The following is a 144,179-nucleotide window of genomic DNA, read 5'->3' on the forward strand; positions in this document are numbered from 1 at the left end:
GCACCACTCCTCCTCCCTGACACTTGACACTGGAGTCCTGCAGGGGTGTCAAGTCAGTTTTATTTATAAAGCCCATCATCACACATCACAATTTGCCTCAGACAGCTTTACAGCATATGACATCTGTCTGTCCGTAGACCCTCTCATGTGTGACAAGTCCTCTTCTGTTCTCCCTTCACACATATGACCTCACACCAACCCACAGCATCAACATCATAAAAAAGGTTTCTGGATGACATCACTGTGGTTGGATGGACAACACTGGTGATGCTTCTGCCGACAGAACAGTGTTCCACTTACAACCTGGCACTTAACAAAGGAGTTGATGATCAGCTTCAAGAAACAGAATGAGGAGCCTGCCCTCTGACACATAAGAGTAGACTCGTGTTGTCCTTTAAATTCCAGGGCACACACATCTCCCAGGACCTCACTTAACTCTCAACACCACTGCCCTGGTGAAGAAGGCACAGAAGCCTTTGTGTGTCCTCAGGACATTGAGAACATCCAATTTTACCCATCTGCCTCTGTCTTTCTATCACTGCTCCATGGAAAACATTTTCACATGCTGCTGTTGTCTGTCAGCTGCACTGCAGCAGACTTTAGCATAACCAATCACTGGCACTTAGTTTAGGATATTTACAGAGCTCAGTGTCTTCATCTCACCCAGGCCACCAACTTTTCACCCTGCTGCCCTCTGGAAGGCACTACAGTTCCCCAAAAAACTGAACTTTTACCCAGGGGCCATTAAAGAAAAAAGTAGTACCTACCCATGCTATAAGGTATGCGCAGTGTCATTGAAGATCCTGTATATGTGCAATATATCTTGAATATGAACAATAGTTCTTTACTGTGTGATATTTTACTTTCATTACCAGTTTTTATAAATGTTTATTGCTTTTATACTCATGTTTATCATCTTGGATGTGTCTGCTTGTGAATATGTGCCACTGGAGACATCTGATTGTGTTGTACAGCTGTGCAATGACAATAAAGGCATAGATAGATAGATAGATAGATGAATGGATGGACAGACAGATAAACAGACAGACAGACAGACAGACAGACAGAACAACTGATATACTTAAGCATCTTATGTAAATTCCAAAGAACAAGTATTGATTATACTGTATACCTCACTATATATGTTGTTTTATTCTATTATGCATTATAACCTATTGTCCCTTATACATTATACAATACTTTACCATTTCATTCCCATAATATACTGTTCTATATCCAGGGACACATCCTATTCCAATACTCTCATAAATAAATTTAAAAAATCATTATAACTGTGCCTGTTCTATGCCTGTCTATGACATAGAAATGTTCCACTGTGTTTACTAGCTAGTCTCTAACTCTATCTGTGGCTCAGAGGTAGAGCGGGTTGTCCTCTAACTGAAAGGTTTGCGGCTCCTAGTCGATGTGAGGGTCAAAGGACAGAGGGATGTCATATAATGTAAAGCCCTCTGAGGCGAACTGTCATTTGTGATATTGGGCTTTTTTTAAAATAAAATTGATGTGACTTGAATTGACTTCCTCCAGTCAACATGTTGAAGTATCCCTGGGCAGGATACTTAACCCCAAATTGCTCCTGAAGCTGCTTCTTCGAAGTGTGAGTGCGTGTAATTGGTTACTGAATAGCAGGTGGCACCTTCCTCGGCCACCAGTGTGTGAGTGTGTGTGTGAACGTAACTTGGAGTGTAAAAGTGCTTTCAGTGGTCAGAAGACCAGAGATGCACAACACAAGTGCCGTCCAATTACAATTAAATGTATCTGTCTGCTGCTGAGCCAGCCCACTCTCATGGTCAGGTTATCCAATACCAATGCTCTGTTGCACCCCTTACCCCAGCTAACTCAAGTGCAAACCCCTCCGCCACAGTACTTACTTGAAAGAAACTGATGGAGTATAAAGAGAAGGAAAGTCCATGTGAGGGCAGAGGGAGAGAAGTGAGGTCAAACAGAGCCAGACTTTCACTGAGAACACTGCAGTTTGTGTCCTGTGTGAAACCACCATTGCTATAACATTTTACACAATTAACATACAGTGTTCATGCATTGACATAACTCACGTGATGAATTTATATCACGTTACACAATAAAGAGACTTATTTCAACCTAAAACCAGGCCCAGCCACTTTTCATCATGGCCAAACTGTGCTGTGCCTAAAAAAAAACTTTTTCCCACCAACTTTCAGTACAAAAGAGATGTTTGTAAATCAGTGGATACATTTTTTGAGCATCATAAACCCCTGTGAAATCATTTAAGATAGGGGAAAATATTTATGGGGAAAAAAGCTGTGAACAAATTATTTTAAAATATATATATATATAATAAAATATAAAATATAAAAAATATTTTTTTGCTAATTATCAATTCAATTCAATTTTATGTATAAAATCAGTTCACAAATCAGTTTGCCTCAGAGGGCTTTACAGCATACAACGTCCCTCTGTCCTTAGACCATCACATTGACTAAGGACCCCCCCCCCCACAAAAAAAACCCTGTAACAAATCTTTGATTATGTTAGATGTTTCTTGCACTTTTTTCTAATTTCTTGCTAATTTTTGGGTCACTTCTTTTGTTGCCCTCTCACATGTTTTGAAAGAAATCAAGCCAATTTGCTCAGGTTTCAAAGAGTTAAAGCCTAAAATAAGATTAAATTTAAGACATTACAAGACTTTTTAAGGGCCTGCAGATATATGGATTTCTTGCATATGTAAATGACACTGCAGAGCAGAGGAGTTCAAGACCGAAGACTAACACGTGAGACTGGTAGCTGAAACCATCACAAGTCTGAGTAAAAATGCTCACAAGTCCAACATAATGGATAAAATAAAACAAAACTACACTAAAAACATCTTGAGACTAGATTTGAGTACCACAGCGCTGATTTTGAGTAAACTGTCTCTTAGATAAGATATCTGAAGTGTAGGATGTGGAGCTCAGAGTGTGTGGGTGTGTGTTTAAGAGTCCCTGCACAGTATAGCTGCTCATTGTGACACCACGCTTTGGTTGATAGAAGCCATTTATTTTATGTTCATGATTGTCCATTAACATGAGTGCTGGAGATGCAATAGTTGGTGAATGTGAGACCAGAGACGTACACTGACATCACCACTTCTTTGTGTACACTCACTTCACTAATACGCTGCTTAACTATTAACAATATGCTTACATATGATTTCTAGTTACAACAGACAGTGACGGGCAAGATGTTGAAGCAATGCAGATTGTCATTTCTGCAACAAGGATTAAGTCAAAGTGGATCAAGCTTAGATGACAAGGTTGAACTAACAGTTTTTTACAAGCACTGAAAGACCTGGAAGGCTGTGACATGAAATCAAATGCACACTTTTTAGAAACAAACAGAACATTACCAAACATCCTGCCTTTTTTTGAAAAAAATCAAATTCTCCATGCAAATTCTTACAACACTGCCTCAAAATTCCACTCATACATCTTGGAATTGCAGAATCGGGAAAAGGCAAGTGGTTGTCATAAAGCAGATGAAAGCTGGCAATGAAAGTTGAATAAACTCATCAACAGAGGGCAGATCAATCTTCTCCCCTCTACATCTATTCATTAAATGATGTTTGCTCAGCTGCTGTCTGTCTGCTGAATGTGATGTCACAGAGACACCTGTGAGGGAAACATACAGGAATCACTCCCTAAAAACATCAATACCAACAGAACACATGAAAAATATAGCTCGAATGACAAACATGAGCAAAATATATTTAATACAAATAAAATGTAAATGCAAATAAAACTGATATGACACCAAGATTCTATAAGAATCATCAACGGTGGAACAAAAATGTATTCAAATGCTTGTGTTAAAATGAATACAAGCTTCTCTCAGAGAAACACACACAACATAGGCACACAAAACTCTTTCATCATCACATCTGATCTGGGCATACAACCAGATTGGTGATGAGATGAAAAACAGAGAAAAAAAAGGACTGATTTTTTTTTTTTATGCTGTGAAACACAACACTTAACTGCTTACAGTAATTATGCAACAGGGTGGAAAATGTTTCTTTTTATGTGGAGATATTCAACAAGTAGCTGGATGGATAGCTGGATATAAACAGAAACCATGTTTAGTAAGGTTTGGCAATATAAAGATATCATATTGAGATAATGAGACTATATATTGTCTTAGATATTGGATTTTGTTATACTGGGATATGGAATAAATGGTGTGGGATTTTTTTTAAGGCTGCATGACGGTTAAAGTGATGAACCAGTCTCAACTTCTCAGACAGCTCTACATGTTTTAATACTACTCTTAATACCTTTACCCACTTCGTCATTATATCTACATTACTGATGATTATTGATGAAAAAATGGAATTGTGTTAAATTTTAACCAAAGTAAAGTACCAAAGGTCATTCCTGCAATACTGTCACATCAAATAGAGAATTTGGTTGTTGCTGGGTTTTTTTTGTTTTTTTTTTTAAAGGAACATACTATTCTGTCTCCCAGTTCTAGCATTAATAAGGTGCTTTTGAGGAGATTTAAAAATATCAAGATATATATTGTGTATCAAGATATAGCCTAAAAATATTGCAATATCATTTTCAGCCCATATGGCCCTGCTCTGTTTAGGTCGAACTAAGCTGTTTTAAGTGGATTTCTCAAGTTCTTCCGATCAACAGACATTTCAGCAAAATATTATACAGCAGAACAATTAATTATCACAATGTCAGCATGTCTGGCCCTTCACTGGCAATGACCTGCACTGCCAGTGCTGCTGTTAAATTCTACTGTTATTATCTTACAGCTGTTGCTACGATTTTGTCCACCTCATTTATATCAATAAAAAAAACAATTATTATTTTTGTGGTGACTACACCTGGTATTTGTAATGTCAGGATGGATGTTTAAAGCCATGTTTGCAAGAATAACAGGTATTTTTAACAGGTTAGTTGGGACATTTGGCTCATTAAAAAACACAATACAGCTCAACAGCCATACAACCATCTATATCCAAAATGATCGTACAGCTGAGCCAACCAACCAGCATCAACAGAAACGGAACATTTGTACTGTCATGATGAGTTCCTGCTGCTGTTTTCTTTCTGATGTCATGATCTGTGAAATATCTCTGCACTCTTCTGTAGCAGCACAACAGGCAGGAGGAACAATCCATTCAAAGGTGCCTTTTCTTGCAATGACAACAGTTGCATCGACTGCTGATGTCAATCATCACTCTGAAGTCACTATTTGACTTCAGCTGCTTATGTGTACTTAATGCTACCTAATTAGCACCTTTAAGCTCCTGAAGCTAACTCCTTACAGCAAAGATACTTTGACTTGTAAAGCTGTTATTAAAGGACAACTTTACCCACAAAATGACCATTTATATATGCGTGATTCATGCTGTTACCTTAAATTCATGAGACAACTTGAGCTGTTTTGTGTTGTTTTGTGCCTTTAGCACTTTATGAACAGGAAACTTTTCTCTGCTTTCAGGTTCAGTACCATTCATTCATTTCTAAGGGTCCTTAACTGGCAATGCAACGTGTTTGGGAAGTTCCGCGCATCTGACTGGATAAATGAGACCTGGATGACATTGCACCAGTTGTGTGAGAGTTTTTTAATAGATTTTTTATATAGTTTTGCTCTTTTTTTAATGTGGCCCCGAATGACTTCAATTCATGGACAATGTTTGCTGTTTTTGGATTCTTTGTTCAGTGTAGAAGCATAAAAAACAGATATACCGCCACGCTGTTGCATGCTTCCACACACCAGTCAAGCTGCCTTTACAGGTTACAACCAAGTCTGTGAAAACATGGACACTTCACACAAAGAAGATCTCTGCAATCAGTACAGTTTCAAGGTGGGCACCAAAGGCTCTTGATTTATGGCAAAAAAACATGTTTTATGACGTCACCATGACCTTTACCTTCTACCTTTTGACCACCGGATTCTAATCAGGTCATTCTTGAGACCAAATGGACGTTTGTGCAAAATTTGGGAAAACTCCCTCGAGGCTTTCTACAGAGATAGTGTTCACAAATTTAAGACAGATGTCGGGTCCCAGTGTCCCTGACCTTTTGAACACCAAATTCTAATCAGCACATTATTGAGTTCAGGGGAATGTTTCTGTCAAATGCGAAGAAATTCCCTTAAGGTGTTCTTGAGATATTCGTTTCACAAGAATAAAACCAATACTAGGCCACCATGACCTTAACCTTTGACCACCAAAATATATTCAGCCCATCTTTGAGTCCAAGTGAATGTTTGTGCAAAATTTGAAAAAGTTCCCTCAAGGCTTTCTTGAGATATCGCAATCGAAAGAATGAGACAGATGAGGTCACGAGGACCTTGACCTTTGACCACCTAAATCTTATCAGTTTATCACGGAGTTAAAGTGAATGTTTGTATCAAAGTCTAAGAAATTCCCTCAAGGCGTTCTTGAGATATTGCCTTCACATGTTGTCCCTATGACAACATGAAAACATAATGCCTCCACGCTGTCGATTACTGACACCAGAGACATAAAACAAATGAATGAATTCAAGGTAACGTGGTGAGTCAGTGATATACAAAAGGTCATTTTGGGGGTGAAGTATTCCTTTAAGGCAGTCTCTGTCACAGACACACTGATTCTGTCAACGCTCAGATTAGGGCGACCACTCACAGAATGAAGGTTCAGACAGTAGCTTTAGAGAAGGGAACGCACAGCATATTAATATCAGTACAGTCATGGTTCAGCACTTCCTGGTTGGTGCCAAAAAGAAGGTCACATGAGCATCTTTAAAAGCATCTGTAAAGAGGAATGAGTCAACAGTGAAGAACACATCCCTCCTCCTTGGAAGTGACATCACAGCAGATGAGTTCTGTTCCCTGCATGAGGCATTCACTTATCATGTTTTCTAATGGTCCTTTTTCAAATTATTTGTTTGGTCTGGACATGATGCTGTTCTCTGCGTTTCACAGTGACAGCTGGAGTGAAGGCACACTGCACATTCTCCACAAACCTCTGTCTTCCTTAATGTCATCCTTGCTCCTCTCAGCAAATGTCTTAGCGTGCATGTCTTCAGACACACAAGTCAACGATGCCCTCGTCTGCGATCAGAAGATGAGTCTTGAGCCTTGGAGCCATGTCCTGCATCTTCACCTGCTCAGAGTCAAAGGGGCCCTGCCCGGAGTCCTCAGTCTGCACTGAGGACTGACTGCTGCTGGGCTGCCGCAGGCTGGAGCTGCCCCCTGTGGAGTACACTCCTGAGTCTCCACTGCCACTGCTGTCCTGACGACTGTGTCTGCCACTGGACACAAAGAGGACAGGGGACATGTATTCATTCACATGCTGACAAAAATATACATTACACCACACGAATACTCTATAACCGCGTTCACACTGCCTGTTCGAGGCAGTAATATCTCGCCGTTATGTCACCTTGCTGTTCTGTATATCACATCCGGTCGCTGACAAGGGGGACAGAGTGGTCTCGCCTTTGAGCCAGGACAGGAAGTAGTAACAGTGCCGACACCAGCCGGGGTTCATGCAGTTTAAAGCAAGTTAGATTAAAGACTTTTTAAGACTTTATTTAATACCATTCAGAATGAAGTTTAAGACAAATTTTTGAATGACCAAAACTGAAGACAGATAATTTGTTTTGCCTAAATATTCATTGTAACATAAAATATGTGGGGTTTTTTTTGAAAAAGTTAAATTATCTACATTAAATGTTGGAAAAAACCCAAACCCTTTCTGATTAACAAATTCAATACTATTTATGACTTTTTAAAGATCCGCAGGAACCCTGAAAATGGAACGCCGGAAAGTCGTGATTATGGGTGTAACGTTTTGACAACGCGTTTATGTATGTGCCCCGTGGGAATTTAAAAAGCAGTTGTTAGCATAACAGCTAATTAAAAGAAGAGGAACAGCTGCCATAAATGTCTGCAAACTGAGAATATAAAGAGATTCAGGAGCTCCTTACCTTCAGAGCAAAGTACGAGATCAGCTGCCATATAACAGAATCAGCAAATGATTGTCATGACATGTTAATGCCACTGTTAGTGTTTAGAAAGTGCTGCTAATGCATATATTATATTTCATGCTAGAGGCGGATACTCGTGTGTTAAACATCATGCTTGTCATGCCTCTTTTGATCTCGTGATGTAGCAATGCAGTGTATAATCACACACTGGAGCAGAATGATGCCGCCATCGTTTATTTCTGTGTAAACGTGCAGGGGTGGAATAAAGGGGGGGGGGGCTTTGTTGCGGCCTATAGTGCCACCTTTGTGCAAAAGTGCCTTATGTAAACACTGTGAAGTAAAACACAGGCTGAGTAATCAAAAGGGCATTTGAATATTGAAACATGCAAACATGACTGTTACACATGAGCTGATGTGGCTTCAGAGAAGATCCCACCTGCTGTCTGGCTCCAGGCCTGATGGGTGCACTGGCAGGACCTCAGGGGGAGGCTCGTGGATTTCCAGCACAGGTGGCTCGGGACAGATGGTTACCTTATTACACAACGTGCCTGAGTCTGAATCTGAAGTGAGGAGGCGTGGAATGTCAGAGCCAGGAGAGTCATAAAGATACTGGAGGCAGGAGCATATGAGGGGGAACAAGAGGAGAAAGTAAAGATTGACATAAGATGTTCTGGTGACACTGAATATTTAAACTTTAGTGGGATAAGTTCTAACTCTGGCGTGCAAAGCGTTTGGTCAGTCGTAAACTGACCAGTCAGCTGCTATATCTCTGGGGTTAGCTATATGTTATTTTCATCAACAACAACAAAAAAAACATCTTGTGCTTCATTTAACTGTTAAAATTTATGACAATAAAACCAGCGTTCTAAAAAAGGAAAAAAATATACAAATTGCCTTTAAATATTACAAATGTTAACAAACTATAGCTGTGACTGCATACCTCGAAGTGTGAAGGCAGCTGGATGGAGGGGAAAAACGTAGACTTCAGGGTCTTGTAAAACCAAAAGAAGCAACAGAGTAAGAGCAGCATGATGAGGAAGCAGATCACCAGAGAGACCAGGAAGTACCCAAAGACCTGCCACCATGGGACAGCACCTGTTCAAGAGACACACATGCACAGATTAAATCATAGATCATATGAAAGAACAGCTGCATCTGCAATCACCTACATACACTGACAGCACAGGTTTATACAGACATACAGACATGAATGTAGGCTCTGTTAGCTACTAACTACCTTAAATACATAGCATAATGTATTTGTGATTATCAATAATTAAATTAACAGATGAATTGAGTTGCATAGAGTAGGCGGGTTTCCAAACTGAAAGTGTGAATATGAAATACACCTAATGGAAACACATCAATTTGGAAATAACTCCTATTAGATTAGATTAGATTAGATTAGATTAACTTTATTATACACCTTAGTGGAAATTTGTCTTTGGCTTCTCCAATACATTAAATTACAGACAAAAAACAAATCATTAGATACATCACACCATACAACAACAAACAAATTGCACAAATAGACAGGAAAAGCAGCAGCAGGTGAGAATATTATAACCTACAGAGAATGCACTTAAAAGCCTTTGGTTTCCCTGGTGCAGTCATCTTGCATTCAGTATTTGTATGGCATATGGAATAAAAGATTATCACAAAAAAGTGAAACAATGGCACTCTGTGATCTCGTGTTACAGATAAACGGTAAGCTAAAACATGTTTCTGAAAGCATTTTAGGAGAGAAATATGTAACTCAGTGACAGAATCTTGGTTTACATTTGATCAGCACAGCTTAATATTGCCATACTGATACTTCTTTTATTCGGCTCTCTATTTTCACTGTGCAGGAAGCAGGATGCCACCCCCTTCCTGTTAAACTCTGGCTAGTACAGCTTAACAGAACATTAAAATATGTTCCTGAAAACAAAATACTCAGTGCAATAACATAAAGTTGTTCCAAAGGTCATTTACTATCATTTTACAACTCAGGGTTGCACAATAAAATGCAGGCTGCACCTCACGCACACGCACACGCACACGCACACGCACACGCACACGCACACGCACACGCACACGCACACACAGAAGATGTACAGGTTAAGAGAGTGTTAAAGGAGTCAACACTCTGTTCTGTGCCCAGTTGTTACACCTACATGGGCCAGAGTTGGGTCAGATTCTGGTTTTACCGGTCTGGTAAAACTGGTTTGATTTACTAAAACTAGAGCTGGTCACTATGGCTTTAAAATAATATTGATATATTTTGAGGTTATATCTCGGTACACAATATATTTCTCGATATTTTTTTAAAAGTCCTTTAAACTAATGCTAACTAAAAAAGACTCTTTCATCGGCTTTGAATCCAAAATGTTGCCATATTGGATTCAAAGAGCTGTCCTCACTGGCTGCAGGTTTTGTTGTGAGCTGGACTTTTGTCAGACAGCGTGTTTTGATTTGTATGCAGCAACAGGCAGATTCCTGCAGCACTGTTATGTTTGATATTAATACATCAATTCAAAATGTGTTACCTTCGGTCTGTATGCAGTTGGGTGGGGTGAAGCTGCTGCTCTTGTTGTAAAAGTCATAGCGGGACTGGACGCTCACACAGTACCACGTCCAGGCCTTCAGGTTGGACAAAGTCACCATGTTGACCTTGCTGGTCAGCATCTGGAAGCCAGCGCATTACAGTAACACCCATTATTTAAAAGTCTTTCAGCACATGTCATTCATCCACATCATTATATATTCAATTTAATATTTCATTAAGATTAACTAACTTATCACTTATTCACCATTATTTTAAACTTTTGTTAAGCTGGTATGCAGCTCACTGCACTGTATCACCCACTTCTATGCAACTTTGACACTGTGAAATTTAAACAATATACTGAAAAGCCTATAATAAGTGTTCTGGTCTAGCTGAGGCTTCTCAACACAAACTGATCCAGGTCTACTCACGTGTCACTTTAGAGCTTCGCTGCCTTAGTGTAAACACAAAGGTCTGGATGGTTTGATCTTTCAGCACTGACGGTAGTTTACTGTGATGAATGCTCTGTGCTTTAAAGCACATTAACAATAGATCAGAACGCATTTTAGAGCAACTGACAATCAGCCACCTGTGCAGACAAGGCTGGTTTCACGTAGAGTATGTCAACACAACTTTGTTTTTGTCCTTGATCCTAATTCAGATATCTGTGTGCCTGGAAAGCCTGTTTCTGTAATGACTGCCAGCAAAGACCTTTTTAGGCAAATACAAGTGATCAAAAGAGGCTGCTCAAAGGTAAGCAGTCAAACATTATGATGTGTCAGCACACAGTGACACACCTTCTGTTTTGTAGTCCCTTACTGTCACTGGCCTAAATTTGCAGTATTTCTACATCAACAATGTCTTGACAAAGATCTGGAATTAATGTTTCTAAAGACAAAAACATCAGTTCATTCTCACAGTACAGGCAAGGTCACATCAACTGAGAATCTCAGTAACTATTTCTATGTTCAAGGTTTACAACACACTTTACTTTCATTTCCTGTTTTGTATTTTCACCATTTCCTCAGGCTCAGCAGCCATGGAGCTGCTGGGGATTTGGCATCTTTCTCACTGCCTAAAAACACCAGTACAGAAATGTGATGACATGAGTCACAAGTGCTTGATCCCAGGCTTCTAGCTAATAAACCAATTCATTTAAGAAAACAGGCAGCTAGCAGAGCCATATGGGTTGAAGGTGTGTGTGTGTGTGTGTGTAGTTCTTCCATATCCTCCTGATTAGTAATTTTACACCTATCACTATTGTAATATGACATGCTATTATTACTGTTATTGCTGTGAATCTCTCCCCATCTCTTCCTTTCTCTTTCTTTTTTGTCATTATTGTAATTTAATTATAATTTACAACATCTATTGCACATCTGTCCATTCTGGAGGAGGGATCCCTCCTCAGCTGCTCTTCCTGAGTTTTCTTCCACTTTTTTTCCCCAATACAGGGTTTTTTTGGGGGAGTTTTTCCTTAGGCGATGTGAGGGTCTAAGGACAGAAGGATGTCGTATGCTGTAAAGCCCACTGAGGCAAACTTAAATGGGCTTTACAAATAAAACTGACTTCACTTCACTTCAACAATGCATGAGAGAGGGGTGTAGACGGAGTCCTCCACTTCTCTGCTGCTTCACTTACTGAGATTTTCCAGAAACTTATGAACCATGCCCTCTTTTTTATGATGCAGTGTAATACTCTGGCAATTATCCCACACCCACATATTCTGTTTCAGTCAGAAAAAACTCATATTACAGAGCCTTAAAGATGCTGAAACTCTGTAAAGACTAAAGAGCTCCTCTATGAAGAAGGAATTTGGAGCTGGCACATCACAGCAGATGATGTTTCCTAATGCAAGTCGAAATAGAATTTACAGTAATAGCTTAATCCTTTGAAAGCCAAAGAAAATACTTTTCCTGTGCTGCATTCAGGGCACCGTTCGAAAATATTTGAAGGGTAAATTGGCTTGATTTGTTTAAAAACAATAAATAACAACAAATAACAATATAACAATATTGTAATAATAATAAAACATGGTAAATATGTCAATGAGCAACTTGGTAAGAAATGTTCCAAAAATTACAAGAAATTAATACATTTGGAAATTAAAAAAAGAAACTATGTCTAGAGAACTATATTTAGAAATATCATAATTATTTATTTTAAATTATTTCTACAGAAGTATTAAAAAAATTTTAAGCTGTATCTTTTACCTCATTTCCTTTCTATGTTTTTATTTCTACTTTCCCATTTTGTTGTAAGTTTCTGATCATTTTCTTGCACTTTTTACTAATTCCCTCTAATTTATGGGTCATATCTTCCTGAGTTGCTCATTGCTTTCTTCAGATGTTTTTGAAAGAAATCAAGCCAATTTGCTCAAGTTTCAAAGTGTTAAAATATATTGAGGTTTAGGAAAAACATCCACAACATTGGTCAACTTGAGTCTGTGAAAAAGTGATGGAAATCCAGCATGGAAAGTTCATAAATAGTGATAAAGTAATATTTAGTAATATGTATTTATTACAACTTTGCTATTCAGCATTACCTTTCCCATCCTTTGTTCCCTTTGTTATGCCGCTATAATTTTTTTTTAAAGTCGTATCCTTTTTAAAAAACTATTATATCATACTGCCCAGTAGAATACTGAACACAATCTAGGATTCAAGAAATGAATAAAAGCTGCATTGCAAGCAAATGCATATGTGATTACATTTATTTTCTTGCCTGTAATAATAACTTACTCTTACTCTTATGTGCATTCTGTGGCCTTCATCTAAATCATTTGCATACCATCAGCTCTGGATCAGCTCTGGGTAATTTTAGAATGTACTGGAGTAACCTGCACCTTCCTTGTCAAACCACTTTTAAGGTGTACCTGCTTACTGTTTATATGAAAGCAGCTGGCAGGAAATCAAGGCACCTGACAAGAACTCATGTAGGATTTCTCATGTGGCATTCAGCCGGCTCATCGCACACACAGGAAATACCTCTACTAACCATATAGGGCACAAGTCAAATCCAATAAAGCAACACTGCACTGAAGACAGAGAACAGACACAGACAGAAGGTGCTCTGCTAACAGCGCCGACTGTGAGTGTGCGACTGGATAATGTGGCTGCTGCAGTCTCAGGGGCTTCACCATGTGTCTTCAGGGTCTCAAGAGAAAATGGGAAGTGCGAACTGTTGGCTATTTTCTCCTGTTACATCATGTTTGTATCTGTCTTACAGTTCTTAACCCTTTAACCCCAACCGAAGCAAACTCATTTTTATAGGTATCAGAGGTTAAAATGCTAGTGAGAGGTGTCTAAATGCAGCACAAGAAAACTGATGACAGCCCAGGTGTTAAAGGGTTAAACAAAGAATCTGTATGAAAAGCATCACATGACAAAGGGTTTCTAACACAAACGGCAACAGGGGAATTGATGTTAAAGAGGGATGATGAGGATGGTTGACAATAACCAGGTGTTTACAGGGGTACGGCGCTGCACTCAGGCAGCATGACGTTTTTTGTGGTTTTTGAACAACACATATGCTATGTCCTTTTTTGGACGACGTACTATACTTTGTCATTTTTTGTGATTTATGGAAAACAAACTATATTATGTCGTTTTTTTGTGATTTTTGGACATCAAACTATATTATGACTATTTTTTAATTTTTGGACGACATACTTTACTATGTTGTTTTATGTGATTTTTGGACAACATACTATACCATGACTATTTTTGATATTTTCGGGAGACATAATACACTATGTCATTTTTTGTGATGTTTGGACAACATACTATACTATGACTATTTTTTTTTAGATTTGTGGATGACACACTACTGTATACTGTGTCATTTTTTATGATTTATAGAAAACAAACCATACTATGTTTTTTGTGATTTTTGGATGACATACTATACTATGATTTTTTTCCCCCAGCTTTTTTTTCTGTAAATAATATGGGATAATTGTAGATATTTGATTTTGGGTAAGTGGGTGTATGCATATATGTTTAATTAATTAAAGTATGGGTTTAAATTAACGAGGAAGCTGGTTAAAATTCACTGACTTTTGGAGAAGGGGTGCAATTCAATAAGTTTGTACTTTGTACCATTTCTTTTACTTTATGTTTTTCATTGTCTGTTAATATCACTTTTTGTACTGTTCTTTTTTGTCCAGACATTCTGATTCATTTTTTTCATGATGTGTAAAAGTCATCTCAAAGCAGTACAGCACACACAGGCCTTATGTTGCAGAGATGAGAGATGAGTTCAGGGATGCGTTTGCTACCTGTGTGTCTTCGGAGCGTTCCCAGTAGATGATGTGGTAGTAGAGCTCTTCAAGATGGTCCTTCATGGAGCTGTTGGTGCTGGTCAGAGGGTCGGAGATGTTAATGTCGAGTACACTTCCATCAAGAGAAAGATCCACTTTGCTTGGAGGACCCACAGCAGCTAGCAGGAGCAGCAGAGGGACATGGAGAGATTAGCATCTGATCATGATTTTTTATGGTCATAGCTTTAGTGGCGTTCATATTAAAAAAAAACAAAGCAGATGACACACATTTGTCAGATCCGGTTTCTCAAATAGAATACGTTTTTGCTTTTCTTGTTTAAATGACTATTAAATAAATATATTTCCATTGGTGAAGCATTTCACCATTTGTTCAATCATTTTTGTCACACTTCATAGTCACTGGCTCAGTTTTTTCAAAGCTAACAGAGATGTGACCTATGGAGAGTTTATTAATGTAGCACCACACCCCCAACAATCTGTTTACCCAAGCCCTGCTGCGAGTCTGAGCTTGAACCATTACCTCTTATCTGATCTCAGTTTGTCAGTCAGGATGTTTACATGATGTTAGAAGAAGTGGAATTATTATGTAAGTCCGACTAAAACTGGACTTTTAAAATACATTCAAACATGTTAGTCCAACTAAAATTGCACATCAAATTGGTCTGGCAAGTCAAATTTCTTGAAGATGAACTAACACACCTAGATAATGTGGTTGGGGTTTGAATTACCCTTTTATGTACAAAGATCAACTGAACCTGAACTGGCTTCAGCATTCTGCGTGTGCTCCATAGTCCCTGCGCCGGGCTTTGACCCAAAAGTTGAACAACATAAATTCAAAAAAGGAAAGCCGAGAAAAACAAGAAGAAGGAAAAGGGCAGGAAAGAAAACCAGACCAAGGTACCAAGTAAAGCATAGATTACATATGAAATGTAGAGCGCAGAAAAGTTATCTATGTTGGCACACTTCGACATGCGACTTGTTTGGTATGAGACACAATAGGTCGACCAGAAGAAGGTCCAATAGCAACTAGCTGAAAGGAGGCAAATCTCCACCTGCTGTGGTGAAGTCAGACATAAATAAATAAATAAACGGATTCTCCCACACTGCTTGTATAATAAGATAAGGACAGTAGTCCAACTAAATTACCTAATCAAGGTTTAACTGTAGCTCCACTTAACTGTGCATGTGAAATGTGTGCATGTTACAAACTGATTACCTTCATTAAGCATTAATATTGAGAAGCGAGAACAAATCAATCCATGCTTGTCTGAGGAGCTGTGAGCAGTGTGGGTGTAACCTGCTGTTCCAGCTGCAGAGTGGATGTGTGCCTGGGTGTTTGTGTAACCTTGAAGTTGTATTCAGACATGCTGGAAATGTTTTCTTAAACTTATCACATGATCTTGACTCAACTCTACACTGTGGTTTTGATAGTTCAGAGCTTCATCTTTTTCTTTTTTTTTTTTTAAAGGCAAATGTTACAATATTGCTCTTAGCTACGTCAGCATCACTGTGTGGTTGTGCTCTTTGTTCAGTTGCTCTTCTCTCCACTGCCTACCAAAGTATGTTTGTCTTGATGTTGATGGTTTGTGGTTCACCACCTGAGATCACATGCTGTCCTGTGCTCATGCAGAAGATGTCTTTCCTGTAAACTTTAAGTATCCGCTTCAACAATATAAGGGTATTGAGTTTCCCTGTTATATACATTTTCTTATACAATAAAATATTTGAGAAATATTTACTTGGATATCTAAATACTTTACGCATATTGATTATTCTTCTGTCAGGAGTAGCCTAAATAAAATAAAAAAATATTTTAATATCATCATGTATGTACTGAAGGCTTTGATTACTGTGTTTAACAGCAGTCTTGAAATATTTCATTTTAAAAAAGAAGCAGGGTTGAAGTTTTTGGCAGATCAATTTTGAAGTTATGGTTTTTGAATTTGCACAATAAAAACCTGTTAATATTCTGCAGCTGCTGAAAACATTCTGATTCGTCATTATTGTATGATGTTGTGGGGCTGAGTAAACCATGTAGTAACCAAAGCCTTAAATGTTTTTTTAATGTATTTTATGTAGTCCTGATAGTAGGGTTAGCCTCTATATAAGCTCTAAATAAGCCTCTATAAACCTATATCAAGGCCCTGTAATGCAAAAATGAAAAAAAAAAACATGATACAATTTTTTTGGTCACACCTCCCAGCACTATGTAGAAGAGAAACTGGGATACCCCCCCCCCAGGTATCCCAGTTTCCTGCCCTCCCTACGCTGGTCTTCACTTCATCCCTCTCTCTCACCGTCTTTATCGGGGCAGAACTCCTTCAGCGCCCAGTTGGAGAGACTCCCGTTAACACTGGCTCGTACACGCAGCATGTAGATGCCCAGGTAGTATAGGTTTAGCTTGGTGAGGTCACATGACCTTTCTGATGTCTCCTCACACGCTGTGTACCAGGTGGGTCTCTTTTTCTTAGACTTCAGCTTGTATTTCCTGAGAGGGCAAGAAAAAAAACAGATATGAATCAATGTAATTGAAATTATTGATTGTCTTAAACTAGACACACTTAATTTTCTTTTTTTTTTAAGAAGTAATACAGGTTAGTTTAAGATATCTGGACCTGTTTGAATGAGTCTGGGGTGCTACTTCCTTACTTTGTAAAGAAAAAGTATTAAGTATTTGTGAGAATTTGTTCATTATGTGTACAAATTTTGAAATTGCACGCCAATCAATCATTTCCACATCATTTATCATCCTCATCCAACATCCATCATCCACACTACAGTTTGTACCGACTTCACTCAACTTCCTGGCATGCCAGAGTGCTGGCTGTAATCCAAAGGCTATTTCTTTTTGGCAGTAAAGACTCTGAATTGTTTCCTGTTGTTGGTCTGGATAACATTCTGACTCGTAACAAACTGCATCACATTTCTCATGAGACAGCTGAGTACCCCGATGCATTCACACAAACCACCGAGGCTCAAGAGATGTTTAATTTCTCACCAGACAGAGACAGACTGAAGTGAACAAACAAACATCAAGACTTTGTGTTTAGAGTCAAACTGTTAAAGAAATGCAGAGATCCTGAGCATTTCTTGTGTAGTAAATGTAAAAGTTGGACAAAGATAGTTTATTGTGTCGGGAGCAACTCAGCGTACACAGATGGGTATGGCAGATTTACATATTTTTTGTTCCGAGCTGAAAGTATTTTACATTATCCTTCTTTGCAGAGAAATAAGCATATTTAATATATGTGAAATTTCTATTCAATTTTCTTTTTTAATTTGTGATTTTTAAAACCACAGATTTTTTTCCCCAATACTTGCAATGATAATGCCTGTGTGCTGCAGATATATTACAATTTACAGGATGACTGCATTTTTTTTCTTTTCCCTACTTTTGTTCTTTTTTCCTCTTTTAAGTTTTTCTTAAAAGAAAAAGCAAATACATAATACTTCCATATACTCATATGCTTACTTACTAAAACATATGAATATGTACACTTGCGTATATCTGTCCATCCCAAGCTCTGTAAGTGTTAACTGTAAAGTTAACTATATACACTGGAACTGGTGGAGCGGCCAACACTGCCGGTCCTCGAGACATATCGCTAATGTTGCAAAAACTTCTCCAGAGTGTAAATAAACTCCTTCAAACCCTCCTGGGCCCACTTTAACATTACACACACTCATATCGCTCTGCACACAAAATGCACTTTTCAAAATCAAGCTTTGAAAAATATTATACATTAATATGATTTGAGTTAATTTTTTAACCAGCATCAGTTTTTTATTTAAATAACATCATCAGATGGTAAATAGTCCAGAATGACACCCAGATATAATACAATGCATGTTTTTACGCTTTTATGGTTGTGGGATCAAAACATTGCAGTTTGAATTGGTTTCAGTGGTGCATTTTTTGCACTTCACAGTATGAATGCAACAATTTAGTTTCCATGGGGTATTTAGACTTACTGTAGGAGCTGAGCTGGAAATTCCAAGATTAAACAATAAAACACGATCTTGACAAATTCATGCCATGTGCATGAACACAGCCAAAATTATCCAAAAATTAATAATGAAAAGCATGTAAAAAATGCAGCAAACAGTCCTTCATGGCTAAAGTGTCCCCAGTATTAGTCCTGGAACAGGAGAATGTGTTGAACTAGAGCTTTACAGGTTAACCAGTTCACATCACATTCAGACTTCTACTTATCAGACCAAATTTGCTGCTCAGCCTCAGTGTTGCTGCTCTCTCCATACCATGTGTGTGCGAGAAATGATGGATGTGTGTGTAAGACTTACGCCACATATTGTGTGGTGAAGCTGATGGCGTGATTGTCTGCAGAACTCCGGTCCCAGTCCCAGCTCAGAGTGTAATTGGTGTTCAAGGTGATCATGGTGAGGTTCTCTGGTGGGGTCAGCTCCGAACCCTCTGAAACAAACAGGAAGCAAGCCCACATGACAATGCTGTCAACCCTATTATAATCATATTTAATAATGAAACACAATAAATATTTCATTTATGAATTACATTAATATAGGAGACAATCAACAATTACTTTCCTTATTGATTACGCTTCCGTTTATTATTTGACCCAAATATGCTCACACCAAATACTTAAATGCTTTGTAAATGAATTGTTTAGCTCTGGATTATCATAACTATGTGAACCTAAAAGTTTCTATTTTTTTAGTCATTACTTAGTGTTTGAGTCTTATTACATTAAATGACTGTCATCAAAATATTTTTATTTTAAAAATGAAAGTATACACTTCATGTCATCAAGAAAGCATTCATTCTTCTGACTAACAACCACCATTAAAAACCAAATATGTCAGCCAGTGACAGCTGTGTTTCATACATCGGTTGACTGAGGAAAGATTTAGGTAAGGTAAGGTAAACATTTATTTGTATTTTTCTTTTTGTCAAAAAAAACCCCATAAAAAGAAACTTGACTCTGTCTGTGGCACTCAACTCCAAGCCTATTGGTTCTTCTTGAAGGCGTACATCTTTAAAAACAATTCAGAAATATGATTTCATTTATAAAAAGGGCACAGGGCAAAAACTTTAGCACACCTGTAGGTAGAACTGTGCATTAAATTGAACTGTAATTGAGAAAAAACAATCATTTTTCCACATGCCGTTTTGCACGCGTGCCCTCATTTTGTCTTGTGCCCTGAATGCCTCTTGCATGAACAGTTTCACCTCTCCTTCCCCCACCCTGAGCTCAACACCTGCAGCCGATACTAACAGCCAGGCGAGTTGTATCAGCGTGAGGAAAGATGACAAAAGAAATTGAGGAATTAAAAGAACCTCAATGGGACACGTATTCAGTGAAATTAATATAATAATTTAAATTTGATAAGAGTTTTACAACATGTCTTGTAAGAGCCTGTCCCTAAATGCAAAAGTTACTTAAACAGAGGGAAACGGTGCATATGTCTGGGTTCGTTATCGTGCTGCTTCAGTGAGTATTTCTGGCAGCATGACAATATATTTATTAATAAAATGTGTGTTCATGATAATGAACCACCATGTTACACAACAGTGTGGTTCACTGATGTGTTAATATTTTTTTGTTGGTTAAAAATAAAGCGTTATGGAGGAAAAAGATATCAGGCTTTTGATAGACACACAATAAGTAGTAACAGATACATTCATTGGTGGGCCAGGCTGAACTTAAGAACACTGTAAACCTCACCGGGTGTAACCCTTTATTTTTAAAATTGTTTTGTAGGTCGTTTCAGAAGTGGCACCAAATTCAAACACAGCTTAAGCATGAAGCTTTGATAAAAAAGCTGCAGATCACACAACATTGGAAGTGTAACTGTAACTTATTCCTTTGTAGCCTGAGAAAAACAACAGGTGTTTCTAAAATGAGCTTGGAAATATAAGGGTAACAGTAATAAAACTTTATGAACCATTTATTACATGTCTATATACTGCTTATAAATGCTTAAGAGGTAGACTCATGATCGAGCAAACTGGCTCAATTTCTTTCAAAAACATGGGAAGAGGGCAAAGAGCAACAGAAGAGGTTATGACCCAAAAAATACAAAGATTTGTAAGAAATTACTAAAAAAAATTAAAAAATAAATTATCTGAAAATAAAGAAAAAAAACAACAAGGAAATGACGGGGGGAAAGTGCATAAAAAGTTATAATAATGGTGCACTATAATTTTAAATATGTCATTGCAAACAAATTCCTTATTTAAAAAAAAACCAATTCAAAATCTACCTATTTCTTGCAATTTGTAGAGCATTTCTTACCTAGTTAGTCATTGCCTTTCCCCCCTTATTTTAGGGGGAAAAAAATTGGAATTAAATCACGCCACTTTGCTTACAGTTCAAAGTAATATTAGGTGGTATACAGACTCATCTGGTATATGCATATTGACAAAACAATTCCAGTACAGGCTACGCTTAAGAAGAGAAAAGTAGTCAAATAGTCAAAATAGTTTTTTGCAGATGAGGCAACTCAAAATGTCATAAAATACTCTTGATCTTTAGTGGCCATTGTTTTTATGTTAAATAGTTTGCTAACTTGACTGATTAAATAAATTATTGTAGTCATAGCTCACTCAATACCATGTCTCTACCATTTTAATTAAGAATTTGAATACGTAAATGTCAGTTGTCAGGGCATAAAACCAATGAATTGATGATCCTTACAATTACCACAGTCAAACAATGGAAATTCAAAGCTGACAAAAATGTTCAAATCAAAAATCAATTCATATCTTGATCTTAAAATCAAAAGTCTATTCATATCATGGAATAAGAGAATCGTGTGAACTCTTGAAAGTAGAATAAGTCATTATAAATCTATATAAAAGGGTAAAAAAAAACCATTAATTAAAATAAATAAATAACTAAATAAAAAGAATACTGTGATATACCATGAAAATGCCAGAATCATTAAAAATACCATGTTAAAAATTATAGGTCATACCGCTCAGCACCCCTTCAAAGGTATAAATACTAAAAAGCGTCTGAGAGCAGCACAAGAAAAGCGATGTCACTCCAGGTTTCAAAGGGTTAACTGTGTATTTAGAAGACTGGAGTGAATTAAACATATTTTACACAATTTCACAGCAATAAAGTTTAACTGTGTTTTGTATTTACATATTCGTGTAACATTGGATGCAACGTTTTCTGTTTGTTAATCTTTTGTTTTTTTTAGAGAATTTGTAAACAATAATTTAAAAAAACAGAAATGTTGCCAACCGTAATATCAATCCTATAATGCTCACAATCTAGTGAGTGCACTCAATACGCAAAGGAAACACACAAAGGAAAAAAAAAATTGTCATCAAGCACATTAAAAATAATAATGTCAATAAGGAAACTGAAAGGAGAACACAACAGAGGGAAGTGTGCTAATTTGGGTTTAGACTTGAGCAAGAACAGTGCTGGAAAGTGGAGCTATGAGGCCCGCAATACTTTGACCTCAGAAAAGAGGAACAAATCAAAAACAGAGAATCACCATGAATAACTGCAGACACCTGTACAGAGTCAGAATTGTGTTAAACCATCTGTACTGAAGGAACACTGTAAAGAAATCCAATATCACCTGTATGTTCACAAAAAGATACAAAAACCTGAGTAGGTTGTATTCAACTTTATTATAAGACAGTAGCTACTTTGTTTAACTTAATTGTAACTGCAATTTATTCAGTAATTTTGTATTCCAGTAGTTAACATTAGTTTAAAGGACATTTAAAAATATTGAGTTCTAAAGTGTCATTTTTAAATCAGTCTTTGAAAAAAATCTACAATCGTCTACCCATTTTACAACATTCTCAAAAACTCCTTTAGCCTCACAGACACAGATTCCATAGCAATGAGTGTCTTGACTTCAAGTTATCAAGGTGTGGCACACCTTACATGAGCTGACATCTTAAATGACTCACACAGTCAATGTGAAATTAAACCATGACTCTTCGCAAGAGAAATCCGGTGATTTGGAGATACACATCTGAGGTTCTATTTCATGACATTTATTCAATAATCCACCAGAGACCTTTTTACAGGAAAGAACAGAGTTCAAGCAATAAACATCATTTAATCACACATTAACTTTATAATCATATTAGCATGACTGGAGGGCCACCCTAATTGTAAGAACCCCCATTCCAACACCAGTTTTTGTAAATATAAAAATCAAAAACAAAAAAAAAAAGTTTCCCTGAGATTAAACCAAGGAGAAGAGAGTCCTTATTCTTGAGGGTTTTTCCTTCTTAAAAAGGAATCATAGAGGGTTCAGACACAAAATACAGAGTGAAAATCAAGGACTTTCAAGAACTTTTCCAAGCACTTTTGTTTTTTCATTTTAAGGGGAATTCACTCAAAACAAAACAAAAAAAAAATCATTTTCAAGTACAGGTTTTTATCTATAATGCACCACTTCCTCATGCTTCAAAAAGTCTTAAACCAGAGAAGTTTCAGAGCGAGAGCGTCAATGCAACCAGGGACACTTACTAAAATTTAACTCCCATTTGGTGAGCGGCCTGCGCACGGTTCAAGAGGAGAGGGGGCGACCCCACTGCACATGCCTGATTTTAAACACAATTATCCTGTTACTTAGAAGTACACATGCAGATGATAAACATTCTCTTTTGAACAGTACTATCTGAAATAGTACAAGGAAATGATGCAGGCTGGAACTTAGTTTAGTTTTGGGCAGAACTATTTTAATAATTATTATTATTTAGCTCCACAAAAGAACACGTCATGCCAGAAAGCCGGCTCAGTACGTCACACGTCCCATTAAGTTTGGTCATATCAACATAGGCTACTGGTTTTGACCGGGTTATGAGAGTGGAATGAAGTAAAAATAAACTACAATGTCGGGCGGAACATCATCAAGCTTAAGGACAAAAGGAGAGGGAGAGTGCGCCCAGGATTGTGACGTGTCATAATTAAAAAAAAAATTCAAAGCTGGGGCGACCTGTATGTCACCTGGTTGAGCGTGTGCTTAATGAAGGCTTCTGTAGGAGTTCTGAGCAGCAGCCTGGGTTTTACTGCAACCAGTGTCATCCTCCCTCTGTCTTTCTTCTATCCTGTCACTCTCCAGATGCATCATAATAAAGACAAAAGTAAAAAGGAAAGCTTAACGATTTCTGATCCTGAGCAATGTACTGCAATGACTACTTGACAAATGAGTCAGTCCACGGTCTGTTTCTGCAGTAAAGACGTCGGACACTGACTAATTTTTTTAAACACTACAGCAAGTTGATCTATTATTTTCTCAGTCTAAAGTCTCATCAAAATATCTTTTCATTTTATAGTAATAGTTGGCCACAACTTACATAAGTGCACTCTGGTGCTTCAAAAAATAGCACTACACACAAATGCATCATGAGTAAGCTATTTTGGTATATTGGTTGTTAAAATGAAAGTAAATAAAAAATAGATGCTGTTAAGCATGTCTTATTATCACTAAAAGATGACATTTTAAATGACTGGAAATAATAATTATAACAGTTTTTTGTAGGCCCCAGTCCATCAAAACAACAGACAATGAGAAAGTCTTGCTAAACCTTTGTCACTTACTAGGTAAGCAACATTAAGACTACATACAACCCATAATGCAACACTCTCTGCAAGTGAGTGAGTGGTTGTTTATTCCTAAAATACAAGAGGAGCCCCACTTTTTTTAACGTTAACTTCCAGAAAAAGACATCATCTTTATTCAGGCAAGTACAGTATATTAATGACTCTAATCTAATTTCTGTAAATATACTTTTTGCATTTTAATACATACAACAATAAATTCTGTTAAACACACAGAGACAAACTACAACCATGAAGTTTGTAAAACAGTTTTGGGAACCATAAAAGCAGTATTATAATCATCCCTTGCCTTTTCAACTGTTAATTTTTTTTCAGATGTTTCCGAAAATTAATTTAAAAAAGTAAGAATGGCTGACTTTAGCCAACTCTCACCGCTGTTCAAAACATACAAAGATACATCTCACTGCAACCTAACCTCTACTCCAAGGACAAGAAAAGCTTGACTGAAGACTGAAACTCCAGACATTAAAAAGGAGAAGAAAGCCCTCTGTTAGTCACACCTCTATCACAGGACACTGGACAGGGGAAATGGAGAAGGCTTCAGCACTTGCCTTACATTTTTCACATTTTCTCTCTCTACAATAGACTGAGCACCCTTGCAAAATTAAAAAAATAAATATGTAGTTATTGGGAACAAACTTGATGAAACAAACATCGCACTCATTTCCATGGATGGAAAAAAAGGCCCAAAGACTTATTTCCTTATCATTACTGCAACAGCGTTACAGCTGGAAGGCCAAACTCTGCCTCTGCCACACCTACTAGGAAGCGTCAGTCATTTGTTTGTCGGTAGAATGAAGAAAAAACTCGCAGACTACATGAAGACACTAGCTGACCACAGTGGCTGGTGGAGGCAAAACTTCGTAAGCAACCAGGGTTTCTTGGAAGTACAGAAGAGGATCGTTAGCTGAAGTCTGGTTAGCTAGATGTTTTTTTTCTTTTACCAAAACCTAGAAATTAAGATTGGTGCAGCAGATTGTGTCTTTCTACTGCACCAGATTACATGGTATGCATTTTTCACCGTGCTAACCCCTTGCTGTCATCCAATTTGTATACCTTAACCTGTATTCATTCATACAGATCAAGACAAGTGCTTGCGTTAGCCCCCGTACCAGCATTGACAAATTACTGGAGTCAAATTAACAAAGTCATCAAATTCTGTTTCCATAGTCAATGTCAAATTCACCCATTCACACACACATTCACACACTGGTGGCCAGGGCTACTGTATATGGTGCTGCCTGCTATTCAGTAACCATTTATACGCACTCACACTCCGATAACGCAGCATCGGGAGCAATTTGGTGTTCAGTATCTTGCCTAAGGATCCTTCAACATGTTGCCTGGAGGTGCCAGAGATCATACCACTGACCTTCTGATTAGAGGACGACCTGCTTTACCTCTGAGCCACAGCCAACACCTTACACCCCAGAACTTTACGGCTTCAGGTGGGGAGAGACCATGTACTTCATGGATGAGGGTGACTGGAGGTTTGGGAAAGATGGGATCCTGCCCCACCGCAACAGTTTCAGCACGTCAGGTGGGAGAGAGACACCGAGTGCCACAGAGCTTCAGTGTGAGAGAGAGCCTGGTGTGCCTGGTTGTCAGCGGTTGTAACATTTTAGTTTGTAAAATTATCAGTACACCAATCCGTGTCAGCATGCTAAATTAGTCTGCTTTATTTCATTGTACATCTGAAATGATAAGCGTTTCTGGTCCAGTGCTGATCACACCAACACAGAAATGTCTCAGTTCAGTCACTAAACTCGCTGATAATCCCTGGGTAAAATGATCATTCCTAAAACTCTCAAACTCTTTATGGAAAAAGTGGAACAATGAGCCAATTATTCGGAGCGAATAGCTAAATTTGTTTCAACTGACATAATTCTGGCTCGCGTGCAGCCATACTACATTTCTATCCAAAGATAATAAAGGATTTTTATTTCTAAATGCATGTACAGAGACATGTTGGGAAACATGTCTCTGTAACACCCAAAATATAGGATTTCAGACTTAGATGTAGAAGTTTCTGTGATGAGGCACCAGGGATTTAAAGTTGGGAGGCAATGACCCCTTCCCTACTTTCTGCCCCCCTACTTGCTTTTTCCTTTGCTAAGACCACAACTATCTTTAAACTCTGCTTTCACTGTGATCCCAACAACACAGAGTTTGTGACTGCATCTTGCATGTTTGCACCACTATTGCGTTGACAAAAATCTTTCCACAGACAAAAGGACAGACACAGATTACAACAGGTGAAATACTCAAAATGGCCTCTGTATTAGTTCTGGCTACAACCGTAGCCACCCGGATCACATGTTGCCATGATGATACACACATACACTCACAAAGTGAAAACAAGCCCAGCAGCTGGTAAAAATGTTCAGAAAAGATCTCTTATCAATAATAAACTCATTTCATCCGGTATTGCTAATTGCTCTCTTCCTATATTTTTAATATTGTTTCCCTTACATTATCCGAATGATTTATTTTCAGCCTTTGTGTCTATTTTCAAGAATACTACACATGAATTGACAGGGAGCACAAACTGAGAATCTCGAGCAAGGATACTTTCTGTTTCTCTGAGCATATCAGACGACAAAGCACTCCAGCCTTTCACCTCTGTTTACATGCCAAGCTTGTTGTAAGCAGCTAATTACTGTGTTTGGCTCGTGTCTAAATGTTAGCTAACCTGAACACTAACTATGAACATGTAGCTGTATTAACGTGTAGCAATTACACGTTTATTACTGTTCGATTAACTGACAGTAATAAACGCGTCGACAGATAACAACAGGCTAACAGGCCACTTACCCCAGACACGGGGCTTTCCTTCAGTTATTCAAACCCACAGCACAATGAAAGAGGAGCTAACGGTAGGTAAAGTTTGGCCTGTAGCTCGGCTTTGTACATCTTGAAAGAATATTTCACATTTAGCGTTAGCCACCGCGACCACAGTCACTGAACAAATGAGCTAACCATAGCAATTAATATCACAAAACGAGCGACGTTAGCATGCCAGCCAGCAACAAAAAACTCACCAGCGCTGGTTTGGAGGCACAAAAGAAGAAGGCAGGCGTAAAAAGCAGTAGACATGGTGATTTTTTCTCGAGGTGACGCTACTGACAGTACTGACAGTACTGACAGCTTTCTAGTTGCCCCTTTCATCTCCGCTCTCGACGCACGGCCCCAGTCTCCACCGCCACACGCGTCATCTGATACGGGCTGAGTTCCGGTTGCACTGTCAAAATAAAAGCCGATCCCTCATATTAAGCGACTTAAGACTTGATTTTAAAGATTTGTATTCACCTTTTACTATAATACACCCATAGCATTAATTCGTTGAAACCTGGAGCGACATCAATGTTCTTCTGTTGCTTTCAGACACCTTTTACAAGTATTTGAATTTTTTAAAACCTGTGCAAATCGGTGCCAATGCCTTCAAAAACATGGGAAAAAAGGCAATGAGCAACTTGCTAAGAAATGTTTCATGAACTTCAATAAATTTCGTTTAAATATGACAGCGCATCAATTTTTAAATCGACACATCTGCTGTTTTATTTAATCCATATACTATGATTTTTTTCATGGTTTTTCTTTGTCAATATACTATACTATGACTTTTTAGGCCATTTTGGACAACATGCTGTCAGGTTATTTCACTGTATTCACTGTTGTTTTACCATGTATTTTAATTATATGGTAACAAATTGATAAATGTTGGTGTACTTACATATTACATGCAATATAACAGTACAGGATTAGTAATTTTGATTTTTCTTCTCTCTGTTTTATCATCACCATCAACTTTTTGGTAGAGGCTGATATTCTTAAAACTATGGGGTTTATTTTAAAATAAATAAATAAATCTATTGTTTATTATTGTATCCTAAATTTAAAAAAAAGTGCATAGAAAGAAATCATTGTTTGGCATATTGTTTAATGGTAGAAAAAAAAACCAGACATAGCAACACACAGGCACATGTTCGCATATTTACTCTATTTCAGTTTAACTGATAGCATGAATGTAAACATTAAAGCTGAGCCCTGTTTCAGAAAGCAGCTTTAACAAGGACTGAGTCTGACCCTGAGCTCTGAGTTCATGAACCATGAGATGAAAAACTTTCTGAATTTCTGGTTCAATCATCTCTGAGTATGTTCACTCTGTGTTCAACTGAAAAAAGCCATCATCAGTGGAGCTGAAATACTATGACTCACCATGGAAACATGTCAATACATGAGTCCTCATTTTTAGTCCAGTGGACGTGCAGATATTAATAACTGGGATTGCAAGCTTCGCTGCGGGAGCTCCACACGATTATGATACATTTGTCATTTAGGCTATTTGTAGGTCTTTATGTGGAATGTGCACATTTATTGTAAAAATTAAACACAGTTTTAGACAAAGTTTTTAAGTTTTTAAACAAAGTTTTACTCACTGTTGTCCATTAATTCATGATGTAAACCGTAACCTACACAATATTCTAAATATAGCATATTTGTTTAGCTTTAATGTGAAAGGGACAGAACACAGGGGCAGCAAGTAAGAATGAAAACTATAGCTGAAAATTTAAAAAATATGAGAAACACAGGCATGATAAGCTCACAATTTGATCCAGTAATAATGTGTTTGGTGATTTGCACTGAAATAACAGTAACAGATATCTATTGTACGCCTGTCCATCCTGGAAGAGGGATCCCTCCAGTTGCTCTTCCTGAGGTTTCTACCATTTTTTCCCCATTATAGGGTTTTTCTGAGGGGAGATTTTCCTCAGTTGCTGTGAGGGTCTAAGCACAAAGGGATGTTGTGCTGTGAAGTTCTCTGAGGGAAATTGTGATTTGTGATAATGGGCTTTATAAATAAATGGAATAGAATTGAATTGAACTGAATTGAATTAAATGGTGTGGCTATATTATTATTATATCTGTGGGAGCTATTTGTTTGTTAATCTTTGTTTTTTGTTCGCTAATTCTAAGTAATATTTTTGTTTGATTATTTTAGATGTTTGTTTCATTTAGATTAGAGTTCTTCAGTATTTTTTTAGTTGTTTGCTTAGTTTAATTATTTCCCAGTTTAATGTTTAGTTTGTCTAGTTATTATTTTGTTCATTTATTTTGTTTTGGAATTTGGCTATGGGCACCAGGAGGTATATAGGTAGAAAGGTAGGTGTAGGACCAGAATGCACCTGGGTGGGCCTATGGTTTTTTACCAGAGCAAGAGAGGCAGTATTGCTTTGTTCTTTGTTTGCTTGCTTCTGGAAAAAATAAACTATGAAAACCCTAAAATTTTGGAATGGACATTGAATTTATTCTGCCTGCGTAAGTTACAAGCCCATGGTGCAAAGTGGCTCTTTGATTTACATTTTTTGAAGTTTAGTCAAAGGATATATATTTTGACAAATGGGCACTACAATATCGTAAATTTAAACATTTTCACTGAAATGCTGGTAAAGCACATTCAGTTATGTGCAGTCTATTAAAAAATCACTTTCACATTCTGCAGCTGCACCACCATCCTGCTCAACAGAAATATTAATATGCTGTAAATCTTCAATAATAGCCCGGGCTATAATTTGCTTAAACCACTGAAATCAACAGGCTTATATCTGCGACAGGTTTCATTAAACCTCTTTTTTGCATCTCTTGTTAACTCTGCCGGTATTACTTCTTAAGAGCCCATGGTTTCAGTAAAATGAACTGAATGGTTGAACTGTAGAGAATTTATCTAAGTTACCATGGTAACTGTTAAGTTACCTCTCTGGAACTGAAAACCCAGAGATTCCCTCATCTTAGTGTTAACTAAACCTGCTTTTTTGAAAGAGGTCTTCTGACATTGTGTTAGCTTTGCCTTAATTCCTCAACAAGCACGTGGCTAACTGTGTGAGCTCTGTAAGCTCTGAGAGACCATTACAACAACACTTTCAGTTATAGATTCTCCGAACTACTACCACTTAGCCTAATTAACCCTTTGAAACCTAAACAAATTGGCTTGTTCTGTTTTAAAAACATGTGAAGAAGGCAATGAGTGATTTAAGAAGAAATGACCCAAAAACTAAAAGGAAATTGGTAGAAAGTACAAGAAAGTATACACACACACACACACACACACACACACACACACACACACACACACACATATATATATATATATATATATATATATCCCCAGAAAGAAAAGAACATTTCTTTAAAACATTTCCTCCAATTCTACATCACCTGCACTCGTCCATATTAGTTACACTGATGGGGCAGAGAACAGCATAACTTCTTTTACAGCTGCCAACAGCCCACCACCATTCCCAGTTAGAGAATGGGTGATATCAAAGCAAGGCAGTTGGGCTCAGATCACTAAATCAACTCCTGATAAAACCGAGAGCAGCAGAGAGCAGCTGGATGAGAGGGCTGTCACTGCACTACTCAGTCTGCTCTGATGGATCTATCGATCAGCTGTGTGATCAATCAGGTGTGTTTTTTGTTTTCATTAGGCCAACTTTTTTATTTGTTTTGAATGTGCGCCTGACCTCCGGTCCCCCGTGAAGATTACATGCCCGGTCGAGGGCTCTTAATCAGGAGAAATGTGACAGCGGGAGGACACCTGCAGAGAGCAGGGAGGACGGGAGTGTAATAAGGGAAAAAATACTGTGCATTTCACCGTTCTGAGTAAAGTTCGCTGACCTTTAGGCCTGGCGGGGAGTCTGGTTGGCCTGGCGCACCGCCAGGACTGTAACATTGTAGGGGAAACACACATTTTGCCTGGATGATTTTCGACGTTTCAGCCCTAGTAAAAAGTATAAGAAAATTACCTGAAAATTAGAAAAATAAATAAATAAATAAATAAAGATAAAAGTAAAACAAATGGCAACATAAAAAAACAATAACAGTATTATAATAATTATGTAAAATTATTTTACATATTTAATCATGATCATTACAAATATAGTCCTGTGCAATTATTTCCCTAGTTAAAAAAATGTAAATATACTAATTTCTTGCAATTTGTAGGACATTTCTTGCCAAGTTGCCCATTACCTTCTTCATGTTTAAAAAAAAAAAAAAAATCTCAGGGTTTAAAGATTTTCAATACTTTTTCATGGAAAGTGAAAAGTGACGGTGATCCAGATTTCAAAGGGTTAAACCTATGTCTGCCTCACAAAATGTCATGCCAAATGAATGGCAGCTTGCTGTTTTTCTACTCTGATGATACAGACTAATATACGGTTATATGGTGGAACTTAGGCAGCTTTAAGCAGCTCTGTTTGGCAGTGCCATGACCCTTCTGTTAAATGCAGTTTGTGCTATTGGTGGGAATAATATTAATACTGTACCACACACAAACGTCACTTGGATGAGGTACCTGCACGTCTCTGTGGCTCTGACATACAGTCACTTCACAGTAATGTCTGCACCGTGGAGTAATGTAGGACTGCTGCAGAATTTGTTGCATTAAAACTCTGAAGTCAAGCAAGAATGAATCTTTCACTGTCTGTCAGTGTCTTTGAAGGCATCCCTGCTTATCATCTCTAACATTCCCAACTGACTGCAGCCTGCAGATCGCCTTGTCTTCATGGCTTTGTGCTTTTCAGTCCATCTCTCCTTCTTTTATCTGTCCCCTGCTGTAGTGTCAGGCTGCTGGCTGCTGCTGCTCCCTGCTGCCTCCAGGGGACGCCCTTCAACCACAGTCCTGCCATCTGCAATGATGCTGATCTTGTCGTAGATCTCCTCAGGTGGATGGGAGTTCTGCATGGCTACGTACATGGATGAGTTGGGGGGTTCCAGGAGGTACTGTATGGCAGAAAAGACATTTATTTTTGTGTGTCAAATACCTGGCTATAGGCTCCAATAGATGGGAAAAGACATGCATGGCTCTTCCTGCACACACAAACACAGGGGAAAACAGTATTTCAGTTCTGTGAACTTGCAAGTAGATCCCATTTTGTTGCTCGCTGTATGCACCAAGACTTGACAGTAAGGGTGGGAATCCCAGTGTAACTTAAAATACGATACTGTCACAATACTTGGCTCATAATACAGATGCTATCACGATATTGCCATTCTGCTGTAATCAACATATTGCAAGACAATCCATCTGTGATACATCACGGCATCTGTGACTATAAAAGAAAAAATACCCCTCAAAAGGCAAAAAGCAGTCATTCTGTATGTATTCACTGCACTGAGGTGTCAGTTTCACAGAATTGACAACTGAGAGAAAACAACACCAAACATAGTGCATAGTCTAGTGCCTCTTACACACACTGAGTGCAACATGTCCACTGTGTGTGGCATCATTCAGTGTCAAAAAAATTGGGAAAAGGCCAAACTGCCAGAGTGCAGAACAGGTTCTGCAACATACAAGCAGCTCACACAGGCAGTGTGGCCCAAGGCATAGATTCGGGATGCAGCTACAGATTTGTTTTCTGCTGCTGTGTGCTTTTTTTCTGCTCTGTGAGTTTTAGGTTTTTCTTCTTCCTTCCTCTTTGGTTCACTTAAACCCTCATTTATTTGACAAGCGCCACCGAGCGGAACCATGAAGTAGCGACTCTGGTAATTCAAAAAGGTGACAAGCTTAAGGTGGAGAATGTTTAGAGTGACTGTATGTTTTAATGAAAATATCCACATTTGGCGCCAGTGTATTGATACCATCTTGCATGAAGGAGTCTCATGGTATCGGTACTTTGCCCCACTCCATTTGACAGGACACATGTAAACATACACACCTCTTCAAAGTGCTGCGGCAGCGCATATTTTGGAAGAAGACATTTTTTCCGATTCACTACTGCAACCACCACCAGAGCCACCACTGCTGCCATGGCGATAAACATCCCGACAGCTGGCAACCACGGAGCCTCTTGACCTGCAAAACAATCAGAGCGAGAGCAGCAGGAGCACTCATTGTGTTAGAGTGGAACCAGTCACTGATAAACTCTAGACGTGCTGGCTGGTGAACAGTTTGTCCAACATGAAGAGAAAAAAAGAAACACACACACACACACACACACACACACACACACACACACACAAACACACATACACACACACACATATATTTCTTTTTTAATTAGTTTATTAAGTGAACATAAACACAACATCAACCAATAAATAATAATTCAATAAGCCGATATCTGTTGATACCAATGAAATGCACCCCTACATTTGTGTAAAACTCATGTAAAACTCAAGTTACAGCCCAAAACATGTTTTATGAGGTCACAGTGACCTTGACTTTTGACCACCAAATTCTAATCAGTTCACTCTTGGATCCAAGTGGGCATTTGTGCCAAACTGGAAGAAACAGGTGTTTTTGAGATATCTCATTCACAATAAATTAAATGTCTGGTCATAATGGTCTTGACCTATGACCATTAAAAACAATCTAATTGAGTCCAAGTGGACATTTGTGCCAAATTTGGAGAAATTTCCTCAAGGCACTCTTGCTGGCAGACGGGCAACCAGAAAACATATACCTCCAGCCATGGAGGATGAAAATATAGCAAAAGACACCTACCCTTGGTGGTGCTCTCACAAACAACTCTGCTGGGCTTGCTGGGGTTGTGGTCTCTCTCTGTGTTGACTTGGACTTGGACACAGTACTTGGTCCAGGGGTCCAGGTCACTGAGAACCATCCGGTTTTGCTGCATGTATGGAATGCGTCTGGCCTGTAAGAGGAAAAGAGAAGTAGTTGGGTATAAAAATAAATTAAATAAATCACAAATGGTGACATGCAGGACACAGCCAAGATAAGTATGAACTGATGAATGTTTGAGAAGATAAAGTTATATTTACGTCCATATTTTAAAAAATAATGCATCTACAGTCTCCATCATTTTGGTCAATCTCTCAACAAAGAAATCAACATTTGGTACAGATATTCTCCTCCCCAGAGAATGACTTAAGTCAACTTAAACCAACAGATCCCACCTTTTCCTTCTGGCCGTCCTTCCAGAAGGTGACGTTGTAGGTGGCCAAGTGGTAAACACTCCTGAGTGCAGAGATGTGGAACACTGGATCTATGATGTTGACTTCGATAGCGGCTTGAATGGACTGGAGAGAGACACTGGGTGGACCAATGATGGCTGAAGGGAGAGAAGAGTGACCAAAGCTTAAGACTTCTGGTAGAAGTGAATCAAACACTTCTGACGTGTCCTCAGTAGAGACAAAAAGGTTTTTGACTCAATAAGATGATGATGTAGTGATGTTTAACAGTCTGCGGTCATTCTTCAGTTGACCCTTCTCACCAATATTTGTCTTGCTACTTCTACTTGTGTTAAATCACACCACCTCTGTGAGACCTACAACATCCTCATGATTGTAGTTTTACTCTCCTGTTTTTTTGTTGGATTTGTTTAGAGAACAATGACAAAACAGAAAAGGTGAAATTGGCATACAGCTAAACCAACATGATTTCCCCAAGAGAACAAAGATAAAGCAGGCGTGCTGAATTTGCTGAATTTTACTTTATGTGCCCATTGGATAAAAACCACAGTTCATACACTTCATGTAAGATATGAGGTAGTGTTTACAGTATGATGATGCAAATTCCACAGCTTGTTGAGTAAATGCATCCAGTCATGCATCCATCAATGCTTCCATCCATCCATCGGCTTATCCAGGGCCAGTTTGTGCCTGGAGCCAGCAGGCACAAACTAAAAAACTTAAACGGTGTCGTGCTGCTGCTGAAAATGAGGTGGATGAGCATTAAGACTGAACCAAAACAGGAAGATGTGGGCCATAAAACCAAAATGATCTGCCAAAAGGGGCTAAAACACTTCAAATTCAACGGCAATTAGCATGTAATTATCTGTATGTTTGCAATTGACACCTTTCAAATTACAAATAGTCAATCAATCAACTGTTCATATGAAATAGTGATTATAGTATCTGATTGATTTTTTTAAAACTTTGAATCATTCAACTGGTCTGTAATTATAACAAATGCTACATTTATTTAAGTACATCATCACTTGTATTTGCAGATAAATGTCACTCTGCAGTTTTGTAATAGAAATGAACACAAACAGTTTTACAGTTACAAGCCGTGAAATGCTGAGTTTCTACTCACTATCTTTGTCCAGAAAAATTTGGTTACTTTCCACCCAGGCGGAGCTCTCTGTCCCCCACTGCACCCGCACTCTGCCTGTATACTTTCCGTACTCAAATATGGAGATGTTGAGTTGGGTGAAGTCACATTCAAGCGTGGAGATGTTCACACAGCCCACTCTGTAGCCTGTGACTGTGGCTCTGTGGACAGAACAGTGCTGGTTATACACATTTATCATCAGTGACTTTGTGTGTGTGTGTTTGTTTGTGTGTGTGTGTGTGTGTGTGTGTGTGTGTGTGTGTGTGTGTGTGTGTGTGTAAATAATTTTGAGACAAAGCTGTTTATCATGCTGTTTAATTAAGACTTTTTCATTACATCAACACATATCATTACCTTAATTATGGCTATGACTACCATGTTAGCTAACAGTTGCCTATCTAAACATTCAGCAGTCCCAGAGCAACATTGATATTCATATCAAGTAGCTTTTGCACCCACTTAATAAATTTCAGTCCAATACTTACTCTCTTTTTAGCTCTGTTTTTGTCTCCAAATATGTTATATATTATGTTTCCACATATCTGTCTCTGCACCTGCTGAATGCTCCACTATGTTCACCCGCTACTCTCTAACTGTGTCCCTGTGATGCTCGGGGCCGAGCAGGAGGTGCACTGTGGTTCTGTTGGAGCTTTTTATGAAAAACAGCAATCTGCTGCTGCTAGAAACAGGACTGATGAAAATCTGCTTTGCTCCAAAACACCTAGGAAAATATTGTTTCAAGCTTAGGTGGCTGGTGCTATGTAATATTTCATTCCTTGAGTTATGGCCCAAAACATGTTTTATACAGTCAGAGTTACCTTGACTTTTGACCACCAGATTCTTATCAGTACATTTTTGTGTCCAAGTGGATGTTTGTGCCATTTTTGAGGAAACTCCCTCCAGGTGTTCTTGAGATATCACTTTCACAAGAATGAGATGCGGGCAAGGTCACTGTGACCTTGACCTTTGACCACCAAAATCTAATCAGACCATTGTTGAGTCCAGGTGAATGTTTGTGTAAAATCTGACCAAATTCCATCACGGTCTTCAAGAGATATTGCATTTACAAGAATGAGACAGATGAGGTCACAGTGACCTTTGACCTTTGACAACAAAAATCTTATCAGTTCATACTTGAGTCCAATCAGAATCAGAATCAGAAAAATTGTGTTCACAAGAACTGGCAGAACAGTGGACAGACAGACAACCCAAAAACCCAATGCCTCTAGCCTCGGATATTGCTGGCGTTGGAGAAAAATTAGAAATCCCATTTGCCAGGAATGTCCTCTTTCCCTGAAGAGAAACTGCTTTTGTCCAGCACCGCTCAGCCTGTAGTTGATGTTGGAAAATCTCTGGTTTACAGTTTGTGTGTTGAGCGGTGCAGGAGGAGCGGGGCTCTGCAGCTGCTGCTTTATTTACCTTGTGGCTTTGTCAGTTAGTCCTGATAAAATCTGGCTGCTAAACTCAAAGCCTCAGTCCAAACACACAACACAGAGTTTAGCCATGCAGCAGCCTCTCTGGCCACATGAACCACTTAACAAATCCAACCAGCACCACCAATTATTAGCATCAGTTTACTGATAGCCACGACATGGAAAAATGAATCAGCATTACATGAACTTTTGGTTTTGCTGGTAACTACTGTGATCACAGCACATCAGAGAAACGGAACAGCATAAATGATGAAGCAGATAAAGTCTTTTCATATGCAAATTAGCATTCAACCGGCTGATAGCTGCCGTGCACGCCACACAAGAGTGGAATCTCTGAGTAACGGTGGACTACCTGGAACTTGATTTTACTTTTAGTTTTTGTAAATCCAAACCGTCTGCTGTTTGTGTAAACATTTATCTTTTCACTGTTACTCTCTGTTGTACACAGCTCTCCAAATTCTCTTTATAGCAATAAAGACTATTCAAGACTCACTTGTTATGTTATGTTTTCTCATCTTTTAACTTACATTTTTTTCCCTTTTATTGTTTTTTATTGCATTTTATGTCCTGTTTTAATTTTATTCTTACTCTACCACAGTTTTGTCTCACATATGTTTTGGTAGAAGTGTTAAGCTTACTGTTTCTATATCACCTTCTGAGTGTCCTGTTTATGCTTTTGCTTTGCTTATCAAAGAACTTTTTAACTCTGGTTTTAAATGTGCTGTGTAAATAAAGTTATTATAATTATTGTTATAATTATTATTGACTTTTAATAAATGCTGACCCTTATCCCTGGATACTTCTTCACAGTTTCAATAAGAAATGGAAACCTGTACAGTTGAAATTTTGATTAATGTAGATAATAGATGTTTCGCGAAAGTCATTTTATAAAGCTAAATTTCCAAAATTCTTTCATTCCAGCATTTCATATGTGATTTTCTGCTGGCAAATGAGCAAGAAATTAGAAAAAAAAGATGTTCAAAGTTCAATGTTCAAGTTCAAAATGAACTGACAATAAATAGAAAATAGAAATAAAGTAGTAAAATGACCTGAAAATAAGCAAAAAAAAAACCTATAGCAAGAAAATAGTAATAAGTTACAAGAAAATTACTTAAAAAAATCTGAAAATAAGCATTAAAAAGAAAAAAAAAGCAAGAAATTGGTTAAATTAAAATAATCTTTTATCATAAATAAGTAAAAAGTTATAGGAAAATTTCCTAAAAATACACAAAAACATTAGATGTAAAGTAGTTAAACGTTTGAAAAAAAGAATTCTAAAAATAGGCATATAAAAGTAGGCCTACAAAACAAAAACAAAAAAAATTGTTAAGAAAGTCCTAAAAAAATACATATACTGATATTTGCGTGACAAAATTTTATTTATATAATTAGAATTGTTATTCCTCATTTTTTGATAATATCTTGAGGTTATTTTTATTCTCGTTCTACTGATTTTTTTTGCTTTGCTAATTTTTTCAATTTTCTGGTTTTTTGGTCAATTTTTTGCCAAGTTGCTCATCATGTTTGTGTCCCATGCTTCGGGGACAAATCAAACCAGTTTTCTCAGGTGTCAGATTTAAATGCTTGTAAAAGGCGCCTGAACGTAGCACAAGAAAAATGATGTCGATCCAGGGGTTAAAAGGTTAAAAGTAAACATGCTTTGATAGTTGTGCAGCCATAAGAGAGTGACAAAGAAGCCAGTGTTTGCAAACCACAGAGGGTTTTATTGTGTTGACTCACTTGTACTCAGTTGTGTAGACGAGGTGGTCGGCGGGCTGTTCAGGTGGATCCCACCTCAGCACCAGGTTCAGGTTATACGAGGTCAGGCGGACATTTGTGGGTGTGCTGATGACTCCTGAAACCTCTGCACACGGCAAAGCCAAAATATGACACACAGTGAGTGTTATCACAGCTCCATTTTTATTTATTTTTAGAATCAAACAAAAGTGACACCAGTTGAGCAGCAGTGTTTGAAGGTTTTCTATTGAATAAAAATAAAAATGGGTAAATATTGGTATGAACTGCAGGTGCTACTTGTACCAATTAATTTCCTTCAAAACCACACATTTTCTGAAACCATCATCAATGCTATCAGTTGTTTTTCATAACTTAACTATATAATTTTTTAAAGATATAGCCTATTCTTTAAAAAAATGAATTCAGAACAGGATTGGAATTGAATATTTAAATATAAAAATATCTGTTTGTTATTTAAGTGCTTGGGAGGGACTAAAGTTTTATGTTTTTGGCTTAGGGGAGGGGCATACAACTTAAAATGGCTGTATTTTGTTCTTGTTTTTCCTCTGAAAAGTTTTAGGATTCAGAAGACCTGTTAGAAGACCTGTTTTCTTAGAAAAAAAAGGCCTTTATTTTTTTATTTATTTGAAATTTTGGCTGATGTTAAAGAAAACCTTGAACAGAACATGTGCAATTGTACAGGTTTGTGAAGGAAAATTGTCAGGGTATGTAAAGGTTTATATAATTTATATTTAGTATATATAATTTAGTTTTACATAATTTTATAATTAAACAAACATTTTTATTTTTTTAAAAAATTGAAACAAATTTTAAAAAATAAAGTTGCTTTTTTTCAATCAGCTGATCATCTTTATGTTTCCACTCAAGCCACAAAAACACGTTGTTTCCAGTAAATGTAATGTCAATCAAAAGTTCAAATGACAGAATACCCTTCAATAAACTGTCCCCGCTGAAAGCTGAAATAACTGAAACGATGTTTTCAGGGCTGTGCTGGGGTCTGTAGTTCCTGATATCGCTCTCTCCCTCACTCACTCACTCACACACACACACACACACACACACACACACACACACACACACAGTGTTTACGGTCAGTTCTTCATTAACAAACAGGTGGCAGAGCTGACTGACTTTACCTCTGAATCCGCACAGGGCTGAGACCGTCAGGACAAACACACACATGGCGGCGGACATGTTCTCCCAAATGTCTCCTGTCGCTTTATAAAGTAGTCCAGCAGGGCAGAGTGTGTGACAGTGTTTCATTAGAGAAACTCTGTGTTTCCTGGTTGTCAGTCAGTGACGAGAGGAGAGGAGGAGAGAGGAGGGGAAGTCCGCGGAAGCGAAACTCTCTCCTGCGCAGTTTCAGCCTGTCGGTGACCGCTGGACGGAAATCAAGAAAACAGAGAGAAAGTCGCTGCTTTTCAGTCTGTCCTGCACACACGCTGAGCTATGGGCTTATGTCCTTCTGCGCATCTCCAGAGTTTTCTTGATGTGTGTGTTTGTTGCGCACCTGTCAGGTGGAGGGACACTGTGACGTAGTCAGGGGGCGTGGCGAGGGCGGAGTCTGTGGAGGAAACAGATCCTCTGCTGGGAAACAGAAAATAGTTAATAATTAGTCTGTCATGGATGTGTTATAGTGAGGGTTTGTCGCCTTCAAGTTCACAAATGGCCGGTGGATCTGACAATGAAGTCTTAAAGACTATCCTGGACATTTTTCTCGCTTTTCATTATCATTTTTTGATAATTCTGGCTGTCTTCATGCATATGGCATACATTTTGGCAAGATTGGTATTTTAGTTTAATCATGGAATTTCCAGCTCAGCTCAGTGTAAAATACACTGTGGAAACTAAATAGTTACATTCAGGCTATTAAGGTAAAAAAAAAAAGAAAAAAAAAGCTCAATTAAAACCCATTCAAACTGACATTTTTGATCCCACAGCCATCAACGCATAAAAACATGCATTGTAATTTTCTGGGTTTTATTCTGGGCTTTTCCCTTAGATTTTGTTATTTTGACTATTTTCCAGCTGATGATGTATGTCATTTTTATTTTATTTCTTACCATATTTGGCATATGGAGAAAATACTTACTATTTCCACTAGATGCACTGTCACAATCAATCCATGTTATAATTCATCTTTTTGTTTTTTTGTGGCATTGAAAGGGTTAAAACTCTGAAAATTTAAAATTATTATTAGGACTGATGTTGGTTAAAAAAATTAACACGATGGAAGTCGAAAAATAATATTAAGGTATACAGTTTTTCACAGTTTGATTTTGAAAAGCGCATTTTGTGGTCAGAGCGTGTAAAATTAAAGTTGACTCAAAGGGTTAACTCTGCCATACATTTTGAAAATATGTGTTTAATACTCCTCTTCCTTGGTTAAAAATGTTTCAGTTTATTTATTATTATCTTCCTCTTTGTCTTTATGGGTTTTTCAGTTGAAATTATTCCACAAAATACTTCCAAGAAGAAAAATGCTTAAAATATGGAAAATAGATGATAAGGAGGACATGATGAGGACAAGGACATCCTGCATGTCTTTTGGTAATGTCCTGTTGTTGCATCATTCTGGCAGCAGCTGGCAGTTTGGCTGTCTGAACAGACTATCCTTCTACCTTTATCCCCTTTCAATATTATTTGGTGTTTTCAAGATAATCGAAATATGTTATTGAACAAATTAATATGTAGTAAATTCAAAAAAAAAAAAAAAAAAAACTGTCAGTAAGAGTCTTTATTTTAGTTCTTAAGGATTATTATCTTTAAGAGAAATAATAAAAGTTTAAATAAGAATAAATGGGATATTCTGAGATTATCACAAAACTCGGATACAAGTATGATTATGTTATGTTATCCATAAAGTCATATGACTTATCTTGTCATCTGACTGAAGAGATTTTGATCCTGTGATGAAGGTAAAAAGTATTTTGTTAGTATGTTTTAGTGATATATACTCAACATCGATGTAAATGTATGCAAATATGTGTATTGTATGTATGTTTGTATGCATGCATTAATGTTTAGAAGTAAATTTTAGATAAGTAAATAAAAAGTGCATTTTTTACACTTATTTAAGACACTTTTAAATCACTATAGATATTATTAATTAAAGGGGAACACCACCTAAATAAAAAATTCCAATAGTTTATTTCCATAAGGTAGGGGGTTCAATAAATATTTGTGAAAACTGGCTACTTTTTCTTAAAGAAAGAAACCAGAGAAGTCGGTCAAGTTTGTGACATCATAGGGTGGCCTAAAGCCTGGAGCAGTTTTATTGACAAAAAAGCTGTTTCATAGACAAAATGTTTTTGGATATTTATGCTTTTGTAGTTTAGCTTTTTGATCCAAAACAGTTTTTACTAAGATAGAATATGAGTACCAAGAGCAGTGGTAATAAACTTTTAAGCTATTAATGTTTAGTGATTTCAGTTTTATTAATAAAGAAGTGGTTATGAATGGACTGTGATCACATGATGTGCGGAGAAGCTTTTATTAGTCAGGAGGTACACACACGGACACGCAAACCACAGTTATCTTTAATGCTGCAGCAGCCGTGGGTTTGACTCCCACCCTGGCCCTTTGCTCCATGTTATCCCCCCTCTCTCTCTCCCTTTTATTCTAGCGCTTTCCCATTAAATACAGACAGGAAGCTTTAAAAAAAACCCCTCTTTTCCAGTACACCATTCTGTATTCATCAGATGTTTATGATATCTTGCATTCATCTCCCTAAAGGTGGCATCAGCACTATGAGCAGGACATGATCAATAAAACACATTTCATGAATCAACAGCTTTTCAGTAAGACACAGTAACCATGGGAAGAATCACATTAAGTAAAGATGCTTCACAGTAATAATACACATTTTCTAAACAGTAATAATACTCAAACCAATGCGTGAGCTTTGCTGAAGACTGATGCTTTTTCCTATGTTGATGTGGTGGCTCAGGTCGAGTTTCATGCATCATTAAGTTTACTTCTGCTCCTCCTCATGTGATTCTTGGATATAAAAGTTCAATAACAGACCGAAAATTAATTCATCTCAAACTGTTGATAGTCAGAAAGGAAATTAAAACAGGAAAGTAAAAATTTACAAGAAAAACAGTGTTACCCACAACCTCTCCCTCTACCTCAGTTAGCAAATTCAGCTCCACCTGAACCAGCTCCTGAGGTCTCTGCAGCACTTCACTCCACTTCCCATTTTGGATTTCACTCACAGTCCACAGTGGTTCTCTCCCCGCTCAGTGAGTGAACGGGCCTGTGGGCAGGCAGCAGGCAGACAGCAGAGCCTTCCTTATGTCGCTGCGCGGCTGAGATCTGAGCTGAGAGCTCAATTGGTTCATCTCCCCGGCTCTGGCACTGGAGGACGATGTATGACTGCAGATAAGAGAGACAGAGACAGAGGCAGACTTGCATGGAGATGACAGGACTTCACTTAAAGTCTCATTCAGGCAACTTCAGTCAGCCTTATATCAATCAGGGCTCCTCAGCTTTGGAACGACCTGCCTGAGGAGATAAAGTGACTCAGTGACTTCTTTTAAAAACACTTGTTAACCCTTTGAAACCTGGACTGACATTACGTTCCCTGTGATGTGTTCAGATGCCTGCATAAGCATCTAAATCTTCGAAATGTGAACAAATCGACTTCTTTGTTTATGGAAACATAGAAAAAAGAGGCAATGACACACTTGGCAAGAAATGTTTTGCAATTTGCAAGAAATTCGTAAATTTAGAAAATTATTATTTTTTTAAAGATTGGGAAAATGTGAAAATGTCCAAAAAATGATACTTATATTTATTTTTATTATATATTTTACAGTTATTTTTTAAAATGATTTTACAGCTTTTTTTTTTTTTTTACAGGTCATATTCTTGTTTGTTTGTTGTTACGTTTCTTGTACTTAGTAAACCCTGCTTTTAAAGCTGCTATATAAAAAAGTTATAACTTCAACAAAATTATGTTTTGATGATTAATTGATGAATTTACTCATCACTTTATCAATAACAAGCTGTTGTATGATTATTAATAATCAAAGTATGATCTGATTACAGAAAACAATTAGTCAGACAAACTGATCTGATTGATTGGCATCTGTACCACATTGTATCACAATCTATTCACTCTGTGATCATGGAGTATTTTGGGTGCAAAATTTAAGCACACACAGTCGGATCTGTTACCAGAGGTCTGGTTAGGCGTTGTCTCAGCAACCGTCTACCGCTGTAGATGACCAGTCCTATGAGGAGAAATCCCAGAGTACAGAACGCAGCCAGCAGGATGAAGACCATGTACACTGTCAAACAGGAGCACACACACATCAGATTTGGCTGCTTGGAATACACACTTCTGTTGTAGAAAGACTTGACATTTAATTAGCCCTTAGTTTGCACACCAGCTACTTAGTAAATGCAGCACATGAAGTGAGAATCTTTGTGAGTGATGCAGTTAACCAGCACATACATGAGCTCCTGGGCATAGGTGGGCTGGTGAAGGCACAGTGAGGTTTACTGGAGACATGGCTGCTGCTGAAGAATGACGTCACAGAGACGTTGACACAGTACTCCACACCTGGCTGCAGGTATGTGATCATGTGCTCCTCTTTGTACGGCAAGCTCAGTTTGAACTGCAACACAACAGACACACCAGCTGGTGACACTCAGAAATACTCACCACATTTAAATTATGATAAAAATGAATAATTAGGGACTGAGCATGCAAAGGCGAGGAACAAGTTGTTTTTGTACAGGTTGGGTTTTTTCTCTCCTGTGCCCTTAATTTTTGGAGGCTTAAAAAGCTTGGAAAAAGGGCACACTCATCAGAACTGTCAAAAACTGCAAAAGTCTGAAATGACTGACTCGGGGTGGCACTCCCAAACACACTCCAGATTCGGGATACAGTTTTTTTATGCGCACTCAAGTTACTCATTTGCTTGATTACAATGCATGTGCAAAATACAAATGAATTTTAAAAGTTTAAAAGAAAACATCCATGTCACCTCCCAGCATCTGTGAGATTCCTTGATGTTCATGAAATTTAAGTGGTTCATTGCTCTCACCTCCAAAAGCATAGGATTTTTTTTTTTTGCCATCATGGATTAAATGCGCACATTTGAATTTTAAAAACATGTTTTAGGACTTTAAAATGCAAAAAAATGATGAAACTTTTCATTCATGTTTAAATGATTAATATTTTTTAATCAAAGATGCAACTGAGATTTGGCATGACTTGTTGGCTCTACAGCGCCCCCTAATTACTTTTAATCTTTCAATGCATTTTGGAGGAACTAGGTATACTCAAAAAAACCCCCCAAAAAAAACAAAACAACAAAACTTGGCCAGCTCCACAGCTCCTCCTCCTTTTCTGTGAGGGGATTTATCTGATTTGTGTCAGATTTGTGGTACAAAAATATTTTGTAGACAAATGTCAAATTTTCAGAAAAATTTCACAAATTTCCATGTTTTGCCAGGAAACAGGAAGTGGTTTGTCACTGCACTGCACAGGAAATGACATGATTTATACTCTTAAGAAGTCCTCCTAGAGAATGAATCATATCAGCTCTGAATTTGCCACAATATCAAAACCTTAACTGTGAAAAGGTGTTAAAATTCAGAGTCTTTGAGGAACTGCATTGCCATGGCAAGGTGGCCATTTTGTACATTTTGCCATAAAACAGGAAATTGTAATTGGTAAAACCAATGTGTTCTCTTCTGGCCATATTGACTGAATTTTGAACTTGTGTTACCAATTTGATTTACATTTAGATCGATGATTACACATGGATGGATTTAACATTTATCTACCAATATTTTTGTTCTTGAAAGTTTTAGAAATTCATGATGAGAAATAAAAACAAAAATAGAGCTGAACCATAGAAAAAATCGGTATGACTTCAGTATTTCTAAAATCTTAACCGCTGTTCCTTAGGCATGAAGTATGTAGCTACAGTGGTGTATGGTAGTTTCGACGGGCCCCAGTGCACAGTATTATGATGGGCCCCACTGGCAGATTTTGCACCCAAACTAGCTACTGTATCGCCACATGATCAAATAAAGACCTGACACTGGACAATATTATCATACATACTACCAAACAATCATTATTGCACATCTATATATACCAAGAATACAAAAAAGAAATAACTTATGTTGTTAATAGTTAATGTAGAATACACATATCATTTTTTATTGATTGCTACAGACTATTATACAAAAAAAAAGTTAAAAGAAAAGAACCATAGCGCAGGCGAGGTCTGCCTTGACGTCATAAATGGCGGTAGCTTTTTTGATTAAACATAAGTTCTTCTCTGAACACGGGATTTTTTTACACACAGTACAGTGCATGAAAAATCTCAATCTGTTCAGTAATTAGTAAATGCTACTGCTAAATAAATAACGTGAAGTACAAAGTTTGCTATTTCCTTCTGAACTGCACTGAAAGTAGAGTAAAATAAAAAAGTAATAAAGTAGAGCATAAAGTAGAGTAAAATCTTCCCAGACACAGTTCATGAAATTATTATGATTTAAAACACATCTGTACAAGCAGCCTCATGGATGGATGAGTATTGAGTCTGAGCACGCGTGTAGGGGATGCTCAGGTGCGCGTTTTATTTATTTTCATTTATTTTATATTGTGAAATCTTAGAAAAAGTAGATGTTACAGGTGATCCCAATTTTCTTCAGTTGAAGCAGAATGTCTGTCATTTTTGGATTTTTTGCTCACCATGGAGGCATGAGGTAAAAAAAAACACTCAACAATTCAACATCACACATGGTAACTGATATGCAAATAGTTATTTTTGCAGGTTTAATATTCTTTCAGAATTTGTGAATGTTATTTGTAAGTTATTCAAGTGCTTAGCAACTAACCACCACTTAAATTAACAAAAAAGGTTCTATGCAGTTTCAATCCAGTTTCAATGTTTCAGTTCATATAAAGAATCAAACATAAGTAATATTCCTTTATTGTGAAAACCTGTGGCTTGTTGCAATTTATTTGTTTAAGTTTTTTTTCCAATTTATTAGGCTAGTTATATTTCTATTAACCTTGTCTTTTGGTCAGATCTGTTTGGTCCTCTTGTGTTAAAAAAGTGCCCGCCCAAAAACTGAATTAGTTTCTGTAGGTGGCACTCTTTTCTTCTATTTTTTTTTTTTGTAGTTGTTGCTGTTCGCTGTAACTATTCATTTCTTGTAATTCCAAAGAAAGTGCAGGTGACACACATCACTTCCTGTGTCGGTGTAGTGTATTTTCCTGAAAAAATAGCAGAATACTGGCTGAATCACTGATGTGGAAACGCTTGCTTGCTAGCAGGGCTACATGTGTCTCACTAATGTTACGCTTTTCTAGTTCTTTTTTTGATGTTTTGAAGCTGAAGTTGGAACAGGAAGTTATATTCAGACAATAATGATTTAGGCTCCACTGTCAGGTCTGACCAGCTGTTACGTCATTTACTCTCGCTGAAGTCGAATGTGAGGTGAGAAGATTAAAACAATAGATGTGAAGATGAATTCCTTTTTGTTTTTCTCATCAGGCTGAGTGTTTCCTCTAATACAGACACGCATGAGGCAGTGAGAGGAAGACGTGGGTAAAACCCACACAAAAACATCAGCCGTCTGAGGGAAGCTGACGCCTCTAGAAGCCGTAGATATGCACACAAGTTTTGCTCAGTATTCTCATCAGCCTTTCATGAGTCTGTCAAAGAGGAGCAGCTGACTTGTGGGTTTTCCTGTTTTGATTTCTCGGTATTTTTAACAGCTCTGAGTTTCATATCATCCAACTCGCAACCTGGCATCAAACACTGCAACAGAAACATGCAGAGCTGCAGAAATTCAGTTATGTCAGGAGGTGAACTGGGAGGATAAATGTCACAGGGATCAAATCACAGCACCTCTGCTGTGTGTCTATCACATGTTGTCATGGTCTGTGGAAGTAACATATACAATATCAATGTCTTTAATACACTTCATAGAATGCACACAGTATGAGAGCTTCTGTGGAAGAACAGCACTGATTACAGCTATGAGGCCCCACACAAACACAGCCTTACCATGAGGGGCTGTTTGCTGCATTTTACACACTTTTCTTTCTTCATTTTCTGTTCATTTTGGCCTTCGCCTTGCGTTCAAGTTTATAAATGGCCAGTGGATCTGATAATTAACCCTTAATGACTGTTTTGGACATTTTTCGCACTTTTCATATATAATTATTTTTAAATATGGCATACATTTTGGCAAAATTGTGTATTTTTGCTTAATGTTGGAATTTCCAGCTCAGCTCCTACAATAACTCTAAAATACACTGTGGAAACTAAATTGTTACATTCAGACTGTTAAGGTAAAAAAAATGCCCCATTCAAACTGACATTTTTGATCCCACAGCCATCAAAGCATAACAACATGCATTGCATTATTTCTGGGAGTCATTCTGGGCTTTGATTTGAAATTTGTCATTTTTACTGTTTTCCAGCATTTCCACCACGTAATTTTTACCATATTTCGCATATGGAGAAAATACATGCTACTTCCACTAGCTGCACTGTCACAATCAATGTTGCTGCTAATCACTGACATATCCCAGACTGTCATAGGCAACAAAAAAATAAATAAATAAATAAATTCAGAAAATTAATGAATGTTTGATATTTATAATTAGGACTCATATTGGTTAAAAAATAACTAAATGAGAGTAGAAAATCATATAAATGCATGTGTGTAATCTTAAAGTGGGCCCTAAGGGTTAAACCTTACCATAGACTGTGCAATGGACATATACATTAAGCCTGACACATACCTGTGCTCTGTCCCGGGTCCTTTGCACATCGATGATGAGTCCTCTGTATAAATCCCTCACCTGCTGGAGCCCTGCTGTTGGAGGAGCTCTGAGCTGCAGGAGCAAACAGTTCCCACAGCCTGACACAGACACGTCAGGAGGTCCCAGCACAGCTGCAGGGACAAACACACCCACTGTCAGTCTGCTGGGAGGACATCCACAGCGGGACAAATAGGCAGAATTTAAAAAAAGAAAGAAAGAAAAAAAAGTATTTGCCATTCTGATGTAGGACACAAAATGTTGAAAGAATGTGTAAAATCTGATGTTTTATTATAAATAAAACGCCCAACAATTTATACAACTACTGCTGAAGTGATTAGTCGATTATTTTATTAGCTGACTGACAGAAAATACATTGGCAGCTATTTTGATCAACATTTAAATCATTTTCTTTGTTTTTCCTTTTTTTCCCCAATATTTCAAGTTTTTTGGGTGTTTTATTTTTCTGAATGAGCTCGTTTGGCAACTTTTTTAAATATACATTCAAGTCATTTTCTTTTTTTGAATAGTTTTAAAATTTGGGGGTGTTTCTTTTTAAACAGTTTTCTGTTTGGGGTGCTCTGGTAAGTATTTTATAAACAATTATTGTTTATTGTTGGGGGGTATTTTTTCTGTACTTTTACTTTTCCATACTTTAAATACATTTTCTGATTAAACTTACTCTTCCTTAAGTAACATTTTTAATGCAGTATTTTCACTGTGTGGTATTAAGTACAGGAAGTGAACACTTCCTCAACCTCTAGAGAAATGTAAGTAATTTTTAAATCTTGCATGTAGAAGTGCTTATCTCACTGTCTGACAGAGGCTGGAACCACCCGGACACGGTCCAGCTGGAGGTCTGGGTGGGTGTGAAGGCCTGGACACGGGCCTGGTAGTGATCGAAGGGGTCCTTGAACGCTCGCGTTAGGTTACACGTCTGTCTGGCCGTCAGCTTGGAACAAGCAGCAACTGTCTTCCATGGGTTCTTCTTCTTCCTCCAAAGCAAAAGAAAAAGATTGAGGATAAGAATCCAATGTGTCATCCTGCAAAATAACTTTGAGCACAGCAGGTTGACATCCATGTAGACGACCGGAGAGGAAACGCAACTGTCAACATGCTCACGCATGTCACAGCTGAATAAAAAGGCAACTAGCTGCTGTGTGCGTCATACTAATACACAGAAATCATACTTGTTATGATATTGTTTCAATTACTATAAAAGAGCTTAGTCAAAGGAGTTAACAAGTTCCTCAGAAACAAAAGTGAAACATATGACACAATGTGCAGAGCAGGAGGTGAGCATCAGCATCCTGGAGTACATTTCAGACTGAATGAATGAATGAATGAATATGAGATGCTGTTGCCATCCAACCATTTTGATCCAGACTGAAAAATCTGAAAAACTGTTGGATGGATACTGTACAGACGTTTATGGTCCTGAGAGGATTAATCATATGCTGCAAAATCTCAAAAGTTGATTTAATTTAAAATAAAATCTAGGGAACTGATTGCCTTGAAAAATGTAAGCAAATTTAATTGCTCATTTTATTTCAAATATAGTTATATTTACTTATTATTATGATGTGAAGTTGTTGCAACTTAAAAAGGACAAGATTAAAAATAAATATGTTAATACCAAGTTTACCATGCTTTATGTCTGTATTCTGCTGATTGCAAACTAATCATCATATTGTATTTTCTTAAACATGTTAACAAAAACAGAACTCGCAGATCTCCAAACGTCATCATTCAAATCACATGTTGCCACTTTGCAGTGGACTTTCATGTCTATGTATTATGTTTTAGGTATCCTTCTGTGTCTGCTGTTTTCGTTTCACAATGCTGTGACCATGATATCAACAAACGCACATGCTGGGATGACACAGCATGGTCATTATGTTTACAAAACATTACACGGCAAACAACGCAGACCGTCATGATGGTTTGGACAAAGTCACAGATGGTGAGGTTTGGGCAAAAGAGGCACATAGTGAGGTGTGGAAGAGAAAAAACACATACATCCACATGGAAAGCAAACTCTGGTCAGTTATTTGTGGGACCCTATAAGCACACTCACACACCTTATATTGCTTGCAGCGTTATTACGTGACGTAGGCTGTGTTCTCAAAGTTCAAAGATGTGTGTGGTATGAGCAAGGGGGCTGAAAATAGGGGGGTAGGGAAGTAGGGCCTGTTGGCCCACCACTTTACGCCCCTGACCAACATGTTTTAAGTGGATCCCTGTCATAAGGTGGTCTCCAGTAATTAATGTTTTGAGCTAAACAAAATGTAGATCTCACAAGCTCAGTCTTTCCCAAAGAAGTCTGAGTTTGGGACAACATCTCAACAAGAGGTGGAGCCATTTAAGTTAATAACTCAGCATCATACGACAGTACTTGTCCATTACATCTATCACATCTGTTACACAGCCTCCATTCAATGAGAGTCATTCCAAGAAAATGTCTTTGGCGTGAAGCTACACCAGAGTGGTAAGAAAAGAGTAAAGCTTTGTGAGGCAGACCGTTATGATCATTTAGAGGATAAAATGATATAATTAAGGCTTTTTGTCATTTCGTGGTTTTCTGGCAGCTACCTTCAATTTCCTCAAAAATCAGTGCACGTGTTTCATATGTTGGTCTCAGTGGGTATAAAGTACCAACAGAAAGTCTGTCCACTGGTCCTGAGCCTGCCTGTCTGTGTGCCATCAGCTCTCTGCTTCTATCCAAGCTCTGTGATGCGTGTCGGCGGAGTACCTGGGGCAGAGAATCTGAACAGTGAAGAGGGTGTCAGAGGGGGTCTGGAGGCCGGGCAGGAAGCTGAGTGTGTGCTCCATGTTGAACGAGGAGATGGAGATGTTGGAGGGAGCGGGGAGGGAAACACACACCACTGCACAGTAGGACACAGCATTCATTTAGAAATGCAAAGGGAGAAAGACATCATTAGATTTTCATCATAGCACAGAGACTGCAGTAGAAATAATTAATAACGACTTTTTGATTGCTTCTGATACATGTCTGGTCTCTGTCTTGATCCTATTAGATCTAAGAGTTGCATTTGACACCACTGACCATCAAATCTTGCTGCATAGAATGGAACAGTTAAGTGGCCTTAACGGAATGGCACTAAGCTGGTTTAAATCTTACTTATCAGATCGTTCCCAATTTGTTCACATCAATGATCAACCCTCCGTGCATACGAAAGTCTGCTTCGGAGTGCCACAAGGTTCTGTGCTTGGACCAATCCTTTTTACATTATGCATGCTTCCTCTAGGCAACATAATTAGAAAACACTATAAATTTCCATTGTTATGCTGACGATACACAATGTATCATACAAATGTATCATCTATGAAACCAGATGAAACTAATCAGCTATCTAGACTTCAAACATGTTTTAAGGATGTAAAAGCCTGGAAGAGCGGTAATTTCTTGATATTAAATTCAGACAAAACTTTTAGCTTCTTTGTACCAGCTCCCTGTAACATCCAGGACTGAATTAAAATCCTCCTCCTTACTTACAAAACTGTAAATGGTCATGCTCCATCCTGTCTGTCACAGCTCATAGTTCCATACCAACCCTCAAGATCACTGAAAATGCTGCTCTAAAAATGCAGGATTACTTGTGGTTCCCAAAGTCTCCAAAAGTAGGATAGGAACCAGAGCCTTCAGCTACCATGCTCCTCTCTTATGGAACCATCTTCCAGTCTTCACATAGTCCTGAAACATCTGCAGCTGTGCATGCAAGAAAGCTCATTTTGAGCTGTGAGGTATTACAAAGTCTAAAAACCTGAAGCTGCATCACTTTTCTCGTGCTGCTTTCAGATTCCTTTCACAAGTATTGAAACCTGAGAAAATCTTGCAAAGTGATTTCTTTAAGAAAAACAACAACAACAACAACAAAAACATTGGAAAAGGCATTGAGCAGCTTGGTAATAATGTTTCAAACTTTGCAAGAAATTAGTATTTTTAGAAAATTATTTTTAAATATTTGATTTTAAAACTGTACAAAAATATTTTCATTTGAAACCTGAATAATTTGCTTTTTAAGAAAAAACAAACAAAAAATGGGAAAAAGCAAACAAGCAACTGAAGACATGGCCCAAAAAATTAGAAAAAGCAACAACAGACAAACAAACATACAAAAAAGTAAAACACAAAAACAAGAAAATGGCCTAAAAGCGCAGATTTTTTAAACACTATTTCTAATAAATGTGGGTTTTTTTTGCAAGATCATATTTAACACATATTATTTCAATTTAATATAAAATATACTATATATATATGTATAATACATTTAATATTTAATATAGTTTTAGGGACTTTCCATCAATTTTTGAATATGTTTCTAAAAGTCCTTTCCTTTACTTTTAAAACAATTTTTAGGTCATTTTCTTGTCACATTTGACTACCTTCTTGCAACTTTTGGGCCTTTTTGTTTTGTCTTTGCTTATTCCTTCTTCCCATGGTTTTGAAAGATTGCTCCGGTTTCAAAGGGTTGAACATAATCACAATGCATATCCTACTCCTGTCATAATCCATAGACACATCTACACACAGCTGCCACAAAGCTCAGTCCAAAGGTGTTAAACAAAGAGAGGGAGCTGATGAGAACACACACACACACACACACAAGCTGTCAGCTACATCAGCAGTCCAACATGCATCCATCTCAAACAGTCCCATGTTAAACCCTTCCTTCCTCCCCACCTTCAATCCAGGGAGCATTACCAAGGTGTAAATGCAGAAGAAGAAGCATCCACCAGCCCATCGTCCATCCATAGACTGTGTTATGGCTCGCAGTAAAAACTCTCACTCCAGATAAGGCTGCTTTTAGGGTAAGAGCACACAACATATAGAGAGGGATGGGAGGGAGCCGGGGTTACGTGTGGGGGTTGGGAAACTTACACCGTTTGTTATCATGTGCACAGCTAAGTTTCTATTTCCCCAGAAGTCCCTCCCTGTGTGTTCTGCCCTTCAGATCCCGTGTGAGCCTCTCTGTCGCTCCCCTGGAGTCGTCAAGCTCTACTTTGACGTGACCTTGTTTGTGATGTGTGTGTTGTTTTTTCTGTCCTTCTTGCGTTGACATGTTTGTTTGGTAAGCTTCTGCACAAAGCAAGCTGAAGGATTTTGTCTTTTTACTGCAATCACACAAATGACATAACATGGCTTGCTATTTAAATGCAGCTTTATTAACTGTGAAATGTACATTTATGGCTGAACACTGCGTACTGAACCTTTAGGATAAGTGAGTGTAAAAATACAAAAATATCACATACTTAACGATTTGTTTAAATATTAAAATGCATTAGGCTGCAAACAGTAACTTTCAATAAGACATGTATTCTGTTATGATCCTGTTATAATGCATAACTTTAAATAAGTGTAATGTTAGTATGACTGTACACTGAATATATGTTAAGAAAACATGGCAAAATAAAAACATGTTTATAACCACTGAGTTACATCATCACCACGTGCACAGCCAATGGGTTCTATTTATAACACATGATGATAACATGCATGATGTAAAGCAATTCACAGTCAGGTAATACAGTCAAAATTCCTAAAAATGAAAATACAGGTCATGATTTTTGCTGAAAGCCATCTTGAATAAGTGTAGTTTCATTGAATTAACACTTTGAAACCTGAGCATTTTTTTCCCCAAAAAGACTGGAAGAAGAGAACAAGCAACTTAACAAGACATGGCCCAAAAATGAGAAAAAAATTAATACAAATTTTAAGAAATTACCTGAAAATATGCATTAAAACCAACAGGCAGCTACAGAGAGACGCTCTGATCAGGACAGAATTCCAGAGACGTGGTCATGGAAAAAATTCTAAACAGGAACGATCTGATTTAAGGGACATGTTCTCAACAACATCACATCACTTTTCTTGTGCTGCTTCCAGACACCTTTTTAGCCATTAACCCTTGGAAACCTTAGTAAATTGACTTGATTTTTGATTTTTTCAGAATCATGGGAAAAAGGCAATGAGCGATGAAAGAAAAAACAACTCAAAATTTAGCGAGAATTAGTAAAACATACAAGAGAATTACCTGAAATTAGTTTTTTTTTTTTAAAGTAAAAGAAAAGGAAACACACATGAAGATCAGGGAAAAGTGCCTTGAAATTATAGTCTGTAGCATAATTTCAAATATGTAATTATGAATATAGTTTTACCCTAGCTTTTTTCTTTTTTTTTCCCTAGCTATTTTCCCCCATCTTAAAAATCTACTTTTTCTAGCATTTTGTGAAACATTTTTTGCCAAGTTGCTTATTGCCCTTTTCTTCATGTTTTTGAAAGAAATCAAACCAATCTGCTCAAGGTTCAAAGGTCCAAATACTTAATGAATATTTCGAATGTAGCACAGTGATGTAAGGTGAATGATGTTTCTCCAGGTTTTAGAGGGTTTAATCTCTGAACCCTGAGAAAATGTGTAAAAAGAAGGGCTCAATTTAGGCATGATCATTATATCCCAAGGTTATTAATGGGTTTATCGACTGTCACTGTGTGTGACAGGTGCAGCAGTAGGATCACAAACACTGACATGGCATTTGTCCTTTGCAAAAAAAACAAAAATCCAAATGCTAAATTCAAAACAGAGTACCTACCCAATTAACAAATACTTGAATAGCTGAATATTTGGGACCAGCTCCGATACTTTTTACAAATTTCTGGCTCAATTTTTGGATATTTCTTTTTTTTTTCCTTCTTCCCATGTTTTTGAAAAAAGCCAATGTGCTGAGACTTCACAGGGTTTGTCTGAGGCCCATTGTTCTCCTCAAGAACAAGACAAGAAGAATTCCCTGCATACGGACAGTTTCTTACTGAACTATCAGTGGTCAGTGTCTGGACTCAGTGAGGGAAATGGGTGGAGAGTGGTGCTGCTGCAGGAGCTCCACAGTCTCTTTATAACACTGGATTTGGAAGCTGAGTAACTTCCAGGCTTCTATAAAAAGTTCTGTAAGACATCTTGACATGGACGCACCATATATCCAGAGCATTCCTTCTCCTCCTCTTCCCTCTCCTCCTTTGCATTGACAGAGCAGGAAACAGTTTCCATGGTAACTTCCTTGGTGTCTCTGGTTAATGAGGGCGGGGTCGAGGTGGTGTCATACACCTCTGAAGCAGAGGAAGGCTCTGGCTTCGTCTCCTCCTCCTCCTCCTCCTCCTCTTGCCTGCCAAAGGTTAATGTGAGGAGGTTCACATCCTGGCTGTCCTCCTCTACCATTACCTCCTTCTCCTCCTCCTCCGGCAGGGCTCTCCCTAGAGTCAAACAGTGTGTGTGTGCAGGACCAGGATGTGAGTCCGGGTCAGTTTTGGGGAGGTTTTCAGAGTGTGAGTCTGTGTGCAAGCTCAGCCGCTCCTTCACTCCACTGTCACAATCTGCTGAAGCTTCAGGCGGGAGACTGAAGACGCCTGATGTTTGCTTTGGCGGGGATCCAGACTGTGGGCAAGCTGACAGAGATGATGAAGATGAGGAGCAGGAGGAGGAGGAGAGGTTAGTTCCCGGACGCAGTTTGTAGCCTCCTCCTCGTCCTCCTGCGCTCCCACCCGTCAGCTCTGTCACACTCTCCTCATCACTGTCATCTGATGTGCGGCTGCTCCTCTTGTGAGCAGCAGAGGGCAGCATTGCTTTGATGTTCAGGAGGGAGGACCTGGACGTGCAGCGGGACGCCACGACCAGCCCCTCCTCCATGTGATGGATGGATGACTGGGACACACAGAGAGAGGAGGAAAAAGAAAGAAAGCAAGAGAAAAATGTTAAAACTCAAACCCTTTCATACTATTCAGGTCAAATTTGACCCATTTTGACTATTAACCCTTTGAAACCTGAACACATTGGCTTAAACCTTTCAAACCTGCATCCACATCATTTTTTTGAGCTGCGTTCAGATGCCTTTGACAAGCTATTTGACCCATTTATAAACTGAGCACATTGGTTTGATTCCTTCCAAAAACACAGGGAAAAAGACAATGACCAACTTGGCAAGAAATGTCCCACTGACAAATAGCAAGAAATTAAGTAAAGGAGATGAGAAAATTACCTAAAAATTTGTTTTAAAAAAAAGAGGGGAGTTTATTAGAAAATCATCTACTAAAATAGGGAAAAATGTCCAGAAAAATATATTTATAATCATAATTATTTTATATCTAAAATTTTTACAGAAATAAATATGACAAAATATATAAAATAAATATTTTTTTAATGCCGGCACTTTTTGGGTCATATTCTTGTTTATTTTGGGTTTTTTTTACATTACTTTTTTAACTTTATTACTAATAATTTTGCTAACTTTTGGGTCATGTCCTGTTAAGCTCCCCATGTTCTGGAGGGAAATCTGCTCAGGTTTTAAAGGGTTAATTCCTTTTAAAGTCACTGGAAGAAGGCAAAGAGCAACTTTAGACTTTAGGAAGAAATGACCCAAAAATTAAAATAAAAAGTAATAATAATAAAGAAAGAAATAAAGAAAGTAAAAAAAAAAAAATAAATAATCTAATTGTTATAATTTGTGACAAAGACAGACATTTTCATTAAAATGTTGGATTTTTCTACACACTATTGTTGCTCACACACTTGAGCAGAATAGCAGGTCAGAACTGGACTCGTCAGCCTGATGGCAGTTAATCACGTGTGTGTTCTGACATTTAAAAAAAATGAAGCTGTAATTCTTCTATGTGCCCTCAGTGGAAATGCTGCTGAATCACAGTAAAGGAAGTTCTGGGTGCTACATTGTTCTGGAAAAGAAACTGTTGGTTAGCAAACCAACGGCCTCACGTCCCCTCCAAATTTTTATTTATTGGCCACATACAAGCCGTGTCCCTGGGTGAGGGGGAACCCCCTCTTCATCTCGCTGTTGCTTAAGCCGACTGACAGTAATTCATAATGGAATATGAAACCACATCTTTTTTCACAAAAGAGCGTGTTCAAATCCCCCTTGTATGAGACAAACACCGCAAATAATAAAGGGTTAACTGTAACCCACACCCACAACAGCTCATTATAAACTTCATTTCCTGCCTTCTAGCGAATGTTCATGCACCGATTTGTAGTGATGTCTACACACTAACACATTCACTCATTATAATATGTTTAGAAATCTCTGGACTTTGGATCATGTGTGTTTAAGCATCCATATATCTGGGATCGTTGAAAAGAATTTAGTTCATAATATTTTGAAAACAAAAAAAAAAAGTTGTGCTCTGCTGTCCCCTTCAGACCGTCTGACAGGCACAGAGCCCTGTTTGGCAATCTCTCTGGGTGGGACAAAGTTCAGGGACGAGGCTAAATGCTGCTGATCAGCAGTAACACTGACTGTCCCTTTCTCTCTCTGTCTATAAAGCACTGCTGCTCACGGTTTTCTAACATTACACATATGTAAGAGAGCGTTCCACTTTTTACGCAGTTTTTTAGGAGGTAGACATACAAGATGCAAACTTTAATGAAAAAGACAAACATTTAAAAAAAAAACCACATTCAATTTAGGAATATTTCTCAGCAGCCACATGCTAGACTTCACCTTAAAGGCGGGAGGCTTTGACACCTAAATTAAAGGAGGTCACCTCTATTCTATTCCATGGCATGGCATCAACGTGGTATCCTGAATAAGCATATTGTCCGATCTGCACGATTTAAGGACTAACTGCAAGGACTCAAGCATTAAAATCATTCATCAGCCAAAGCTGAACAAAATTTGGTTTTAATGTGGCGCATACTCCTTCACATCCAAGGAGTTTGTTGGTGAAATTACAGAAAGAAGGTGGAAATTTTCATGACCCACAGCTGGGGCACTTGGGTATCACAGCAACAGATCAATGACCCCGAGAGAGTCTGTCACACATCAGCTGCAGTGACTCATCACACATGCTGATCAAAATAACGGAATAAAATGACATGTATAAAGGCTACAAAAATGTTAAGTATTTTAATTGCTCATTTTTGAATTCTTTTTTTTTTTTGCAAGGCATTTTTGCCATGCTGCCATCATTTCTTCACCATCTAACATCTACATAACCCCTGGCCGCTCAGTCCTCCCCTCTCTGAGAGGCAAAGTGAGAGCATCACCATCCTGCTGCAGCAGACACAGCGAGGCAGCCTGCAGCTGTCTGCCTCTGTGTTTCTTCTTACAGCACACATCAACCACAACCATGGCACACTTCACTCCAGCTCTGTGCACAACGAATGCGTTTTGCTCTAGTGTGTTTCTGCCTGCAGTTATTTCCTTTTACTTAACTCAGAAGCAGACAAACCAAAAATAAAGCAGCATATTTATTGTATGGTAAAAGAACCAATCAATGATGGAAACATGGGCAAACTTGAGCATACTGACATTCTTTCAATTAGTACACCAGATTTTAAAATCTCTTAGTATATGTGTGCAGGAGGCTTGAAGCTTCCACATCACATTTGTGCAGTGCTTGACTTCCAAACCAGACAAAACACAACACAACACCATGTGTGACATTAAGCTTAGGCATGTTATGCTACCTTGACATCAGTGAAGCATGTCTTTGAAGACTTATGATTAACCCACACTCTTGTTTTCACTTCTTTTGATCAATGTATGCTCTTGTAAGGGCTGTGGCGGTGCACTGACTGTCATCTCCCTCACTGTCCTGTTAGTTATTTGTCATTCTTTTTGTTACATGATTTTTGGTGATCTCGTCTTTGCTGATGAGGCATAGCCTCGTCCAACCTCAGCTTGAGCAGAGGTCTGCTTAGACAGAATGGGTGCAAACACATGAAGGCCCTGTTTAACCCGTAGGGATATGTTTGGTGCATTTTTCCACACTTTTCATATTTGATAATTTTGGCTGAGGCCATGCATGTGGCATACATGTTGGCAAAATTATGCATTTTCAATTAATCTGTGAATTTCCAGCTAAACTCCTACAATTAGTCTAAAATACACTGTGGAAACTAAATTGTTACATTGTTCAGTGCAAAAATGTGCCATTGAATCCCATTCAAACTGACATTTTTTAACCCACAGCCATCAAAGCATAAAAACACGTTTTATTTCTGGGTGTCACTCTGGACTTTTGTCTTGGAATTTGTCATTTTTACTACTTTTCCACCTGATGACATAATTTCTACCATATTTGGCATATGTAGAAAATACATGCTATTTCAACTAGGTGCACTGCCATAATCAATGATGCTGCTAATTACTGACATATGCCAGAAATGGCATGTGATCACCAAAAAAAAACCCATCTATTTAGCATGTAGTATATTGAAAATAATTCATTTTTTGTGTTTTTTTTCATTCAAAAACATAGAGGCATCATGAAAAAAATGGCATTAAATGGGTTAAAATTCTAAGACAATTAATGAATATTTGATATTTATGATTAGGACTGATGTTGGTTAAAAAACATACTAAAATTAATTTTATACTAAAATTATATCAATGTATAACATGTTTTATAACTTGATTTTCAAAAAACACATTTTGTGTGCAGAGCGATACAAGTGTGAGTATTTGACACTGCACAAAAAGTAATTATGTATAAAAATCAATGTTGCTGCAGATCATTGACATATCCCAGGCTGTGATAATAAAAACAAGATCAACTTAGAATGCAGTATTTTGAATTCATTTTCTGTGTTTTGTTTTGGGGTTTTTTTCATCTAAAAACATAGTGGCGTCATGAAAGAAACGTGGTATATGAAGGGTAAAATTCTTAAAATGAATTAATATTTGACATTTATGATTAGGACTGATGTTGGTTAAAAAAATAACTCAGTAAAAGTAGAAAATAATATTAATGTATTATATTTAAAAAGCTTTATTGTGAAAAACGCATTTTGTGCAAATATAAATGTGGGTCATATTAGAGCCGTTTACACTGAGGGTTAAACAATCTATAGCACATGGTCTACAGTGCATTTAGGGCGTGTCCAACCACTTCTGCTGGTGAAAGGGTGCATAATCTGGGTGCAAAGTGCAGCAAGAGGGGGAAAGCAGTTGCATTTAGTCTCTTAATAAATCACAGGAGTAATGCACTAAGAGCAATAATGTCACTGCAGCTATGTGCATTTAAATAGCAGGAAAATACTCCTCCATTCTGACTCTACACCAGGTTTTTCTTTTGGCTGATGGCACAGTCACTTTCTGCTGCCTCAAAATACCAATACACAGACATGTACCTGACTGCACCTCATTTAAAGACCTTAACGGCCATGGACACACAGATGGGCACAAGCACATTTGCTTTGCTCACAACGTGGGTGCTGGCTATGAAAATGACAAATGCGCTGTGCTGTCTGCGCCGCTTTGTGCTGGGTGTGAAGTGATGGGGCCCCAAGTTGTGAAATTACTGAAATATAATGAATGACTCAGACGTTTGTCTCTCACAGAAATCCACTGTATAGTTAGACTGAATTATTAAAAAAAACACTGATCAGCTTAGAGGGTGCCTTCCAAGAACTGCTCCCATTAGTGCTGCAACACCAGCTCCTGCTTTCAGTGCTACAATTAAATTAACTGTCACTTACCAGGACAGACGGCAGGGGCCTCCTTCTCAGACAGATGTAACCAGCAGAGACCAGCAGGGCCATGACGACCACACCACATATCACCAACAGACACAACAGGGCTGAGATGAACCAGTCTGCAGAGAGGACACGTGGTCAGGGGACATATCATTCACATATAAACCCAGAGAGACTTGAGAGAGTACCAGCTCCATCATCTTCATCATTCCATGTTTCATATACGGGAGGCTGACATGGACCATGGGCCCCTGTGGGGATTTACGAGTCTTTTATATCACAGCAGAGGGGCTCCTTTTTTTTTTTTTTAAGAACGGCACATCTTTTCAGAGTCTGAGGAAAACATTCACAGTGCTGCACAATTAAAGAAAGAAATTTGAAAGACGTCCTAGCTCTTTCCCTAACTCAAACGAGTTACAGGAATGAATCCGAAATCCTGGAGATGAGTTGGCATTTCAGCTCTTCTGGTTCCCTCCACATGAAGTCAATGAATTTCTTTTTTTTATGGATTTTTGTTAGAAGCTTAAAATAAGGTCTAGGATTAACACAAGCTGAAGAGACTTTTATGTTTTGTTCTACAACATAAAATGTATCATAAAATATCCCACCAATTTGAAGCTTTTATGTGTCTTTAAAAGGTGATTGCTAATAAATGGCTAATTAAACTACAGAGCATCATCACAATGAACTCGGATTTACAGACTCATAATGATGCTGGAGCTAAAGTCATGACACCGTGCTGTAGTTTCTCTGTAGCCTAATGTCAGCTTTTTACCTCTGAAGGAATAAGCAAATGTTGTACATTTGCAGAAAATAAGATTGACTAAGTTAAACAAGGAGAAACTCTTTTAGAAAATCTAGCAACCGATCATTAATCTGATTGTAAAATTGAACTGTTAATGGTCTAAAAGGTTAACTGTAGCATTGTGTCATATGGCAATAACCTCAAACTCTTTTTTCTAGTCTGTGTTACCATCAACGTCCTGTTTTTATTTTATACAATTTTATTGATTTGTCTTTTACTGCAGTTCATTTTTGTTGTTGTTTTTTTTTGCTGTTGTTTGTGTTTTTTTTAACTGTGTTCTTTTTTCTTTCTTTTTTTTTTTAAAGATTTTTTAAATTTTCTTTTTCTACCTTTATTCTGATAGGACAGCTATGGCATGAAAGGGAGAGAGAGAGAGAGGGGATGATGTGCAGCAAAGGGGAGAGGCCGAAATCAAACCCACGGCCACTGTGGTGAGGACACAACCTTTGTACATGAGGCACTCGCTTTACAAGGTGAGCTACTGGATGCCCCGTTTTTTGTGTATTTGTATGCTGCTCTATAAAATCAATAAATACATGTTAAAAAAAACAAAATGAAAAAATAAAAAACATTCATACGGACAATGAGCTGTACCTGCAGAATAGCGTCCAGCAGTGAAGTGACAGACGGGTTTGCTGTAGTTGGAGTGTCTGGGCACCTCAGTATCTGAGAAGCAGACTGAGACACAGTACTCTCTGCCAGATGCCAGATCACTAAAAATCTTCCTTTTCAGAGACTTGGTGTCCTTAAAGAACTGCGCACAGAGAGACCACAGACAGACAGACAGACATCAAGAATCAGAGAAAACAAAATGAGAAACACAGAATTACTCTCATACATTTACCCACAGGATTTTTGAGACTGCTGTGGTAATGTTGATGATGGTAGTGCAATATGGATGCTGCATTCGTTATAAAGGTCATTTGACACCAGATCTATCGCATCTAACATGAAAAGGGGCTTCCCCCTGAAAGAAAGACATTCAGATCATCAGAGGCAAAGTCCCAAGTCAACTGGGTTCCTCTAAGTTAAGCAGTCAGTGTATGATGGTTTATTTTTGATCGGTGTGCACTGTGCTTCTAGGGGAGTTTCATGCAAAAAAATGCTGCACATTTCCGACCCGTTGTTGGCACATTTTGCTGTTTACTATATGATAGGATGTGGATGTTTTTAGCCTGCCTGGTTGTACAGCTGACCCGTGGGAAGGTCTCTTTCGACTCATAGATTGTTCTACTTTTAATGCAAAATTTAGTGCTTTAGTATTTTGTCTCCTGTTGTCTCTGTCTGCAACTTTGCGTCCTCATTGCTGACTGTCTTGGCCAAGTGTCCCTTGGAAAAGAGATTCTTAATCTCAATCTCATCCTTTGCCTCCCATATAAAACAAACTTCAAGGACGGCTTTCTTTCACTTGTGTAACATCGCAAAAATGAGACATATCCTATCCCAAACAGATGCTGAAAAATTAGTACATGCATTTGTCACCTCTAGGCTGGATTACTGTAATTCCCTATTATTTGGTTGCCCAAACAAATCTCTTAGATCTCTCCAACTGGTGCAGAACGCTGCTGCTCGTGTTTTAACGGGAAGCAAGAAAAGGGATCATATTTCTCCTGTTTTAGCTTCTCTGCACTGGCTCCCTGTGAAATCCAGGATTGAATTTAAAATCCTCCTCCTTACTTACAAAGCTCTAAATGGTCAGGCTCCATCCTATCTGTCACAGCTCATAGTTCCTTACCAACCCTCAAGATCACTGCGCTCTGAAAACGCAGGGTTACTTGTGGTTCCCAAAATTTCCAAAAGTAGGTTATGAACCAGAGCCTTCAGCTACCATGCTCCTCTCCTATGGAACCATCTTCCATTTTCGGTCAGGGAGGCAGACACTGTTTCAACTTTTAAGGGCAGACTTAAGACCATCCTCTTTGATAAAGCTTATAATTAGGGCTGGCTCAGGCTGCCTGGACCAGCCCATAGTTAGGCTGACATAGGTTTAACCTGCCGGGGGACTTCCTCTGATATGCTGAGCTCCTTTCCTTCTCTCAATGCCGCCATCAGAAATCATGCATGTCTGTTTACTGCATTGCCATGTGCAAGCTTAACTTAGCTCTGTGATAGCCATGTGGTACTCTCACTACCTGGGGCTCGCGATTACAGAGCCTGGGTCTGTTGAACTGCACTACGCTAATCCTGTTGCCTCTCGGGAGCATTCCTGCTCCCTTGTTTCCTAGTTTTCTTGGATCCTGGCTGTAACCTTGACTGTGCCTGACCGTGGTGATAGCTGTGCTGATGCTGCGACCCTGCCTTTGGTTGTGCTCGTGCTGTGGCTGTACTGATTCTGTGCCCCCCGCTCGCCCTGATCGTGGTCTGGTCCTGGTTGCGCCGATGCTGTGATCTTGCCTTTGGACAACTCCCTTTCAACATATGCATGAGACTGTTATCATCTCTATCAACATCATCATAGAGAGCAATTACTAATTTCACACCTACCATTATTGTAATATGACATGCATCTGTTTCTATTATTGCCTTGCCGTGCCTCCCCACCCTCTCTCCCCCTCGCTCTTTCTCTTTCCTTTTTTGCCATGATTGTATTTCATTTGCTATTTACGACATCTATTGCTCGTCTGTCCGTCCTGGAAGAGGGATCCCTCACTATCCTCTACCGCTCTTCCTGAGGTTTCTTCCTCTTTTTTTTCCCCGTTACAGGGGTTCTTTTTGGGGAGTTTTTCCTTGGGTGATGTGAGGGTCTAAGGGCAGAGGGATGTCGTACACTGTAAAGCCCTCTGAGGCAAACCATGTTTCGTGATAATGGGCTATATAAATAAAACTGACTTGACTTGACTTGACTCAATGAGACCAGCACGGTTAAATAAATAAATTAGGTAAATGAAGCTGTCAGCCTAAATGTCCCACTCTCTATGGGAATTAAAATTGTCACTATATGATTGTATGCCTCTGTGCACCAGTCAGCTGTCTCTTACAGTTTACATCATGTCTGTGAAAACATGGATGCTTCACACACATCTTCCCCTGACAGCACAGAAGATCTCTACAGTCAGCAAGTTTACAGACCAGTGTCACAGATTCAGTATCTGACCAAATGTCTCTTTTCCTGAGATATGACTGAGTAATGACAGAAAAGTATTTCTGCAGAACATTATGATGGCACCGTGAAGTTGAACTTTGACCTTTTAGACATAAAATGTCATCACTTCATCATCATATCCTCTTAGACATTTGTGTGAAATTTTGCAATAATTAATGTATGAATTTCTGACTTATGACCAAAGACTTGTTTTATGAGGTCACAGGGACCTTTGACCACCAAAATCTCCTCAGTTCATCTTTGACTCAATGTGGACGTTTGTCCAAATTTAAAGAGATTGCCTGCTGGTGTTCATGAGATAGCGTATTCAAAGAATGGAACAGACAGATAGATGGACTTGTGGACGTGTGTATGAACAAACTGAAAACATAATACCTCCTGCCACAGTTGGCACGGAGGCATTTTAAAGGAATGAATGGTCAAATATTTATGTTAAAAATCTGATTTGCCTGACATAATTCTGAGTCGCCCTAAGCATAACCTACATAAAGTACAATATTTGCATGTAATACCACATATTTACATAATACATATGTACTCATATGTGAGCCAATTAAAGTAAATTATATTACATATATAATATTAAATGCTATCTTAAATTCTATTTATTAATTTTTGTATCTATTATTATTGTTATATGTTATGTTATTGTTAGCAATATTGTGCTGTGCATTTTCCCCTACTCTCTCTTCCTCCCTGTCTTTCTTTTTCTCTTTCTCTTCCCTATATGCCATTTTGTCATCTACTGTAATTTAATTGTTATTTATGACATTTATTGCATGTCTGTCCGTCCAGGAAGAGGTTCCCTCCTCTGTCACTCTTCTTGAGGTTTCTACAATTTTTTTTCTGTTACTGGGTATTTTTGGGGACTTTTTCCTCAGACGATTTGAGGGTCTAAGGACAGAGGGATGCCATATGCTGTAAAGCCCTCTGTGGCAAACCGTGATTTGTGATAATGGGCTCTATAAATAAAATTGACTTAACAAAGCAGGCCGGATTGCTGTCAGCGATGTACCACGGTGGACAGGGACTAGCAGCAAAAATGTATCTTAGCCACTTAAAAAACGCCTGTCTGAAAACAGTCCATATCAGCCTAATTGTAGGCTACATTTTCTCAACTTTTAACCTCTGAATTCATAAGCGCAGTGTGTTCCGGTCTGACTTTTAGTGGTTTATGGAAGAAAGAACAAATCCAAGATAAAGAAAAAATTTATTACAACGGCAACAATGAAATGTTCGCTGTGGAGACAAAACATTACCGCTGTAAAGCATTTTGCAGAGAGAGACTGAACGGGCTGAAAGAGAAAGTTGAAAATTCTGTGGAGACTGGAGGCTGAGACAGAGCAGAAGGTCACGGTGAACTGTGAAAGCATGCTCACAGACCCTCAGAGCTGCTGCTGCCGTGAGGGGGACCTGGTTACAACACAACCTCAGCATCTTTCTGAATCACAAGACACCAGCGCTTTACACTAAACTGTTTTTTTGGTGAGTGGATCACTTACATGTAGGTATTATATGTAGGTATATATGTTACCTGATGGTTGGGTGCAGCAGTAACTGCAGACACACAGTTGTCACAGTCAGTGGAGTGTTGATTCTGGAGACAAAACTGTCCTTTATTGTGTATAATCACTTTAGACACCTTCTATTAACTTTTGATTTGACCTCAAGTTAACTCATATGAATTTGTGCCCATCATCTGAACAACCGTCCTTGGAAGTTTCATTAGTGTGTGAACAAACTTGCTGTTGCCAGGAAGAGGAGACAAACGTTCCTTGTTCCAGTACACCTTATCTCAGCGGAGGGAACCTCCCTGATTTTCCTAACACTGTGTTTGCAATTAGAAATATGTGACTAAATGTGATCTTCTTTGTCAGACTCATTCAGTACACTCTACTGTAGCTGTCTGAGATCTGTCCTTTCAGCTGAAATAGATTGACTCTGTTAAGCCCTTTTTTTTTTAATAATTCTCTTTTATGACTTCCTTTCAAATACACAAAAGACAGCTGATTTTGTGTCCTCATTTATTTATTCACTTCTCTAAATTTCCACCACAGTGATGTCAGATATTCAGAGTAACCAGCCACACCTGCTTTGTTTCATTGTTTGAAGAGCCCAGAAAAACACAAGCACACACCATCTTAGAAATCTTGAGAGAAGTGAAGTTTGTTTCAGTCAGATTGCGCAGCAGCACTGTCTGATGCGAACAGCTGACTGGCAGTGGAACACAGAGCACAGAACAGTTGGCCTCATAAATTTTGGCAAAATTTTGTATTTTGGTTTAATCTGTAAATTTCCAGCTCAGCTTCTACAATAAGTCTAAAATACACTGTGGAAACTACAGTGTAACATACATAATAAGTGCAAAAAATGCTCCATTGAAACCATTCAAACTGACATTTTTGATCCCACAGCCACCAAAGCATAAAAAAAAGCATTGTATTATTTCTGGGTGTCACTCTGGGGTTTTGCCTTGGAATGCGTAATTTTGACCGTTTTTCCACCTGATGATGTCATTTTTACAATGGCACAAGTGATGAAACCACTGTGTGTCTAAAGCTCTGTCTGTGGGTGGGTGTGCAGTACCTGGGCTCTGTCTGCACTGCTGATCCTGAGTTTGTAATTCAGAGAGTCATAGTGCTCCCTCAGGTGCTCCATGGGAGGCTGAAGGTCCACACACAGATTTTTCCCACAGGCCGTCACCGTCAGCCGCGGCAGCTCCAGCTCAGCTGGAGCACACAGACAACATAGATATTTTAGTTACATAAACTCAAATTTCCATCACATCATGAAGTAGCTGATTGAAACCACAGACAGGTAACCACTACAAACATTTCCCTTCACGCAGATAGCATTTTACTGAAGAGTAACTTCACATGAACAGTAAACCTGTTTATGCACAGTCATTTCATGAACTCCTCTGCCAAAACTTGAAGTGAAACACTTCAGCAGAGAACAAGGAAGTAAAAATATTCAGATGATGAAAGAAATGTTGCATTTCCAGCTCTACGACTTGCAATAAATCAAGTATCCAGAGCACATAAGGAGAAATCAAAATGGAAATAACAGTAACAGCTATACTCTGTCACAATGAAAAGAAACAAAAAAATCGAATTTACCCCTTTTCCTCCCAAATTAGCGCATGCACGTAGGTTTTTCAAACACAGGAAAACCCGATAAAAATACTGTATGTGCTGGACTGTATTCAATCATAAGTTTCGCTCAGAGCCGGATGCCATAAAAAACTGTCTACTGCAGGGTCATTTGACCCCGGTATGAATGTCAATAGTATGCATTCTTACTGCATTAAAAAGCCAGATGTTAGCAGGTGTTAGTGGGTTTTTTGTGCGGTGGGAATGAGGTTATTGAGAGAAAAGTTTGGTGTGACAGGGAGAGAAAAAGAGGCTCATCTGTCTTATCTGTCCCTTTGTCTCAACATGTCAAAGTTTCAGTGCCTCTTACTGTTTCTGTTGGGCTTAAAGTCTCGCAGGATGACCTCTTGTGATTCCTCTGCCTCCAGGAGGGCTTTAATTCGGGTGAAGTACATCTCGTCCCGCACGGAGAAGGCCTCTGTCAGGTTGCAAATCAGCGGGTGCTGGACATGCTCGCAGCCAGCCACCGGCACCAAGTCAGTGCCCCTTCAGGAGCGGAGGGGAAGGAAAGAAGCAGACTTTAGGGGATCAGGTCAACCTCTGCCTTCATCTGGCATGAAGCACATGCTGGGGCAGAATCAGCTGTAGCTTTACACTCACTGCTGGCAATAAACATAACAGGAAACTGAACTACAACTTGTCTATACTTGTCTGTGACTAACACCTTTCTCAACTATCTTTTGATAATTGGACTCTGACAAACATCTGTATTTCTTTCTCTGTTGCAATCCAAACTGAAAGTACCTGCATCAAAAAAGTTGTGACCGACTGCTTCTACAGAGATTCCCCGAGACACTGTTTGGTAGATACACACACACACACACACACACACACACACACACACACACACACACACACACACACACACCAAAAGCAGAAAGACAGATCACACTCACGCGTCTGTTTGAACTGTCACATTGTAGTGGACTCCTGCAGGTGTCCCTGGTCCACGCTCCCATTTCAGAAGGTGGATGAAATGGCTCGAGCTCAGGGTCACGTTGACAGGCTGGGGGAGTTTGCTCATAGCTGGAATACAAACAAACAGCACTTTAACCCTTAGGGACTATTGGATGCATTTTATGTTTGCCCTCTTCAATTTTGGGTCATTTTGCCTGTGTTCATGCATATGACATACATTTTGACACGATAGTGTGTTTTTCTTTAATCTGTGAATTTCCAGCTCAGCTCCTACAATAAGTCTAAAATACACTGTGGAAACCATATTACGGACTGTTAAGTTAAAAAAAAATGCTGAACTGAAACCCATTCAAACTGCGATTTTTGACCCCACAGCCATCAAAGCATAAAACATGCATTGTATTATTTCTGGGTGTCATTCTGGACTTTTGCCTTGGAATCTATCATTTTTTTCCTATTTTCCACCTGTTGATGTCATTTTTATTTTTTAACCATATTTGGCATATGGGGAAAATATATGATATTTCCACTAGGTGCACTGTCACAGTCAATGTTGCTGCTAATCACTCATAATAATGATATATCCCAAGCTGTAATAATAATAACAACAATAATAACAATAATATTTCTTTTTTTCATCTAACAACATAGTGGCATAATGACAAAAACTTGGCATTTATGGGATTAAAATTTTTAAACTCAGGAAATATTTGATAATTATTATTAGGAATGTTGGTTACAAAAACAAACTCAATGAAAGTGGAAATTCATATTATTTTTACAACCTGATTTCGAATTTTTGTGTCGAAAGCGGTGATAGTATTTGACACTGCATGAAAAAAAAGAAGTATAAAAATCAATGTTGCTGCTAATCACTGACATATCCCAGGCTGTGAAATTTATAAAATAAGGTACTTAGCATGCAGTATGTTGAAAATTATTTTTTAGTTGTTTTTTTTTTTTATCTAACAACATAGTAGCATCATGACAAAAACTTGGCATTTACAGAGTCAAAATTCTTAAAATTAATTATTATGTGATATTTATGATGAAGACTAATGTTGGTTAAGAAAGTAAACTAATTGAAAATGGAAAATCATATTAATATACAATATTTTTATAATCTAATTTTGGAGCAGAGCGGTATGAGTTTTTGACCATGCATCAAAAATAATAATAATAATGTATAAAATTCAATGTTGCTGCTAATCATTGACATATCCCAGGATGTGATATTTTTAAAAATAAGCTACTTAGCATGTAGTGTATTGAAAATTATTTTTGGTGTGTGTGTGGTTTTTTTTGTGTTTTTTTCATCTGAAAACACAATGGCTAACAAATTTAAGGCTATTTGTTTCTTTTTAATTAATGACTGTTTGATATTTATGATTAGGGCTGACGCTGGATAAAAAATGTACGCAATTAAAGTAAAAAATAATAGAATATTAGTAGAATATTTTAACACTTTATTTTGAAAAGTGCATTTTGTTTGCAGATTCATACCAGTGTGTGTGACATGAAAGCGGGCCCTTGAGGGTTAACCACTGTCCAGGTGTAACTTTCAGGGATTCAGGTGTGAGAGGCAGAGGCACAGCATCAGCTGACTGAGTACTCACCTGGCAGGACCTGAGGCAGCCATGCCAGCATCCAGATGAGAGCAGTCATGACAGTCAGAGCATCTCAGCACCACCTCTGCTGCTGCTTTCACTTTCACTATGAACACCATCTGAAAGGACAATTCTGGACTTACCTCTGCGGCCACAGTCACATGGCAAATCAATGCAGTTATTATAACTCGCTTTAGACAAAACCATCGGTAAAATTAATGAGATAAACATCACATGGCTATAAGTTTACTTTACATTGACACTATGAGACAGTTCGTCTTAAACGACTTGTACTTAGCTTCAGTTTCGACATGACGCCAAGAAAAGTTACCATTAAAAGCGTTTCTGTTCTTCAGCTTTACAGTCTCTGATAAAAGCACATAAGTTCCTGTACATAAAGACACCAAGTAACACCCATGAACTGTCACTGTAACCACTGACAAGGGGTGAGCTGTAATACCCGTCACGGTGCTTGTCTCCCGGCTCAGTTCGCTAAAAACACCATATTTATGTTATTTACTCTCATTGTTAAACACTTTGAACATGTCACCGAGCTGCTACAGACAGATAAGTTTATTTACCAGTGCCCACAGACAACTTCAGTATTCGAGCTTTATCTCAGGACGCCCACTCACCGGAAATGTATCTGTCGCTAGCTAGCTAACGTATTAGCATTGACTCGAATGGGTCTTCACATGTATGTTTAATATTCCAGCTACCTGTCCTCCTGTCCCGAGGAGCGTCTCCGTGTCTCTCCAACTCCAGCTGTAGCCTAGCACAAAGACAGAGGAGCAAACACAAACACACACACACACATACACATACAGTGTGGACTCACTGTACACACGACTGCGGCATTCAGGAACATCCGGTTAACCTGCAATCTCACGGCGCTCAGGGGCTCCTAGGACTGAATACTTAACCCTTTGAAACCTGAGCAAATTGCCTTGATTTCTTTGAAAAACATAGAAAGAAGGCAATGAGGAACAAAAGAAATGACACAAAATCTAGCGAGAAATAAGTACAAAAAAATAAAATAACATAGCCATAAATTGGTTAAATACGGCCTAAAAAAATACAAAAAAAACAAGGCAAACACAACCTGGAAAAATCCTTAGAATTATAATAAATCTTGAACATAATTTTAAATATTTATTTTTGATTTTGAATTATAAATAGAGTTTCTCCCTAGCTTTTTTAACCCTTTGAGAAAAAGAACAAATTGGCTTAATTTATTTCAAAAACATGGAAAGAAGGAAAATTAACAACAAAAGAAGACATGACACAAAAATAGCAAGAAATTGCTGAAAAAGAGCAATACACAACATTTGTTTCAAGTTAAAACGAAAACACAAAAACAAGGCAATAAACACTTGGAGAAAGTGCTTAACAATTATAATAAATCTGATAATTAAAAATACATATTTTTCCCTAGCTTATTTAACCCTTTGAAGTCAAAACAGATTGGCTTGATTTCTTTCAAACACATGGGAGGAAGGCAATGGACAATAAAATAAGAAATGACACAAAAAATAGCAAGAAATCAGTAAAAAGAACAATAAATAGCTTTAAAATAGTGAAAAGTAAAGAAAGAAAGAAAGAATGTTAAAACCAACCAAGGCAAACAAGACTTGGAAAGAGTGCTTAAAAATTATAATAACTTTTAAACATGTAATTTTGATAATTATGAATATAGTTTTCCCCAAGCTTTGAAACCTTTGGAACCCAGAGCAAATTGGATTGACTTCTTTCTAAAACAAGGTAAGAGGGCAATAAGCATCTTAACACGAAATAAATTTCATAAGAAATGTGTAAAAAGCTGCAAGAAAATTACCTGAAATTAGAAAAAGAATAAGAAAAAAAATAAGAAAAATATAAAAAAAGACAGAAAATGATCGTAAATCTAAATTTCCTGTGATCTTATTTTAAATAGATAAATAATTATAATCACTAGAAACCTTTTCTTGATATTTTTTAGTCATTTGATCATTATTTTCATTTTAAGCTAAGTTTCAGGTCATTGACTTGCCCCCTTCAAATATTTCTTTTTCCCAATTTTTGGGACATTTCATACTAAGTTGTTGATTGCCTTTTTTCTTTGTTTTTTTTAAAGAAATTCTATTTGAAAGATTTAAATACTTGTGTAAGGTGTCTCAACACTCTGCAAGAAAACTGATGTCCATCCAGGTTTTAAATGGTTAAACATAATTCTCTTACTCTACTAATTTCTTGCAGTTTGTGGCCTATTTCTTACCAAGTTGCTCATTGCATTACTTATATAGCCTATATTTGACTATAGGTTGCTTTAATTTGCAGCTAAATAGAAACTTTGTGTGGAAGAATGAGGATGAGCATCAAGAATGTTTTTATTTCACATATTTGACTATAACAGCTGTGATATATGATATAAACAAGACACAGAACAACAAAGAGTTTTGTTTAAGTATGGCATTTGATCACAAATAAATAATAAAATATATGATAAGCGTACATTTTCCAGCAGGTTAGGATTGTAGCCTATTTTGCCCTTTTTGAGTTTCCATGGATCTTTCATATTAGTAATTTTTTTCTCCCTAGGATGCTTAAAAATACAAAGGACCATTACTGTGGAACACCAGTCCTCACTTCATAAAAACTTGTCCATCATTATTCTCAATTAAGTCTAACATGAAAAAACACCTGTGTTGTAGTTAATCTATTAGCTCTTTTGATGTAATTTGTGTGTGTGTCTGCTTCATTTATGATTGGTATAACTATATTTTGTAGTAGGTGTTTGTTTTCTATGCTGACATGTTAAAGAAAGAATTACTGTTAGAATTTGAATCTTATCTAATTTTGTCCTTTCATGCACAATTCTTGTTTGTCATTATCTACTTTTAAAAAAATCTTGTGTACTAATAAATAAAATGGAATTATAATAAAATAATAAAATTAAACAAATAAAATAAACTAAAATAATAAAAGAAATAAAATAAAAATAAAAAAATAAAAGTTTTTTTCAAATAAAATAAATAAATAAAATCAAATAACTCTGCCTCTGATTTGCTGTAAAACGCAAATCGGACCAATGTCAATCGTCCTGTCCAAACCTAACCAATCCAAACAAAAAGGGAACGAACACTAGCCAATCAGAGGTAAAGTAGGGCGGGTCATGTCTTTTCTATCCTATGAAAATGTGCTGTCTGCAAAGGGGATTTGGATTTGTCCGGCGGTTTGTGAAGGCAGCATCTGACGAAGTTCATAGGAAATCACGTGACCTAGTGGCAGTACCATGGGAAGTACAGTAAGGAAGTGTGCTGGAATCTTTGCGCACAGGCAGCGAGGCGATGCTGCGTTGTTTGTGTAGCTGTTTCAATTTCAGTTGCATTGGAGGCAAGAACTGACCTTTATTGATTAATCAGTGGTTGCTGAGCAACACTGAGGCTGAAACAACTCACATGCGATTTTGATGTGAGAACAGCATCAAACATTAAACACTGTATGAGAAAAACATAGGTATTCACTTCACAGTGAAGTGCTCCACTGTTGGGCTCCTCTTACTGTTAGCATTAAAGGGACAGTTCGGATTTTTTTGTAGCAGGGTTGTATGAGGTACTCACCAACAGTCAGTGTTCGAAGAGTAGATGCCAGTCATCATGCCCCCAGTTTGGAGGCTGGAGGCTGACATGGAAGCAATGTAATGTACTGCTGTAGATGGCGGCCAGCAACAAGATGCATTTTTGTAACCTAAAAAAATCCCATCTAAAACAATATCAGTGTAAGTACACACTATATTGACAGTATTTTCACAGCTTTACCTTTCAATCATACTGCCCTTTTCAACAGAGAAGCTGTCAAATGCTCCAGTACCACATCTATGCGCTTGTCAAAGTCACCAGATTCCATTGAGAAAAACAGTCATTTTAGCTCTCTGAACACAGGAGCTGCTGCTCTACTGCTGCTTTGATCAGTTAGTACATTTATGTTATTGTGTGACTTGTGGTAAATCTAAACTAACTCTTTTAAACACCAAAGTCAAAAATAACTTAAACTAACCAACCAATCAATGCAGTGGTAGACCAGCAGCTCCTGTGTTCAGTGATGTTAAATCTGTGTTTTTCTGAATGGAGTTTGGCTTTGAAAATAATGTCATCATGCCTTCATTTTCTCAGTGGAAATCACTGTCTGATATAAAGGTGAAGGAGTGAAAATACTCTCAATATAGCATACACTGAGAGTGAAGTTGATTTTTCTGGATGGGACTTTTTTTAGGATGGCTGAACTGCATTTTGAAGTTACTACAGAAATAGAGTGAATAACAACAATTAAACAAGAACAAAAGAATGCTCTCCGGTGTCTCGTATGAAAATACTTTTTTGACATTTTTCTGTCTGGATTTGGAAAAAGCTTGATTTACTAACTGGCTCAGTTGCTGATGAAGAAGATGTTCCCGGTACAAATATTGTACATATTCATTGTTGTTTGGCTGACTGACTGGCTGATGGAGGAGCAGATACAAGAGGCTGCAAAGCCAAGGATCAGGGCCATGCAGATCAGTGTTCACAATGTCAGACAGACAATAAGGACGCTGCCAGCTGGGATTCAGAGGTCCAGAGGCAGCTGGCTGCTGAATGAGAGATGGTGAAATATGCTGACAACACCAGTGAATCGCCAAAACCTCATGGGGGTTGTTGTCGAAGGAAATAGAAATAAATTAGATTTTTCAGATCTACTGTTACTAATGTGACAAGGTATTTGTGTTGTAGAGGCTAATGCTAACATCAGGATTGGCTGAAGGAGTCTGTCTGTCAAGGCGAGTACTCCCGCCCCACTCCCACAGCAGTAGATTGCTTAGCTTCCATATCAGATCTCAGTTTGCTTCTCTAAAAGGCATGTATGCTGCCTGACATCTACGTTTTTAATATGCTTTCTGTCAATAAATATCCCCTACAACCCACTTCAGAAAATCTGAACAATCCCTTTAAAGTCGACAGCATTTCTATTGTGGAGTGACCTAAAGGAGGGGTGGATCGCAGCATATGGAATGGGACAGCTTCCTGTTTGAAGAACTTGTGAGTGTTCATGCCATTGGATGGCTGTAGGACTGTAGAGTTTGTGAATAAATGAGGTCTTTGATCAGAGAGAGATCAGAGGTGTAAGTAATGAAATGAATTTAATTGATTTGCTTCAGTTCCCTAAATCTGATATTAAAAATGCTGCTTCACTGTCATGACTTAGGCGACATGTTAATGTTATCAATAACACCTGCACTTTTCCTACTATGTCAAGTTAAAATGTGTGTGGTGAAAAATAATTATATAACAATAAAATAATTGAACAACTTTGGCTAACATGCGGTATCTTTATTTGTTTGTCTATTCAGGCTATTCTGTGATGCATCCGGGCTCTCAGAAAAGCTCCATGGTCATAATTATGACTTGGATTTAAACACGACTGCTCTTTACAAGACAGACACTGGTAATTTCAACAACTCCGATAATACCTTCAAAAACTGTGGAATGGAGGTAGCTAAACTGGTGTCAGGAGCTGCAGGAGAAATGTATTAAAACATTTCAGTTGGATTTCTCCTCCAATGAAAAGGAATGTACTACCTGTGAAGAAATTCATTATGATGCTTATGAACATACAGCAACACGTCAGAGCAACACATGCAACACATCCCAAGTCATCATATGTTGCCACTTTGCAGTGCATTACATATGCTCTGATTATCCTTCTGCGTCTGCTGTGTACATTCTGTGAGGCCACTACCATGATGTCAACACACGTACATGGTGGGGTGATGCTGCACAAGGTTATGTTTAGGCAACGACAGCACATGGCAACCAACTCCAGGGTGTCAGCAAACACATATGCTGGCATGGATGGTTAGGATTAGGAGGCTCACGGTAAGAAGAAAAAAACCCATTACATTAAAATGGGAAGTGAACACTGGACTCCCCTGTGAAAGTCCGGTTTGTTGGACCCATCCACTGCCCCTCCCACCCTCCTTATAGGCACCGTTGCATTCCTTATGCTGCATTCATGTGATGTCTAAAGGTTGTAGTTTCCGAGTTGGGAAGTTGTTTTTCCAGCTTGGTTGTGTTCATGTCCTTTGAGTTCGTAAAGTGGGAACAACATGGAAGCCACAAAGAAGATAGGTTGCATTTTCTAAGAGCATTTAAACAAGAGGTTGATAGCTGTTTCCAGTTTCTTCATATTTTTGTTATTTTTAAAAAAATATATTTTATATATTACATATTATATTTCTACATTTAATCTAGGTCACTCTGCATGGACAGCAGTTAACATTAATACCATAATACACTTTACATGTGATCAAAAATGGATATTTAATATGTGAAATAATAAAAAAGTTTCTTACCATTGACTGTACACTAACTTTTGCCCACCATGTTTATGCATTTATCATGCCAGTTTGGCAACTCATGTTATAAAATAATATTGTTATCTATGTTAGTATTCTGGTCTCATGCTTTCAAGTTCAATGTTTGCTTGCTTGCTGCAGCTAATAGATGCAGATACTAAAATGTGCAACTTAAAGTAAATGATAGCTCCTCGGAACAAATGAATAAAATATACAATTTTTTAACATCAACTGTTGACACTGTTTCCATGCTTTCTGCTATTTGTGCTGCGCTGAAATGTCACACAAGTGTCACAACTCGGCAACTCTAGTATCATCAAAATTTCCCAATTTACGCTACCAGTAGCGTTTCAATATGACACCATCCTGTAGTGCATGATGCTGACGGGACAGCTTACATCCAGCCATGCTCTCACATGACGCTGCCCATCCATGCATCAGGCTGCCGCGGCAAGTGCCGTGCGGCCATCTGCTGGCGTGCAACAACACCACAGCTGGCTCTGTCCTCGCTAATGCCTTCCAGAAGCGTATCATGCAGACACGAAAGCTGGCTTTTGACTTGGGATCTTAAGCCAACAGTGCTGACAAAGTGGCTGTATTTAAGAGTGAAGTTGAATGAAACAAGCTGACACATCATGAGTGTGCCATGTATCCTGAGAATTCTTTCTCCTCATCCTCCTCCTCTTGTGCCTCTTCATACTGTGTCTCAGCATCACAGTTTTTGAGATAACCAGAGAAAGTGTCCTCATGTCTGCCTTCGTAGCCAGTCACAGCAGAGTCTTGTGGCGGTGGCATTAGTGCCACAGCTGTCTGCTGATCTGACTCATATTGTGAATCTGTGAGTCTCACACTCTGTTTGGAGTCTGCAGGCAGCAGAGGCTCCAGACCAGATAGTTTTAAAGAGCCTGTGTGAGAATCTCTTGTATTCTGCTCCTCTTCCTCCTCTTCTTCCTCACTTACAGTCAGTGCAGCAAGGGTGACTGAGAACAGATTGATGTTTCCTGAGCTGTTACACACTTCCTCTTCCTCCTCTTTCTCCTCCTCCTGCACCTCACCTGTGACATGTCCCTGGACTTCAGTTTGACCCCCCTCAGACATGATAAAAACCTTCGCTCCTTCAGTTTTAGCATCTTCTTGATCACACTCCCAATGTGTGACCTCAGGTTCAAACTCTGTGTCCGCTACCTCTGCCTCCACTGTCCCAGAGTTCCCTGATGCAGCCTCTTTACTGGTTCCCGACACATCAACAGAGCCCTGGCAGGAACTGTCAGCCGAGGAAAGCTCTGCGCCTCTTTCCATGTATGCGTTTTCCCCTTCCTCCCCTTCATCCTCCTCATCAGAGTTAGCGCCCCCGGTGGCAGGTTGAGGAAGATTGTTGTGCCTCCTTGGTTTGTCTGTCTCCATGCTTAAGTAGATTTTGCTGGGGATCATCCTTTCTGGTGTCAGGATGTAGCCTTGGCTCAGAGCCTCCTGGAGTGGAACAGAGGGTACAAAGAGTCAGAGATAGAGGGAGGAAAAGTTGGGGAAGATGACGGTGAGGCTGTGTGATAAACTGATATTAAAGATGCACCATCGATGCTAAGTAAAGCAGGGTAGTGATACTAAAATACAACCCATGTACCAAATCTGGCCCCTGATAGGGTGCCGGGTAGCCCTTACCATTTTCTATTCACAATAAAAATAAAGCGATTCACACTGGGAATTGTTTTTGTACTTTTAGTATACATACATATACATATGTACAAAGTCCATAAAGCATCATCAAAATAGCTCGCTTATCCAAAAAGTGCCAGTGGAGGATCCCCCACACCCCCACAGAGGTCCTAGCTAAGCACCTAATGTCCTAAAATCCTAGAAATGTGCTAAAATCCTAGCAACTTCCTATAATCTGAGTAACTTCTTAAAATATTTGAAATGTCCTTAAATCCTAGAAGCGTCCTTAAATCCTAGAAACATATATGGGGTTGCTGTGACTGGCCCCTGGCGTCCTGTCATTTTGCAGAAGTGGCCCCAAAGCATGTTAAGTATTCCTGCAGTAGGTTAAAATCTATTCAACCAAATCAGATGATGATGCTGCAAGTGATTTAAGGCACGTGACTCAGTGTGAAATTTTAAGCTCCAATTTCTCCTAAACAGCAGTGAGTGAGTGCTTCACCTACAGAAAACTGGACTGTCAATCTGTATACTCTCAGTGTATGAAGGAGGCTTGCAACAGAATCAAAATTTTTGCGGTAAAGTAAGTGTCCCAGAAAATATTATGGTTTCATGGTATACACTTTTATGCAACTATTATGGAGTGTCCCAATAATGAGTTCTACAATCTGGAAATGAGTTAGCATTTCACCACCTCTGCTTCCCTTGTCTCTATGTCAGTGGGTTTTTGGTTAGAAGCCTGAAATAAGGTCTGTGGTTCACACAAGACTTTCATGTTTTGTTCTTTGACATAAAATATGTCAGCATATATCCCACTGTGAACTTTAAAGCCTTTATTCGGTTTAAAAAAAGGCATTTGCTAACAAGTGGCTACATGAGACTTCACATCATCATCATCACGTTGCACCACGCTGAACACGCCAAACTTGCTAAATGCGCCTTTAGAGCCTTGTTGTGGTGGTGACATTTTAATGCATACAACTATTGTGTATTTCTTTTCAAGCCTTACAATAGCTTTTTACTTCTGGAGATTGCATTTAGGCTTAAAAAATCCTGAAAGTGGTGTTCATTTGTGAAGACTATCTTGCTGAATAAAACCTACAGTAATCCAAAATCAAATGGAAAATTCCCAAAGGCTTTTTAAAGGCTTCAGTGTAGGCCTACAGAAAACCATCAACCCGGGGGCACTCTCTGACCCTGACAAGAATACTGTTGCTGAACAGATGCTTTGTGTATTGAAAATTGAAAACATATCAATTTTAGGTAGGTAGTCGTTGAGGACAGGTAATGCACAGGTGAGATTCTTTATGTGGTTGCAGTAATTTTCTCAATACTGTAAATAACCAAATGTACATGGTATGATAATTGTCAATTTTCATTCCACTGTGTAGTTTACTGCCGTAACACTGGTATGAAAAGTTGCACACAGATACTTCTCTACAATCTAACAAGCACTTTGTTTGAAGGTGACTGAATTCAGAGTACAGTTATAGTTCTATTTCACCAACATTGCACCAGTTCCCTTCCTGTCACCTGATTTTGAACCGTTTACAGCATTTCAACCAGAAGCAAATTGGTTTCGAACCTGTGAAGCTGGTTCTCATCTGGAACTGAAAATTAGCAGGTTTTTCTTCACCTGAAGTATGAACCTTGACAACATCAGTGGCCATGTCATATTTAATCGGTTGGAAAGAGAGGATGGAGAACGCAAAAATGGAAAAGTGAAAAATCTTCAGATAAAAAAGGGCATGCAGTGCTCTTATTAGTCGATAGATTTTTGGGTAAAAACAAAGATAGATAGATAAATAGATAGATAGATAGATAGATAGATTCTTACAATTAGCACTTCAGGCAGAGTTTCCCTCAGTTTACAGAGGAATCCAGTGTAGTGGAGGCAAAACATGGAGGTCATCAGGGTGCCGAAAGCAAAAATCAGAAGAGCAGCAACAGCACCTAAAACAACAGGGTCTGAAGGGACACACACACACGCACACACACACACACACACACACACACACACACAGACACACACAGACACGCACAGACACGCACAGACACAGACACAGACACAGACACAGACACAGACACACACACACACACACACACACACACACACACAGACACGCACAGACACGCACAGACACACACACACACACACACACACACACACACACACACACACACACACACACACACACACACACAGAGTCAAAAACTGTTCAGTCCAGAAGTGTTGGAGTCCTGCTGGGTCTATTTACTTCTCTGGACCATATGACAGTGTGTGTGTGTGTGTGTGTGTGTGTGTGTGTGAGTGTGTGAGTGTGTGAGTGACCTATAAGGCTTTATCTCTGCAGCTGACTATGTGTCTGCTGAATAGGATGTGTGGTCCACTTGATTAGGTCCACCTGCTGAGTCATTGCTCAACCTTGCTTTCCGTCTCATAATGCCTCCAGCCTTGGCTATTGCTGGCGTGGGGGCATAAAAAGTGTGCTATAGGGAACGCACAACTGTAACTTATCAGATGTAGATAAACTTTAGAAATAAAAAAGATATACAACATGCAAAACACTGGAGCACATTTAATTTTGCTTGTGGAATTGCCGGTCTGTTGAACTCCAGATGGTTCATATATGGATCATTGTGCTACCAGATGAAACCATGCTGTATTACAAATGGAAACAGTGAGACTGTCACATTTTTAACACGTGCAGAAACATCAAGTCAGCTTTAAAAGAGACATCATCTACCCTTTGCTGTGCATTAGAGCTGTCGTTAACATATCTGAAACTAGCACATCCTTGATAATAATACAGTAAATAATACAGTATTATCAAAGATGGAAAACACTCTGCAGGATTACCAAACTGTCAGGGCAACAAATACGATCTACCGCAGTTGTCACAGTCCGTAACAGGCTCACATATAATGCACGATAATAAATTCTTTCTCATCCAAACATGTATCTAAATGTGTCACAGATGTGTCAGGTGAGCCCACTACCTTAAAAACTCAAGTTCAGAATCTCAAGAATAACACTGTCACTACATCATAAACATCAGCTCTGAACTTTATTAAACTGCCTGTGTTTTAGTGCATGCAAACGTATTGTTAACCCCTAACTGCATCTTTTAATATTTTATTAAGGTTTTCATTATGACTCTTGTATTTAATCTCTGCTTCTGTCTGTTGCTGTTTCTTGTTGCTGCTCTGCAGGTCTGCATGCTTAGTGTGTGTTGTAGTTTCATGCTGCGTGCATGGCTATTTGTGTTGAAATGCTATATGTTGTTGCAGTGTTATTGTTTTGTACTGGTGTTCTGCTGTTTCTTGTTGCTTCACATGGCTTGTGTTCTGTCTTGGGAGTTTCTGTTTGTTGTAGCTGTTGCTGTCTTCATGGTGTCCTGCTGCCGTTGTAAAGTGGATTTTATCATGTTACAGGCTTCAAAACATCTTGCCAAAGAATTACAGTAGAAAATCAGCCCGATGGCTAACATTGGCACATTTACAGAAATGCTGATTAATGTATGTTTTCCTTATAAATAAAATTAAAGTAAATGAAATGAAATAAAAGTTCAGCTCACTTTTGCTTGAATCCACAATGCTTGTGAAGGCGCATTTCCAAGGAGATGGCACAGTGTGTTCGTTCACGTTAATCTCAATGTGCACCTGTACGCAGTACTTCATACCAGTCGGTAGGTTGCTCAAAGTATAACTCTTGTCTTCTGTAGTGACCAACTTCTGCAGGTTAAATGTAGAGAGAAATAATTTGGTCAATGATTTCTATTTAAGCCTCACTTATGAACCAAGCACACCATACATAACTGCTTGATTTGGTGACAATATTGGATTTAACTCTTTGAAACAAGAGCAACGCCACGATTTGGCTAGATTTCTTTCAAAAACATGAGAAGATAGCAATGAGCGGCGAAAGAAGAAATGAGCCAAAAATGAGCACATACACAAAAAAAATCTGTAAGAAGTACATAAAAATGACCAGAAATATAGTTTAAAAAAACATAAAAACAAAAAATAGGGTTAAGATAAAAACAACTGAGCAATGCCCTAAAAAGTGCTTTAAAATGATTATTTTGTTACATTTTGTAACATTTTCAATATATATTAATTATGATACCATCTGCAACTCAGACACACTCCCCTCATTTAAAAATGAACTCAAAACCCACCTTTTCAAAAAAGCTTATACCTGTCTCCCACTGCCTCCCCAAATCTAAACTGTCATATCCTCTGAATTCTGCTTTTGTATTCTGTTCTTGTATTTGTACTTGCTCTGTTCATGTAAGTGTTTTTATATTTTGCAATTTCTTTTTCCATCTGTATTTGTTTTTCTTTTTGCATTTCATGTTCAAGTGTGTTTGAGTACCTAGAAAAGTGCTATATAAGTCCTGTCTATTACTATTATTATTTATTGTTTGACATATTTTCTTAGCCTTAAAAAAAAAAAAAACTAAATCTACTAATTACTTGCAGTTTGTGGAACATTTCTTACCAAATTACTTTGCTTTTCCTCCCCATGTTTTTGAGAGAAATCATACCAATTTGCTCAGAGTTCAAAGGTTCAAATACTTGTGCTGTGGAAGACATCTAAAAGGAGCACGGGGAAACTTATGTTACTCCAGGTTTCAAAAGGTTAAACCTTGGTGTTACCCAAGGCAATCATTTTATCATTACAAGCAGTGAGAAAACATCTGTGGTGTCGAGATATGAGCTGTTATGTGACCAAATAATGGACTCATGAACATGAAGGGTTAACATGTAACATAATTAACCCTAATATAAAGGTGCATTTCGTGATTCTAATCCAACACACTTTTTGTTAAATTCAGCAAATATCTCATCACTGTCCACTGTCTGTTCTTTGTATGTTCTGAAAAACAATCCAGTGTTCATACACCACCCTGGCCTCACCCACAAAAAAAAAATGCAGCTGCTTCATGATGGTAATGACATGTAAATAATGTCAGAGCTCGTGAGGGAGCACCAATGGGAGGAATGTGTTTGAGATCTAATACCAATCTGGCTGTATTCCATTCAGGTGTTCAAGCGCTTTGATATACTACATGCTTACTCATTGACATGGCTTACTGGGACCCCTAATGGAATGAAGCCACTGTGAATTAGGGCTGTTAACCAATCAAAATTGACCTGTAGCTATTCCCTGCTCTCAAACGCCATGAGCAAAACAATGCACTCGGCATCCTGCTGGTAGACTTCCATAGAGAAGCATCAGAAATTTAGACTTTTTTTAAGAAGATAAACAATCAAGGATGTCTACATTTGATCTAAGGTAAGACGACATGATGGCAGCAAAATTTGCTGCAAAGTCTCAAGAATAAATAACCTCATATATGATGTCAACAACATTGTGTATAATGTCACCTTGCAGCAAATTTTGACAAGTAATGTTATCTAATAGCTGCTAACGTCATGGCCAACTTCAGCTTCGTAACATTAGCTCATCATGTCATCTGCTATGAAATAAAGAGCTTCTGTCCCCAAAAGTGATGTACAACTTCTTTGGATATGTCTTTTACACTGACAGCTGCCACCGTTAGTATAGGCAGTGTGCACATTGCTTGTCCGAGTGAGCTAAGGGGTGGGGCTTAGCGGTGGGTCAATTATGTCAGTCGACTCAAATTCGGCCGTGAAATACATTCAATATTTTTTTTTTTAAGTTTTAAATTTGAACAGACTCAGCGTGACAGCCAGTGCCATTAATGTAATACAGTAAAGAAGCTAACTGTGCTAACAACAGATAAGAAATGCAAAACATTTTTTGCCAACACTAGATATCAAACAAAAGCCAGAGACTGTGTTGTATTAAGTTGCTGTGAGCTGTAAATTCACCACTTCTACGCAGAAGAGAGAAGATAATGTTGTCTTGGAGCCTAACAGTGCAGCCTTTCTTCCTCTGTGCCTCTGTCTGCATGTCTGCAGCTCCCTATATCAAAGGGTAGCTCAAAGAAGTGCTCACTCTGGGGACCAAAATGTCTCCAGAAGCACACGACACAGCACACTAAAAAAAACCCCAAAAAACAACAAAAAAAAACCCTGCTGGACTTAAAACAGTCTGTTAACTGGAGGTCTCCAACTGATGATTCGAACACACAACTTTCAGGGGGCGGTTCTACTGTGAAAGACCAGTGCTTTTCCTGCTTTGATAAGTCAAAATGTCTGCTGTGAGAAGGATCTGTTAGTAAGTAAATATCACCTTAGATTTGCAGTTATCAGGAGAACAATCATACTGACAGGCAATGCAAAACAAACACGAACACATATGATTTTTAGGTGAATCAAATTTGAAGTGAGTTGATATATAGTAATATCTTATGTGCTCAAATTCATTGCTTCCATCTTCTGAGGTTTAATGTGACCAATGAGACAATCTTCCTCAGGGGAAGCGTTGTTCTGGAACATCACCATAAACAGTTTAGAATCAGAAATCAGTGCTTTGCCACAGATGAGACATAGATGTCTTACCGCTGTCTTTGTGTCACTGTCTTTGCCGATGTCTTTGTCGGTGTCTTTAATCTTCTTCCAATAGATTATGAATTTAACATCGTAAATTTTCTCGATATCGATGATTTTTGATCTCTTCTCAGCTTCAGGGAGTGAAATGTTGATTTGGATGCAGTTGCCACATCCAGCCAGTGAGACCCCTGGAGGACCTATTTTGGCTTATCACAAGAAGAAAACACATTCTTTTTAAATTCAGGCAACTTGTGCGTCATTAGAAACACTTGTGTCAAAAAGGGTGGCAGTGAAGGTGTGATGTGAAGGTAAATCTGTCACTGTCACATTTTGTTTTTATTCATAAACCAGATTTTCCACCTCAGCCAGGCCTAACTGATTTATTTTCCAAATTTGCGAGATTTCTTCAAATTTTTAATTTGCTAATTTTATATGTTCATAAAAACAGGTTGGTGGAAACAACTGATCTGGATACTGACTGATCATTTCAGCACTAGTTAAAGATATGCTATGCAGGAATTGGTGGTAACAGTTAGCAAACACAACATTCAAAGTCGGCCCCTGCTCCCTGCACTATGTACGTAAAATGAAAGCTACTATTGTAGGCACATTACATTTGCTGTAGTGCAAAGGTGAAGTAAAAGCAAACCCTATATTGACCCTCATTTTGACATGAGCATTGTCCACCTGACATTTCACCTTGCTTTGTGTGCATTTGTTTGTGCAGTATGATGCATGCTGCCATTACCTGGCTGCCACCTTTTTACAAAGCCCAGACCTCACCTTTACACTGGTTTTGGATGTGCATTACTCACCTACAAATTTCTCAAACACAGCAAAATAACAAGAAAAGAAGATAATCCAGGGGTTGAGTGTCTGGAGATAACTATACCTCCACACACTGAGAGTGGCTCATGGTGGTGATTGGGAGGGATTTCTTTTGTGTAATTCCATAATGTTTTTTTAGAAAAATCCTGCATAGTATGCCTTTAACAGTTAGCTTTGCGAAAGAGTTGCTCCTTAACTAAAGGTAAAGTTTTTTTTGCAAAATTCCTGAAAACAACTTGTTCACTAAACTTCCTTGAACTAACTACAATATTATTATACGCTGCCGCTGTCACTACTTTCTCTGATAGAATCAATAAGACTCAGTCGTATCTGTGAGCAACAAATCATAATATGTCATTTATTAAATCCAGGCAACAAATGGTAAATGGACTGCATTTGTATAGCGCTTTTCTAGTCATCTGACCACTCAGCACTTTCACACTAGGTCACATTCACACACTAGTGGCCAAGACTACCGTATATAGTGCCACCTGATACTCAGTAACCATTCACACACACTCAGACGCAAATGCAGAGCATCAAGAGAAATTTGGGGTTCAGTAGGACCCGCTCTACCTCTGAGCCACAACCACCCCAAACAAGGATGCAATTCAAAATGGGCTCATGTTGACTTACTGTCTTCAAAAGGAGTGAAGAAGAGTTTGCTGGACTCTGGAGACCAGGTTTGGTTGTAGAACGCCTGGACAGTCAGGCCATACTCCACTTGGTAGCGTGGAAGCTTCAGTATATAAAATGTCTCTGTTGAGTACGGTAGCTGTTTTTGTTTTTTCTTGTTCACTCTGCAAAAAGAGAAGCAGAGAACAAACATTTTATTTCAGGTTTACAGTGTGCTCGGTATGGCAGCAATATTGCTCTTGTTCAGCTAGCTAACTAGCTAGCTAGCTGGTTATAAAAGCATAATATGTCACTCAATAGTACAGTATGATTATGAGCCAATATTGCCTTATCACAGCTATATCAGTAATCCACAAGGAATTGTAGGACAGTAATTCCAGTGTTTGAGGTCTTTTTGGAAAAGTTTTTGCACCCGAAAGCACAGAAAAGGTTACTATTCAGCTGTCTAATGTCCCATCTTTATCACATCTCTTTAAAGGGATACTTTGCCAATTTTCAACCAGCTTTGTATCAAAACAATAATGGTGGCATGTGTACATTAACTATGGCAAATTTCCCCACATCCTACTAGCACCCAGATCTCCCTCATTTGCCAGTGAAATCTGCTTCTTTAGCTGATACCCAAACTACAGATTGTACTTTCTAATTTTTTTTCACAAAGAGTATAGAAAGTGGACTGAGAGAAAGAGAGGTGCCCCTCTGTCTGTGTTTCTGTCAATCTCAAGTGTTAAAACTAGGCAGTGCTGATCAAACATGAAACATTATTGTGTTACTACATTGTTTATTTTTCACCTAAAATGTTTTCGGAAACACATTTTGTTGCCCTGTTTTGTTTTTGGTCAAAAAGTCGACTTCCTTCATTGTCATATTCCTACAAAACAACACAGTCTCCCCCACACAGACTGTACAAGAAGACACAATGTGCCACTTTACATTTCTGTGAACCAACTGATGAATGTGCTCAGCTAAAGGTTATTATATTTTTATGAGCAAACATTTAGCTCAACAGGAAAATCTCCCCAATTTCTACTGAATTTCAAGCAAATGTGCAGTTAAATCAAACTGCAACAATATTCCCTGGGATTGTTTTGATTTCCTACAGCCATAAATGTGTCCCATCAGAGAAATTTGGAAGATGCTACTGTATAATGATGATAGATACTTTATCAATCCTTCACAGGAAATTCTATTTATTATTACATTCACAGCCAAGCCACACACAACCACCCATAACATAAAAGCACATTCGTAATTTTCCACAGGGAAAATAAAAACTCTCAAAAATAAATACTAAATAATAAATACTAAAAATACTCTATTCTAAAAACAAATCCTAATGATAAAAATGATTGTGCAGTGAATACAAGTGCAAGAATAAAAGTGCAGTAATTAGTATAACATTCTACAAAAAGAAATCTTAAGGGATAATTCTGGGGCTATCCTTTGGAGTTCTATAGTTTAATTATTGTCAAGAAATCCCAAGAAAAAACATGATACACAAACAACTGCTGCCTTTCCTACTATTCATTCTTTGACTGACTGAACTGAAATCTTTCAAGCTGTACTAATCAATATGAATATAATCACATAAAGTCCGGGTAAAGTGATAATTAAAATGTGTTCTGAGTTTGTCACATCACAGAAACGTGTTATCAAACGCCTGACCAAATTTAAATTACAAAAGAAATTGCCAAGTATGTAAAAGAAGGTCTCAAAATCATGAAAGAATGCACATTATTCTCTGATAAGAAATGCTGGGGGCGTGTCTGCTGGAGAAGTGGAGGCCACGCCCAATTGCGGGACTATGCTAATGATGCTTCTTGTTTTTGTACTGCTACATTGTCATGGGCGCGGTTATGCTGAGTATAGCTCCACTGCATCATCGAGCAGGTTCGCCCAAAATGATGGGTGGTGAAAAATGGTAAAAAAACTGTCAACCGTGCAACTCCACAATTCAGTACTATATAGTAAAGGGTCTTTGTAACATGTTTTCAACAGTTTCCAACATTTAGAATGCGTTTTGAAACAAATCTCTGAATTCACTATATTAATATTCTTTAATATAGTAAACAAGCTGTGCTAAGATAAGATTGGCAGTGTGCAAAAATTTGTTTTGCAAACACTAGATATCAAACAAAAGCCAGACTGTCATATTAAATTGCTGTGAGCTGTAAATTCACCACTTTGAAACACAAGTAAGAAAAGATAAGAGATAATCTCCTCTCAGAGCCTTACAGTGCTATCACTCACTGTGCCGCTGCATCATGTCTGCTGCAGCCTGGAGCCTACCAAAGAGCAGTGGAAAAGACTGACCGGTCTCCAACTGATGATTCAAATATTTGACATGTAAGGGGAACCCCTATGAAATTCCATACTAACATACTATTTACGACTCTAACAATATCTGAGATTTTTTAATAAATCCAAAACCTTAGTTTAAACCAACAGTACGCCAATTGTGTAATATTTGTGGTGACATATTACAGTATGGAAACACTGGACAACACGATAGCATATATCCCACAATGCAATGTGGTAATGACAACAACATACATGAGAGACAATGGCAGACAGCCTAACATGGACAAATGTACTGTTGAACATGGAACATTTCATAGCCAGATTTTTTTTTCTGAGCAGTTGGGTTAGGGTTAGGACGGGGCTGGTACAAAACACTCCTAAAAGGAGACTTAATATTAGATGGCTAAAAACAGAACTGCTGGATGTGCAAAAGGATTTGTTGACAAGAAGAAAAACAGAAAAATGTGAGCAGAGTAATACTTCACAGTTTAGTAAGATAGTGAAGAGAGTACCTGATTGTCAAAACATATTCTCATATTACCACCAGTAACAAGTCAAATCCAGTAGTGAAATAAATCGTGTGTATTCAGTTCTGTAAATACAATCAGATGAAATGTGAACCTTCACAATGACTGTCAAAACCAGAGATTAGATCATATGAAACTGAAAAGCACACATACAAACACTTAGATCCAGTCACAATAGCTTTTTCTAAGAGCACTTGAATCATCAGTTCCTTTAAAACTACCAGCCAGCCTCTCTGTGGTCATAGCGGCACTGCATGCACACAACATGCCACACTACAAGCCTAATGGATGGAAACAAATAATGCCGAGTCCCAGTCAAAGACAGCAGCGGTTATAGGCACAAAAAGTTTCCCACAGTCAGAGATTCCATCAAAGAAGACACTAAAGGAAGCCACAGACTGTCAGATAGACCATGCGCTGAGTGAAAACGTGACCAAATTAAAGGTCGCGGTTGTTCAGAGATGATAAAACCTGAAAAGACTGACACAACATGACAAATTCACGCTGATGTAAATCAAATATAGCCTAAAATGATTCTTCAGATTTTATTTTTGGTAATATATTTTTTTACATAAGCTATTTTTTCGTATATATATGAAGAAATACATAATCCAGATATTTATGTAATGACAGCAGTTGCACAGCTCTAATGTCTATAAGGCTGCAAAATGACACCAAAATTCTGACTTTAAATTCAAGCCAGTACCTTGTATATACTTTTTTGAAAAATTTTAGTTTTATTTGGCTTAATCAAACATAGATTTAGCATAATTACAACTAGGGATGCACAATAATATCAGCACGTTATCAGTATTGGCAGATAATGGCTTTAAAACCGATTGCCTTGAAAAGGTAAGTAAATATAACTATTAGACTTAATTTATGTTTAATTTATATCTAATTATTTAGTTTACTTAAAATGTAGTTATATTTACTTAATTTTGTGGAGTTGTTGGAACTTAAAAGTGACAAGTTGAAATGAATCAGTCTTTTGAAGTTTGAGCAACTTCATTAAACCATGTTTACTGTGTATTTTTTTGAACATTTTAAGAAAACTGAACTGACAGATCTCCAAACTTCATCACTGGCTAAATCCTCTTTGACATGATCAAGTTAAGTCAGACTAACTTGGTTTACTGAAGTTATTAACGCTTAGAAAGAACAAGGTCATTTTACTTGTCATTTTAAGTTGCAACAACTTCACAAAATTAAGTAAATACAGCTAAATTTGAAGTAATCTTAACAATTAGATATAAAGTAAAAATATATTAAGAATACTAACTATATTTACTTTTTCAAGGCATTGGTTTCCAAGATTAGATCAACATGTCAGATTTTACAGTGTGGGGAAAATAGTTTGGTTCAAGCCAATTTGCTCAGATTTCAAAGGGTTAAAGTAGATTTTTGTTTTGGCCTGTCAATTTCTACATTTTGAAAAGCACTGTATTTTATGTCTGCATCTGCCACTAGTGGGCTATCGTGATATGAGTACGTGTAATATGTTAGTCCACTACACGCAAGACTTGATGTTCTCTGCAATGAGGTGGAAAAATGTGTGTATATTTTTGGTATATGCAATCGGTCAGCATGAGTCCGAAAATATTGCCATGTCAGAGACTGGCAATAACCCCAAATCATTCATCTTTAATTGCAACATAACAAAAAAATGTTAAGCTTTCAAAACAAAGGATGTAGCAATGTGTAAGTCACCACTGAGTTCCCAGTAGAGGTTTCAAGTTCTAAATATAAACCACAACGTCCCTGTGTTCACTGCGGACCTTTGTCTTACATTAGCCCCATCTCACTTTTGTTTCATTTCCTCACTCTCTGCTGTCTCTATAGTAAAAACATAACATTTACAACAACAGAAGCTGTCCCTAGAATGTGTCCTGAGGACATGTTTTAAATCTAATCTTAACTTCTTCTTTCTTCAAAGGAAAAATATGATTTATTACATCTTGGGTTTTGACAAAACAATCTCTACTCAGGGTCCACTTTTCTGTTTGTTCTAAAGCTGTCCACTCTATACACAGAGAAGTTTGGTCAGTTGCCATGGAAATCTTGGTGACAGAACTTTCCATTATTCTGAACACTTTTAAGACTTCTTGCAAAGTTGTTAGTTATTTTATTTTTTCATTTATGTTTTTCTTTTTTCTTTTTGTCAAGTAAGTTTCTTGTACCTTTTAACTCATTTAAAAGTTTTGGTCCGTGTCTTGTTAAGTTGCTTATTTCTTTCTCCCCATGTTTTCGAAATAAATCAAATCAAATTGCCTGATTTTCAAAAGGTTTTGAAATGTTATTTTTTAAAATATTTATTGTTATTTTATTGCTTTCTCTGAAAATAATTATAGAGACATGTTTCAAAAACAAATGAGCAAAATTGTACACACAAGCAACTGTGCAAGAACTTTAGAAATATGTTGAAATATATGAAAAAACTGTCTGAATGTCTTAATTTGTAGTGTAGTCTTGTTTGTGAGTGAAATTTGGTCACTTATTTGACCAGACATTCCATGCAAAATTGCTGAGGTAAATACTGCAGCACGAGTGAGTCAGATCAGATCTGTAGAAAACAGTCTAATGGGACCAAAAAAGAAAATGGCATCACTCCTTATGTGGCAGGAAATGAAAGCAGCCAACAAGATGGCAGACAGAGAAATTACCTCCTGATGATCTTGTACTGCGTTCCTGGTGGGGTACCGGGCCCCGGATCCCAGCGCAGGACATGGTGGAAGTTGACAGAGCTGATATTGAGGTTAACTGGAGCAGGAAGGGAAGTGAGCACTGTGGAAAAACACGTGATACAATTTGACTAGATACACAGACACACCTGGCAGGGCACTTCCATGAGTCAATCACAGGGAGTGGGTGTGTTGAGGAGAATGGTATCTGAGGTATTTAACAGACGTCGATGTAAAATATAATGATTCTCTGGAGGCAACTTGGTTTACTCACCAGGATCAAGAAGTAATAGGAGATGGAGAAGAAGATGCAAACAAATCATCATTTTGTGCTCATATAGCTCCAGGTAGAGACTGCATGGTTACTGCCAAAAAAACACAACACAACAGTATTCCTTATATTCTGTAGGAATGAGGCATTCAGATAGAAGCTTCTGCATAATCTAGCCCACATTTATTTCCTTGAAAGTATAACCACATATGCCACAGTATTAAAGTCGCCTGTTGCCTTTTTACACATACTTCTACTTAAAAAAATGGTCACAAGTTTCAATAATGTCACCCCCCCAAACAACAACCTGTTTTCATACGTGTAAGGCTAATTATAACAGATACTTATCATACTAAAAATACCAATACTACTACTACTACTACTACTACTACTAATAATAATAATAATACTTATTGTGTACCATAATACCTTGAAACTGTGACGTTTTCTGAGATGGTTATCATACTGTCAAATTCTCATGCTGTTACAATTCTAACCACAATCCCCCTTAATGATATTTTCTCATATTTTAATAATTACAAAATAGACTTTATCCACTTTTTCAGCTTTAAAAAGACCTTTTAAAACTACTACTAGGCTACATTGATATGCTAACTGTACTGAGTTTGAGCTAATATATCATAACTTAATAACTGGCTCCGTCAATTTTCTAATAGAGCTGACCCATTTTTTTAGGCTGTCATAACTGACCTACGAACAGTGTACTTTATCTAATGTTAGGTAATTCTGACTGAAATGCAAAAACATTGTGTATTTAACCGATATAAACTGCAGATATTAGTGCTTTTGTGACGACGCTGGCAGCTAGTTGCTCATATTACGAGTTTCTCTGTAATATGTTAGCCTGTTAGTGAGGCTCCACTTCAGTGGACGCACACTGATACTTGTTAGCTGACAAACAAACAAACACTCCTGTAGTGAAATGTCAAGTGTGTAGAGACTTACCAGCAGCACACAGCGCCTGTCAGTCCTTTCAATGTCCGAGAAGCAAAAGCGAAAAGTAGTCCGGAGCTGGTGGTTTCGCTCTGCGCTGTCAAAGACACCGAAGTCTGCCAACTTCACCCTGACTACGAGCTAAAGACATGGCGCTACTATTTCCTGTCACACCTTCAAAGTAAAAGTCTAACTGCCGGATACCTGTTGCATCATTTAAGTGAAAAGAAAATATGGAAGCGATATGGTTACAGTAAGCAATATCACACGAGAGGGAGTGATGTTGTGCTCGTATATCATCACGGCTGTGATTATCTCCTACGACCGAATCACAGCCGTGATGATATACAAGCACAACATCACTCCCTCTCGTGTGATATTGCTTTTCTACAACAGTTCTACAAGCGTCTTTTAATTGTTAATAGTAACAAACGGCAACAAATTATGATTTGTTTGTTTATTTAATCATATTTATTTAATGTTTTTTTTTGGCTCCTCAGAGCCCTTTAAGAGAGTGTTTATTCTAATGCACTAGCTCTGCTGACACAAATAGTTCCGCAACCGCTGGACTTGACATCTGTTACCCAGCAACACATAAACATTTTCCTACACACTGCTAATCTGTGTTAGCTAGTCTTATAATACATCCATGTCGTCAACATTCTGGCCACCAGCTGAGTCCTGTTAAGGAAAGTAAAGCCCATGCTTTAACGTCACTATGTCAAGAGTAGTGCACTAGAATAAACAAAAGGGTTCTGGTCAAGATGTAGAAATGTTGCCATTATCGCGATATGCATTTTTTTAATAATATAAAAAATATACCGGTATTATCATGAACGGTACGATATGGCACAACCCTAGTTAGCTCCGTCTTCATGTTATGCACAGACCAGCTGCTTAGTATCATGAACATTTATGTCTGTGTTTTCAGTGAAATCAGAGTCTGTTAACAGACACTTTGAAGGCCTGTGAGATTCACATGAGTTAGTTTGATCAGACAGTTCGTCTCCAGTGTGTGTCCACTCACTGCCATGATCTCCATCACCTTGTCTCGTCCATTTTGTTGGCTGGTCAACTGTTTAACAGAAATGGTATGTGAGGCTACTGTCATATTCAGAATCATTAAAAGTACCAGTTACACTAAGAATTTGCTATTATTTTTAATGTTGTCCACAAGAATTGTGGTCTTACAGAAATTAACATTATTACCACTGAGCATATCTTTGCTGGAAATTCTGATATTCTAAAAGAACCTTATAGTAACAGACACATCAGAGATGCTTTTGACTGCATCACACCTCCAGCAAACTTCTGGTCTTCTGTCATTAAAGCGTGCTCAATTGTAAACAAATATTGTAATAATTATTAAGTGAAAACATATCCTTCTGAATTTTACATCAAATTTACCCAGCTAAAGATGTGTTGAAAACATTTATGCCAAATATAGGCCTCCACATGCCTTCTGTAATTTAAATAGATAAACAATATTTAATTTGTTTGTTTTTTCTTCACTGTGATCATTAAAGTTTACGCAAAGGCAAAACTTTATGAACAGGAAAATGTGCGCAAACATACAGATTAATGTATTTAATGTGATGTTGGAATGGTCTTTGACACTTCTGGCATGTTATTTTTACACGACAGTAGTTGTATTCCTCTTTGTTATGAATTAGGGTTTTTTTAGGGGTAATAAATAAATTTACTATGAGTGTTCATTCATTTCACATTGTGTCAATCTTTGATTGCTTTAATTTTGTTTTTTATAGCTTTCCTGATTATTCTGTCTAGCACTTCTACTGATTGTGTTTCATCATGTTTTTCTCATAGAGATAAATATTTCATGTTGGCCCATCTATTTGATCTGATCTTATTATCCTGTCTTGACTTGTCAGGTCAGCATTATTTAAAAAATGACACCTAAGGCAATAAATTTCCCAAATGTTGTCACTATATTGGGGGTTTTGGGTTACAGTTGGAGTAGTGCTGATGTGATGACAGTCATTTCACTTCCCAGACGTCATTAGGTGGTTTCCAGGCTGATCAGTGTATTTTGCTCTTTTAGGCTGTCAGTTCAGACAGAGCCACCAGAGGGCGATGCGTGAAAAGGTAAAAACTCTCTAAGCTTCCTGCACAGCCATTACATAATACTGACTCAGTGCCTATGGAAATATCAAGTCCCTGGAATATTCTCACCAGGACTTAGTCTGGTCCTGGGGGATAAGTGTACATGCTGATGTGTCTCCCCTCTTCTCTTGTTTGACATGCTGTAATATATATTTAAATTACCTCTCAAACTTGGGATTTCTCATTCTCATGTGCGGCTTCTGTATGACACTCCTGTTGACTGGAGGAGTAAAAATGTGCAGAGATGAAGGGATTGACAATCATCAGTCCACATATACAAGCATGTTCTGCAGTGTCTTGGAGGAATTGTCAGGGATGAATGCCTCACAAGTTAGTTGTTCAGATCTGGATATGCAACAATGAAAATAAGTTTTTTGATCTGGTACACCTCAGGCAACCAATAAATCTATCGCCTGAGGAGATAAGGCTCGCAGAATCAGTGACTTGTTTTAAATCAATCCTTACAACTCACTTTTACAGACTTGCTTCGATGTGATGTCACCTTTATTTATTTTAAATCTCTCTTCCTGTATTCATTTTGCTGCTTTCTCTATTTATCTGTTCCTTATTCTTCTGATGTCCTGTTCCCACCATCTATCCTTTTATCCCCACTGATATGACGTTGTCCTCTTATAGTATTTCTTTTATTAATTTTATTGTATTGTATTGCTTTTATTCTTATATTTTCTAAAAGTTTATTCATATAGCACTTTAACTGCCTTGCAAGATTTGCCGTTTTATCACTTTTATTTACTTTATTCTTGTTGACCTTTTGTGTCTGCAATACACTAAATTCACAAAGATAATATACAGTTCTATTCTCTATGACTGTTTTTGCAAAAAACAAACAAACAAACAAACAAAAAAAGACAGAACAGCCAGTCACATTGCAGCCCTGTACACATTGTGGGATTCAACAAAACAAAAATGGAGAAAAGCTAAAATAATGAAAGGAGAATCTTACCTCCACTGTGATGTAAAGATGTTGAGCAGATGATTTTAACACATTACAGTCACAAAACCAGTTTTCAAAAACTCTTTTATTATCTCAGACTATACAGAAGGAGAAAGTTTGTGGACAAATAAAAATCCACATCGTCTTTTCATTAGAAACATATAAGCTCCAGAAATTTGCTTAAATAAGTCAAATTATATACAAATCAAACCTGCCGAGCTATTTCCAAATAAACAATCTGTTCTTTAAACAGTATGTGATTCACCCATGAGCATGGTAAAAGTTGTAAAAATGCAGATCTGCGTGTGTACAAATCATCTGAGGGCATATAGCCGTGGGTTTCACACGGTCATAACAACTCTGTGTTTTAGATTTGAAGAATTCTATTCCCTGATGCAGGACTTAAGGTGCTGTAATGAAGTTTAAGAGAGGAGAAAGGGAAGAAAAGGAAGTGGAGGCTCTAGCACAAGAGAGTGATGTCAAACCCAAAAAACCCAGTGATCTCATTTTCACCCATTTTGTGGTGGAATGTTCCAGACGTTTTAAGACTGTGTGATGTGAACTGATGGGAGCATTAGCACAAAGCCTCATGGCCTGTTCGAGACATCCTGTCTGAGAACCATTAAAAGGTGGCTGGTGGAGGTGTGTGGTCACCCCGTTCACCAGATGGGAGTGACGAAAGGCAGATTTCTGGCTGCACAAAATGCTCCATGAGAGCACCAATGTTATGGGTGGATGAACTCCCAGTCTGTTCCTGAGCTGAATACTGGGTGTGAATGTTGGTTTAACGGAAATCCAAAGGTGTGTAGACGGCTGTACCAACTCTCTTAAACATACAATTCCTCTGGTTGTATTGTCTAAACCAGATGGCACATGTAGCAGTTACACAGAAATGAAAATCAGCCGGTTGCATAATGAAATCTGTTTCCACTCAACAAAGAAAGAGCCACAGTTAAGACTTGATTCAGAAAAGGGGTATGGGTGGTTTTAAAAACTCGCAGACCCAGGCGTTACAGTCACCACGCTGTTTCCATATCCATGTGTTGAAGACACAATGAGAAAGTGCATTCAGTGCCAGGATGCAGCCCTGCCTGACAGTCACAGGTCGGAAATAACAAAAAAGTATATATCGAACTGAATGGAAATCTAGTTATACAGTAGGTCTTGATATTGTTGTGAAAAGATCAGCATGAACTGCATTTTCTGCAGTACCAGGAGTGTTTAATATATTATTTAATATATTTAAAGGAATATTTCGCCCTGATCCCGATACAAACTTTTCAAGATTACTGAATTTGTATGATCAACACGTTCTCATTCCAGGTCAGCACATGTTGCCTCTTTGCAGTGGACTTCCGAGTCTACAGATTACACCCTAGGTTCCATCTGCGTCTGCTACAGGATGACGCTACTGTGATGTCAACGCAAGCACATGGTGAGATTGCACTGCACGTGGTTAAGTTTAGACAACAAAAAAGCACATGGCAATCAATGCCAGGACATCAACAAACACACATGCTGGCATGGATGATTAAGATAAAGTGAAGAAGGCACATGGTAAAATGTAGAAAAAAACAATACATTCAAACAAGAAGTGAAAACCCGACTCCCAGTCCGGGGTTTGTTGGACTGTTTCCACCTGCCCTATAGGCCTCCTTGTGCTCCTCATATTATGTCTTTACCAGCAGCGTTTCAACCTGAGGGTGTCATAAAACCTCGAATGATTCTATCTGGCAGCGCTCTCACCTGACACAAAAGGTGCTTTTTGGTGTCACAATTGAAGGCAAAAAGCATTGTCAAAGCAGTCGTATTTTGGGAGTGTGGTTTGAGAACAGGCTGGTATGTTCGGTGTTCGAAATGTGACTATAGATGAAAATGTAGGCAGTCTGCTGACAAACACACTGCAATTACTACTTATAACCATAGGTACCTTCAATATTGTAACTTTAAATAATATTTATTTAGCAATGACAACAATTTGAGGGATTATTTTATGAGCCAACATCTTATGCCAAAAGCACAGACAAAGCGGCGGTATTCTACGAGTTTAGAATGAAAACGGTCTAGCTGTTTTGATGTTAGTGTGATTTTTTCGGGACCGTTTAAAAGCTGCTGCTGTTGCTGCATCTGTGTTAGCTTATGTGACCAAAGCAGACATTGAACTGACTGTTCGTGTAACTTACTGCACCAACAAACGTTTTCTCATCTGGTGGGCCGTCAGATAAGCATGGATGTCTGCTGAGAAGGTGTTCTTTCAGTGTGGCCCAGGACACAGCAGTGTACACACTGCTTAACTGATGTGGCTTCATATGCAGCCGAGACGACCTCTGAATGTGACCTGGGTGATCAGGTCTCCAGATTCATTGCAAGATTGACAAGACATTTAGTGCATTCACACGTGTGCTTAGAGCTGTCCACTTGAGATCCGATCACTCAGGACACAAGTGAGTACCAGGTGTAAACACAGCCTTAGTTTTACCAACAGAGTATTTACTGGTACATAATTAGTGCACAAGTGTACTAATCAATTTGCACTACAACACACACTGCATCAGTATGCTTTCCATTACAAATTTGCGCAAAATATTTTGAAATCTGGATAAAACAAGATTTCAAGATGACTGCGTTTCCACTGAGTGATTTTCTGCAACTTCTCCTCTGGCAATAACATTCCAAGAAGCATGGTGATGGATGATCAAAACATTAGAGGCTCTTTTTCTATTGCAGCCATCGCATTAGCCGTCATTATTTCCAATCCAAGGCCACGTAGGCTTGTTTTGCAAGCAATAATAGAAAGGCAAGCCCCTTATACATGGGAGTGGCCATGTTATGTGATACAATAACACCTCTGCATTATAAGGCAGCCAGTTCCTACTGACAAGCACATAGCCATAGCATCATGTGACCTAGAAAAGACAAAAAAGTGTTTCCATTGAAGTTTTGCCAAATAAGACTTTTTCGAATTACCTAAAATACCACCTCATGTGAGCAAGTTTTTACAGTAAATGGGAGTTTTATTGAAATTGATGTGTTTCCACTGGGTGAATTTTATATTTGGAATTTCAATTTGTGCAGTTTGAGGGTTAATGAAAAACCCGCCTTGTGATGGATCATATTTTATAATCTAAAAGAACAATGATCATGTGTGACAAATCCATTGTGATATTGGCAAAAGGGAGATAAATACAAGCACATGCACGCATACACACACAAAGACACACCCATGTGCTCACTCCTGCAAGCTTATGTGTACTACTCATACTCACACACACACACACACACACACACACACACAGACACACACAGAACAGTCATTGAATGATCTGCGGAACAGAAGTGTTGGCCCCAGATTGTGTTTTTTCGAGCAGCTTTAACAAAGTCTCTCACAGGATATGAGCTGGAACCAGACAGAAAGAGAGCATGAAACCACAGAGAGAGAGAGAGAGAGAGAGAGAGAGAGAGAGAGAGAGAGAGAGAGAGAGAGAGCGAGAGAGTTGTTTCATATTCATCTTTTTCAGATTGTTCTCTAACTCAGTCATTGCAGAGAATAGCCAGAAACAACAACACAAAGCAATTAAAAAATTCTGATGGACTTCTGACAAACAGCCGTGGAGTCACTGAATCATGTCCAGTGTGGTTCTGACCAAATTTCTCTTTTTCTTCCCACACAGAGCCCAAACTAAGGGGGTTAATATCTGCACGACTCATCCAACTCAACGCAAGTCAAAGTAATTGTTTTGGTCCAAACAGAATGAGTTTTGTTGGCTGGTGAGAGAGAATCCCAACCTTGGGACTCTTCATTGGGCGTCCATTTTAACCTGTTTCAAAACAACTTGTTTTATTAGGCCATCTGCACTCAATAAGAGCAGCTGGAAAAACGCAGCAGCAGATTGCAGCCTTCATAACAGAGAGCCTACTGCGCCTCTCCATCAGCTCATACCACAGCAGACTGACACAGTCCTTGTCCTCCACTTTGTCTTTCCTTATACATTCCTCTTTGTTGTTGCCATGGAAAATTGTCCTTATATTTTGACAACAGACAGTGTTTACTGTAATTTTCTTTTCAAAATATCCTCAATAAAGTTGCATACAACTCAAAGCTCATTCCCAGACACAATAGTATCATCCAGCTCTGGAACAGACTCTGACCCCACTCTGGATTGTTTGGATCGGTTCCAGCCAGTGTTCGCTGCAGTCAGCTGCCACAGTACATCTTGTTTTTTATGATGCTCTATTTATCCTTGAAGCAGCAACATGTTCTTTTGCTTTCCTTTCCCCACAGCACCTCATTCACAGAGACTGCACGGTACAGTATTTTAACACAAGACCTGCCACATGTTGCAATCCACCCAGAGAAATGCTGTTCAATATTATGCAACTCAGAAATCTAAAAAGCCCTTTAGATTTAACTAAATGTGGCCTTGTTTTAACCTAAGTAGGTAGACATCTTTTCAACCATATATCAAGGGCTGGATTAACCATCTAGGGGGTATATAAAGTGCTGGGGGCCCATATCTTTTCCGTTCAGGTGAGTCCAGAAAATAGTACTATCTGTGTCACACGGATTCCACCATGTTCTTAGTCACAGGGCATAAAATACCAATGCTTCACTTGTCACACCCCTCGGCATGTGATATTGAAGCCAAACGCACCTGAGATGGACCAGGCTTTCAACTAACTCCAATGTAAACAAATATGCCGCAATAACTGACGCTGACAGCAACAATATAGTATAAAGAACAAGAGAGTCTGCATAGAGTGGGAAGGAGGAGAGGTGGATGGGTCAAACAAAACTTGACTTTCACCGACTATCACCTGGGTAACTCAACATGTTCTCATCCCAAGATGTCACACATTGGCACTTTGTCAGTGGATTATTATTATTACTACTTATTGTTGTATTTCTGATTACTGCAATCAACACTGGGACATCAACAAAAGCACATGGTCCAGACAAGGCAAAAGAAGCATGTAGTTAGGTTTAGGATAAAAAAAAAAAAAAAAAGATGATTTGGCTATATGACATTCATACAGGAAGAGAAAACGGGGCTCCAAAGTGAAAGTCTGGGGTTTGTTGGACCCATCCACCACCCCTCCTGCCCAACCTACAGAGACCTTCCTACTGTTATATAATGTTATGGAACTTATGCACCTATGTCCCATTTAAAACCACAAACTAACATTGTTTTAATATTACATACTGCAATTTACAGTAATTTATTATGATGTTATTTAATTGGCATATTTATGTAATGTTACATAACAAATGTACTTATTTGACACAAAAACAAGATCTTTTTCTGGACCTAACTAAGTAGTTTTGTTGCCTAAACCTTACTGCGACCATTTCACAACATTAACTAACCCTGTCTTACAATACGTTTCAGCTGTGCATTACAAACTGTTCCTACATTTTTATTGCAGTATTTCCTTTTCTTTTCTTTTCTTTTTTGTCACCCGTCTACATGTGTAACTCAAGAAACAACTTCATCTGAGTGGCCAAAGTTTGGTCAAAGGCCTCCTTCCTTCTGTCCATGCTATCCTGATAGATCTGACAACACCTGGATGGGAGCAGATGATTAAGTGCTGACACCCACTTTGCAGCTGGGAGTGGGATCTGGAACATCTCATCCCTCTGTGTGAGCAGGTGTGTGGTTTCCTCAATATTGTTCTGGCAGACGGCGGATCAGCCCACCATCTGTCTGGACAGTTGTGGTTAAGGTTACACTCCTTCATCATGCAAACCCAGACTAGTCACCCCATCACAGGTTTGGGGGGACTGGTCTGGGTATGCAAAAGCCAGCCTGTGTATACTGTATATCACTTGCTGTCACATTTTCTAGATCAAATGTGACAGGTGGCAGATGGAAAGATGTTATGCAGAAACATTGATTTCAGGGCCAGATGTGGACACACACTAATGTGGTCTCCATAAACTCAATGTCAAGTGTAACCATAGCACTTGTGGCCTCCAGCTACCTGGTGTTCTAAGTGTACACAGCAGGTAGTGTTTATGAGCACAGTCTAGAGATTCTGGGAGTTGCTAAGTACTCTATATAGGATTTGTGTTAAAAGTATTAGCTGTGTTTGAGACATTAGAAAGCTTCATATGATAAAATATGGCAACAGCTTGAATCCTGAGCCAAGTGAAAAACTTGCCTTCACTGTTTCTGTATGTACTCCCTCTCTATGGAGTCATTCATCCCTACAAAGATATTTGACTTGCTGTCATCATCACAAGTCTGTTATTTAAGGCATCTAACAGAAAACCCATTGACTTCAGGACGAAGGAACCAGAGGGGCTGAAATGCCCAGTCATTTCCAGGTTTTAGGACTCATATGGCCATTACAATGTTATTACATAAAATGTTTGTCTATAAATGTGCACCAATAAAATTAGAACAGGCAAAGCATTGCCTCTAACTGGAACAGATGAGTTGTGATGGAAGGATCAGAGTTGGTACAGCTTCCTGGTTAGAAAATTAACAACCACTAACCATTAACAACCACTTATGTCACAGAATTATACTCAAAATATGCTGTTAGATTTGAAATTGTAGCAGGTGTAAATATTGCCAAACCTTGTGTCTGCCTATGTTACAAGTTTAGAAATTATACAGTTCCTTTCAGGGGTGGAAAAATAGCAGCGAGGTGTAGCACACATATACATGTTCTGAAATCAATAGTCTCCTTTAAGAAGGTGCATCAAGTGAGAAAGATGTTAGCCTCCCCTGAGACACTGTGCAAAGCCACCATTGTGCCAGACTGACAGTCTAGCAGCCAGTCATACAAGAGTTATTATATTCCACAACTTTTCCTGTACAAAGGGAGACTAAAAAAACCTCCAGCTCTGTCGCATATTATTCCATTGATCAGTTGTACTGCAAACTGGACCATGCAGTCGTGGTTAATAGACAAACGTCATGAGCAGGTTGTGTGGAGGCTCTGTAGCCTTCTTGCTGGGGTCTATAGGGTCATCAGGAACAACAGAAGAGGGCAGAGCAAAGTGCAAGGGCAGCTGGGGAAACTGCTGGGAGAGGGTGTGAGCAGGTGGTCCCACCACACTGTATGCCTTCAGGGCAGAGAGTCCATTGAGAACAGCTACATCCAGCAATGTCACGTGGAAGGAAGAGGAGAAGTCAAAGGAGAGGGCCTCTAGCTCAGCTACAACCCCTGCTGCTGGGGAGACTGTAATTTCCTGGTTGGGGTAGGGGGCTTCTGGTGCTGCACTGTGAATGCTGAGGGTCTGTAGACCTAGCAGAGCCAGGTGCTGACTGTTTATTGGTTTTATTCCACAAAAAGACAAGCGCAAATGGCTAACCATGCTCCTGTTCAGCAGCTCCTCCAGGACCCACAGCTCCTTCACCCAGACGGTGAGCTGCCCCAGCTCTCTGAGCCCAGCAGGGGGCAGAGCCGAGCGCAAAACGCTGTGGCATCTGCACAGCGCATTGGCCAGAGCCTCGTCGCAGTCCCGCACAGGCGTCGAGCAGCTGCAGTTTCGCAGGTTGTAGCCCAGGGCACCACTGTCAAACAACAGCGTGGTGTTGACCAGCAGAGATGGTTCAGACGGAGGGGTGGAGCTAGTTGTCTGGGTGACAGGGGTCAGGAAGAACAGTAACCACAGTGACCATGGCAACAGGACAGACGAGACGGTGTTTGGAGACATCTCCATGGAGATCAAACAGACTACATCTTCACCAAGTGGAGAGACAGGGTTGTAGAGAGACGGACGGAGCTGTAAGCAGACAGAATACAGTTAGCAGACATATACAGGTCATAAAGACAGAGAGCGAGAGCAAAGCTCAGCAGCATCACACACTTAATCACCCATCTATGACTCATTCCAGAGCTTTACTTCATTACAAGCACATGACACACAAAGAAGGTCTTACTCTCGCTCTGTGCCCTATAGTAACCTGCTGCTGCTTTGCGTCTGTTTTTTAACATGTGGAGGCCAGCTTAAGACCAGCAGCCAACTGAATTCAGCTCTTTATTTCCACTCCAACCCTCTCTCTCTCTCTCTCTCTCTCTCTCACACACACACACACACACACACATACACACTAACAAAACACACACATAATTGAGCCACTTTTTTCTTGCTCTCCAGTTTTACTGGGGAGAGGTCCTTCCAGGCCCCAGGCTACTGCAGGGGTTGTATGGCTGCTTATAAAAGTTCCTGCACCACGCTGCGCTGTAGTGAAATAGGCAGTGGTCAGCCACATTAAATGTTCAGGGGTAATGAAACACTGGCCTCTTTATTTCTCCTCTCAGGACCGGTGGAAAAATGGACTGAATGAGTAGTCTCCAGAGTCAACTTTTCCCCACTCTTCATCCATGTGATGCATTTGGCACCATTTTGATATCATGTGTATTTTTGCACTGCCTTTCACTTTACTGATAAACCCAACTGTAATAGAGTGCTGCGTGAATGATTCCTAAAACCCAGACATTACTTAATATTTCAGAACTCACAATTCCCTCATCTTCAAGTCAGTGTGTTCTTTGAATGGGTTCTTGGTTAGAAACCCTCATTTTACACAGTGTTTCCTTCACCGTGTAATTAAATGGTAAAAAGTCTTTGCGGGATACAAATTTGCAAGTCCTAGGATAGCAAAAGAATGACCTGCCCTTCAACACGTCGAAGGGATGGTTAATATCTAATTCAACATAAAATGTTTAAGTTACAGAGCAATGGCGCACTGTCACCTAAACAACCACCACGTCCTGCACTGAAGTTGTTGTCGTTGTTGGAGAAGCATAAGAACAATGTTAGCGTTTATACCACAAAACGTGTAGTCAAATGCATCCTTCAACACCTTGGCAAGTGGTTTCAGTGATCGGATCAGCAATGGATCTTGGTGGCAGTTTTTTCCTATATTTAGTGATAACCAGTTGTGTTTAGATCACCAGAAATGCATGATGATACCAAATCTAAACAAGGTGAAAGATGGACTAATAACTAATTAAGGCAACTTAAATGAGTCTTAGACAGTAAGTCCAGTGTTACCCAAAGTCTAACAGAATCAGGTCACAGTGGACTGCAACAATAAAAACAGCTGAATAAATGGATCTTGAGTAGATAAGTATAGTGAGATTTTGGAATGATTTCTGAATTTAAGTGTTTTTTGTTGTTTTGACATCTGTACAAGGTAGATGTTTTATGTCTTTTTATTAGGTGTAAAAATGGGATATTAGTAGCATGTCATTCCTTTTCCTGCCCGCCTAGCCTAGACTCTAAAGTGGTATCCAGATAAATTTAGTCCTGCGTGCATATTATGTACACTTTTCCTATCAAGTAAAATCATCCTATCAATTAGTGTACCCTAAATATACTCAATGGCTCAGTGTATCCATTTATATCCTGAGTGTGATTTGGCTCATCGACCGTTTTCTCAATAAACCTTTTCCTCCCTTGTGTAAAACTGGACTAAGGACAATTGGCATATATTTGCTAAAATAACTGACGGGTTATTAGGGCTCACACACAACTGATTCTCTTGGAGGTGCCTCTACACTTTGTTTTTCCAGGAAGCACTTCCCCTTTCTCTGCAGCCTGTTTACTAGTCACACGGGACATTATTTATAGAAATGTTCCCTGACTTTACTCCAGTTTTCATTCTAAGGTCTTTTCCAAGAATGTGATATAAAAAAGCACATGAACACTGAGTGTGTGTGTAGAAAAACCACCATGAAGAATGAAAAACTACAGTTAATCTCCAGAAAATCAACCCAAATCCCAGTAAGAAATGCTTCATAGATTGCAGTGTACTGTAAATAGTTCCACGTATAACATACATTTATCCAAACAGGAGGTGACATATTCTTACTGATTAGTTGTAAGTGATCAACTATCATTCCAAAGGGCTGCGTTCTTCACTCTGGTCCTTTTGTTGTTTTGTGCACTGTTCACTGAGAGTTGATGAGAGTCAGAGGACAATGAAGCAAGATTCTGTAACATTTGCTAAACAGCACCTACTGTAGCAACATGTTGCAGTTACAGAAATGATGAATGCTTTGGAGCCCTTTCCTAAATTATTAGCCTTCTGAACACACACACAAACACACACTCTGTTACAAGGTTCAGAGTGATACCCTATGATACCCTTCAGAGTGCCACATGGGATTTCCTATTGCCTTTTTCCTAATACTTCCTAGACCATCTTTTGCCATATGCTGTTTATGAGAGTCAGAGGACAATGTACTCCACTTCAGGATACTGTCATTGTTAATATTTTTATTTATTTGATTGCTGATATTGATTTTTAATTATTTATTGAGGATTTTTTGTTCTTTTTCTTTTATAATATCATAACTATTACTTAACCATGTTTTTACAGTTATATTTTATCTCTATGTTGTTTTTCTTTACATAAAATGTCCTTTTTTATGTTACATGCATGTGTGGGGTGGGGCTTGGGGTCTGGCAGATTAACAGTTCTTTTAACAGTCGCTTTTCATGGCAGTTTACCCACAACAAAACACCCGTGTTTGGTACCAAAAAAGTCACTTGGAATGCAATGACTTGCCAAATAACAACAACTTTTGTTGGTTGTGAGCAGTGGTCTGCAGCTCTGCAGGCATCTCGCCTCGGTGTGGCATCATCCACCATCCCCTCCACATCCTGATGATTAGTTTGGCCTATGTCCAGTCACTAATATGGAGGGGTGGGCTTCATGACCTATACTGCAGTCAGACACCAGGGGGCGATCCAGATTGAAAAGTTACACTTTGGGGGAGCTGTCTTGTTGTCCACCTTTATATACAATCTATGGTAGAAACTGACCAAGCCCTCTGTCTCATTCACCCACTGCCTGTGCCCATTTGGTTAAAAAATACTTCTTCTGCCTGTGAAGTCAATAAGTGGAAACATGGACAGCGCCACTTTGCCATTGCAACCCACATTATGGTCGAAGTTTGAATTTCAGCTTCAATGACAGAAATAGACCACTATTTTTTCATTATTTCACAGTGATTAAAATCAATCTTAAATTGCACATGGGCACATTAAAAATTGCCTCAAGTGGAGACTGACAAAGCCCTTTGTCTCATTCACTGACTGCCTGTGTTTGTTTTGTGACGTCTTGTTGCTCTTGGGCATGTGGGCCACATCGGGGCCATGACCAATTAACAATGGAGTCTGATATTGGCCACATTTGAAATGACAATGTGAACAGCAACATTAAAAAATTGGATTTAGAAAAAAATCAGAATTCAGCACTAAGGCTTACAGTGTGAGAATGCAGAATCGTACAATGCCAACATGTTCTTCTGGTAACAAAGCTGTTAGCAAACAATGTAAAAGGCACACCAAATGACCAGGGATATGATCAGAAATGGTTAAAAATATTTCTTTTGTTTTTGTTTTTAAATTTAATCTCATCTACAATGCATTTTTATATACCAATTTATTTAATTGTTTCTATTTTGGCTTGTCAGAGCTTCTATAGTATACACAACCTGATGATAGAGACTGTAACAATTTGATTTTAATCTTAAAGGGGGGAAACAAAAGCAGGAATAATGGATGATACTGGGTTAAACTATGATTTGGCATAAAGGCCCATTTCTGGTATCATGACTGTGCTGCTATAAATACACTTGACATCACTGTGGTTGGTTTACAGTAGCAGCTGCCCTGCATACACACAGCCTGTCCTCTCCGTCCTCCACCATCTTACCTCACTGCTAATATTAGTCATCGTTTTTCCAGCTGTTCCCAGCGTCTGGCTCTCCCACACATTACAACCGTCCATTTCTCTCTCTTTCCATCTGTCTGTCCTTTCGCTCTCTGTACCACTCCCTCATTTTCTCCTACTCTCTCTCTCCTCTTTTTCTCTCCTTTGCTCCATCTCCATCTCTGTAATCCCTGCAACAGGCTCCAGCTGCAGGACCGGATGCTGGGAGGGAGAGCTGAAGACCAAAATCCACCACTGAAAACAAATTCCACAATACTGAAATGTTTGTTTAAAATTATTAATAATTAATACATATTTATTTTCATTTCATCTGTTATCAAGCATTTATGTCAACTGTACCATGTAAAGTAGCTTGAATCAGTGACTGTTTTTATGTGTTTGATTCTGATTGTGATCCTGAGTGTAAGTGAAAATGACAGTGTGTGTGCATGCTGCAGACAGAATAAGAGTCAAACAGAGTGAAAGTGTTCCTGCAATTTGTGTGTGTGTGTGTGTGTGTGTTTGTGTGTGTGAGAGAAAGGGAGCGAGGTGGCCGGTGCTCTTCATGGCTCCAGCTTGTTAAAGGAGAGGCTCAACGCATTCCTCTGACATCATGCTCCGCAGGCACCCACCCTAATCCTCCCTTCCTCTCTCTCTCTCTCTCTCTTTACACCTCTCTCCTACAGTCCCTCTCTTCCTCCATGTCACCCATCTCTTTTGGCTGTCTCACGCTCCTCTCCCTCTCTCCCAACAGCTGCAGCTCCACACACAACTGCAGACACCAAGTGATGAAGTTTCACTTTAAAAATGGCAAATATGGATTGAAATGTTTCCTCTTTTTTCTGCATCTTCTGCCCTAAAATGTCTATTACATTTTACTGTAAGGAATACTGCAGCTGACACATTTCAGGGTCAAATTTACTTTAAATATAAACCAGTTTAATAGAGCACAGCATGCTTATAAAAATGTTCTAGCATTAGGGAATTTTTTTAGTGTTTCGTCACGTTGAGCAGGCTTTGCATTAATTCTTAAATAGAAATTGGGAATATAAAATACTTCTAATGGAAGCACGTCAGTTCTGAAAAATTATCACAAAAAAGTTTTTACGCTCACATGATGTGGTATTTCAGGCATTTGAAAAGGCCATATTTTGGCAAAACTACAATGTAAACAGTACATTTTCTCGGTCACATGATGTTATGGCTATGTGCTTGTCAGTAGGAACTGGCTCTATCATGATGCAGCAGGAGCCACATCACATTACTCTTCCAAAGTTGAGCGGATCATCTGGAAGTTTTGAATCCACAATTCCTCTGTGAAATCGTGGACTATTACCCCTGAAAATTATATTCCTCGGGTTGAAATTAGGGCTGCACCTAACAATTATTTTTTTATCAATTAATCTATCGATTATTTTTTCGATTAATCTAGTGACTTTTTTTATTGATTGACTATTATTTTTTTATTACTTGATTAATATCACAACAAATTTACCGAAAATATTTTACATTTTAAAACTTGTCATACATTGCAGGGCATTATTCCCCAACAAAAAATATCCCAGTCTTCACAGGTAATCTGTGTTTTACAGTCTGATATAAAGTCTCTCCAAAATAAAATTAATGCAAGAGCTTGTTCCACTCAAGTAAAAGGAATGTAATGCAATCTACATTTAGCAATCCAACAGCAAAATACATAAAACAATGTAAAATTCAAGTCACTTAACAAAACAGTTACTTTGTTACAGTAACAAACCTCAAATCTAGCAGTCCAACAAAACATCTTACAATAAAGATAGTGCAATTTGAATAATACAATAACTTTTCTCTAACAGAAATAATTATAACTAGTCCATTCTTTCTGCATCAAAATAGATCAGCCTTGACTGGGCCTTAAGGCATATCACTGCCTGCTGATATGAGTGCTGTATTTTCATATTTATAAGTACATATTCCACTCATTTATGAAGTTGCGCAAGCTCCTGCACAGTTGACAACCCGTCCTGTAAATGTTTCATAATAAAATGCATTGTATCAGCAACTGATGGCATTCTGTCCACAGGGACACAGTCAGATAGCTTTTGTTTTGAAAGGGACGCAAGGAAGTTGAAGTAAAACAAATATCTTTGTATTTCCTCATCTCTGTGACAGAGAGAGACTTTAAACTGCAGTATGAAGTGGTATAGAGTCAACAAACGCAAGCATCACACGAAAAAAAAGGTGAACCACCGTTTCTCTAGATGTGCTGCAGCTGACACGCAGCTCAGACGCGCCTGACAGGCGGGCAGTGTGCACGCTCTCACTTTATAACATGAGCGCCGAAACAAAAACAACACGCCCGGCGCTCACGCTCTCATGACATGCACTGACTGAAACGGTGCGACACGTCGAATCGACGTATTCACGTAATCGATTACGTTGAGTACATCAACGTGTTGCCCCAGCCCTGGTTGAAATAAATATGTTTGTTATGAAATGTAATATGACCTAACCTAAATATTTCAGGTGAGATAAGTCAGTGCAGAACAACTGTGCATAAATTGCATAAAATCGTGTTAAAAAACAATGACTTGTGGTTTCACACAAGACACAAACTGTGTCCGTTCAGTTTGACCCATGCAGCTGCCCTCCCTCCTGGAGTGAGCTCCAGATTGAAAAGTGCTTCAGCAGCATGAGTCGATCCCTGATTCCTTGTCACATGGTACGCCACTTTTGTTTCAGCGGCATAAAGTGTTCGCTTGGTAAGACCATCCTGATAATGTGAGCTCAACATTCTGTTTCTCGTATCTAAATCAGACTCTGACAATGACAACATTTACATGCATAAAATATTCTGTTTTTGTGCCCTTATTTTGAAAAATATAATAGTCCTACCAAACTGTTTACATGCAGCACTGCATAAATCGAGTAATGCTCTAACATGCTGTTTATAATGTTAAATGCAAGATAAATTGGGAACCACTATAGCTGCTTTTGCCATTTTGCTTCTTTGCCTCAAAACAGGATTTTAAAAAACCTGTTTACAACCAAATCTTTTGTAATGTTTAACAATAGGCGTGTTTCTCCTTTAAGCAGAAATCTGTGTTTCTCTTTTGGGCATGTCTACAAGCCCAGCCTTGCAGACTGTTGGCAAGTTGGTTTATGCATAACGTACCCATGACAACACACAGAGTTGACCGCAAACAGGCAAGAGAGTTGCAACTGCAGTAAAAATCAAATTGAGTAGCATATTCTGAATGCACTCTATACATGTCCAAAGAATGCTATTAACCCTTTAAAACCTGGAGGGACATCACTTTTCTTGAAACAAGAAAGTATCAAAAGTATGTAAACCTTTGAATCCTGAGCAAACTAATGTGATTTCCTTTAAAAACATGGGACACAAAAGCATTCTGCAAGTTGGTGAGAAGTGTTCTACAAACTGCAAGAAATTAGGAGACTTAAAAAATGATTTGTAATAAGCTAGGGAAAAGTTCTAGGGGAAAAGAAAAAAAAACTAGAAAAAAAAACATTTAAAATAATACATAACATATCTTGTTTCAAAATTATTGTAATTCTTAAGCACTTCTTTGAGGTCATTTCTGTGTTGTTTTTTTCTCTTTACTTTCTTACAATAATAATAATAAGATATTTTTTTTTCTATTTCTTTAAAAAGCAAAACAACAACAAATTTCTTCTTTCTTAGCTCATTGCCTTCTTTCTTTTAATCAAGCCAATTTGCTCAGGTTTCAGGGGGTTAAAAACTGAATAATATCAGCATATCACACATTTTCAGTGGAAAAGGCCTGATTCAGAATATGAACAAAATCTGTTTACATGACCCAGTGGATAAATGTATTAAGACAATGTTAGTGTTACTGCCCCCGCCCCCTCCCATGAAATCTGGCCACCAGGGTTGGATACGGTCCTGATGCTATGCTACAGCTGGACAGCAGGGCTGTTATGTAGATTGAAGCATGTAATGTGGAACAATTAATGTCAGTTCTGCCCAGAACCTTTGAGCATTACACCGCTAGCACCATATGCTGAAGCTAGCACAAGCTGACTGCTGTGCAGCTCAGTCACTTAGTCACAGTGTGGTGAGTGGCTGAGTGCTCTCTCTCTCATGTTGTGTGACAAACCAGGCAAAGACATTCTCTCTTTGGCTCCTACCAGAGAGAGAGAATCAAATGAGATCCTTGGGGTCATAAGCTCCATAACTTGACCTACTAAAAATGAAAAAGTCTTTCTTTGCATTTAAAAAAAATCCATGTTCATATAATAGCATTGTGAAAATGATCCTCATGTACATGGATCCACAAAAACAGCCAAAAACACTGTAGTACGCTGCCAAGCCAGTAGCTGTTGGTGTAACTTTGTAATAACACACCATAGAAGAACAACACATGCATGCATGAAGTGCGGCCGTGCTAATTTCCTTCCCTGGGAAACAGTTAGCCTGGCTCATTCCAAAGTTGAAAATACTGTACACTGTTTATATTGTATCTCATGTGTTTTATAACCTCATAAGTAATAACCTGATGCTGTAAGTCTAACACTGAACATGTAGGAAATGTGATGAAACATGTGCAAAAGACGACCACATACCAATGCTAAATAATAATGCAGCCAGTGTGTACTTCAGTGTGCGGCCACGTCTATAACCTTGTCTCAGCTGTCCCTAAACTTATATACAAATGTTGCAGCTGCTGAAGAATTTTTCCCTGCATTAAGACTGCAGGCGGGTTATTTTTATTGACTGTTGTACGGTAGAATCAAGTTAGCAGGCTATAAAACAAAACTCCAGAGTCTCATAAGCTACTAATCTCCAGACCACTCTTGTCAGTTCGGTTGGAAAGAACGAGAGCAAAACTTGATTTTCCCAAACTCTTTCTCTGGGGTACGAGACACAGTGTAGCAGCAGTATTTCACTAAAAAGCAACTCTGACAGCCTGCATGTGTCTCTCTGGGTTAGAACACAGCACAAACAAGTCTCACTGTCTCACTTCATTTTAGATCACATTAGATTTGATTTGATATGAGTATAAAACATTTGTTGATAGCATGTTTGACCATACAGGTCCATATCAATTTACTAGATGGATCATGCTTTTGGCCATATATAATGGTCAAATGGACAGCAGCGTATTGCTCCCACCATCACAAACGACATGGAGTTGCGGTAGCGTTATTTAACCCTTTGAAACCTGAGCCAACTGTGTTGATTTCTTTGAGAAACATGGGAAGGAGACAATGTGCAACAAAACAACAAATGACCCCAAAATCTTCAAGAAACTAAGAAAAAGTACAAGAAAATGACCTGAAAAGTAGTAAAAAAAAAAAAAAAAAAAGAAAGAAAATTAAAGTTAAAACAAAAACAGAAATGGCCTGAAAAAGGGGGCTTTAAAATGTATTTTGATATTGTAACATCATTTTAAATATGTATTTACAATTTTTTTTTTCGTTGAGCACCAGTTCCAGTGGAAATCTAATATGAGATAAAAATAAACAGTATTGATAGAAATAAATAATTGAATTTATTATTATAAATAATTGAAACCTGAGCAAATTGGCTTGATCTTTCAAAAACATGGGAAGAAGGCAATGAGTCATAAATTAGCAAATTACCTGCAAAACAAAACATAACGAAAAAAGAAAGAAAAAATCATTTAAAAACAGACAAGGAGATGAAAAATTATAATAATTCTGTAACATAATTTTAAATATTTAATTATAATAATAATTAGCATAGTTTTTCCCTTGCCTTTTTCTTTGCTTTACCCCACAACGCATCTTCCCCTAGCTTTTTTAAAAATAATTTTCTAAATCTACTAATTTCTTGCAATTTATGGAATATTTATTACCAAGTTGCACAATACCTTTTTTTCTCTTTTTCTTGCTTGTTTTTGGTAGAAATCACAAAAAAATAATGCTCAGAATTTAAGGATTTAGATACTTCTGAAAGCAGCACAAGGAAAGTGATGTCACTCCAGGTTTTAAAGGGTTAAATTGTGCAAAATGTGTTTTTTTGTGATTCAGGTGACTTGACCCTTAAAGAAATACATGAATAAAAAAGAATCATCAGGAAAACAGGCAGTGGACTAATGATTAAAAAGTCACACTAAGAAATGCATTTGCAAAACATTATTTCTTGGTAAGATTGTCTCCCTAACTCCACATTTAGCAACTTTTCAAGTTTTCATTTTCTTTTCAGATGAACCATAAAGGAAGCAGATACACAAGTCAACCAGCCAGTTGACTTAGGGTAATTGTAGAATGAACTAACATGACATAGCGGATTTTAAAAATATAATAATAATAATAATAATAATAATGTAGACAATATAATATGCTTAAAAAATGCATCAGTTTATGAAGAAGAAACATTTTTTTTATATCTTACCTTGTAAAAGTGCTTTCAGACAATAAACAAATGATTTTAAAAAAGAACTACACTACTAAAACTAAAGAAACTAACTAAATTAATTAAAGTATAAATAAATCTAGTAACAAAATACGCTCAAAAATGTATGGCAAAAAAAGAATAGTCAACGTAATATATTAAAATGGAATTGAATAGTGGTACTAAAATGCATCAGATAAAAACAGAGTTTGCAGAGTTTTGAGTAACAGCCATTTCACCGCAAAAAATATCCACCGTGCAGTTAAAATGCACTGTTCACTTTCCTATCAGCAATAGAAGCAGAGTGTGAGGTTTGGACTGACAGACATCACATCTCAGCTGTCTGTAGGTCTTTCTGTGGCCATATGTTTCTAATCAGATATATAACCTGAAGCATTTCCCACACCAAATGTAAAGCTGCTATTTCAGGTCAGTTTGGGGCCAACAATTAGTAGACTGAACATCAAACATGTTCACTTACAGCATGTGTGAGAAATCAGGAACACACGCGTTGTGTGTGCAGCAGTGAAGGAGCGATGAAAGCAGCAGCACGTGTGAGTGCGAGTGGAGCGTACTTACGTGGACAGCTTAGTGCTGGTTAAGGTGGCATACTGCTGGCATGCGGCTCCAGGCTCATCTATCCGGACTCCTCGTGCGCTGAGAGCGGCAGCAGCTTCCACATCTGTCTGCAGGCTGACTGCAAAACCTCATGTGTGTTTCTGACCACAGCACAGAGAGGGAGAGAGAGAGTCAGGATGGAGGAGGAGAGAGAAGGAAGGAGGGAGGGAGGAGAGAAAACCACACAGAGGTCTTACTTTCTGAACACAGGATAGATGCATGTAGCTCCAGCTGCGACAGCATGACAGAGTCACACACTCCATTTTCTCTGCTTTCTCCTCATCTTTCTCCCCATTCCCACTCTCCTCCTTTTTGGGGACGTGCCTCTCATTTTACAAGGCAGCAACTTTCCCTTCAGAGAACGGCTGTGTGCGCTGCCATCTTGTGGCCCAAAATATCAGTAAATCTATATATATTGTATGATTATTTTTGATAACAATAATAATAAAAACACATTTTTAAGTTATTATGTTTTTTTATTTATTTTTATTGTTTTTATTCAGTACTTTATGATTAAAATACATGTAACTGTCATTCTGTGTCTTAAAAATGTTGGCTCCCTCTGCTGAAATGCACTGTATGTGTTTTTATGTGTTGATTTATTATTATAGTATGTCCTTTATTTAACCAGGTAAAAGACTCATTGAGATTTAAAATCTCTTTTCCAAGAGTGACCTGGCTAAGAGGGCAGCTTAAAACAAGGTTACAACAATAAATACAGACAGACAAATACAACTATCAAACAAATAAACTTTTATCACACAAGACAAAGAGTGAGCACAATCTCCAGTTAAAATGCGAAAAGTGCAATCATCAAATTTCATTGGAGTAGCAGTCACACTGACCAATAGTGCAATTTTCTTGACCTTTTAAAAGTGACTTCAGTTCAGTTCAGACAGTTTGAAGTCCTTTTGTAAGTTATTCCAAGTGGAGGGGACGACAAATTTAAAAGCTTTTTTGCCAAGTTCTGTGTGAACCTTGGGGACCAACATCAAAATAGTACTGTGAGAGCGCAGGCCATATTGATTCTGTTTTTTTTACACATATAAGTACATAAATAAGAGGGAACCAGCCCAAGAAGACTCTTATATCTAAAAACTGACCAGTGTGAGAGCGTGCGGACAGACAGAGAAGGCCAATTAGCAGCAGCGTATGTACAGTGGTGTACGCAGCACCCACAGCCAGTAATGAGCCTTGTGATACTGCCAAACGTACACACTGGAAAAGAGCGTCCAAAGTTATGAATGGAGTGCTGTCCTGATTTTGACTGCCAAAATATTGCTACTAATGATTTCTGTTATTATGACAGTAACATAAAGCGGATCCTAGCGTCTGTGTCTTTGCTGGGTGCTGTGTGTGTATTTGAGGACTGAATAACAGTCGTAAACATGACAAAGACTTTGGCCCGATAAGGTCATTTACTTAATCTATCTTTCATCCAACCACAAAGTTTGTTAAAGGAGAGAAGCAAACAGTAGGCGGGTGGCCATTAACCCTCAACTGCATTAATTGGAAATATAAAATACAACTAATGGAAACATGTCAATTTTGCAAAAAAACAAACCCCAAAAACTCAACAAGATTGGTATTATAAACATAACATATTTTGCAAAACTACAATGGAAACACTTATTTGTCTTTTCTCGGTCACATGGTGTTATGGTTATGTGCTTGTCAGTAGGAACTGGCTCCCTCATGATGCAGCAGGAGCTACAAGAGGTGTTATTGCATTGCAAAACTCTCCCAGAAATCTCTTATATGTGGATGCTCCAACATTTAAAAAATATCGCTTAAGTTTTGCGCAAATCTGTGATGGAAACCCCCCTTGTGCTATCGTGGTTTGGTGAGTGTGAGGTTACATATCATATGGCCATGGTTTGTGGTCCAAAAAATGTTGCACACTAAAAACCACTGGGTCAACATAACACCAGCATAATACTGTGTTCAATTCAATTTGTTGTTTTAACTGAGTTTTAGCGTTTAGCTTTCCATATTAGTATTGAGTTATGTACCTCAAATAAACTATGTTATTGTAGTGAGCCATTGTGATCTAGTAGCTCTGCTGTAGTCATGTCACTATTTTTTATGGATTGTTAACTAATATTTAAAAGTGTATGCGTGCACATCATTTTGTAGCATGAAAAAACGAGTTTTGCAACAGGTTTAACACTCAGGCACCTGGAACAATGTCACTGTCCTTGTCTTTCTTTTTGATGCCTTTTTATTTAAACCTTTGAACCCTGAGCAAATTGTTAACCCTGAGCAAATTGTCAACCCCCCCCCCCCACCAAACCACAGGGAAAAAGCTAGTGTGTAACTTGGTAAGAAAAGTTTCTCAAATTGCAAGAAATTAGTACCCAAACACCTGTCAGACAATGTCAACTCAAATGAAAAGGGCCTCATTTCAAATTTTATCGATATCTCAGTGACATCACTGACATCAGCAAGGCAGAATTTAGTCAAAAAGATAGACACTTACATTGGGTAGAAGCAAAGAAAATCATTAAAACTACTGCATACAAAACTAAAAATAAGGCCTAAAACAATGAAAACGCAGAGTTCAACACAACCAACATGTTCTCATCCCAACTCGTGACATGATGCCGCTCTGTCAGTGACGTTCTGCCTCTACTTATGACGTTTTAGGTATCCTGCTGTGTCACATGTTAACGCTCTGGTATGCTGTTACCAGGATGTCAACAAATGCACATGATGGGATGACGCAGCATGGTCCTTATGTTTACACAACAGCACATGGAAACCAAAGTGGACCATCATGTAGGTTAGGATTAGGAAAAAGAGGCATATGGTAAGTTGTAGGAAAAAAAACCCTCACATTCACACAGGAGGCAAACGCTTGGTTCCTGCACAAAAGTCAGTTGTTTGTGTTCCTGTAGGAGGCGGAAGGTGGCTTTTGGCATCGTGCTCGTACACCGTAAGCACTGACAGAACAGACTTTTTTGTCAAGGTCAGAGTGGGAATGGGCTGACACAAATGAAGGCTAGTAAAAGTTTGTGCCAGTGATGGCAAATCAGTTTGCGACATAAGCGATATCACTATTTTCAAGACACATGACTGATGACATGCACCGTGATCTGCTGAAATTTGTGGGAATGGTGAAATGCATTATGGGATGTGAATAGAAAAGACATGGTAAATATCTCGAGTGAGACTTCAACTATGTGTTTACGTGAGCTTCGTAAGCCATGTATTTTAGTTATTGGTGTATGTCATGTGACACAGTTGTTAAGTTACTGTAACAAATTTATAATAAACATATTTAGTGTAAAGTTTATCTGAGTGTAAATTTGTTTTATTGGCCTTTAAGGACTGTTGGCCTGCCAGCCTATATCTCATTACATGTGTTGCTGTACCACAGCTGCAGAGTAGAACAGACATACACGTTCAAATCAACAGAGCCAGACAGTCAGTGCCAGCCATTTTGATGTGTACTGTGCACTGCAAAGAACTTCCATATGAGCCATCTTGTAGCAGAGTCCCAAATTTTTCAAAGTGCTGCATTTCATAATTAATTAAGCTTACTCAAAACATCTGCTCCCTTGTAATAAAATTGTAGCTGACAAGCACCTTTTTTTTGCAACACCTATGAACAAGATGGGTGTTTGTGAGGACATCATTATAAATGTAAAAAAAAACAAGGTGATAAAAGCCTAACATTTTAGGTGCTCCAGCGCCTTGATATTATGCAGATCAGTCAAGTTATAAACTTTTGAATATGTGTGTTTGTGTGTGTGTTCAATCCTTGACTGAGCAGGATGTAGTCTTTCAATGACATTGGAGTTCAGGTGTGAGTGTGAGCTAAGGTCATGTTCAGCACTCTGGTCATATTTGCACAGTAACAGTTGTTGTCTGTAGGAAGCAAAACTGAACATTAAATGTAACCACCAGATCCCAAAGAGAGGCTGAGCAGAGCAGATGGAAAACTGGCTCTTAAACCAGTGAGATCACTTCCTGTTGGTTACTGTGTTGGCCAGGGCCAACATGATGGCAGCCAGAGGATGAGCTACTTCACCAGAACACCTATTCCCAGAACCATGATGCTGGGTGGAGGCACAGGCAGCTGCTGCCTTACTAAAATATTGACATAACATTAGTCAGACTGTCATTTTGTTTCCTGAGTAACAGAGTAATCACATGACAGACATCAGGCAAGGCGTTTCCTTCTCTCAACATTTCCAGTCTACATAAAGATATTTGAACTGTAAGGTTCCTCTAACTGTTGGTTCACAACAACATGTCAACACATAAAACCATTGATAAATATTGATATTAATATCTATTTCCATTGACATATTATCCACATTAGCGAGGTAGCCTATATTACCACTACTACCATGTTAACTGGATACTAATCAGCCCTGAGCAAAATGCAGACAACTCATGAATACAATGACAAATCTCCTAGGGAAGTCTTGGAAGATCCCCATCGAATACTTTTTCTTCACAGGTATGAATGGATCAGAGAAGGACAACATCATAAGGGTGACTCTTAACAGGCTTCATGAGGGTGGTGTTAAAGTTGTCTCACTTACATGTGAAACCAACAAGCAACTTGGCCATTATAAAGGAAGTTGGCGCCAACCCAAATATCAGTAACATGAAGCTATATTTATCACATCCTGAAAACCCAGCATAGAAAGTACATGTGATCCTGGATATATGCCACATGCTTAAGCTTCTTCATAATGCCTTTGCGTCTTCACTGGAATTTGAGACAGAAGATAGAAGGAAGATTAAGTGGAAGTACTTTGAAGCTTACAATGAACTCCAAGAGAAAGAGGGTCTGTGACTTGGCAACCGGCTAACAATGGCACATATACGATGGAGAAAACAAAAAATGAAAGTTCACCTGGCAGTACAGCTCTTCAGCAGCAGTGTGGCAGATACCATGGAATACTGTGAGCAAGGCCTAACGTTGGAGGAGTTCAAGGGTTGTGCTGCAACTGTACAGTTTGTGTGCAGCTTTTGATGTGCTTTGATTTACAGCCAGAATCCTCTTGGAAAAGGTTCTAGAGCCTCGATCAAGCCAGCAACTTAAGACTGTGCTGAGGCCATCTTGAAGCAGGCAGAAACCATGCTTTGTGGGTTGAAGATTGAGCAGTCCAACAACATGGGGCCACTTCACACCACAAAAAAGGAGACTGCCATATGGCTTTACTGCTAATGGCAGAAGTGCACTCAACATTTATCATGACCTTGTTGAGAATGCCAGTTCACCATGCAGGTTACTTCTGACCTACAAACTGAGTCAGGACCACATGGAACTCTTCTTTGCTTCCATAAGAGCGAGGGGCGGGCAGAAAACTCCAGTGCTCAGCAGTTTAGAGGAGCCTACAAACACCTTCTTGTGAGACACTAAGTGAAACGGGCACAGACAACTTTTTGCTTCGAGGCAACACTCTCATTCTCAACTCAACACCTGCAGCTGTGAATGTTGCTTGAAGAATGGAAGCGCAATTGGCGGAAGTGGATATGCTGAAGAATGGGGAATGAGAATGAGAATGATTCCTGACCTCTCTGAATACAAAGAGGCTGTGATCACAGGATTTGGGAAAAAGAAAATGAGAGAGAAAATCACCTGTTTGCCTTGTTCACAGGCTTTAACAAGTGATGGTGCTGCTCATGGTTTTATTCTCCTGAAAGATAGAGGCGGTCTCCAGAAACCATCGCCAGGCATGGTGTCTGTGTGTCTGACCACAGTAAAATGCATTCAGAGTAGCATCAAAACAAATGGAGGTAAGCTCCCGTGTGGAAGGAACAACCATTGTCACTCAAATTCTGGCAGACTCTGCTGAGAAGCATCTTTTCCCACATTTAGACAGCCATAGTTCAACAAATGTGTTGAAATGAACTATATTCATGTACTAGTGTAAATGGCCTCCTCATGGTGTTGCAAAATCTGTTTGGTGCCAGATTTGATCCATGGGCCATACCCATAAGTTGGTTATCACTGCTCTAGCTCTTTCCTGATCGGAGCACCCTTAGTGGCTGCTGGTTATGATTTACAGTCCACATAAACAGGACTGAAAAATGACAACAGTAATCTGGCTTGCTCTAGGAACTACACGGTGCCAGACCCCCCCAGTCTGTTCAGTGGCCATGTCTGGCCCATGTATTTGAAACACAAGAACATCAGGCCTAAACCTGGTCTTCCTGATGTTCTGCTTATGATTTACAGTGTACATAAACAGTTTTTAATTACTGAATGAGTTCACCTGGACTATGCTGATCCTCCTGATTTTCCGTTGCGTCTGGTTATGATTTACAATCCACATTAACAGGACTGAATCATTCACTAGTGCTGTTACTCGCTATACATACTTTTTGGTCTTTTTACAGGTAGCACAAACAGTGCATAACATAACAGTGCACAGGGTCATAGGTCATGAAAAGCTGGATGAGGTGTTTGTTAACCTTGACATTTAGTAATCAGAGTTTTTTGTTGTAAAGAAAGGGAAACTTCATTTTGTAGTATGTTTGCACTTAATTGTTTAGGTTAACATTATATGTTTAGAATTTATGTATACAAACCACAAAATATATAATATGAATAAACTTTTAAAAAAAAACATTCCCTTCATTTCCCTTTCAAACAATGAAAATGTTCTGTCATGTCAAGGAAGTTATGTTGATTTGCTTTTTGTCTTGTGTTTATGTTGTCTTGTGATTTCCTGTTTTATTTTGAAATTCTAACTGTCCTCTCGTTTCAGGTCACCTACCTCCTCCCTTTGTGTGTTTTCCCGCCAGTGTGATTGTCGGCCCCGCCCTGATTGTCTCCACCTGTTTCCCCTTACCTTGTGTATATATAGTCAGCATCTCCCTTTGTCCTGTGCCAGTTGGTTTTGTCAGTCAGAGGACCTGTGCCATTTCCATGCTCAAGCCACGTTTTGGTTGTTCCTCGCTCCTTCTTATTGATCAGGTCAAGTACCTTGTTTTGTTTGATACTTTGTTGGACTCTTGTTTTCTTTATTCCTTGTCAGAGTGATTTTTTGTTGTTACTTCTGCTTCCTCGTCAGAGTGGTTTTTTTTGTTGTTACTTTTGCAGCCTCTTCGGAGTGATTTTGATTTTGCCTCCTTGTGAAAGACTTTTCTTTGCCTTTAATACAATTTATATTTTGATACTTTGATGTTGTGTGTCATGCATTTGGGTTCAGCTCCTAGTTCAGGTTTGTCATGTTCATGTGAATTATTTTACATTTCAATGTAAATGTGATATATATTTGATGTGATGATGATGTATATAGTTGATAACTTTTCAAAATGTAGAGAGTCTGCATTTTTGAATCACTTTTTTACTGTGTTTTTGTCCTGTCAGTTTGTTTTGTTTGCCAAGTATGTCTTGTCTCCTGGATCCTTGGAACTGCACAGAAGTGACTGAAGCGGAACTGCTTTTCTTCAGCCAGCAACCCAAAGAGCTCTTCTACCACTCCTGGATTGGCAAGTAACATCTGGGCATAGCATTAGGACATACGTACAGGCTGAGCAAGACTGTCTACTTTGTCTTCTGTCATATCATGTGGAACATGTATTGATGTCAGTGCTATTGAATGAGTTGTTGTTCTGATCTCTTTGGTATTTGGTTATTGGTTAGTCTGGAGTTTTGTTTAATGCATCACACAGACAGGGTCTTGCATGCAACTAAACATCCTATTTACTAACCAAGGCATCTCATACATATTAGACCACATACATGCACACAGAGAAGGAACTTTTAAGTTCCCGCCTTTTCTTTGTTCCTTTTGTCTGACCAACCACATGGTCAGCTAAGGCCTTCTCCACTCTGCGGCCATCTTTGAGCCAGCATCTTGAATCTGGCATCTCCTTGTAGCTTTTTTTCGTTCGTTCGTTCGTTCTCCCTCTCCCAGCAGTTAGGATATATCGTGTGTTTTGTTTAACATTGCTTATCTTGTTGAATTAATGTTTTTGGAATCATACTTGCTGTCTGCTTAATGTTGTACAAAAGTGAGTAAATTGCCAACTACTGTGTCAAGAGCTCAGAAATCCTTCACTCCTTACTTTCAATATGGTAATTTTGGTTATAATTATTAATTTAATTATTGATCAGAGTTCCAAATTGATAATTTAGTGTATTGTACGAGACTGTTTTTATTGATTGGCTATCATTTTCCTTTTCAGGGAATGGTGCGCCACAAGGTCATTTAATGTAAATTAAGTCACATTATTTAACATAATTAATAATTATTTTAATTATCGTTAATTGTTTCAGATAGCCATACTTTAACAACTGGTGACCCTTGTGTGAGGCCTAATCACAGAAAGGGTTGCCCCGTGTTCAAGCCAAAATCCCTACACTTAAAAATCTGAAATTTGGACCTCTGGAGTGCCAGGGCAGACACTTCAGTTTCAAGGCATTAGCTTCAAAAGTTTCTAGAACTATTTCTGATGTTTCTTTGTCTTTATTTGTTATTACAGAGGCTGCCCTTACACTTACACCTTGCATCGTCACGTCGTCCATCTTTTTATTTAATCACAATCATTCAACAAGTCAGTCAGTCAGTCACCCAGTCAGTCTGTCATATAAATAAAAATATAAATTATGAAATAAATACATACAAGGTAAATAGGGATTTTCTGTCTCTGTCTTTAACACCATAGATTGGTCTGAATGTTGCCTCTCACACACATAATCACTGACACTGATCATTTATGTGGGAGAGGCAAATTTCAGACCAGTCTATGGTGAAAGAGATTATTTCTGTGAATCTTGGAAATAACTTCATCTTAGAAACCGTGTGAAACAGGATGTGTTTTAACTTGACTGAAAAGCTGTTTGTGTTGTGGTTAAAGCAGGAAGTCCTCTGCAGATTGTAAAATCATTTTCATTTTTAAGACAGGCATATAGACAAAAGGATAGATAGATTGATAGTACATTGCAGTTGTTACTCTTCTACATTAATCAGGCAGCTTGTAACAGGTTTCTGTGTAGATTCCGATTGAACACATTACATGTTATCAAAATTCAAATTGAATGCATACAGATGAACCTTTCCTACAGTAAAGCAGCTAAAAGGAGTGAACCTTTAAGAAAATGTCAATACATTCAATGTGAACTTTTACTGAGGTCAAACTTTGAGTAAAGAACTTTTTTTTCACACTGTCATTAATATTTCTACTGTTTACTGACTTACTTCTTTTGCTGCTGCTGTAACATTTTCATGAGAAAAGGTGGGAAAATAAAGTATTAAAAGCCACCAAACTCATTACCACAGGCAGATGGGAGATATGATGTAACCACAGACCCACTGCTTGCCAGAATCACAGTGGAAACACAATGGATTTTTTTCCTTACTTGAGAAATAATGTATAATAATAAAAATAATAATAATAATAATAATAATAATGATAATAATATTAGTATTATTAAACAAGCATGCTTCTGCATCAGATTTCTATCTCTGTATCCCAACTTGATAGTGTCATGGTGTCACCTCAGCTAAAAGTACAGGACTGATGCTGAAATAACTGGCTATGGAGCAAATTAATTGCACAAAATAGTGTAAATCGTCACTAAAAATAGTCCAATAACCAATTTACTAATATAAGAGGGCTTATGCCTCTTTAAAAACAAAGCAGAACCACAGATCTTACGAACAATACGAACAATAGTGTATCTTCATCACTTCATCACTTATTATTCAGACTGTTGCGCTTGTAAGGCTGACCTCGCATACTACAATTTAGCCCAAAGAAAAAATGCACATACACATATACAATTAGGCAAACTGGTCTGCTGTCCTGGCTATGAAAAAATAAAGTTCATTGCCCATATTTACTGGGTTTCCTTGTGTTTAAAAAAACCCCAACCAAACAAACAAATTTAAAAAAAACAAACAAACAAAAAAAAACACTTTGTAGATTGTAGCGCTCTGATTCGCTGCCAAAATCTAGTTAGGCCTGACCTGACCCACCAGGCTGTAATTACTATGGCTGTCAAATAATTCATTTTTTTAACTGCTGAATTTCAACACATAATCACATTCTTTTTATCACAATTTTCAATGCTATTATTTTGCATGATCAGGAATCAAATTATAGTATTTGTTTACTGATGTTGACTGGTCTTCAATTTCCACCCATTTTGCAGTGTTAACTTCTCTGATTAAGTTTTATCCACAGGTCTGTGGTGATTCACCCACATTGCTATGATGACGGCAGCGCAAATGCAGCAGCCAGTAGCTTATGAAATCCTTGCTACTTTTTTGCTATAACTCTGTTTTTTGAAACCATAGCCCCTTCAGCTGGAGCATGACTTTTCGACGATAGAGAAGCACTTATCAATATTTGGGGAAGTTGTGTGGAGTTTGGACTGAATGCAGCAGACTGCGAGAGGATCCCAGATGGTAGAAATGAAATCGAACTAAATGGATGAGATGAGACTGAGGCTCACTCAGGAACGGGAAATCAGAGACTGCTCTGTACACATCTTCACAGAGACATGGTTAACCCCTAACATCCTAACAAGCTGTTGCACAAGATGAGCATATCCATACTTATCCCAGAAGTTAACCGTAACTTCACCACAACTGTGATCTGGCCCACTTTAGGAAGTGAATGACAGGCCAAATATGGCCCAAAGCTATAATGAACCATAATTTAACCTAAACTACAGTGCAACCTGTGATCTGGCCCACATGGCCTAAAGCTATAAAAACCTTAACTGCCATAGCCATGAGTGTTTTTCCAGATTTTTACCAAATGATCACTCCTAAAGCAAACATACAAACATTTTAAAATGTCAATTTTAACTCAAATGGACAATTTCCGGTCTATCTGATTTATCCTAATAGAGCACAGATTAATAAAATAATTAAATCTTTGGATGATTAAAGTATTTCTACTGCCAATTTAGCAAATGTGGCATCTTCTTACCCCTGTTATAGGCTAATGGAATGGTACAAAAAAAACAAGAGTAACTTTAAAAAAAAGAATCTTCACAAAATCCTCACAGGAAATAAATAGATAATAGATTAGATAATAATAATAGAATAAAAAGAAACCTTCATCCTTGTTTTCTTCCACCATCTTGGTCACCTGCCCGGTAAAGCCACCAATATTACCTTCACCTCCTCATCTGAAACTGTTGCTGTCACTGGATTGCATCTCACCGTGCCTTAAAAAATTAAAACACCTGAAAAAGCAGTGTCACATTTTCATTCATAACAACACCAGCACACACGTATTTCCACACATTTTTACCAGTGAATTTGTAAAACTTTATAATTTAACCATTTTCCATGATTAGTTTATTTTGGCAATCAGGAGGATAAGAAGAGGAGAGGTGGAGAAGAGGCAGAGGAGAAGACCAGGAAAGAGGAGCGGACAAGAGAGGGAAAGAAGAGAAGGAGAAGAGGATTGAAGGAGAAGAGAATGAGGGGAGCAGGAGGAGGAGGACGAGGAAAAAGATGAGAGAAGAGGGCAATGGGAAGGAGGAGAGGAGCAGGAAAATAGGAAACAGAGAAATATATATTTATAATATATATATATATATATATATATATATATATAGTATATATAAATATATATGATATATATGATATATATGATCATATTACTTACCAATGACTACTGTCTTCAAGATCCCCCCCCCCGGCGCACACACACACACACACCAGTTCATCTGACTTGCCACAGCAGTTGAAAATGATGCTTTTGTAACTCTCCAGACTGTGTCTTTCAGTTTGAATCCTCCAATTGATTATAGTTAGGCAATCCAAATGAACGTAACTAAATGCCTAAACAACTAATATTTAAATAAAATTTTATATCCAGTCTACAAAATACCATACCATAAAATCCCTCCAAGTAAATAAAACTGAAAACATACATTGCAGTCAAGTCTGGGTAAAATCTTAATATAGTTACCAGGTTAGACTTGAGACCAGGGTCCTTGCCCAACTCTGCCTTCTGGTACTGGACAGTCTCAGTCTCAATGGTTTTCAGTGGGATCTTCTTTCTCACTATGGTGTCATCACTTACATGACTGGAGTAAAATCAGGAGAATTCCAAGAATTGTCTTTCAAGAAATGCTTTTTGACCAGTACTGGTCAAGAAGCATTTCTTGTTTTGGTAACATCTTCTTCAGTAAAGGTGCAAGAAATAAACGCTAATGTAGGTTAACTCATAACTCATTTTTGTACAACAGCACAGTTTCTTAACTACTATGACTGTCAAACATTTGAGCATATTGTAGAAAGGGAGTTTTTTAAATTATAATTCTTCTAATTATAAAGTATATGTCTCAGGTGCTATAAAAATACTGTAAAAGTATCAAAACACTCAGTCAATGGAGACCAGCTCTAACTTATCAAAATAGGCTGCACTAATCACAATAATTTTTATTATACTTGTTTCATAAAGCAGAACTCTGATTTAATGAAATAAAACTTGCACGAGTGTTAGCCTAACGTTATACATAACCCAGCTAGATGTGTTTGTGGTTTTGACAGTCAGCAGCAGACGCTACGTTAGCTAAGCTGCGAATGTTAGTTGCGTTACCGCTAGCGTTTTCTGCAAACTGTTAAAACCACAAACCCGTCTAGCTGGCGAGAGCATGACTTTAGGCTTAAATCAAGCCAATTGAGTGTGTGTTGTAGCAAAGGCTAAGCTCCGGAACACACGTCTATGCATTGTTTATTTAATTCAGAGTTCTGTTAACATTAGCGGCGATAGCAGCAAAGCTCATATTAACTGAAATTATGTAACTTTTGTTTAAAAAACATTTTTCATCCCCTGTTCTTCTCCTCCTTTCCCAATCCAGAGCAGACCCCTGTACTGCAAGATCAGCCTGTTCCAGTGCTGGACAGAGTTTTTGGCCAGGGTGACACCAGGCAGGACTTTAGACTGAGCGGAGAGGTTCTGGCAGTGCTGCTGGACCTTCTCCACCAGTAGTGGAGACATGGATGCGGTGCCACAAAAGAGACCTCGGTGTTCCTCTTCTGGCTGGCGAGTGGGGTGTCATATAGGGTGATCTCCTGGGTGGCTGAGATGCCTTGCTCCATTGTCAACCACATCGTCCACTGAGTTATTGAGGAGTTGGTGGCTATTCACCATGAAGTCATTTGCCTCCCAAAGACCGCTGAAGACCTGGCTTTTATAAAAGCTGCTGGAGCAATCGACGTCTGTCATGTCAGGATCAAGCCACCAACTGGCCCTGATGGTCACTGTCACCAGAACAGGAAACTGTCTGCTTCAGTTATCTTGCAGACAGTTTGTGACCATCAGGGCAGCTTCACAGACACGTACGTGGCCTGGCCCGGGTCGGTGCATGACTTCAGAGTACTCCGGCACAGCCCACTATACAGGCGGGCCATCTACCCTCCCTTCAGGGCACTTCATCCTCGCAGATGGTGGAAGGTGCAAGCTATGGGAGCCCAGCTCTTCAACAGCCATCATTCCAGGGCATGCACATTCATTGAGCATGCCTTTGGAATTATGAAGGCCAGGTTTCATTCCATCTTCCTGCAAGTGCTGGAGGTGCACCACACCTTTGTGCTTCATGTATTTTATTAATTTTAATAGTGAGCAGATAAAATTAAAATAAATGATTTTTTTTTTAAATTTCAGGTCATAACAGCATACGCCATCCAGCATAGCATCTGCCTGGGGACAGGTGACATCAGCAGGATGAGCTGCAGGATGACATGCCGGAGGATGAGGGGGAGAATGGTTTGGAGGCTGTCAGTGGTTCTCCGTGGCGGGACCAGCTGTCTGCGGAGGTGTCTGCCCTAGAAGAGGTTCACCCCAACCATGAATATCTTAAATAAGCAAGTAAATTAATTTGAAAGCTATTATCCCTATTTAAAGTGCACTGTAGACAGTTTTGTTTGTTGAAATAGTTTGTGGTGGGATGTCTTTTGTCATAATAAGGTAATGAAGTAGTACTTGCACTTGTTTGTTTTATTCTCTCCTCTATCTTTAAAAAATTCATTGTGACATGGCAGCCGCCAATTGAGTCAGCCCTGCAAATCCAGTTGATGGACAATGTGGTGGACAGTGGAGACATGTGGCCCCAAATACACTCTGGAGACCCCCCCAGATGATGTCACAAGTACAGACACCGGGGCACCGGGGTCTTAATTGTGGCATCCTGTCCAGTCCAGCAGCACTGCCAGGGACTCCTGCTCAGCTAATAACTGTACATAATTTTATATTTTAATAATAATTTTAGTTTTTTGTTTATAACAGTAAATTGTACATACTTTTATAGATGTAATCTGTAAATAGTAATTTCTGCTGTACTTTTGTACATAGTAGTAAATTTTAAGACTACCCCCTTGTAAATAGTTAGAAATGTTAAGACAGCGCCTTTGTTAATAAAAAATTAACACTCGATGCCATTTGCAAACCCTGTTATAAATGGTATTATGGTTTTAGGGTATTATGACTTACAGTACTTTTCTATGGCACCTTTAAAAATAATGATCTAGTGCAGGCCTACACAGCACACACCTTCAGTGTTTTTTCTTATTCGACTATTACTGTAAATAATACAGTAACAAATATCATGATTGACATGAAAGTGTTTTTTCAGCAATTTATTTAAAGGGTTGCTGACTTTGGTAGCTGGAGTGAGATTGTAAAGTCATGGGCTTAATCAGCTGTAACCATTTTAAAAAGTACATGTCTTACACATTTAGCAGGAGCTTAGCAGGGGTGCTTCTTGGGTTTGAGGACACTTGGCGCCTAACCCTGACCTTTATATGGGGGTGTAGGGGTATTTTTTGGCTACAGAAGGAGTATTTCTCCACATTGCCTTTTGTCTTTTACTTATAAATTTCACCTTAAGAGGAGCAATGGTGTTAATTACATTTGCAATTTCAGAAGTGCAGGAGTTCAAGAGATCATCAACATGGTTTGAGATTGTGTCCGTTTTAAATTTGATGGATTCCATGAAAAGTGTTCTGGTATTCTCATTGAAGTATCTTTTTTCAACATTTGTTGATCCGTGGAGAGTTTTAGGAGTTACTGACAGATCAAAAAATACACAGAAATGGAGCAACATCCAGCACAGTGACATTTGAAATATTAACACCTTTAGTGAGGACTAGATCTAGAGTGTGTCCTCTATTGTGGGTAGGCTCTCTCACATGTTGAAAGATCAAATGTTTCAAGTATTGCAGAAAGTTGTTTGGAATTTTTCTCAAAGACATTATCCATGTGTATATTAAAATCACCAAATTCTGTGCAAATAATTGAAAGCATCTCAGTAAAATCATCAAGAAAATTTGGAGAGGATTTTGGGGTGGATTCAATAAGAGCAGCATTTCCCTTTTTATTGTCCAACCAAATCTCAATTTAAAACAGAAAAGTCAAACGTATAAGAGGTTTTAAAATCATTGATAAAAAGTGATTTATTACCCAAAGATCTGATATTAAGTACAGTGTCATGGTTCCTGCATCCTCCTCCCCCTTACTGCCAGTAAATTTCCATTCACCTTCCTCTGACCTGCTCCACCTTCAAGCCCCGCCCACTGCTGCAGCCTGCTCTCCCACAGCTGCAGCTCATCAGCAATCAACCCGGTATTTAAGACACTCCTGTTCACACACTCATTGCCAGATCGTCCTCTGCAGCATGCATGTCTTTCCAGCACTCTCCAAACAGATCACCCGTTGCCGACTCTGCCTGTCCCTGACCTGCTCTCCTCGCCTGACTCCTCGTGAACCTACCTGCCTTCTGTCCCCGACCACGTGCTCAGTTTCGGCATTCCGGAAATCTGACGGATTCACTGGTAAAGACCTCTCTGCTCTGCTTCGACGATTCTCCTGCCTGATCCCTGCTGGTGCTGTTGTTTCCGTGGACGGACTTCCCGGTAACCGAACCCCTGCCTGCCCTCGACCACCTTTCCGCTCGATCCCCGACAACGCTCACACACGTGTTGTCGGCTCACGGAGCTACGGGGTTTCCTCGTCACCAGCCACCGTGGGTACAAGCTTCGTGTCTTCGCTTCGTGTGACTCCCAGAGACATTGCTAGGGCTCACAGCCCGAAGAACGAACTCTCAGTCTGTATCCTGTTTTCCATTCGTGTTGGTTTTAATAAAAGTTATTACCAACTGCCAGTGAAGCGTACTGTACTGCATCTGGGTCCTCCATACACCCTTTACATACAGCTAGTTTCAAGTTTTTTGGAGCAGGGCCTGAGATACTCTGCTGACAGGGAATTTCAATCAGATTTTTAGGATTGGAGGATCATACTGTCACCCTCTTATCTATTCTTTGCCTTGAGACTGGAGCGATTGTCCTCGGGATGTTTATTCTCCCTCAACCATTCAGGTGACGACCCATTCGATTGAAGAGCTCAACCCGTTCCCAAAACAGATTGAAGTTACAAATGAAGTTTCTTCCGTGAGACTCACAGTAATTAGAAAGCCAAGTATTCAAAGCAAGGAGGCGACTGAACTTACTGATCCCTCTGTCTCTCGTTGGGAGAACGAAGTCAAGTTTCTTAAAAAGTTCTAAGAAATCCTTTTTTAAAACTTCTCCTCTCCTGGTGTCAACGCCTCCCACATGCACGATGACCTGTTTGATTCCAGGGTGGTTTGACAGCTCCTGGGAGAGAAGTCCAGTTATGTCACTGACCTCAGCACTTGGATAGCTGCTTGTAGGAATCCTCTCATTGTTTACAGCACTGATCGTACCGTCTCACACAAGCAGGATTTCTTTCGCCCTCACCTCTGGCACAGATCCTTTGTCCTTGAGTGCCTTGTGCTTCTTCTTCTGTGTGCCCCAGTGAATTTCACGTTTCCCCTTGTGAATCTGATCATTTTTAATTCCCTGTTTCCCATTTATAAAATTGCTCTCTGGCTCGTTTACAGTTGGTTCAGACAACGGTTGATATTTGTTTCTTAGCTGTATGCCTGGAGGTGCTGTAATTCTTCCTGTGATATCAACATTTGTTTTTCCGATTCTGTTCTGTTTTGGCTTAGCACCAAGTGTATGCCAGGCGGCAGTGATGTCAGTCTTTTTCGGGTCCTGTTCTAGCAAGTATCAGGAAAGACACTGTATCATCCAGGTTTAAAATATTTGAGGTAGACTTAGCTGTCTTACCATTGGATGTTACTGGGAGTGTCTCATGAAGTCCTCTTTCTGCTTCAAGTGTAAAAATCCTCCTCTTTAGCACAGCGATTTCCTGTAGATATTTTCAACAGTTCTGGCATGATGTGCTAATGTTGATTTTACAGGATTCAACACATTCTTGTCACACAGCTTCATACTGCAGCTTCAGAGCCATCCCTTGCCATGGCTCTGAGTCAATGCAGGAAACCTCCGTGAATGTGTTGGAGTTTGTGACAAGAAGGAAAAAAAGGAAAAAAATAGGAAAAATAAAAGCTAAGCAGAGAGCAAGCAATAAGAGCATCTGCACTGTAGCGAAGCAGGAAGTAGAGTCACATAATTCACAAAAAGGAATTATGCGAAGCCACTGAGAAGGGTTTGGACTCCTATTGCAATAAATATTATATTAAATTTTTTTTTAATGTTATAAGAATACATTCTAAAACTGTTAAAAATGGTCACATCTCTTGTATTGGTTAAGGCAAAAAACACTTTTACGTCTAGGCTGAAGTGGAATGAGTCTCCTCTCACCCCTAAACATTACAAAACAAAAATCAAATAATTTGAATACTGAGTTAGAAATTATAGTATCGTGAAAGACCCACTTAAAACATGATGGTGCAACATCCCCATAAGCTAGGTTCCACACCCTATGTAGATATAAACAGCTCATTTAAAGGTGAGGAGAATGCAGTAATTCTTATTTTCAAGTGATTATACACTAAAGAAAACATATTTCTTATATCATAGTATATTATTGCCATTATATTCCCTTAAAGCTTACACACTGGTTCTTTAAGATGTTACATGTTTTAAATTGTAATATATCCATCCATCCATCCATCCATACATTTTCTTCCACTTATCTGGAGTCGGGTCGCGGGGTCAGCAGCCTCAGCAGGAAAGCCCAGACTTCCCTCTCCCCGGCCACTTCGTTCAGCTCCTCCCGGGGGATCTCAAGGCGTTCCCAGGCCAGCTGTGAGACATAGTCTCTCCAGTGTGTCCTGGGTCTTCCCCGGGGCCTCCTACCGGTGGGTAGGACTTAGTTGTAATATATATTTTTTAAAATGCATGTGCTTGTGAACAACTGAACAAACGTCAGGATAAATGACACTGTGCTAGCTGGGTGAGAGTTTTTTTTAACAAGTTTTGATATAGTTTTACTGTTAAACACACATCCTTTTTACTTCAACTCATGAAGAATGCTCGCCTTTTTTGAATTCTCTGTTCACTATGAGGAAGTGCGAGAAAAAACATGTTTACTCAGTGAATTCAAGGAAATACATAATGAGTACTTAACATACAAAGTGTAATTTTGCTGGTAAAGTATTCCTCTTTGGTACTGTTTATTGAGCATGAGGAGTTTTCTTTTTTTAAAAAAAATGTACTTCTTGGCCAAACTACCCTCCATCACTATGTCTCAAAATGCATATCCCATATTGTAAAATTTTGTAAACTGACAATACATTATGACAATTTAGCTTACAACAAACATCCCAGTCTTAATGTCCTGTAATGTGACCTGTAATGTCTGCATAGTCACTGCAGATGGTAGAGGAGGGGCTATACTGTAGTAGGCTGGCAGTAGTTCTGCAATTGATCAGTGGTGAACTTGTCAAGTGGAGGAGCGGCTGTGCACCAGTTGTGACCTGTTTGGTAAGTGTCATCTCTTTTACAAACAGTTCCTCTAACTAAGGGTGATTTATTGACATTAAAGCAAGTACCAGTACTGGAAAGAAAACATTTAAAATTATGTATCATCACACACTATATTTATACTTTTAACTCAATATGATCAAATTAATACATATGAATATTACCTAATACTTCCTCCTCATTTTCTAAATTTGCATACTACATGCTTTAAAAAATATGTAGTTGTAATTGGGCAGTGTGAAACTGCTGAAGACACAGAACCCACTCAGGTTTCAGGAGGAAGACAGAGAGATTTCTCCATTTACAGTAACATATCATAACTGTCATCTCTATTTTACAGTTGTTTTTGCAGACATGTCTCCTGTAAACCTCGTGATTTTTCTTCTCTGTGGTAAGACACGTCAATAATGAACTCATAGATTTCTCATCTGCGCAATATAGGGGAAGTGGTTTCAGAAGTGACGCAAGGCAGGATTTGTCTTGATGTCATGTCTCGGTTGTGGTATTGTTGTTTTTTTTTTTTTTTTTTACAGACAGACAGAGAGAGTTCAGGGCAGAGGGGAAAAAGAACAAGAAAGAAATTAAAGTCACTTAATGGGTCAATGTTTTTTTTTCAGCAAGCCAACTTGTTACAAGTAATTAGCTGCTCATCACAGATACTGGTAGGGATCAGGTGTGATGATACACAAAAGGCAAAACAGACCAGTTCAGTTACAGAAAATTGTTCAACATTAAAGAACAGCAATGCCTCTTCAGTTTCTTGCTGAAATTCTATGAAAAGATTGATACCACTCTCCAGTCTGTGCTCTGTGTGCCTGGTGCCTCCACAGACTGCATGTAAAGATGCACAGCATGACAGCTCTCCATTAGTGAAGTCAAAATATTTGGATCACCCCCTGATGGCTGGCTGCAGTACAGGTCATAAGGCCTGTCCCCTCTATATTACTGAGCCAAAATAAGAACTCAAAGTATGCATCAAATAAAATTTTCCCAATTATGTTTGCTGTCATTTTAGGCACTTCTTATCACCTGATATTTGTTTAGGTATTTGTTTTAATTAGTTCTTTGATGCTATAAAAAAGGGGTTTGACATGACTGACAGTTCTGTGTGCCAGTCTGTGGGCCAGCTTTCAAAGGCACTGCTCACATTTGTTAGGACGGCAGGCTTTTGATACTAGGGAGATCGCTACTATGTAGACTCTGGCTCCAAATCTGCACCAAGATCTGAATCTAAGGATGGTATCTGTAGTTTTACACAGTCATAACTGTTCGGTGTTTTTTAATGGCTATGTGCTGTTTGTGTAATTGTATGTCTAATTTGCATGTGAACTTCTCAAGCAGGGCTGACTGAGGACACTGAGGACAACTGAATGTCCTTGTAAATGGACAAAGTGGAATTATATTTAAGCAATATTACACGAGGGGGTGTGCTTTTCCAGGTAAATACATGGAGTCTGACTAATTACTGGAAAACAATCACTCACATCAGAAGCACCCTATATGAAATGAAACTTGGTTGACTACCCCAGCAAGTAGGTCAGACCTTAGTAACGACAACTTCAATGGAACAATGCAACAGTAACTGCAATGGACACATTTTCAAGTCCCTCTTCAGTCCACTGGCCAACTTTTGCATATACTTTCAAGAGAACTAAATAAATAAACCAGATATAAACACAGAAATGTTTAGCTTGCTCAGTTTTGTTACGGCTAATATATATAATATAATATCTGCGGACAAAAACATCTTTATCCATATACAGAATTAGCTATTACACCTGTGAACTTTACCTGTATTTTTGAGCTAGTAGTTCCGTGTCACAGCACAGCTGATCGAGGATGCCAGAGGATGGCAAACATTTCTAATAACTCAAGAGCAAGGTAAAGTCCAAAAGTCAAAATTAATGAAAAAAGTTAGAGATATCATCATTTCCAAAATTCAGAAAATGTTGTTATCTAGTGAAATATTGTGCTTCATGATGCAGTTTAGCCTTTCACGTTTGACTGCGGTCCCATCACATAACCTATATATCCCATCATTCCTGATCTGGATTGAGTGTTTTTTAGTTTGCAGATAAGTTTGCTGTTTTCTGGTCATACACACAAATGTCACTTTTTGTCAGTGTTATAACATGTCTGTGCAGAACAAGGTGGTTTATGCTGATTAATGCCGTCTTTATTAGTTCATAGTTTACACCATTAGTAAGTTGGCTGTTACTTTTCATTTGGTCAGCTGTATTTACAAACACTCAGTTTTAATTATTATTATTGTGGCAGTGATATTAAATGTCCTGTTGCACCCTACTTGCATAAACATGGTAATTAGTTTAGATGCTTCCACAGCAGCTAACTACTTCAGCATACTTTCAGCTAGTTTAACCATTCAACTATCAAAACGTTGAGCTCTTTCAGGACATGACTTTTCTCATATAAATTCTTTAAACTCTTTAAAATATTCAGCTTTTTTGTCCCATTAGATTGAATGGAGAGAACCTTCAACCTTCAAATTCTCTACAACTCATTTCACTTTGAAAGCTTACTGCTTTCCCATACTTTTAGTTAGAGATTTTTATTTAAACTTTGAACGGGTCACAAAACCTTGAACTCTTCAGCTTTTATTCAGCTCTTTGACATCTTTTACTGTTTTTTTAATTTTGCAGTTTAGGTTTTATGCTGTTTCCAAACATTTTCTGATTTAATAATGGGCTCTTATTGGGACAGAATGTTCAGAGCTAGAGTGGGTGATATCACTGATGACATCACGCACTCTAGATATTTTTGCCTGTTTTTCCACAAGCATTTTTCACTAAATCCCCTATGGTGCCACAGTTTTTAGGTTGAAATACACCATTTGTACATCAAAATGTACAAAAATGCTTTTTCTGCCTCACAGCAACAAGAGATCCCTTCCAACTCCCATTTGCTGCTAATTTATGTCATCAAGCTTGAGCAAAACCCAGATGGAAGGACATTTTGAAACTGGATTTTCCTAGTCATTTTTCACTTAATCCACACATTTGATATATCAATCTCTTCAGTAACATCTCATGGTGCTCACAGTTCCAACATTTCAACAACATAACTGAACATTTTTGCTGTAGCATGTGTTTTTCAAGCAGTACTTCTCTGTGTTTTATCAGATTTGACAATGACTCACTTTAAGACAGGCACACAGGTGCTTCTGATTAGCAGATCAGACCTCCATCAGCTCCTGTTTGTCTATGTGGTATTACTGCAACAAAAATAAATACTACTATTACTACTACTACTACTAAAACTACTACTACTACTACTACAAGTACTACTTTTACTACTACTACAACTACTACTTCTACTACTACCATTTCTACTACCAGTAAACTTATTAGTATTAGTATTAGTAGTAGTTCCGCTACTATGACTTCTACTACCACTGCTATTATTACTAATACTACAACTACTTATACACTACTGCTGACACTACTATAGTAGTACTACAACAACACATTCTACTATTACTATTTCTACTACAACTACTGCTATTACTACTATTATTACTACTACTACTACTACTACTAGGACAACTTTTTATACTACTGGTACTGCTATTACTAATACTACTACTACTTCTACCACTACTACTGTTACTACTACTATTACTGCTACTACTAGCTGCAGTAGAACTATTACTACTAATACCACTACTTCTACTTTTACCACTACTACTACTACTGCCACAGCTGCTACTTCTTCTCCTACCAGTACTAGAACAAAAAACTACAACTGCTACTTCTACTTCTACTACTTCCATTTCTACTACAACTACTGCTACTATTATTAGTACTAGAACTAATTCTACTCCTGCTACTGCGATTACTACTACTACTTTACTACTACCACTGTTACTACTACCATTACTGCTAATACTAGTAGTTGTGCACTGGAACTATTTCCGCTATTAATACACCTACTTCTGCTACTACCACTGAAATCGCTACTATTACTGCTACTACTGCTTCTTATACTATTACTACTCCTTGTAGTGATAGATGTACTGCTATTTCTTATACTTCCTACTACTACTGCTATTATTGATACTAGTAGTACTTCTCCTGTGTTTTTTTCTGAAACTGCTGCATACTTTCAGCTACAGAAACCATTCAAATGTCAAAATATTATGCTCTTATGACATTTATGCCTCTCAATTTTTTTCTACATTTTATGCCTCATATTAAACATTTATTATTTTAACCTTTTCAGTTAACATCAACTTTAACACTCTTCCAGTTCAACTTGCAACTTCTTCAGTTTAACGCAGTTCAGCTTTCATTTTTGCCAGTTTTTCAGTTATTTTTAGCAATTTGTAATGTATTTCTACCTTTTCAGCAATATATTTTTAAACTGATTTCAGCTTTAAGGATCCACATGCTGGAGGTATGATCCAGCAACAGCAGAGTAATATTCTTAGTGCTGAGGCAGGTGTGCTGTTATGCAGATTTGAGCATGTTCTAAATGTCTTGTGGACCCATCAGATTGCTTGGTCGGAACTACTTGTTGCATAATTAACTGTATTGTATCGCATCGTACTGTACCATATCATACTTTATTGTACTGCAACATATTGTACTGTATCGTATCATACTTTATCGTATTGCATCAAATTGTCCTTTATTGTAGCATACTTTAGCATATTGCTTGCATACTTTACCGTATTGCATTAGATCGTATCATACTTTATTGCATTGCGTTATATTGAATTGTATCGTATTGTAATGTATGAGATCATACTTTATTATTTCATTATATTGTACTGTATCGCATCATAGTGTATCGTATTCCATATCGTACACAAAATGACCATGGTCGTATCCGGGATATTTTGGCTTAATTTGTTGTGCATTCGGTGTAAGTGGAGATAGTTATATCCATCTATATATACAGTCTATCGGTGCTTCTGACAGCACAGTCATGTTTCCTGAAGTGATTTGGTACAAATACTCTGCAAATGTATGCATGGAGTTCACTGGGTGTTACAGGTCTGCAGCCGTGGAAATAGGAAACAGAGCATTAGTTGCAGCTGTCACAGTAAATATATTATTGAAGGTCTTCTGCTGTTAAATTCTCAGTGTTATGCAGAGTCAGAATTGGTAGCTATTATTTCTGTTTCTGCTGACTAATATGTTTTCTTTTCTAGGACCTGTCATTGGTCAGATACCTCTGCTTAATGCCACTGTCGGAGGCTCCGTCCTGATTGGCTGCTCCCTACCAGTTCATCAGCTACTTATTAGATGGTTTTACTGGCAGGAGGACCAGTCTGAAAACATTTTGTTTCACTCGGACACTAATATGACAACGCAGCCAACAGCTGACAGATACACGAACAGGTGTGAAGCCTTCAATACTGAGTTCAGTTCTGGAAACATATCTGTTATACTTCACAATGTTTCTGTTGGAGATGACCAGAAAACGTTCTGGGCCTATGTTGGTTTCTATGATGTGCAGAAAAAAGTAAAAAAATGGCCTGAACAATGGTGTAAATCCAAATTGCGGGTTTCAGGTGTGTGAAATAACTCTTTTTCTGTTAAATGCAAATATCAAAGTGCTGTAAATGTCTAGAATGTCTGTGAAGTTGTTCTGTCCTTCCCACTCACAGCTCCATACCAAGATCTTGTCCTGACAGTTAGCAAGGCAACAAACAATGCAACCTGCACAGCACATGGAGGATACCCTGAACCTCAAGTGTCATGGACAGGTGTAAACAGATCCAGCACTGCACAGCTGGAGGGTGCTGAGCTGTCCCTGCTGCAGGACCCAACAAAGAGAACCTTCAATGTGACCAGCTCTGTCAGTGTAAAGGGGTTACAGTCTGTAACCTGCCTCATCTCTAACCCCGACTCCAACGAGAGCATACAGAGTACCACAGAGATCGATGCCCCAGGTGAGTGCTGCGGCTCATTCAAATAACGAGGCCTCAGGGTGTGTTTTAGGGTGCCTTTAGACACTGCTCATAATAATGATGTCACACTATGCTGTTACTTTGGACTTAAATGTGTGTTATGTAAAATATGGACATCATTTTAGTTTAAATCATTAAAAAAATGCACTAACCCTTTCAACAGTGTGAACACCTTTGACTCTGTGTCCAACATGCTGATGTATCATACTGCAGTGATCTCCACTGCTTAGCAGCCAGGGACAGGCTGTCCCTTCTGTAATAATACATGCTGGCCTGACAGGCAACAGAGAGTCTCTGAAACCTCTAGTGAGCTGTAAGAGACGATGAAGAAGTTGAGCCAAGAGGAGCATAGAGTCAGTGGATACAGTATAGAAATTACACTCTCATTGAATTAGTAGGTGAGTGTGTAAGAAACATAGCGATGGCAGACGCTCCAGGAAAATGACTGTTAAACTATCACAATCAGCTTCTAGAGAGATGCACTGTTCCACTGAGAAAACAAGTGATATAAGAAGAAGAAAAACTAGAGTAAATATTGTTGTGGCTTTACAACACTGGAGACAGGACTTGGTGAGTAAAAGATGCAGTTTGATGCTGAACTCACAAGATTTCTTTCTACACTGTTAAGTTACATCTAACATTAGCTGTTTACTGAAACATATCTTCACTGTAACTGATGACAACACAAACTGTAGGCTTACAGTTCACCATAAACTTTTCAAATAGCGTGATATGACTGTTTTCTTGTTACTGTGGCATTGCTAAAACAGAGCTATAAGCTATAATGTAAACTCAACACAAACGCCACTAATGAAGATCAGAAGATAGCAGCCTTATTTTGACCGTCTGTATTTTTGCTCTGCTGTCAGCTATGAGTTTCCTTTATTTATAACTGATGACTGTAAATTGCGGTTGCATGGACACAGTAGTAGAAAGACACTTAACGGGTGAAATACTGTCCCCCATTCAGTTGGACTGAAATTAACATAATGCCCTTCCTTTAAGAGTATTCAGAGCAAATGATGCATTAGTGTTAAATAATTTATCACTGTTGTTTTCACTAATTTACAGGTGAGGAGCAGCAAAGGCACCATTATTGGCTTATTCCACCATTTGTACTTCTTTCAGTGGCTGCAATTGTATTATGTGTGCTGTGGTAGAGAACAGGTCAGTGGTTTATTGTTAAGACTATGTAATATGTAAATATATCAACAGCTGGTGACAAGGAATAAAACTGAAACACCACACACATTTTGCATGCATAGACATACCTAGCCCCCTTCTGAGCCTGTCTTGAAATGCATCAGAATCCATAGTGTCAAATACATGATTAAAGATAGGACTGACTGTTCAGTGCATCCAACACCACACACACTGCTGGGCTGTTTATGCCTTTGCGCTAGTGATAGTCATGACTGGAGGCATTAAGTTTTTGGGTTTTCAGGCCATCTTATTCTCTTTAACCTTTTGTGGAGGTTTGATGCCAAAAAAACCACAACAACCAATTTACAGAAATCTCTTTCCCAATTTAAGTCAATGAGAAAAAGTCTTTGTGGTCCCCATGGCATCATAGAGCAGACCAGGAAGATGAAATTCCACTTTTGGCCACTATGTCAAATTGGCCTCAAAAGCAAACACTGTTCCTGGTGGCTAGGTCTGGACAGACCTGAATGTTAACTGTAACTTGACTTGTGGAGGCATACAACTTTTCAACCCTTTGAAACACGGAGCGACATGTTCTTTTTTAAACCTTTGAAATGTGAGCAAATTTATTTGTTTGATTTCTTTCAAACACATGTTAAAAGAGGCATTGAGCAACTTGTCATGAACTGTTCTGAAAATTGCAAAAAAATAAAATAAAATAAAATAAAGAAAAATAGTAAAAGGTGTCAAGAACATGATCTGGAAATAAGGAGAGAGTATCATTATAAAAACTTTCAAATCACTAGTGTAAACTATCAAGAAGACTATTTAAATGAATAAAATAAAATAAGTTAGTTTCTTAGTTATTAGTAAAATAACTAAGAAGATTATGTAATTATTCTGATTTTATATTTTAAATAAGTTTCTAGAATTATTATTTTTTAAATTATTATATCCTTTTACTTTTTTTGTCGACTGCAGCAGTGGAGTCGAGATTCAACTGAAAGAAACATTTCTCCCTCCAAAAATGGGTCTGTGGACATTGTTTTAAATCTAGCTGTGTTTCAATGCACCACCGGGGACAGGAATGTTGAGGTGCCCACTGCTGCTGCTGCTGAAGAAGAAAAAAACAAAACGTTTTTTTTCACAGAGTTGAAAAAGCTGATGAAACAAACAGCCCTGAAAGTTACAAAGACAAATAACTGGCCTTCTCTGTTTCAACTTTTGGCCGTGCTGAGTCAAACCATGCCGCCCACATCTGAGCCACGACAGAGATGGGATTTCCTTATTAGCCGAAGGAAGCAGACCGAACATCTTCTGCCTTGTCCACCTCCACCACACTCCACTTATTAGTGATTAAGACTGTGAGTTTATTGGTGCTTTTGTTTTCATTGCTAAAATATTCATATTGATAGACAAATGTCCTTTTCTGTTTTATTTGTAGTTTAGTTTGTAGTGTTTGTGTTTTTTTCAGAAATGGTGGGATTAGCCATTATTTCCCCTTTTGTCCCGTTGGTCAGTTCAGTCTGTTAACAGGACTTTATGTATTGCTTTATGGTAAGCCTGTATTCACTTCATTCACCGACTCATTCCTACAGTATAAAAGAAGGTGGTTTCATGGAAACTAGAAAGTGACTTTGTTCTCTTGCGTTAAAAGAGAGGTGACAATCGGAGCTAGACAGCTACTTGCTATTTGACACAGAACTCTGGGTGGGCACACCTAAAATTAACATGTTATTACCAAATATGTAAAGAGATATGATATTATCATGAATCAAATGAGAAATATTATGTACATTTTCTGTGTCTTGAAAATTGATCTCGAACCAGTGGAGCAGCTTTGTATCATTCTCTATCCAAAAAACTCTCCAGTATATACAATCTGCGGTCTGTATTCAAACTACCGGTTATCAGTGAGCAGCGGAGCACTAGAGACAGTTACTGAAAGGTACTGAACGTAGTATTTTTAAAAGTTGAGCTGTGTAATAAAACATGGGGCAATATTACAAGCACCACCTTTTATTACCTTTTTATGGGCACAACACATTCTGATTCTGTTTATTTGATTTCTCCGGTCGTGATTACGATATGATTCCCTGATGAGTTGTATGTATATGTGTGTGTGTAGAGAGAGAGATGTAAATATACCATTATTTGATAATCACATAAATATTAAAACCGAAAGCGCTGTTGTTATACCACCGATTAGCTACTGTTGCTAATAAACTAAGCTACTACGAGAGACATGCTCGTGCACTGGCGCTGTTCGCGTCGAGCACTCGGGTCATCTGTGTGAGCGAGCCAGTGAGTCGGAGTCAGTGCTTGGGTACACTCGGCTGCGTTCGGCTGTCGTTAATCACTTCCACGCATGCTCTATGGGCCAGTAGATCTGGGTATTTTACACTTTTCTAAACCCGGAAAAAGAGTTTTCTCTGCTTCATGCGCCACTGAGCAGCTCTCATAGGAATGAATGAGGCCCCGCCACCACGGCTGTATCCAGACTTCTAAGAAAGTCTGGATACAGCCGTGGGGGCGGGGCCTCATTCATTTCTATAGCTATGTCCCAATTCAGGGTCTGCATCCTTTGGAGGCTGCATTCGAAGGCCGTTTGACTACCCGGAGAAAAATCAGCTTCCGACGCGGGGGCACTTGTCCTCCTCCTCCAGCAAAATTTAAATAAAAAAATAAATTTAAAAATAAAATAATTTCTTTGCTTTGGTGTCCCCCCCTCCCTCTCTTGGCCTCTCTCGACCTCTCTCTTTTTTTCTCCCTCTCCCCCTCTCTCTCTGGCGAGCCTTGACGGCAGGAATCCACTGTCGTGGGGGTAAGGGCGGGAACATCTGGTGACGCAACCAGGAAATCCTCCAAAGGCTAGACTGTCCCAATTAACAACCGTTAATGCGGCCTTCGGAGGTGCCTCCGAAGGAGTCGTCTTCGTAGACCGCGTAGGCTGCGTCCTCCGAAGGATGCAGACCCTGAATTGGGATACAGCTTATGAGAGTTGCTCAGTGGCGCATGAAGCAGAGAAAACTCTTTTTCTGGGTTTAGAAAAGTGTAAAATACCCGGACCTACTGGCCCATAGAGCATGCGTGGAAGTGGTTAACAACAGCCGAACACGGCCGAGTGTACCCGAGCACTGACTCCGACTCACTGGCTCGCTCACACAGATGACCCGAGTGCTCGAAGCAAACAGTGCCGGTGCACGAGCATTGCTCTCGTAGTAGCTTAGCTTATTAGTAACAGCAGCTAATAGGCAGTATAACAACAGCGCTGTCGGTTTTAATATTTACGTGATTATCAGATAATGGTATATTTACCTCTTTCTCTCTCTCTACACACACACATACACACACATATACATTCAACTCATCAGGGAATCAT

The 144,179-nt window shown here is 38.5% G+C and overlaps 7 protein-coding genes across 11 annotated transcripts; 1 reads left to right on the plus strand and 6 right to left on the minus strand.

Moving 5' to 3' along the window:
* Window positions 1-3,012: 3,012 nt before the first annotated feature.
* Window positions 3,013-27,508, minus strand: il10rb (interleukin 10 receptor, beta). Its single transcript, XM_042494169.2, has 8 exons — window positions 27,393-27,508; window positions 19,076-19,205; window positions 17,071-17,261; window positions 14,771-14,931; window positions 10,493-10,631; window positions 8,905-9,059; window positions 8,401-8,573; window positions 3,013-7,286 (listed from the first exon to the last, which is right to left on the minus strand). Exons 1-8 carry the CDS (start codon window positions 27,445-27,447, stop codon window positions 7,058-7,060), a joined length of 1,233 nt encoding a protein of 410 aa, XP_042350103.2. The 5' UTR covers window positions 27,448-27,508; the 3' UTR covers window positions 3,013-7,057.
* Window positions 27,509-28,705: 1,197 nt separating this feature from the next.
* LOC121948998 (interleukin-10 receptor subunit beta-like) lies at window positions 28,706-40,148 on the minus strand. Its single transcript, XM_042494582.2, has 7 exons — window positions 39,756-40,148; window positions 38,602-38,725; window positions 35,411-35,589; window positions 34,270-34,424; window positions 33,857-34,007; window positions 33,069-33,205; window positions 28,706-32,133 (listed from the first exon to the last, which is right to left on the minus strand). Exons 1-7 carry the CDS (start codon window positions 39,880-39,882, stop codon window positions 31,951-31,953), a joined length of 1,056 nt encoding a protein of 351 aa, XP_042350516.2. The 5' UTR covers window positions 39,883-40,148; the 3' UTR covers window positions 28,706-31,950.
* A 1,701-nt stretch (window positions 40,149-41,849) lies between these two features.
* On the minus strand, window positions 41,850-53,452 carry LOC121964851 (interferon alpha/beta receptor 2-like). 3 transcript variants are annotated; one of them, XM_088082852.1, is made up of 7 exons: window positions 53,151-53,452; window positions 51,177-51,309; window positions 49,238-49,419; window positions 48,407-48,558; window positions 44,081-44,243; window positions 43,786-43,913; window positions 41,850-42,996 (listed from the first exon to the last, which is right to left on the minus strand). In XM_088082852.1, the coding sequence occupies exons 1-7, from the start codon at window positions 53,272-53,274 to the stop codon at window positions 42,829-42,831; spliced, it is 1,050 nt and encodes a 349-aa protein (XP_087938978.1). In that variant the 5' UTR covers window positions 53,275-53,452; the 3' UTR covers window positions 41,850-42,828. The 3 variants fall into 3 exon arrangements, with proteins under 3 accessions (XP_087938978.1, XP_087938977.1, XP_087938976.1); XM_088082851.1 differs by having other exon boundaries at window positions 43,801-43,913; window positions 53,130-53,452; XM_088082850.1 differs by having other exon boundaries at window positions 53,130-53,452.
* Window positions 53,453-53,589: 137 nt separating this feature from the next.
* Window positions 53,590-71,391, minus strand: LOC121949069 (uncharacterized). 3 transcript variants are annotated; one of them, XM_088082847.1, is made up of 8 exons: window positions 71,229-71,391; window positions 70,519-70,628; window positions 68,881-69,010; window positions 68,295-68,470; window positions 67,419-67,561; window positions 62,324-62,483; window positions 60,928-61,043; window positions 53,590-56,139 (listed from the first exon to the last, which is right to left on the minus strand). In XM_088082847.1, exons 2-8 carry the CDS (start codon window positions 70,565-70,567, stop codon window positions 55,375-55,377), a joined length of 1,539 nt encoding a protein of 512 aa, XP_087938973.1. In that variant the 5' UTR covers window positions 70,568-70,628; window positions 71,229-71,391; the 3' UTR covers window positions 53,590-55,374. The 3 variants fall into 3 exon arrangements, with proteins under 3 accessions (XP_087938973.1, XP_087938975.1, XP_087938974.1); XM_088082849.1 differs by lacking the exon at window positions 71,229-71,391 and adding an exon at window positions 71,091-71,133; XM_088082848.1 differs by lacking the exon at window positions 71,229-71,391 and adding an exon at window positions 70,970-71,058.
* A 4,445-nt stretch (window positions 71,392-75,836) lies between these two features.
* On the minus strand, window positions 75,837-93,381 carry LOC121949607 (uncharacterized). The gene is made up of 8 exons (XM_088082853.1): window positions 93,226-93,381; window positions 92,263-92,353; window positions 91,971-92,091; window positions 86,480-86,643; window positions 85,042-85,221; window positions 82,108-82,245; window positions 80,367-80,497; window positions 75,837-78,346 (listed from the first exon to the last, which is right to left on the minus strand). Exons 2-8 carry the CDS (start codon window positions 92,312-92,314, stop codon window positions 77,510-77,512), a joined length of 1,623 nt encoding a protein of 540 aa, XP_087938979.1. The 5' UTR covers window positions 92,315-92,353; window positions 93,226-93,381; the 3' UTR covers window positions 75,837-77,509.
* Window positions 93,382-96,359: 2,978 nt separating this feature from the next.
* LOC121949371 (exosomal polycystin-1-interacting protein-like) lies at window positions 96,360-115,304 on the minus strand. Its single transcript, XM_042495038.2, has 3 exons — window positions 115,168-115,304; window positions 114,932-115,071; window positions 96,360-104,027 (listed from the first exon to the last, which is right to left on the minus strand). The coding sequence occupies exon 3, from the start codon at window positions 103,962-103,964 to the stop codon at window positions 103,200-103,202; it is 765 nt and encodes a 254-aa protein (XP_042350972.2). The 5' UTR covers window positions 103,965-104,027; window positions 114,932-115,071; window positions 115,168-115,304; the 3' UTR covers window positions 96,360-103,199.
* Window positions 115,305-133,677: 18,373 nt separating this feature from the next.
* LOC121948811 (selection and upkeep of intraepithelial T-cells protein 8-like) lies at window positions 133,678-142,594 on the plus strand. The gene is made up of 5 exons (XM_088082858.1): window positions 133,678-133,719; window positions 134,060-134,110; window positions 138,893-139,255; window positions 139,352-139,636; window positions 139,818-142,594. The coding sequence occupies exons 2-5, from the start codon at window positions 134,074-134,076 to the stop codon at window positions 139,820-139,822; spliced, it is 690 nt and encodes a 229-aa protein (XP_087938984.1). The 5' UTR covers window positions 133,678-133,719; window positions 134,060-134,073; the 3' UTR covers window positions 139,823-142,594.
* The last annotated feature ends 1,585 nt before the right edge of the window (window positions 142,595-144,179 follow it).

Source organism: Plectropomus leopardus, chromosome 10, assembly GCF_026936395.1.
Source record: "Plectropomus leopardus strain MGB_pleo_1.0 chromosome 10, ASM2693639v1, whole genome shotgun sequence".
NCBI lineage: Eukaryota > Metazoa > Chordata > Actinopteri > Perciformes > Serranidae > Plectropomus > Plectropomus leopardus.

Coding starts and splice junctions, on each gene's coding strand:
- LOC121949371 (XM_042495038.2), bottom strand. CDS start 103,964: ATGGAGATGTCTCCAAACACCGTCTCGTCTGTCCTGTTGCCATGGTCA.
- LOC121949069 (XM_088082847.1), bottom strand. CDS start 70,567: ATGACTGCTCTCATCTGGATGCTGGCATGGCTGCCTCAGGTCCTGCCA. Junction 67,562..68,294: donor CTTTAAGCCCAACAGAAACA/GTAAGAGGCACT, acceptor TGTGTGCTCCAG/CTGAGCTGGAGCTGCCGCGG. Junction 61,044..62,323: donor TGCTGGACGCTATTCTGCAG/GTACAGCTCATT, acceptor TCCTCTCTGCAG/ACTGGTTCATCTCAGCCCTG.
- LOC121948998 (XM_042494582.2), bottom strand. CDS start 39,882: ATGAAACACTGTCACACACTCTGCCCTGCTGGACTACTTTATAAAGCG. Junction 38,726..39,755: donor AGCCCTGTGCGGATTCAGAG/GTAAAGTCAGTC, acceptor TGCCGTGTGCAG/AGGTTTCAGGAGTCATCAGC. Junction 35,590..38,601: donor GTCTACACAACTGAGTACAA/GTGAGTCAACAC, acceptor TTCTGTCCACAG/AGCCACAGTCACAGGCTACA.
- LOC121964851 (XM_088082850.1), bottom strand. CDS start 53,274: ATGTTGTGTGCTCTTACCCTAAAAGCAGCCTTATCTGGAGTGAGAGTT. Junction 48,559..49,237: donor GTTCCAGCCTCTGTCAGACA/GTGAGATAAGCA, acceptor TTGTCCCTGCAG/CTGTGCTGGGACCTCCTGAC. Junction 44,244..48,406: donor GGACCCGGGACAGAGCACAG/GTATGTGTCAGG, acceptor GTTGTGTTGCAG/TTCAAACTGAGCTTGCCGTA.
- LOC121948811 (XM_088082858.1), top strand. CDS start 134,074: ATGTCTCCTGTAAACCTCGTGATTTTTCTTCTCTGTG. Junction 134,111..138,892: donor CGTGATTTTTCTTCTCTGTG/GTAAGACACGTC, acceptor TTTCTTTTCTAG/GACCTGTCATTGGTCAGATA. Junction 139,256..139,351: donor ATCCAAATTGCGGGTTTCAG/GTGTGTGAAATA, acceptor TCCCACTCACAG/CTCCATACCAAGATCTTGTC.
- il10rb (XM_042494169.2), bottom strand. CDS start 27,447: ATGTCTACTGCTTTTTACGCCTGCCTTCTTCTTTTGTGCCTCCAAACC. Junction 14,932..17,070: donor GTTCTGCCCCGATAAAGACG/GTGAGAGAGAGG, acceptor TGCTCCTGCTAG/CTGCTGTGGGTCCTCCAAGC. Junction 7,287..8,400: donor GGCCTGGAGCCAGACAGCAG/GTGGGATCTTCT, acceptor CTTTGTGTCCAG/TGGCAGACACAGTCGTCAGG.
- LOC121949607 (XM_088082853.1), bottom strand. CDS start 92,314: ATGATGATTTGTTTGCATCTTCTTCTCCATCTCCTATTACTTCTTGAT. Junction 86,644..91,970: donor CAGTACAAGATCATCAGGAG/GTAATTTCTCTG, acceptor CTCTTTTTGCAG/AGTGAACAAGAAAAAACAAA. Junction 85,222..86,479: donor CTTCACTCCTTTTGAAGACA/GTAAGTCAACAT, acceptor TCTTGTGATAAG/CCAAAATAGGTCCTCCAGGG.